General features: G+C 43.6%; 1 protein-coding gene across 2 annotated transcripts; it reads right to left on the bottom strand.

The window, feature by feature from the left end:
• Positions 1–19,145: 19,145 nt before the first annotated feature.
• ZNF366 (zinc finger protein 366) lies at positions 19,146–83,686 on the bottom strand. Of its 2 annotated transcripts, none has more exons than XM_043887499.1 (5): positions 83,521–83,686; positions 40,234–41,588; positions 37,389–37,580; positions 26,425–26,599; positions 19,146–23,519 (listed from the first exon to the last, which is right to left on the bottom strand). In XM_043887499.1, exons 2-5 carry the CDS (start codon positions 41,572–41,574, stop codon positions 22,996–22,998), a joined length of 2,232 nt encoding a protein of 743 aa, XP_043743434.1. In that variant the 5' UTR covers positions 41,575–41,588; positions 83,521–83,686; the 3' UTR covers positions 19,146–22,995. The 2 variants fall into 2 exon arrangements, with proteins under 2 accessions (XP_043743434.1, XP_043743435.1); XM_043887500.1 differs by lacking the exon at positions 83,521–83,686 and adding an exon at positions 63,369–63,580.
• Positions 83,687–137,472: the final 53,786 nt, after the last annotated feature.

The following is a 137,472-nucleotide window of genomic DNA, read 5'->3' as shown; positions in this document are numbered from 1 at the left end:
GCCTAGTCTCAGACCACTTGCACACAGTAGGAAAGGGCTTTCTCACTTTGGAAAAGATTTATTTCACCAGTTTCTTCCTTGCCTGAAAACAAAACATTCTAAATTTCATTCGTTAGCCTTTGTTTCACTGTTTTAGGAGTGATGTGGAAGCAGGCAGCACGGTCTGAACATCAAAAGTCACTGTCACACTCACACACCTGGCTCCCTGAGCTCCCGGTTTCCACAGCTGGAACTGCCTACTCCTCACTGCAGGCAGTCAGCGACCCAGGTGGAAGCAGCCTTGAACTTCACCCTCTGCCCTTCCCATCGAGCAGTAAGATGGTTGGCTCTGCTTCACCAATATACCCTAGTTCTAATAACTCATAATAAAAAGCAATGTTTGCAATGCTTAAATATGCCAGAGTCACTGGTCTAAGTGCTTTGTGTGTATGTTTGTGCATGTGCGTTTGTGTATTTATGTGAAAGATTTAATTCTCACAACCACCCTATGAGGTAAGTACTGTTTCCGCCCCCCCCCCCTCATTTTATAGATGAGGAAATTGAGATCACACAGCTGGTTACTGGCGGAACTTGGATTTAAACTCTGGCTTTGATCAGAGTTATAGCCAGACATGGCTATGATCAGTGCTATGATTGCATTCATCAACCCTTTTGGCACATATAGACTTTGAGCCAAAGACTTCCAAATATTTTCCAAATAAACTGTTCTCAGACCCATAATTTCCCCATTTTATGCTTATATAATTTTTTTCTACCTTAACACAAAGCTGTACAGTTATTCTTGTTAACTTTCACCTGGCTTGCTTTTATATTTTTCCAGACAACGGAATTTTTCTTATTGAAATAAGTCTATTTTTCTCATTACGAAATAAATACTTGTTCATTACCAAAAATGTCATGAAATACAGATAATCAAAAAAGAACATTAAAACTTTTATTGATGCTATTCAATGAGAGCTAATCATTATGAATACCTTGGTGTTCATCTTTCCAGGCTCTTAATAAACATCTTTCCAAATTATCCATAAATAAACTTCTGTACATAAATGACTCCTAGAGATCATTTTATATTTAGCATTTCTCCTAGCTCTGAGTCAGCCACAAAGTGGCTTCTGTGTTTTGGTACAAGTTGTCAAAAAATATTGTATAAGATAGACAAGAACAGGCTGCTGCAGCACAGCCCAAGATCCTGCCCTCCAGAAGGCAGAATTCAAAATCAATTAGATAGTAGTTTTCAACCAGTTAGAAATCCATGTATTAGTACTTTTAATCCAGTTTTCCATCTTATTCTGATGCACCTAAGTTGTAAGAGTCACTATATAGTGATGTGATGTGATCTAAGTTTTGTAACCAAATAACCAGGCTTCATATTAAGTTGACTATTTGTAGATTCCAAATCCTAATATTATTTTACTATTCCACTCTTTTCAGGCACCTTTTCCATTCCATTTCCAATTTTCAGTCACCTTTTTTATTCTTCTTGATTTTCCCAAAATCACTGGCTATAATTTTGCAGTTACTTTGGTTAGTTCTCTCAGCCCCTTGGGATAGAATTCATTCAGGTCTGGAGACGACAGTCTCTCACAGAGAGACATCTTGTTACCTAGCCTGGCCCCTATCTTGGATGTTGATGACCTCTTAACCATATTTATTCCACTCTGTCATGTTTCACTTTTATAGGGAAGATGGAAGTAAAGTAAGAGTAGTGAAGAAGTTGTTTCGCTCCTGTCATCCACTGGCCTTAGGATACCAGCCTCAGTACACAATCCTGGTCATTTGTATTCTCGTCATATTCAACAAAAGACCATTTTGATGACTCCAGATTATTCTGAAAGTTTTGATTCCTTTGTTTCCTTGGCTTTAGCCTTCCAGCTACAGTTTTTACTCTTTTACACCAGTCTTTCTTTTCCCCTTAGTAACGCACTGTTCTCTGATCTGTGTGTGTGTTCTTTTACAATCTAATTTCACTGAAGTGGCCCATTTGCTTTTCCCTCACACCAAGATAATTTTTTAAAATCGCTTTTTTAGATTTATTTTTTATCGTCTTAAGCCACTTGCCCCTTAATAGGCTCTAGCTATACCAACATGTCTATCTCTTCTTTGGGTTTCTGAAACATCAGATAGATGCCTCATTTATGCCCTCTGTTTTCCTCTGCACTATCACAAGGATGCCATAAAATATAATAATCAATAAAGAGTGTAGGGATGTCATATTCAATGTGTAGTGATGTCATATTCAATGGGGTAGCCATGAGACAGACTATGGCTGAGTTAAACAACAATGGAATTTGTTGGGAAGATTATCAGGAAACTCAGACTAATGAGAAGATTTGGAACCAGGCTCTGAAACTGTAAGAACCAGGATGTCTCCAGAAGTTCACTTAGTGAAAATTATTCTCTCCATATGTCAATTCACTTAAAATTAAAAGTCTTAGGAGAGACAGTGTACCTGATTGGCCTAGCTAGGTCTGATAGTTGTCCCTTGGCTAGGGCAAGGCAGGAAATGCTGACTGACATGCCCCTCAAAACTGCATGAAATGGAGGGAAGGAATCACTCCTCAGGGGCTTGGGGTGCAATTACGTATGGCGGGGGGGCGGTGAATGGACTGCTGAAGAATAACAAATGTCCACTATCTATTGTCTCCCAAGGGTCACCTCACTTCCACTTTACCAATAGGATCTAGCTTTTTTCTCAAAGTTAAGCATTGATCATCCATCTGCTTCTGAAAAGAGATGTTGTTACCAAGGAGCATTAAGAATTTATGAAATGCTCTGTTTTGAGCAGGGAGAGACTTCCCACAGGTATCTGAATAGTGGAAGGAAGTCCTAGGAATACCAAAATCTCTGCCAGTTTTAATAATGTCTCTGAGATTCTATTTACCTTGCACTCCCAAAACTTCTAGAAAAGAGGACCAATACACAGATGCATTTACCTCATATTAAAATACTGAATTACTGTAACAACCATATTTTGGGCTTATTATTAGATATTGGAAAATCACAAATGAGGTTCTTCAATCTTTCCCATTATTTCCTCCTGAAAATTACTGATCGTCCTTTAATAACCTTAATAACCCCTTTCACCTGGAGGCTGATTACAGATCTCCTGATAACTCTGCTTCCTCTTTCTTCCATTCCTGTACCTTTCATAATATTTGATGTTACTTTTTTTCTCAGACTTCTTTTCCTCCATCATTGTTTCAGGAACATTATTTATGATCAGCCTATTAAATGTGTTCCTTCCCGACTTTGTAAGTGGCCCTCAGCTTTCGCGAGGAACTTATGCCAGTCACGTGGGACTTCCCTGAGGGCTCAGCGGTGAAGAATCCGCCTGCAATGCAGGAGCTGCAGGAGACGTGGGCTTGATCCCTGGGCTGGGAAGATCCCCTGGAGGAGGGCATGGCAGCCCACTCCAGGATTCCTGGAGAATCCCGTGGACAGAGGAGCCTGGCAGGCTGCAGTCTGTGGGGTTGCCAAGAGTCAGACACTACTGAAGCAGCTGAGCACATATGCCTGTCATGTCACTAGCCATTCACTTCTCATGACCACCTTTCTTTAAAGAAAGAATATTCAGTGTGAAGGAATACAAAATATTATGATGCTTATTTCTTCTCAGTTTCCTGCCTAAACTCCTGTCTAGGTATGTAGATTTCTTCAAATTTTATCATTTGCTCCAATGTGACAGGTGACTTACAGCAGGCTTTCCTTTAGAAACACTCTCCAAACAGATGACTCAGTTCTAGACTGACCAGGACAGGTGAGCTATAGTCATCTCCTTGTCCCTCACCATGGAAAAGCTCCCCAAGACATCTTCACCTGGAAAATCATTGAGCACAGATACCGGAGGAGTCAGCAACTCTCAGAATCAGAATCTTGATTCAGAGAAAAAAATCTTAGAAGATGATGATGGTGGGTGGAAGAATGAGACTAAGGGAGTTAAAGGGGTAACAGAATACAGCAAAGTTTCTTGATAAGTTTTTCTTGTATCATCCTGGAGTTCTCCCCTGCCTAACAATTCAGAATGACAGTAGAACTGGGGGATTATTTTTTAAAACTTCATACTTCCAGGGACTGTATTTGAAACTGAGGCAGGGCATACAAATAGTCTAAATGTCAAACGCAGGTGTCATCAAGCCCAGGAAGGCTTGGACTTTAGAGGAGAAGCTGGTGACCGGAGAAACCACAGCAGCCCAGTCAGGCTGAGAGCCCCGTGAGGACTCTACGTTGGAGCCTATCACCAGGATGCCCTTTTACTTTCATAGACACACTAATCTGGAAATTTGAAATTTGTCCACGACTCAGTTTCCTTTCCTTTTAACCATCTTTAATGAAGTCACAAGACCTGAAAATGGCTGAACAGCCAGCCACGGATGGATCCTAGGCTCTGGCACTTACTAGGCAAAGTAGCTTTCTGGGGGTACTTAGATGTGAAGGAAGTTGACAGTGAAACACATTTGTCTAAAAGAATGCTAAGCATCAAATGGGGAATGTCCAGTTCATGCTCCAGGGATTCAGGAACTGCACAAGAAGAGAGGAGGAAAAGCAGGACTCAGGAAAGACCATTTTGTTCTGAGTGGGGCTAGGAGACCGGCGCTCTTTGTATGACTGACCCTCTGGAGCTTGGGCGGGGCAGCTTGTCTTAAAGGTACTGGGCAGACTCAGTAAGAACCACTGTTTCCAAAGAAAGAAACACCATTCATTTTCTTAATCTAGAGCCAAGTAAAAATCAAGAGGCTTTCTCCTAGAATGCCGACCAGTCCGCTGATCCCCTGATCCGTAGAAGCTGAAACATCACAGGCGTGGTTTGTCGCAGTGTGACCAAGCCAGCAGCTGCTCCTGAGCAGCGCAGGAGTCTCAGGGTGCAGACATTGTTGGGAGAGGGGGCTAGGAGGGCGAACGGAAGCCAGACTGCGTTAGAGTGCATGTTTATTTGGGGTCAGCTCTTAAGTGAGGGAAATGAGGACTGCTGGCTACAGAGAGGCGCAGTCCTCAAACCGCCTCTCCACACTGCTTCCTTTCATAATTAAATTAGCTTGCCTTATAACGATAAAGGCACATGAAAGATGCAGAAAACTGTGGAAAAGATGTTCACAGGGAGCAATGAGTGGTAGAGAATAGGACACACAAAGACGCTGCCTGACCCCAATAATTTAACTAACCAATGATTGTAAGGGAATATAGTTTAGATTTTCAGTCTATATTTCCATTTTCCCTCATGCAAATGGGAACATAATCAAGAAAATGGTGAAGGAAAAAGATATCATAAGAATGAGATTGTTTTACCATATCAAGGAAAAGGGAGAGAAAGCATGAATGAGTTAGTCTGAAAGGGATGTTGGGTAAATAATGAGCACGTACTCTCCAAGATGTCAGCATATGCATACTGTAAGCAAACAGGCTGCAGCCACAGGCGGGGGGGGGGGGGGGGGGGGGGGGACATTGGCCTGGGAGTAGAATTTCTTCCTCAGGAGGTCTTTAGAACAGAAGAGATGCTGTTGTAACATGGCTGCGGCTTAGCTGTGGTCCCCACCTCTCACTGCCTCAGGCACTGTAAGCTAGTCACCTCAACCAAACACATGCAGCACCCGTCATCAGTCTCTGCCTGAATTCCTCACCTACATGGTAACAGTGCTTATCCTTGGTTTGAGCTGCTAAGTTTGGGGGTGATTCACACAGAGAACGAAGAAAAAAACGAACCGGAGGGGCAGGAGGGAGGGAGCTGGATTCGGGCAGCAGGACAGCTGAGCTGTGAGCGCCTCAGTCACCTCAGCACTTCTCAAGTGCCATGACCCTTTAGAATCACAAGTATTCTTCTTTTAAACTATAGCGATTTTATTTTTTCACCCTATTGGAGATCATTCTGTATCAATACATAAACGGCTTCCTAATTCTTTTCCACAGCTATAAAGCATTTCACTTTGTGGAAATAGGTATCATCATTTATTTAGGCAATCCCCTATCTGTAGGCATTTAGAGTGTTCTGATATTTCAAAACATTCTTCACAGTACCTATGTACATGGTCCTTCTCCTACATGAGCACAGGTCAAAGCGCAGAGCAAAAGCCTAGAACTGGGATTGCGGATACTCATGTTTCAAACTCACTCTCCAGCCCTGATCTGTAGGGAGCTGTGGCCTGGGAACTGCCTGAAGACCCCAGTGTACCCATCACACAAGGGGCATTTCATGTGAGCTCAAAGCAAATGCGTGAGAACCTTAGGGGTGCCTCTGACAAAGACATTAACATAGAACTGCCTCAGCGAGTCCTCACCTGTGTCCTGCACCGACCTTCAGGTCGGTACATAGTTCTCCAACACCTTCCGTGCTAGGACACTGTGAGAGGGCTCAAAGAAGGAAAAGACTTCAGGAGGTGAAGATCAAGTCTGCCCGCTCACTGTGGGATCCACAAGAACTGAGTCCAGTCAGAGGGTTTTCTCCCTCAGGGAGACAGCTCCAGTCACCAGGGAAGAGACCGCCTGAAAGGCGCTGAGGATGGGAACACACTCTCTGGGGGGGGTCTTTCCCTCCCCGCCTCACCCCCCTCTCTCTTTCTCTCTCTCTCACACATTTTATGATAAAGTAAAATTATACCATTATGGACAGAATGACTTGTGTTTCCCGTTACCTGCATATAATTCTTTGCTCTGGAGTGGGTGTTTCCTTTTGTTTCGATAAAATGCACAAATGTATTTCTATACATCTAGTATTTCAGTGGCTTTCAAACTACTTTGACGATGACCAATAGTAACAAAAACATTTATGATGCAATCCATCCACCTGTGTCTATCTAAAAAAAAAAAAAGCTCACCCAAAGCGTTTTGCTTTATTGTGCGTAAAATTCCTGGATATTTTCTATTCTAGTCTATTCCATTTTATAAAAATGCTGGCCTCAACCCACTTCATTTTATGACTCACTCATGGGTCAAGATCTGTAGTTTGAAAAACACAGCATACCAGAGGTTTAAGGTAAAATCCAGGTGTTTGTCTTGTGTAATAAGAACCTTAAAAGCCTGTGCTATCTGCTTGCTAAATTGTTCTTCCTTTAAAAGTTAAAAGTCATCCTCGTTAAATGTACCGGAAGCAACATAAATCTGACTTTCTCAGAAGCTGGCATTAATGTGCTGTAGTTTGGTGCTGGTGCTGGGAATATCAGTAAGTGCACCGGGCTCTGTCATTCTGCTTGATGGGCTGTCACAGTTGGGGAGGTACTTCCCTCTTTGATGCCTTTGGTGCAGCCCAAATGAAGAGAATGCAAATACTAGTCAGCCTGGGCCAAGAATCTGTCTCCCTGTAGCTGACTGTTCTCCATGGCAGAGAGAGGTGTGTGTGTGTGTCTGAAACTGACAAGAGTGATTTCTTACAGGGGAAGCAAGGGGCGTGGGGTACAATGAGAACCAAGGAAAGGGGTGCAGGTGTGGGAGAGCTCTCCCTAACCGTGTGCCGTCACCCCCAAGGCAGCATCATGTTTGTGTGCAGGTCTGCTCAGGCGGAGCGGGGAGAGACACCACATGGTCTGTAAGTCACCTGTGGGTCTGGCCCGGCACATCCCCTTGTGCTCACTGGGGTAAGTGTAATAGGAGTTAACCTGTACTGTGAAAGTGAAAGTTGCTCAGTCGTGTCCGACTCTTTGCAACCCCATGGACTATACAGTCCATGGAATTCTCCAGGCCAGAATATTAGAGTGGGTAGCCTTTCCCTTCTCCAGGGGAATCTTCCCAACCCAGGGATTGAACCCAGGTCTCCTGCATTGCAGGTGGATTCTTTACCAGCTGAGCCACCAGGGAAGCCCAAGAATACTGGAGAGGGTAGCTTACACCGAGAGCTTATTAAACCTGTAATGAGTGCTTATTAAATCTCATGATTCTATGAGGCAGATGCAATGTGATTCTTAATTTTGCAGATGAGAAAACTGAAGCTCAAAGAGGGAAAATCACTTCCTCCAGGTTCCATCCCTGTGTAAGATGGAACCAGGACCAGATCCTAGGTCTGTTCAAGCCCAGAGCCTGTGCTTATCACCACTGATACGCAACATCTCTATGTAGCCGATAGGAAGCTGGCTCAGAAAGGTTAAGCAGTCTGTCCAAGGTCACACAGCTGACAGGTGGCTCAGTCAGATTATGCCTTGATACCATGATCTTTCACTAAAACCAGGCAGCACTGCTGCATCGGAAGCCCACAGTGACCTGGAATGATCTAAGGGGAAATACAGCTCTTCCCGGAATGCAAGTGTGAATGTGGCTGGGTGGAACAATTCCAGGGCTGCTACTGAGAAACACAGACTCCTCTGTTGCTTCTCCATAAGATGGCTGGGGGCTGGGGAGGGGCAAGTCTCAGCTGAGTCTTCGGACAAACAATAGAGCAAGCTCGTAGACATTTCTGAGCTCCCTAAGTGTCAAACCTAAAGTTGTGAGGGCTTTGAAATTTTCTTAATTCAATCTAAAGCTTTGACTTAAAAGTCCTTAAACTAGGCCCCTTATGAGAGGCCAGGAGAAATGTTATACTTCATTGCTTAGATAAACAGAAGCAGATCACTGGAGGGCAGGAACCGTGCTGCACGGTTCTTAGACAACTTAGCACTCAAGTCTTTCTTTACAGTTAGCTTTTAAAGCCCCAGAGAAGGAATCTCTAATGCCAGGGAAGACATTTAAACTGTGGGGGAGGGAGAGGTGTCTAGACAGGCCACCTCGACCAATTCCACTGAAGGCATCTGAGCATTTGTTGCTAGTGTTGCTAGTGTTATACATAGTTAATGTACATGAGGGCTTCCCAGATGACTCAGCAGTGAAGAATCCACCTGCCAATGCAGGAGATGCAAGAGACTCGGGTTCGATCCCTGGATTGGGCAGATCCCCTGGAATAGGAAATGGCAACCTGCTCCAGTATTCTTGCCTGGAAAATTCCATGGACAAAGGAGCCTGGTGGGCTACAGTCCAAGGGTCACAACGAGTCAGACACCACTGAGCAAATGAGCACACACACAGCACACAATTTATATGAGCAGAATTACAGAATCATCACCTCAATAGGAACTTAGTGATTCTGCTTACAATCTGATAACTTGCTATATAACTGTTGATTGTTGTTTATTAGAACATGCATATCAATGGCCTTTTTATATTATGGCCTCTTGAGGTCATTGTGTGATGCTCATTCTGTATCTCCAGACCCTCCCAGTACAGGGCCTGTCACATATCAGATGCTCAATAAATTTTCACTTAACAAGTAAATGAAGTCGCTGATGCCCTTTTTTAAATTTTCAAATGGGAAAATAATGATTGGCTATACTACTGACAGATTTTTCATTTTAAGAGTAAGTATCAGGGTTTTGCAGATGACACCACCCTTATGGCAGAAAGTGAAGAGGAACTAAAAAGCCTCTTGATGAAAGTGAAAGAGGAGAGTGAAAAAGTTGGCTTAAAGACAACATTCAGAAAACTAAGATCATGGCATCTGGTCCCATCATTTCATGGGAAATAGATGGAGAAACAGTGGAAACAGTGGCTAACTTTATTTTGGGGGGCTCCAAAATCACTGCAGATGGTGATTACAGTCATGAAATTAAAAGATGCTCACTCCTTAGAAGGAAAGTTATGACCAACCTAGACAGCATATTAAAAAGCAGACACATTACTTTGCCAACAAAGGTCCATCTAGTCAAGGCTATGGTTTTTCCAGTGGTCATGTATGGATGTGAGAGTTGGACTGTGAAGAAAGCTGAGTGCCGAAAAATTGATGCTTTTGACCTGTGGTGTTGGAGAAGACTCTTGAGAGTCCCTTGGACTGCAAGGAGATCCAACCGGTCCATCCTAACGGAGATCAGTCCTGGGTGTTCATTGGAAGGACTGATGCTGAAGCTGAAACTCCAATACTTTGGCCACCTCTTGTGAAGAGTTGACTCATTGGAAAAGACGCTGATGCTGGGAGGGATTGGGGGCAGAAGGAGAAGGGGACGACAGAGGATGAGATGGCTGGATGGCATCACCAACTTGATGGACAGGAGTTTGAGTAAACTCTGGGAGTTGGTGATGGACAGGGAGGCCTGGCGTGCTGCAATTCATGGGGTCACAAAGAGTCGGACACGACTGAGCGACTGAGCTGAACTGAACTGAACTGATTAGGGTTTTGATGAATGGATACTGTCCCCCTCCTCATTTTACAGACTAAGTATAGACTTCAATCACTAGATAACTCATAATTGTACTAAACTACCCACCCATGTTCTTTCTCTCTAAACAAAGTCTCATAGAATGTTTTTGTTAATTTTTTTAAAAAAAGTTTTTAGCTTAAAATTGTAAGCTTGGACAAGGAGATAGTTCCCAGCAACTTGGATCCTGATTGGATATGTATTCTACTGTTTCTGACTGTGTGCGTGCCACTGCCCTCCATGCGTGTGTGCATGCGTGCATGCTAAATCACTTCAGTCGTGTTCAACTCTTTGGGACCCCATGGACTGTAGCCAACCAGGCTCCTCTGTCCATGGGATTCTCCAGGCAAGCCCCGCCCAAATGGAAGGGGCAGCTCTACCCACTAGCTACAGACAAGTCCCAGCAAAGACTAACCCCAATCTTTCTGGTACAAGTTTTACAAGGGCAAACCCGAGTTACAGCCAGTTTGCTATAGTTATTAGCTCATCTGGTAATTCAGGGTCAAGGGAAAATAGGATCAGGGAACAAAAAAAAAAGATGGAGTAGTAAGACGGAATAGAGTAACTGAGAGAAAGACTTCTTTTCAAAACCCAAGTAGTGTATTTGTCCTTTGAAGGACAGGAGATACCCCAAAACAGCAAGACAACAAGAATAAATCCCACATAAAATCACTGGGGCATCTATTTTCTTTTTACAAGAAAAAGCTCTAGTCCATCTTTTCTATTTTTATATTCACAAGAAAAAACAAGTAGATTATAAAATAAAATATGGATCTCAGCATTAACAAATGAACAGATAAAGGAATCTGAACTTTTAACTAAAAAATTATTATCACAATGAGATATCATTTCACCCCCATTAGGTTGGCTTTTATCCAAAAAATGGAAAATTAGAAGTGTTGGAGAGGCTGTGGAGAAACTGGACCCTTTGTGCACTGCTAATGGGAATGTAAAATGGTGCAGCCACTGTGGAAAAGAGTCGGGCAGTTCTTTCAAAAGTTATACATAGAATTAGCAAAAGACCCAGCAATTCCACTCTTAGGTACACATCAAAACGAATTAAAAGTAGGACTGATATAGTTATTTCTACACTAGTGTTCACAGCAGCATAATTCTCAACAGCCAAAAAGTGGCAACAATCCCAAGTTCATTACAAATGAATAGATAAAAAAAACATTTATCATATAATTCAGTTTTAGAAGGGAATGAAAATTTGATACATGCTTCAACATGGATGCACTTTGAAAACATTAAGTAAAATAAGACAAACACAAAGGACAAATATAAATAGGATTACACTTATATGAAGTTATCCAGAGTAGCGAAATTTGTAGAGCCAGAAAAAAGAATATAGGTTACCAGAGGTGAAGGAGAGCAGACAGTTATTGTTTAGTGGGTACAAAGTTTCTGTTTGGGATGATGGAAAGGTTTTGGAAAAGAATAGTGGTGAGGTTGTGCGACATTAAGGATGTACTTAATACTACTAAATTGCATACCTAAAAATGGTTAAAATGGCCATTTTTAGGCTACACATATATTACCACAATAAAAAAGAATATATTGTGTGACCCGTGACTATATTAGTTATCTTCACCTTACTATACAAACGTCACCACTAAGCTGCTGCCACCTCCCTCAGAATAGGCGTCTGACAGCACAGACAGGGAAATGGGATCCGCTGATGCTCACTGGCTGCTTGGCTGGCCAAGAATAGCTTTCCTACCCCAGGAACTGGGGAGAAATCGAAGCTGCCCCTTGGCTTCTAATCCACTGCAATAGCTCTTGCACTACCCAGGGCTGTGGAGAGGGGGAGAGACTGTGCTCGTGGCCGCTCCCCCCGACTCCTCCCTAGAGGGCAAAGGTTTGGGTGGGCATCTGGCTCCACTGCTGGGCCACCCACCCCTGTTAGGTCTTCTGCCCAGAGCTGGGGAGATGGGAACTGCCACTTAGCTGTCAAGCCCATGGCGACAACATGGATCTCAGCAGGAGGGGTAGGTGCAGCCATGCCTTCCACTGTTCCTACTGAGTTTCTGCAGATTTTGTTGAATAGACATTTCTTTTTTTTCTCTCTCTCTCTCTTTAAAAATGCTTTGCCTGCACCGTGCGGCGTGTGGGATCTTAGTTTCCTGACCAGGACTGAATTCGCACCCCATGCCAGGGAAGTTCAGGGTCTTAACCACTGGACTGCTAGGGAAGTCTACGACATATCTTAAATTGTAAGATTTTTGGTTAATTTCCGGAGTTTTTTGAATGGTTACTTTTGCTTATTTTTACCAGTTGAATAAATGTCTCTCTAGGAGTGAGGTTTCACTGGGATCGTCACACTGCTATCCTGGGAGCCCCTTCCTACTCCACGGAGTTTTAAGCATAATGGAAAGATGCATATTTTTGAATAGTAGCATTTTGTACAGATCCCCTTGAAGGATCTTCCTGGTAAGTTCAGGTGTTAATTTTATACCCTTCTTACAGTAGTCCAAGGAGAAGCAGAGATGGTGGCCACATGCAGTCTTGAAAGTGAAAGTGAAGTCACTCAGTCGTGTCCAACTCTTTGCGACCCCATGGGCTGTAGCCTACCAGGCTCCTCCCTCCATGGGATTCTCCAGGCAAGAATACTGGAGTGGGTTGCCATTTCCTTCTCCAGGGGATCTTCCCGGCCCAGGGATCGAACCCAGATCTCCCACATTGCAGGCAGACGCTTTACCCTCTGAGCCACCAAGGAAGCCCACACACAGTCTTAAGTCTGTCTAGAAACCTGCTGGAGGTGGTGCAGGGGTAGCCAAGCCCTTGGCTCAGAGAGCGAACAGCCTGAATAAGGAGAAGTGTTTGATCAGATAAGCCTGGGATCAAAGGTGTAGTGTCCCTGCAGGAAGGTAAAAGGATTAGCATCACTGAGGCACACACAGCTTTTGGAAATACAAGTCCTTTGTAATCCACAAAATCACTTGTGTTCTTCCAATAGGTACTCAGAGTGACTTCTTGCTTGCAGTGCTTGCTTCCCAGATGCATCGTCATATTTGGTGAACGTTTATCGAATGTCCCTGGGAGGGTGACATTGTCAATTAAGGCTCTGAATAATCTTGTTTTGCTTTTTCTTCCTGTAAAGATGTGGTTATTGCTGGGGATTTCATATTTCTTTTATTTTCAGGTGGTTTTTAAGGAGTGAGAAGAGGTAGATGACTCAAGCTTCAGTATATCCAGTTTTGCAAAACCACAGCTGACGATATTAAATATTACCCTGACTTGGATAATCTGCCACTCTAAGTGAAGCTGTTTTCCTCACCAGGCTTGCTACAGGTTGGAAGGGAAAACTGCCCTTCAACAATGCAAATGCACAGCCATTGTGTCTGCAAGTCCAGAATGATTGATAAGTTTTACCTCATCTATTCCCTCATCTGACACAGGCTGGAGACCAGTTTCATTATGACTACTTTCTAGAAGAAGAAACAAAATCATTTGGCAGCATGCTCAAAGTGATGAATTGTGAAAATGAATGAAATATCCTTGTAACCTCTTTGGATGTCTCTTAATGTATGTCTCCATTTTCCTTCCAAAGGCCATTTGTTTGTTAAGATCTTCCCAGGGAAGAGACTTGCAATGCATACTTCAAACATCAATTTGAAATGATTCTTCAGGTGCAATGCCAGCAACTTTCATACCCCTCCTTCACATGGCCTCTGTGATCTCTGGCATGTCCTTCTCAGCACCCTCCCCTTTTCCCCCTCCCTGCCCAAGTGCATTCTGAATAACAAGGACTTCTGGCTGGACTTACTGTTTGGGTCAAGTTCAGAGAGTGTTCTTGTGTTTCTTTCATCATCTAATAAAGATGGGAGGCGGAGGTCAGGGGAAGCACGTCTTGGAGATGAAGGGCAAATTGAGATCTTTGATTCAAAGAGTGTGACTCCATCACTTTCTCTTGCACAGAAATTGTATTCATCCCACACTTCCTACTGCAAATCACTCTGGTACGACGTGACAATGCAGCAGACACAAGGACGTTTCCCACATCGCACTACAAACACAGACACCCTCTCCGGGGAAGCTAAGAGAAACTCTTGGGCTTCCACTTCCCCTCCATTTGTTTTGAAGGATCAAGAGAACACAGTTCCATTTTCAACAAAAATGAAAAAGGAAAATCATGAAAAGAGCCAGACTCCTTTTTTTCTCTCTTAATATATTGTTGCATCCAGGGAAGAGGAAACAGTGAGCGCCACTGATACGGGGTCCCCGGGGACCCTATAAGGGTCACTCCCCAGCTCTCAAATGAGCTCGTCTTCCTCCGCTTGCAGAGCAAGTTCAGAATGGGACTGGAAGTTACTCTTGGCTCAGGTCTGCTATGCAGAAAATGAAGTGCCCCGGTGCTTCAGGGAACCAGGCCGTCTTCCCACCTGGGTTTTTCCAGGGAGGACAGTTTTAGCTTTAAAGCTTTGGAGGTTTGGAGTAAGGAGATTTGAAAAGCCCTGAGCTGAGTTCCTGCCAGCCTCCACAGGCCTGTAAGCACTGTGTGTTCCTTAAGGGCAGGGACAGTCTCCTGCTACAGGTTTTTGTTTTTTATTTCTTCTTAAGGTGCTTTCTGTGGTGCCATGGACCAATTCACTTTGGGACTTAAAATGTGACAACATCTTATTTATTCTGTATTGTTGCAAAGTAATGTGTGCACTGGATAAAATTTTCCAGACAACTGGACTGTCATCCTTTGAGAATTGAATAGTTTAAAATGAAAATGTATTTGGAGTGCATTTAGTTGATAAATACGGTAGTGATGATGAACTGTTCTTTGACCATGCAACTCCATTACCGGGAACATGTGCTATTTTACTGGCTGGATCAGAGATGGCCCCAGGGCCTGTGGAGATGAGAAGAACTCCTTGAGCCTCACCTGTGGTCCTGGGGTTCTGCCTCCTCCCCTCGCTTCACTGAGTTCTAACTCCACGCCCCTTTGTCTCACCGCTACTGTTTCTTCCCAGGATCCATGTCTGAGAAGCTTCACTCAGTTTTGACTGTTTCCTTCTTCACTGATCACAACCCAGAATAAAAAACTGAGAGAAACCAGATGGACTTACTTTTACATATACTATTTGGCAAGGAGGTTCTCTTGCTAACTGAGTAAAGAGCGTGGGTTTTATGATAGCTATGAAAATTTAAGTCACCCTTTCTATCATTATGTGAAGAGATGAACTTAATACCAAGTGGCATTTTATTTTTTACTTGGAAAAATGTATGTTTATCTTTGTATTAAAATTAAAATTGCTTTCAGTAAAATAAGCCGATTGGACCTCCAAACAGATTTGTGTGTGTTAGTCACTCAGTTCTGTCTGACTCTTTGCAACCCTTGGACTGTAGCCCGCCAGGCTCCTCTGTCCATGGGGCTTCTCAGGCAAGAACAGTGGAGTGGATTGCCAGGTCTTCCTCCAGGGCATCGACTCAGGGATCGAACCCAAGTCTCTCATGTCTCCTACACTGGCAGGCAGGGTCTTTACCACTAGCACCACCTGGGAAGCCCCCAGACAGACTTAGAATCACGCATTTCTAACTTCCTCTTTGCTGTCTTTCTAATCCAGGCCAGTTATCATCTTGCACAGACTATTCAAACTGCCTCTTCATGGTCTCCCAGCATCAGCCTGGCTTCCTTCCAACCCACTCTCCACACAATAGTCAGAATGAGCTTTAGAAAATGTAAATCTCATTATTCCGTCCCCGCGCTCAGTGGCTCTCCGTACCAGCCTCACCTTGCATCACCCTCCCTCTCCTGCTGTGTCCTCCACACTGTCCTTTCCTTGGCCATGCTCCCTTCAGTCAAAGACCTTTGCACATGCTGTCTGCTCTGCCTGAAATGCTCTTCCCCTTGTTTTTTCCATGGCTGGCCCCTTCTACCCTTCAGTTCTCAAATTAGATGTCACTCTCTGACCACTCTAATTAAAGTAGATATTCATTATTATTGCCTATTAGAGTTGAGTGGATAGATACATAGAGAATGGGAATCTTTGTATCACACGCTAACGCCCATCAGATAGCATTCGCCATGAAAGGACATTAAAATCAGGCAGAGATTAAGTCAGGCAGACAAGTGACCTTGCAAGTTGACTTCAACCCTCTGTCAACATCTAGTCCGGTGCTATGACAAAGCACATATGAAGCGGCCACGGTGGCACAGATGGAAGCTACACACGAGCGCAATAGCGTGAGCTCCATTTACCAAGGCTAGCCTAGTGCCGAACATCCGCCACACCAGCCACAAGGAATGGTGCCGAGCTCCCAACATGGCAGCATTGCTCAAGGAGCACAATTAGTCACTTGGTGAGAAGCTGACTCTATTGAGTCCCTTTTGACTTGAAGGGACTTTTTCACAGGAATAGACACATATGTCATAGGTAGGTTTGCCCTTCCTGCTGGTAGGACCTCAGCCAGCATGATTATGCAAGTGGTATGGTTATGGAGTGTTTGTTTAATGGACACACAATCTTACATAGTGTAACATCAAACCATAGCATTCACACTACAGCAAATGAGGTGACAGATCGGCCCATGACCACAGGATCTACAGGCCATATCACACACATACCACCTAGAAGGGGCCAGCTGCCTAGGGCTCCACAAGGGTGGAATGTCATCCTCCAGCATATGCACTGAATCAAAGACTTTTATACGGTCCTATGCTCTCAACAGGAAGAATGAGTGGATCCGGGACCAAGGGTGGAAGCAGGAGTGGCCCTACTTGGTCTCACTCGTAGTGACACGGTGGGGGACTCAGTATTTCTCATCGCTGTGACTCTGGGCTCTGGAGGGTTAGAAGTGCTCCTGCTCAAAGAGGGTACACTTCCACCTGTGGCATAGCAAGAGGGCCATTTAATGATGAGCCATGTCTGCCACCTGGGCACTTTTTATTCCGTGTCTCCAGGGACTCTGCAGCAAGGACAGGAGTCACCATCTCGGCAGAGGTAGAACACCGGATCCTCAGGAGAGAGAAGAGCAGTTGCCATGGGAGGGGTGGGGGGGGGGTAACGTGTGGAGCCCACCCGGGGTTCTCTCGCTGTGTCCTTCCCCACCCGTGACTGTAAGTGAACAAGCGCAGTAACCCGACTCTGAGAAGAGCATCTCTCTCAGTCCATTCGGGCTGCCACGACAGAACATCAGACTGACTGACTAACACGACACACACTGATTTCTCACAGTTCTGAAGGTTGGCAAGTCCAAGATCACGTGCCCGCAGCTCCTGTGTCTGGTGAGGACCCGCCTCCTGGTTTGCAGAGAGCTGCTTCCTTGCTGCGTCCTTGCAGTGCAGAGAGAGAGGACTCTGGTCTTAGCACTGGTCTCATCATGCAGTTCTATCCTCGTGACCTTATCTAAACCCAATTATCTCCCTAGGGTCCTACCTCCAAATACCATCACACTAGGGTTAAGGTTTCAACATATAAATTAGAAGGGGAGACCAAAGCACTCAGTCTGAAGCAAAACCATGACCAAGGTTCAGGCCCTTTGGAGATGAGGGTCTGGGTCACGCTGACCCAGGCAGAGGTGGTATCTGATAGTGAGATGGATCTAGACAGGTAATGGAGGAAGGAGGAAATGAGCATCCCGTGTGTCTCTGAGACTGACTGCCGCAGCAGGGCTGAAGTTTATTCCACGAATCTCCCTATTTTTAGTTTTCCCTCAGGCAGAGAGGCCTACTGGAACCCTGGAGGCGGTGTTCTGTGATTGCACATGAGGAAGTGGATTGCAGTGATGCAAGAGGTAGGCTGTGGCAGACGCAGAGTCACCCAGTCTCTCTTCAAAGAGGGCCTCGCGCTGAGCTGTGGGGAGTGGAGTCAGCAGACGCCTCTGGCCACCAGCTCCCTGACTCTCTCAGGGTCTGCCCCGTGCGGAGTCACACCTTCCTGAGGTCAGGCTCCTCCCGGCAGCTCAGCTTCTGTTGACGGGGCAAGGGTGGGGGGGCGCACCGAGGCCTGAACGTCTCTGCCCAGCGTGGCACAACTCTGAGAGAGGACCTTGCCTCCAGCTGCCCGCCATGTCGGATGAGAGCCGCACCGTCCTGCTTCTCTCTTACTCAGAGCTCTTTCCTCGTGCTTCTTTTAACTGGTGCTCACCCCTAATAAACATCTTGCACCCAAATCTGTCTTAGCATGTGCTTCCAGAGAACCTGCTACAGGCGATATGCTTGGCGGGCAAAGGAAGAACCTGCTAACGAGGCTGTTCAGAGTAAGTTATTTCACTCATCAGTAAAGTGGAGACAACAACCTCTGCCTCTCAGGGTTGTGTGAGGTTTAAGTGAGATTGAGCGTGCAAGCCACCCGGCACATCGCTTGGCATATAAGAGCATATAACGTTTAAAAGGAAAGTTTCCTCAGAAATGGACAACTTCCCATGCTGACATAGCTCTGGGGGTGCTCTGTTGAAGAGGGGGAGCAGAGTGTTCCATTTCCTGGCCGCTTCACTGATGTTAATAATGATAGCTAAGTCTTGCGAGGCATATACTGCGAGCCATGCACATGAGTGTCTTCGTGTTGCCTCATTTAACCCACAAAATGACCTGGTGAGGAAGGTGCTGTTCCTGGTCCCATTTTACAGATGAGGAGACTAAGGCACAGAGAGAAGTTCACAAACTGGCCTCAGGTCCCAAAGACTAGAAGTGGGAGACCTGGGCTTTGAACCCAGGAACCTGGCACCAGGGTCTGTGCTCTTGCCCACTACAGCATATATTGTACAAAGAACTTGACACAGAGCAACAATGCTGCCTCTACCCTCTCACTTGTCCACGACACCCTTCCAGAACTAGATTTTCTGAATAGGAGAGAAGAGGGTGAGGACTATGTTACCTGCCTGCTGATGGGCAGAGTTTCATTCATCTGTTTTTAAAGCTTGGAGGGAGAATCCATCACCCCCGTCTCCCTGGGGCCCAGACGCACCCCAGTAGGAACCGCTCAGACGAGAAGTCTGAGGGCAGACATGAGACGCTGAGAATGGCAGCTTCCTTGTAAAATTTCAGGTGTTCGCAAATGATTAAGTAGGTTTTTTTTCCAACATGTCTTTATTTGCTTAAATTAACAAAATACAGGTTACATGCTATTTTCAGGTAAACTGCTTTTTCACTGAAGCAGAAAGCAATATTCACAACTTGGGTTGTTACATACTTCAAGTTTTAGTTTTAAATAGCAAGCCAGAATTCTGTACAAAATCAACATTTGGTGTAATATTGTCCAAATATGTGAAGGATTTTAAATGTTAGTTCTGTTACATTTTGTTCCAGCAAAGCAGACAAAGATCATAATTCAAAACACGATGTTAATATTTTATTAAATGCCTTCAGGGCTTAATAAATACAGTGTGCACACTGGGCTGTCTCACGCAACTACTCATATACAAATATACCGGATACCCTTGTGAGATCATGGAAGGTCAGCCTTAGTCTCATGGCCAGTGGGAAGACAAATTTTTAAAAAGAGAGAATGAATTGAAAGGCAACAAAAGGGGGCAATCATAGGCTAGAATAAAAAGATCAACAGAAAATATGCCACTTGGATGGGTCAGTTGGTTGGTTCAAAGACAGCAGTCAAAAGCCTGGAAAGCATCGGGTAGTGACCTACTTCCATAGTGTCACAATGTGATCAATGTCATGCTATCCTGGCCCGGGAAGCGCTGATGACCTTGGTTTCATCCCTTAGTTCTCTGAGAAAGGCCTTATGGCTTCTCTTTCAGGCTTGCGTTCTGGCTCATTATTAACAGCTCTAGGCAAGGCTGGACATCCCTTCCCTTAGCTCTGTACTCTGTACTTATGCATAGGGTGCCCATATAATTCATCACCCAAACTGGAACATTTTTGAGAGTTAAGGTGACACTCTTAGTGACTATGTGGGAACAAGAGGTATAAACCTGGGTTGTTCCAGGCAAATCAGGATGTTGGTCACATACAAAACCAAGGTTTTAGACTTGGTTCTTGGAAGGTCAGGGCGTATTAATCAGCAGGTAATATCTAATTATATCTAAGTCTCTTATAGTCTCTCAGAGTCAAGAATGAAAAACAGGCTTGAGAATACATTCCATAACAATTTTTTTTTTATTACTTTTCCTAGACCTTTTTCTTCCTCCAAATGAAATTTTACTTGGAAGTCTAACAAATAAAACAGATGGAATTGGAGCTGCTCTGAGTGAAGTGGGGATGAAGGCTGAGAATTTCTCCTCCTCTAGCAGCTCTAGAAGGCCTAAGAGGACCTCTTGCTTCTCAACACACAATGTGGAAACCACCATTCTGGACCATGCTCTTTCCATCTCAACATTAACTTGTTCCTCAAACACTCCCACCTGACTCTTTTTGGGTAGAAAAGTCTATAACTTGCTATTCAAGATCTCCTAGTTCCTATTCTAGTTTGGCACACTCAGAACAAACTGAAATCTGCAGGCTTTATGGCAGGTGCTCAACACCTGGCTGCTGAAAGAATGAATATGTAACAGGCCCCTGAGAGCTGGAGGCTTCAGAGACCACTTTGCCAGCCTCCCAGTGATGTCACTGGAGGCACTGATGAGCTATATTAAAAATGATGAATGGAAAGCAAATAGCCCCTTGGAAGGACAGGTTTGGATCCTCTGGATGGGTTCTTGACTCGGAGTTGCTCTGGTGACGGCAGAAACCCATGCTCCTCCCTTTACCACCCCCTTTGCAGGTGCTCTGACCCTGAGACGAGGACGGCTGCAGGGAACTCAAGCAGCTTTGGCAAGTTGTGGTGGTAATGCTGGAGGAAGGAACCCTAAGCAAAGTGGCAGGAGGAACTGCCTCAGGGATTGACAAAGTGCATGCGTGACTGATGAGAACTAGATGAGGCTGATGGGGAAGCACCTCGACCAAGAGAAAAAAAACGGCATCCCACAGTCAGAGACGGGTCAGATTGTCTAATGAAATGTACTGGGAATTTTGGGAGGAGAAGAAGCAAATAATAAACAGTACCTAGCTCTACAAATAAGAGTTGAAACTACCAAGAAACAGTTTTTACATAAACACAGACACAGTACCAGAGGGTCACTGCTTATGGGCAGTCACATGTATGTGACATCTTGTCAGCACTGCTTTATTTGTCAGAATCCAGTGCCTAAGGAAAGCCCACCTGCTGGGCTCAAACCACACTTCACAGTCACCACCACTCACTGGAATCATGATTCATGAATCTAGGAAGAAATAATTAGTCACTGTAGGCTGACTATGTATTTTTAAACATATTAAGTGATCATAAACATCACAGGCATCATCTCCTAGTAAAAAAAACTGTGTGTTTATACAGCGTGTGTGTGTGTCTCCTCTCGTGAGGCTCTGACAGAACAGGTAAGAAGGCCGAAGCCAGCAGAATGATCTCAAGGTCTCCTGCTTTCAATGAATAAAGCCAGAAGCAGAAATATTTATGGAATCCTTGCAAGGGGGTCTTGGGAGCCACTATTTTATCCTAGTTGATCTTTCTCAACTCTCGCTACACATAAGAGTCATCTGGGGCAATTTGGAAAATAACCAATGCCAGAGCTCCACTCTAGACCAATTAAATCAGGGGCTCAGAGGCTCAGGGCCCCAGCATTAGTATTTTTTTAAAAGGCTCCCTGAGATGATTCTGGGACTTCCCTATAGCTCAGATGGTAAAGAATACGCCTGCAATGCAGGAGACGTGGGTTTGATTCCTGGGTGGGGAAGATCCTCTGGAGAAGAAAATGGCAACCCACACCAGTATTCTTGCCTGGAGAATCCCAGGGACAGGGGAGCCTGGCTGGCTACAGTCCGTGGGGTCACAAAGAGTTGGACACGACTGAGCAGCTGACACTACTCTACTGAGCTGACTCTAGTGGGCAGGCAGCACTGGGAACACAGCTCCGCAGCTGCTTTCCTAGTGATGGTTATTCCAATACTCTAGATAAGTTAGAGCTTCAATCTCAGGGAGAATTCCCCACCCCCCGCCACGCTGCAGCTCCAGTACTAATGAGAAATCCACTGCTCACAGGGTGCCAACTCTTCCTGCAGCTGCTTTACAGGGCATGAGGCCTTGGAGCAAGGTCTCCAGGAGGGAGCCCTGCTCAGGACTCAGGGTTAGCCTGCAGACACTCAGCACTGCTGGGCCATCTGCAAACATGCTCCAATGCCACATCTGATGAAGGGAGCGGAAGCTGAACAAGGCAGACCCAGGCAGGAATCTAAGTCCTGCTGGATTTTCCTTAATCAAAATTAATCACTTTCTCTTGAAATTTTATATTTGCAGCAACTACTCAAGAACATCCTCTTTAAAAACTCACCCTCAAATAAATGGGAAAAAAAAAAAAAGAAATGTAAAAAAAATAAAAATAAAAACTCACCCTCAAATAAATGGGAAAAAAAATGTAAAAAAAATAAAAATAAAAACTCACCCTCCTCTGTCATTTCTGCTATTTTTTGATTATTTAATAAAGTGATTTTAAAAATATATACCACTACTACTATTTTCATCTATCTGGAAAAATATAACTTTCACAAATTCAACTAAAGAGTCATTAATAAAGGAACATGTGAAGCACCATATTTTTGCAACTAGAAAGAAATCAACCATGTTAGTCAATGGAAAGTAGAATTTCTAAAAGCACCTCAGCATCAGCTTACAGTTAGATGTCCAGAAGAGTATGTACAGTTAATTGTACTGGAGATCCATGAAACAACATTGAAGAAGGCCTCCATGTGTGTTAGACATTAAGGGCCCAAATGCAAGACCTGAGAAGCATTTGCTTCTCTGTTCATTTAGTCTGCGCCCTTTGTCAAGATTCGTGCCCTTCTCGTCTCCAGCAAATGAGAGTTCATGCGGAAAGCTGTATTTGCACTGCCTAGTTCTCATTTTCCAAGTGTAATTCCTAAACCGTCCACTTAGATCCCCAAAAGCACTGCTTGTTTTTCCATTTTCCTCTCCAGTAATTCTTTTAAACTCTCATCCCTGTGCTTGAAGTACAAGTAATCAGAAAAGGCTGGGCCCCGCCGGGTGCTCGGCAGGACCCTGAGGCCAGGCCGCTCATCCCTGCGGGCGAGCTCTCGCTCGGGGCTGCCCTCGGGCCCCAGGCTGTCGCGGCTCTTCAGCGGGCGGGCCCCCGGAGGCGAGGCCTCCTCGGCGGGCGCCTCCTCCCCGGGGCCCAGCTCGGGCTTGGCAGACAGGTCCTGGGGCGCGCAGAGCGGCGGGCCACGGGGCCCGAGGCCCGGGCTGTCTGGCTCCACCTCGTAGCAATTGTCCTCGTCCTCCTCCTCGTGGCAGGAGCTGCCCCGGGCGCTCTCCCCGTCCGACTGGAAGGCTGGCCCCTTGGCCCGGCGCTTCTGGGACAGGTCGAAGGGCTCCTCCTGCTCCAGGCTCCGCAGGCCCCCCGCCGTCGGCGCCAGCGCAATTCTCCCCCTTCCAAAACCTGTCAGGAGCAAAGGCAGGTTCAGGCCACCGAAGGGGTCGCTGGGTGGAACCCAGGGCTGGTTAGCATAGCTTGATTTTGCATTTTAAAACTAGATAAATCCCCAGAAGGCTGTAGAGAGACGGGCTTTGTCACAGCTGGAATCGATATCCGTGTAACTCCTTTCAGGGGATTTTGGAAACATGCACGAAAAACTTAAAAAATAAGCACACCTTTGACTTAGCCAATCACATGACTGAGAACTTAAACTATGAAAATAGCCTGGCAGATGCACAAACTGTATAAGGATGGGTGAAAACAACTTATCAATTTAAGGACAGAGGTTTGTTTAAGTAAACAGTAGTACCTCCATGGGGCTTCCCTGGTGGCTCAGACCATAAAGAACATGCAAGGCATTCTGTGTGTAGAAGGTATTTCTATGTGTATAATATGTCGATACTTCTTTGTGCTCATAAAAGGTATTCTCTAGATACTCTAAGTAAAAATATATATATTTCTAGTGTAGACTCTATTTTATCTATCAAAAAAATGTCTGGAAGGATATGTCAAAATCTCAAAAATGGGTAACTATGAGGTGACTTTTACATTTTTCTTTTCATTTCGAATATATTTCTTTTTACTTTTAACAGTGAACACATATTTTACCGTAACAAAAAAGTAACAAAGATATTTTTCATTGTGAAAAAAACCAAACATTGCATTTGGGCCCAAAGAGACCACCCCATATCCAGATTCCCTAAGCACAGACAGAGCTGGAAGGGCAGAGGAAGGTCCGGTGAGGAGTTCGAAAGCCCCATGTCCAACCACAAGTGTCCTTGCTGCTGGACACGGTGAGGTGAGCGGGCCTCACTTTCAGGGATGGACTTTTCAGCAGCCGACAGACACGTGGGAGGCTCGACCTGATCTGGTCTTGGAGGTGTTTGTCCACGGTGGGCCAGCGGCCAGGCCAGGAGGAGCAGGTGGGGATGACTGAGGAGGAGGAGAGAAGGGAGGGCCAGGGGGTGGCCAGACCCTGGTGCCCACGGAGAAGCAGGCTGCTGGGGTGGGGACACGCCAAGGAAGCCGATGTCCAGTCTGCCTACTTTACAGTGTTGTCAGGCGATGAAGCCATCTGTAGCTTTAATCTTGTCAGGGACACAGGGAGGATCTTTTTAATCTGGGTCATGATTCTTGAGCTATTTCAAAAACTAGAGTGAAGAAATGCCAAAACCTTCCGTAGATGAAGGCATTAACATTGTCGGAAGTCTGTTACAAACTTTCAAAGCAACTCTCTGATATATAGTGATGCTCTTGATTTTTCCAGAAGAATGACAGTCTCTAGGTGCCTGTTAGGATGTGAGCATCCACATGGGGTAAGTTCTGGTGACCAAGTCAGACTGGCAGATGCAGCCCTGTCTCCTCATTGCCTTCTATGTCTCCAGCCATGGTGGCTGAGCAAACTTCACCTAATTCTGAAAAAATCCAGAATAGCTGGATGCAAAGGATAATTCAGGAAAAGAACATTCTCAAGGGGAAAAAATGCTTTTGTTTTTAACCAGCATTTTTTCAGGGCTTTTATACAAACTCCAGGCCTTGTTTTAGGATGATCAATTTCCTGTCACCCAGGAGTCATCATGATCTCAGTGGGCGTTTCAGAAATCTGAAAGCTACAATCATTTTGCTTCATACTGGGTGTGCATGCATGTATCCTACTTATGAATATGGGTGCCTAGTTGACCACAGCGTTTGTAAAGGGGTGGGAGAAGCAGCAAATATGAACAAACCACCCATGTTTTTACCCAGTGCAGTGAGCACTGGCTCGAGCCAGAAATTCCTGAGTGAGAATCTCAATTCTGCGTTCACCTTGCTGCTTGACCTTGAGCGGTTCTGTAACACCTCTTGGCCACGCTCTCCTCTTACATAAAATGAGAGTAACACAGCCTACTTTGTGGAATATTGGGGACAAGCATCTAAGTGCTTTGCATCTAAGTGCATTGCCCTGTGCTTGGATCATACAAGAATCAGCAAACATCAGCCAGTTAACATGATACTGCAAGTTACATATATGTGTGTCTTCTCTCCCCACACACAGACCTCCCAGAGGGTGAACAAAGATGGTTTAGCTCCCCTTGTATCTACCAGGGCATAGAGCACGCCACACTGGACAAAGAGCATTTACTGCCCATTTACTGAAGGACAACCTACTGAAGTCAGTACTTCTGGAAGTAACTCTTTCCTGCAAAGAAAGGGACTGAGAAGATACAGGAGGCAGGAACTTCCCATCAGTTCAGTTAGGACTCAGTGGGGGAGACAGAAGCCCCTGCTCGGCCTGTGGCCAACCAGCCCTCCCAGGCAGGAAAACTGTTTCTGACTGTGAGCAGGTGGATGAGACCTAGCCTGCGACAGACACACTTCAGCTATCAGCAGAACTTGCAGACCTGCCCCTTAACAGCAGTGCGATAAAGAGGACACAGCATGGCTTTAAAGTCAGAAAGGTCTGCATTCAAATTCTCAGTCAGCCACTTTTCAGTTAAGCCAGGTAGTATTTCAAAGCCTCAGCGTCCCCATCTGTAAGGTGGGGATAACAGAAGTTCCTCCAGCCTGGAGTTACTATACATATTCACAGAGACAGAGCACTTGCTGCAGGGTCTGTAACACAGAATGAAGAGTGGTACCGACTGGCACCATTATGATATTCTAATCTACATCACTTCTACCTACAACCTTCAGGTATTAACTCAGAATATAGTTTGTTAGAGCTTGTTGCCAACCTGCTCCTGCTACTCTGCTGTGGTCTTGAAGACGATGCTCCCTTTTTTGAATGTAAGAACCACCCCCCAGAGTAGAGCTCCCTGAAGACAAGCTCAGCTCCCCGTGTGTTCCTCGCTGGGCCCGGCCAGCGTGGGCTTCCTGGAAGGGCAGTTACCTTGAGAGTGGAGGCCCCGCTCCATGACCCCGTGCTTCACTTTCATGTGGCGCGTCAGGTTCCCCTTCAGGGTGAACTTGCTGGGGCAGTAGAGGCACTTGAAGGGTTTGCTGTCGGAGTGCAGGTGCATGTGGCCCATGAGGTTGTGCATCCGGTTGAATTCCTTCCCACAAAGCTGTCGAGACAGTGACGAGGAGAACACAGCTTACTCGCGGGTGGGACCCTTGCCCAGATAACCACACTCAGGCCTGGGCGAGGATGGACGAGCTGCTACTTTGTTTGAATCTCGGCATTTTTTAAACTGCCTCCAAATAAAGTGTCCCTGAGGAAGTCAGGGAGTGGCTGCCTTGCGCCCAGGCTCAGAGGTGGAGCAGGGAGGGATGGATTCATGAGATTTTATTCCTGTTGTACAGGGAATTTTAAACTCAAGGTAAAAACTGCAAAGCTATTGAAGCTTCTTTGAACACAACCTTTTGAAAAGGAGAAAAACTTCTCTGTAAAGCAATTGCTCAAAGTATGCTTCACTGTAATGATAAGGATATGATGACTTGGTTAGTATTTATGGAGTATTTACAATATGGAAAGCACTATCCCAAGTCTGCCATGGACTATTTCATTTAACCCACATGAGGCCTATGAGATAGGTGCTGTTCTCATCTCCATTTTACAGATGGACAAACTGAGGGGTTAAGACGAAAGGTTGGCCAAGGCACACACAGCTTATGGGTGCTGGAGCTGGGATAATGAACTCAGGTCCTTGGACACCAGAGACCACATCATCAGCCATCATGTATCACACAGTTTCCCCCAACATAACTCTTCTGTTGGACTGTATCAACAATGCTTCTCTAATTTTTTTAATTTGCCAACTATGGGGAGTTCAAAGGAACAGTGTATAAAGGAAGGACTGTGTCCTTTCTCTGGGTAGAGATTTGAAGTACTGAAAATATCACCCTAGGTATACAAAAGCGAACCTATTTTAGTCACTTCTTTTCTTCTCATTCCTACTTCCACCAAATTGCACATACGTGATGGCGCACACCAGCGGCTCCCGAGCTCCACGGGAACAGCAGAGCTGCCTGTCTGAAGGCAGGACGCGCAGAGGCTGAGGTTGGGAGACAGGAGCAGCCGCTGTGTGTGATCTCCTTGTCCCCAAGCTTCACCAGAGTGGGGTTTGGAAGCTCCAGCCCCCGCTTGGCTGTGCTGGGAGGAATGCCGAGGACACTGTGTCTGTGCTGGGACTCCAGGTCCACGGGAGGAACGCTCTCCTCCCCTCCTTCCTTCCCGCCCTCCGAGGCCCACGTCAGGAGGGCAGAGAAAGGAGCGAGCGGTGCCTGCAGAGAGGGCGTGGGGAGCGGGGTCCTCTGAAGCAGACGCCAGCTTTCCTTTCTCACTGAGACATGGTGTCAGCCCAGAGGAGACTCTGGGTGGGACTTTTATTAATACAGACCATACTGTCTTCAGGGGGCTATGGCAGGCAGAGCTGAGCTAGCCAACAGCTGTGACCTCGGGCACACAGACTAACAGAACGCTGGGCAGTAAGAGGAAGCCATCCTGGCACTGCAGATTTTTCACAGATAATCTATGCTTTGGTAATGAACGGCTGGTTCTATAATTTTTAAATGATTCACATTTGGGGGTTTTAAGTGCTTCCCCCCTTTTCACTTCCTTACTAGCAAGAATGAATGCGGCATGCTGGTGCCCCACACCCAGTATTCACAGCATCCTCACCACATTCATCTGGAAAAGGTGACCCAAGAGGGGAGATGCTGAGAGAGTGGGTCTAATTTAAGAAAAAGTATGGATACTTGCTTTCTTTATATTCTCAACAGAGACAGTTCATAAAGATATATCAGTCTGTGGCTCAGTTTTGCTCACATGTGAAAGTTCTGATAGAGTTCTCCTTATAAGCTTAGTTTATTCAGTTCTCTGCCCTGGCTAAGAAGAAAAATGTATCTAGAGAGTCTACACTAGGTATTTCCAGTCATGGGTCATTTTAGAGAAGATGTATCGCATTTGGTTCAGGGATAGCTCCTGACTATTGGAACAATGTTGCTGTTGAAGCTGCTGAGCTGAACAGCCCTTCATTAGAAAGAGGCATCTCTAAAGGCTCTGCCTGCCTTTTGTTATAATCCCTGCCTAGCACCAGGCCTGAAACACGGTAGGTCCTTAGTGGGCCTCTGCTGAGTGAGTGAAGGGTGAGGCACATTAAGCAGATCTGAAAACAGCAAAAGCTGCGGGGACGTAAGCACGAGAGATGCAGGGAGAGAGGAGCAAGGGTCTGGAAGGCCAATGAGCTCCCGCACTTGTCCAAGCCTGGATGGATCTGGGGGTATTACAGGCAAGACAGAGAGAGAGAACTGAAGGAATAAACGGGTGCCTTTTTCCTTCAATGACTTCATGGAGGGCGATATTCCACTTTTAGTTATCATCTCTGGTTGCTGAGGTATTAGAAGCTGGACTGGTCTGAAAAGGTTTTATCAAGGAGACGAAATTTGAACCTAACCTTGAAGAAAATGTGGAAAGACTTTCGTTTTTGTTGTGACACAAGAAAAAGTCTCTTCATTATCTTCAGACACTGCATCAGCCTTAAAACCATAGGCAAGGGAACTATTACTACTGTGATAAGGACCCACAGCTCATTGCTACTGCAACTGCTGTGACCGCGGGGTTAGAGCAGTTCACCTGCCGGCGGCCACAGCCCCTCTCCCCCACGTGACAGCCCACCCCCACCCGACACGCACAGGCGTGCACGCAGCATGAGGGCTACTGCCAGGTGTTTCCAGATTCTCCCTCAGTTTTGGACACGCAGCCTTTTATGGTCACCATAGCTGAGGGTGTATTTTCTATTCTAATGCTTTTCTGGATCAATTCATTCAGTTCTGAACTTTCTGGGTCATTTTAGTGGTACATGGGGACAACGGGACGTTTTATCATTTTAATAAATGACAATGTCTCCTGGATCATCAAAGAGCAAGAGAATTCCAGAGAAACATCTATTTCTGCTTTATTCACTATGCCAAAGCCTTTCACTGTGTGGATTACAATAAACTGTGGAAAATTCTGAAAGAGATGGGAATACCAGACCACCTGACCTGCCTCTTGAAAAACCTGTATGCAGGTCAGGAAGCAACAGTTAGAATTGGACATGGAACAACAGACTGGTTCCATAGAGGGAAAGGAGTATGTCAAGGCTGTATACTGTCACCCTGCTTATTTAACTTATATGCAGAGTACATCATGAGAAACGCTGGGCTGGAGGAAGCACAAGCTGGAATCACAACTGCTGGGAGAAATATCAACAACCTCAGATATGCAAATGACACCACCCTTATGGCAGAAAGTGGAGAAGAACTAAAGAGCCTCTTGATGAAAGTGAAAGAGAAGAGTGAAAAAGTTGGCTTAAAGCTCAACATTCAGAGCTCAACATTCAGAAAACTAAGATCATGGTATCTGGTCCCATCACTTCATGGGAAATAGATGGGGAAACAGTGGAAACAGTGGCTGACTTTATTTTTCTGGGCTCCAAAATCACTGCAGATGGTTAGTGCAGCCATGAAATTAAAAGACGCTTACTCCTTGGAAGGAAAGTTATGACCAACCTAGACAGCATATTAAAAAGCAGAGACAAAAAAAAATAAATAAAAAGCAGAGACATTACTTTGTCAACAAAGGTCCATCTAGTCAAGGCTATGGTTTTTCCAGTAGTCATGTATGGATGTGAGAGTTGGACCCTAAAGAAAGCTGAGCACAGAAGAATTGATGCTTTTGAACTGTGGTGTTGGAGAAGACTCTTGAGAATCCCTTAAACTGCAAGCAGATCCAACCAGTCCATCCTAACGGAGATCAGTCCTGGGTGTTCATTGGAAGGACTGATGTTGAAGCTGAAACTCCAGTACTTTGGCCACTTGATGCAAAGAGCTGACTCATTTGAAAAGACCCTGATGCTGGGAAAGATTGAAGGCAGGAGGAGAAGGGGACGAAAGAGGATGAGATGGTTGGATGGTATCACCGACTCAGTGGACATGAGTTTGGGTGAACTCCGGGAGTTGGTGATGGACAGGGAGGCCTGATGTGCTGCAGTTCATGGGGTTGCAGAATGAACGACAAAGTGACTGAACTGAAATGATTTTCTCCTGAGGTCAAGGTTTATAGCCTCAGGGAAGAAGATCCACTGTGGGACATGACTGATCAGCTATATTATCTTACATGTGATTGGTAAAGGAGACTAATTTTGTTGTTGTTGATAAAATTTAATTTTTATACACCATGGTTTATAAAATTTTTATATTTTTAATATACCATGGTTTTATATACCATTTTTCATGGTTTATAATAGCTGACTGGTAACCAATGGAGAGCTTTCCCAGGGATAAGAAATAATGCCTTAGCCCTGAAAATTTTGAGGACACTAAAAGTGTCCCAGGCAGTATTCAGAAATGTAGCCACCTTCCTTCTCTGTGTGGCCAACCCCAGTATTCAGCACAAGGCTACATATATAATAACATTTAATGAATGTCTAAGTATATGGTTAGGAAATACACAACCAAGTCAGGAAAAATATCACTTCCTCATGCAAAAGTTTCACAAAGCAACCATCACCAACTTTCTCTCTTGTTCCCACTAAAGCTATTCACACTAGTTTGCAAACCAAAATCCTCAGTGGCAGAAAGATAGAAACAATTAACTCAGGACCTGAAGTACTTGGACACCATTCACATCTCAGTGGTAGGTACTCTTAGCTTCTTCCTCTCAGCCTCTGGCCCTTCCACGGAGCCCTTGGGTTCTTATCCAGAACACCTGGCCTTGTCATCCTTCTTAGAGGATCATCCTCACATGACAACACACAAATGTATGGAGATTTTCTGTGTCTGTGAAAGTTGGAGCGGCCTTTCAGTCACCATTAGTGAAGAGAGGCCAGAGAAAGAGGATTGGGTCAATTAAAGATGGTGTCTTCAGGTGGGGTTTGGTGTGAGCTCTAAGTAGAATCACTGTAGTGGAGGAGAGAAGCTAGGTGGAAATGGAGAAGGGCTGAGAGGGAGCATCAAGACTAGCTTCTCCTGGGAAAGCAGTCATCTACACGGCCCCCTTAAATCATGAGCCGTGAGGTGCAGAGCCTGCCCAAGTCAAGACTTGCTGAATCACCTCCTGCCAAGGTCTGTGGAAATTAAAGCCAGGATAGGTGTTGATGGAGGAAGCTGCTGGAGTGATGAGGAGTCAGATTTCATCTTGCAAGTGGTCATCTCAACCAGTCCAGCCCTCCTTAACTCTCAGTTTCTCTAATAAGCAGTATTAGTGTGCTTCTGACATTAGATATCAGCTTGTCCACCTATACCCACTTTTAAACCTACTTTTAAAAAGGGAAGTGGATCTCAAAGTGTAATAGACAGTTGGGACAAATGTTTTGAACTGTCCTTTAAAAATGGGTTGCATGGATCATTAGACTTTGAGATGGCAGAGCAGAGAGACAATGGTGAAACCCCAGAGCGATACAGAACTTGCTCCATCTTCTCTTCTGTAAAATGTCCATGATAATCACAGTTTCCCATGCAAGTTTTTGATCCAGGTAAAGGGCTTAGCAAATTGTAAGTGCTCAATAAATATTAGCTCATTACTACCATTATCATGTACATCTGACATTCCAGAAATGGTTAAGTTCTTTGAGGATGAGGGTGCTGTCTTTTTAAACCAAATTATGTGGAAGGCACACTAAGGAAGGAACAAGTGAAGAATCCTTTGAGTAAACACCTGCCAGGTTACTTGAGGCATCACAGAAATGGAAGCAGGTACGGCTCACGCAGCCCTGGGAAGTGTGGATGGAGAGAGGAGGTTCACCCTAGACTGCAGGCTCTGGGGAGCCTATCATCTGGCTCTCTGACCCTCCATCAACCCTTTAAACAGCGGGCAGGTGACCTGTCCCCTTCTCTTCATAGATGCTCCTGACTCTGCCTCCTGGCGCCCAGTCCCTCCTTGGTCCCGGCAGCTTCCCACGAGTCCCAGTGACAGTGCAGACTGCGGAGTCACGGAGAAGTCACTGTGCGCAGAGGCAGGGCAATGGCAGTGGGCAGCCGCTGGGCCGGTCCCAGAGGCCCACCAGACAAGAAGAGGCACGCAACTGGGACATGCACCAGGAAGCCTGTTTCCCTGTTCTGAGAGGAAAGGTCAAAGAGCTGCAGCCTGCAGCCCTGGAGAATGGCCTCTGTCAAGCTGCCCTTCCCTTACATCCTTCTCTCTCTTTCTCTTTTAATAAGAAGGGTGTTCCTTTCCTCAAAGGGAGAGAGAGGGAGGGAGGGAGAGAGAGACTGTAAACTGTCCAAAAGGACCGTGAGAAAACAGGAAGCTTTGAAAAGTACAAGAGAAAGCAAGATGAAATCTATTTGCAGGCGGGCCCCTGGGGACATGCGAGGCATTGTTAAGCAGGCAGTTCATACAGCTATATCCTTCCTTCTGCTGAGGAGGGCTTTGCTGCCAAAAGGCTGCTATCTGGTCACTGCCTTAACCCCCTCAATGCCAGCCTGAGAGCCCTGATCCCAAGCACTGGGTGCCTACAAGTCCCCCTGGGTTGGAGCATCCGAGAGCTTGAGGGGGAGATGGAGCCAAGTTGGCAGAGGCAGTGGGGACCCTTTTCAGGGAGACCTCATCCTTTTCTATCTGTTCTTCCCTCAGCCTTCAGCCCTCTGCTTCAGGCAGGCTGCAGATGACCTGGTGATTCATAACATAGGCAGCTCCCGGCTTCACCCATCTCAAAGGAGAATTTGTCCCGGAAATTCTGGTTGACTGCTTTTCCTGGACAGGTTTCCCAAAGACGGCAGCTGGTTCTTTGCTATTATGGAGCGTGGCCGCTACAAGGAGAGCATCCAAATCAAGCCCTTCATGCTTACGCAGAATCTGGGAAGCATATTTCTGAAACATGGCTTAAGTCTACAGGCACAGGTCTCTGGAGAAGCTCCAGCTGGCTCCAAGAAGCAAGGAGTCCAGAAGTCGAGCCAACAGCAAAAGAACCCAGAAGGGCAGTAACTTTTCGTAAGAAAAAAAAAAAGAAACTAAATGGAAACCTTTCCTCTCCTCCAATTTTCCATCCTATTGTTAATGCTTAATCCTGCACTAAATGAATGTTTCTGCTTGCTGTGGACAGCTGTTTCCACTGAGCCAGGGCCAGGGAGAATCAGTTCATGTGACCACAGTAGGAGGGATTGATGTTAGGAAGCATTTTTAGTGGTGAGAATCCCAGGAAATTAGAATCTGTTACTTAAAGACTCTTCCCCCCACCTTTTTTTTTTTTTGCAAGTTTTGAGGTAAAGGAGATGGAGTCGGGGCTTCCCCAGGTGGCTCAGTGGTAAGGAATCCACCTTCCAAAGCAGGAGATGCGAGTTCAATCCCTGGGTCGGGAAGATTCCCTGGAGGAGGGCATGGCAACCCACTCCAGTATTCTCGCTTGGGAAATCCCATGGATAGAGGAGCCTGGTGGGTTACAGTCTGTGGGGTCACAAAGAGTCAGACATGACCGAGCGACTGGACAACAGACAGGAGCCAACTCTTAGAGTGTGGCTGGGGCAAGGTCTGCCTGTTTTCTTGCAGCCATGTCAATCACGTAAAGGGGAAAACCCTTCCCCATGATGAAGGTCAGGTTTAGTTGTCCAGGCCTGTTCTCCAGCATCACCACATAGCCAGCTAGTCAGCCACTCCTCTCTGAGGGGGGTGACTTGCATGGCAGTGAGCAAATGGCCTTCTGTTCCTCTCCCAACTCCCAGACCCGAACAAACCCCACCCAGGACCAGGTTTCCAAGAATCCAGCGTGACATGAATAAGAAGCAAAGTCACAGGACACCATCTGGGGATGGCCCATCCCACAGTGGTGTCTGGAACCAGTTTATAAACACACAGACAGGCCCTCATTACATAACCTGTACATTCAGACATGCTCTGAAACTCCTTTGAAATGAAAAGAGTGAAGGTATGAAGAGGACACTGAGCAGGCGGAGCTCGGCAGGCAGATGGGGCAAAGCGAGGGAGAGCCTGGCAGTGTGTCTGGCGCTTGTCAGGAGACGCATGCTCCTGATGAGGTGACTGACACCCGATCTTGTGTCAGAAATGTCTAAGAAAGGAGCGGGGCCACCTCAGTCGGACAAACGTACACTCTGACATCCAGGGCTTTCTGTTTAAATGACTGACACTCCCTTCCAGGCAGCCTCCGACCTCCTGTGGTCTCCTTGGTGGACCTGCTCACCAGGAAGAAGTGACCTTTGCAGATGGCCAGGCCCACCTCCCACTGTAAAGTTCTACTGCCTCATATCGGAGCTGGCACTTGACGCTTCAAACCCTTCTCTTATGGGATTTTATTATGTAGATATCTGGAGCAGATATCTGGAGCCTTATCCACCCTCAAGGAGAGGTCTGATCGAGTTTCTGCAGTTGACCAGCTAATACCCTGTGAAGCATGTGTGGCGCTCTATCGTCAGGGTGAGTGGAGGCCTGGCTCACTGCATCACTGGCCCCATTGAGTCCAGTCTTCTGTGCCCTGGTACCAGGGAGAACCCTCTGAATTCTCAGGCTCCCTTGGTCCAAGATCCTCTGCACCCCTCTGGGCCCTTGAGGTACAGAAACAGAACTGCCTCTGTGCCCCCAAATCACACACAGCCTGCAAGTCCTTTTCCTCAATTGGCTCTGCTTTATCAAATCCCTCCATTCTAGAGACGTTTGCTGCCTGGTTTAACTGCTGCAGCTGGCCCTGACTGGTAAAGTGGGAGGGGGCTGGGCCGGATGAATATGGATTTTTAGGGGACTGCAAACCGTGCAACAGCACCAGCATATTTTAACTTCGTGTGCTCCGCCACCAGTAGATAAAAATACAGTTCATCCTTGAAGCTCAAGAGTAAACTCAACACAAGGAATGAAGAGGGGTAACAAGGAAGGAAGAGGGGCAAAGAGCCCCTGCTGGTACCTCTACTGTAGCGGACAGTAAACCCCTGGAGGGTGGGAACAGCTCTGTGAAAAGTGAAGGGTTGGGGAGTTGCCTGGTGGGCCAGTGGTTAAGACTTCACACTTCCAATGCAGGGAGTAGGGGTTCTATCCCTGATCAGGGAACTAAGATCCCACATGCTGCATGGCATGACCAGAGGGAAAAAAAATTTTAATCTAAAAAAAAAATGAAGGGTTCAAGAGACTCAGTGAGGTGGGAAGGAAACCCAAGGCATGTCTAAAGGGAGACAGGAGAGCTGGTCTGTGGCATCCACAGGCTTGTGCAGCTGGGCCTGACTTCATGACTGTATGCCCCGTGTGATCACACAGGGCCCTGAATTCAGAAGAGTCCTGGGTCTGGTGTAATGCTCTGCTTTCATCATCTTGAAATTGTGACTAGCATCTGAATGAGGGGCCCCCATCTTTATTTTGCACCAGGCCCTGCAAATTATGTACATCATCCTGCATACAGCTTCCTCCCTCTTCAGCTCAGATCACTCCAGATGGACATAAACTTACTTTCAAACCACTGGGAACTTGAAGGTGAGCAGGGGAAACACAAGTGGGTGGCAGGAAAAGGGCTGGAGGGAGAACCCTCCCTCCCCTATCTCCGGAGAATGCCCACCAGGTCTAGGGAAGCTCTGGCTCCTGACCCCTCTCACCCCATCCAGGAGGGGCCAGCACAGGAAAGAAGTCAGCTTCACAGGGGGTTCCTTCAAGTGGGGGGACATAGTGCGGAGGAATGAAGGCAGCAACAGCCCCTGGAAGCAGGGAACCCTACTCCAGAAACAGGGATTGACAGACAATGTCACTGGGACTCTGTCAGACATGCAGCACAGACAGAAGGAACATCCACGTCAAACAGAAAAGCGCTAATGGTATCTGAACTCGGTGATTTCCCTCTGCTCCCCTCTCAGCCCTCTCTTCGGGGCTGTGGGGTCAGTTGGCGGTACCTTCCTTGAATTAAACCATCCAACCCTAAGCGAGGTTTCTCTTCACCTGAGGAGTGGAAACCACATGGGGAGAGGGGACAGCCGGAGCACTTCTGAGCAGCGCCCGTCAGTGCCTTGGGCTTGACAAGTCTCCAGCCCAAGCTTTACCTCAGTGCATGAAAGAAAAACCCCACCCAGTTAATGAGACCCAGAGACTGGGACACAGATGCTCCACGGTACTCAGGAAGAAACAAGAAGCACTTCATGGCTGTTCCTCTGCCCAAGCAAGCATTTCTGAGGTCACGGGGGGGTTAGCCTTTAAATCTCTTTCATCCCCTCCAGGAGACCTACCCTCAAATTAGACTGCTCAGTCTATGTGTCAGGAGGCAGGAGCCGGGGTGGCGTGGGGGAAGGGAAGCAGACGGGCTGGAAGCTCCTCTGACTCCTCTGTGTTCTTTCTGGCTTGTCAGGGGAAGAGGGCTGCACCTGGCTGCTGCCTTCTAGAACAGGAGCCCTCCACATCACCTGCATCCTGTAAAGACCTCAGTCTCCAAATGGACCTGCCACCCTCAGCTCTCCTGGGACTGGCTGCTTCCAGGCCCTGCACAATGACCGACTCCACAGGCAGACAAGCAGGGCAGCTCCTGGGGCATAGCTGGGCACAGCGGGGTGGAGACACAGCAGATGCCCTGGGTCTGGCCGCAGGCGTTCGCTGCGCCGCAAAAGCCCTTCTGAGGAGACTGAGGACAAGGTTCCCTGCAGACTCCACCCCCCCGCCCCGCCCCCACCGCATTTGCAGAGCCCTCTGAGCTCTCCTGGGATTTCCAGGTGTCTCAGGGGTAAAGAATCCGCCTGCCAATGCAGGAGACTCAGGAGATGTGGGTGGGATCCCTGGGCCAGGAAGATACCCTGGAGTAGGAAATGGCAACCGGCTCCAATATTCTTGCCTGAAAAATTCCATGGACAGAGAAGCCTGACAGGCTACAGGCACAGGGTCGCAAAGAGTCGAACACCACTGACCACGCACACGCGCTGAGCCCTTCCTCTCCACACTCCCTCAGGCCCACCGCTCACCTTGCACTTGAAGGGCTTCACGTCCGAGTGGACGATCATGTGCGCCTTGAGGGTCTGTTTCTGCACAAAGCTCTTGTAGCAGAGGTGACACTGGTAAGCGCGGATGTTGGTGTGGATCAGCACGTGTCTCTTCATGTTGGCCAGCAGCGTGAACTCCCGCCCGCAGATCCCACATTTGTGCTCCTTCACGCCCTGGAAGGAGGCAAGATTCAAAAGAACCATGGTGAGCAGGTACAGACTTTCATCAGGACAGTAGTCTTTGCTTTTCTCTCTGACACATAAATCCACCAAGAATTTGGTGACAGATGTTGAGTTCCAAACGGTATGGCTGTAGCCTTGTCAAATGACTATTTTCTTAAAAAGTGTTGATTACATAATCTTTTATTTTCTTCTAAAAACCATAAACTAGCCAGATGGTTAGAGGAAAAGACAGCTATTGCTTCTGTTGTTCCTGCTGCTTGCTTGGGGTTAATTCTGCAGTAACAGCTCTTGGGGATTAATAGGATTTGGGTAAGAGCACTGCAGAATGTTATGTAAAATGAGTCTCTAATCCAGCTTTCATGATAATGAAAAAACAAAACCTCCTAAACTTATAATATCATTTCCCGTATGAAAACCAACGTTCTCTTGAGTTCTCATTAATGGCTTTGAAAATTCAAAAACAATCAGATCCACACTTCAAAAAAATTACAGCTTGATAATCACCTCTTGAGATGGTCCCCTGGGTTCCTACAGGCCATGGTGGCCTCGGTATGATTTGACTATGAAGCTCCTCCAAGCCAGCTTCTGTCTGACAGAGAAATTTGGCAGAGGATAGCTATCTCAATTAGAAAACAGGAAAGAAGATTTTCTAGTTTCCCTGCTGTTTGTGGAGAAGTGTTTGAATACTTAAGCGTCGACGCCCTCAACTGAAAGCGTGTCTACGGACTCACGGCGTGAGTAGAATATTACCTAATCCTGACCAACCAGTGCTTCCCTGAAACAGCTGCTGCAAGAAATTTTGACCCAGAATGACTTTTAGGGAGGAAAACGTGGAGATCCATGGTAATAAAACTAGGGTTATTACAGGTTTAGACAAATCTTTAGCTAACAACTGTACCTTATAAAATCCATACGGCCTGGTATTCATTCACAGGGACTAGGGCGGGGGGTTGTTCCAAGGTTCTTTCTGCCTATATTTCCATTTCTTTAATTTGGGACATGGTACAAGAAAGTCCCACTCCTCAATTTTGGTGAGCCCATGGCACTAAACGGTGGGAGTTCGGGTCCTGGCCTAGCCATTTACTGACTGCATAATCTTAGTTGGGTCCCTCAGCCTTTCTAGGTGAAGCACTCAAATGGAGAGCTGGGCTCCTTCTAAGTGGAATATTGTCTAGTCTAGGTGACTGCAGATGATTTATGCTAATGGAGAGATCTAAATTTTAATGTCCTCCTAAGAAGATGAATTTTTTAAATGTGTTGTATATTCAGTGAGTTTAATATTATTAACAAAACTATTTTCTTAATGAGTTTTTAAATTTACTTCAGTATCTTTATTCTCAAGATTGTTCCTATACTTGGTTGTGATCGAGATAACCAAATCATATACCCAAGTATAGGAACAATCTTACAGAAGTTTCATACCTTCTACAATGTATCTGATTCCTTTTCCACACATACAGGAATCCCTGAAATCAGCACGCGGTCCCTCTGGTGGCTGCCTCTCAGTTCAGGCTCTTTGTTGATGGCTCCTGCACTAGGCAGGCACCTCCACTCTGGGTGTTTCTAAGGAGCCTTTTGCAGGGCAGCTGTTTGTGCAGAGCCAAGGCAGCTACACATTTTGTCTGTGTTTGGTCTTAACCTATCAGATGAAACCCACAAAGCCAGAGCAGAAATATTATCTTGGCTGGGCAAAGTCCTCCACTGACCTTTCAGAATGAAAGAATGTTTTAGCAACTCTGGCTCGCTAGAAGTCTCTCCTGCCAAGAAAACCACTTGAAGTCAAGAGTGATAGAGCAGAGGTCAGTGGGGCAAACTTCCCCTCTTGGAAGCTCAAATTAGACCTAAGTTAGCTTAGCTGGGTAAGATCTCAGGGACACACCAGGGACTAGTTTTAGTTCATCCTGAGTGACTCTAGGGCTGTGGTTGCACACTAGGCTGAAGGTAGACATGTGGGCCTATATTTCTCCTTGAAGATCTGAGTCTTGGGGAAGAGAAAACCAAACCCAGAAGAGAAGAATGCACTCATGCCTCCTGTAACACAAACCACAGAGCACTGCAACCAAGTGGCAGAAGCTCAGTGGGGGAAGCACGGACCCTGCTGACCCAGGCCAAGGCTCTGCTCCCCTCAGAGCCACCTGCAAGTGAAGCAGTTGAGAGGAGAAACTAAACCAAAAGGTAGCCACACATTCAGCAGAAAAAGACCAAGAGAACTTTCCAGAGTTTTCTAGAAGGCTCTGACTAGTGTATCCCAGGTGCAAAGCTGGTCTTGGGTAGTTGGGACTGATGACACACTCATGCTAGTGCCCTGGATGAAGTTTCCAGAAATGAAACCTCAGGAAAGCTGGGAGGCTAAGAAGCAACAGCACAAGGACCCGCTGTGATGCATCCTTCATCTTTCCTCACCCTCCTCTCCAAACTGCATTATTTCTTTTGAGGCCCACCTGAGACTCGAGAAGTCTAGACTGCAAAGGGCCTGATGGTTGGGCTCCTCATTCTGTCCCATTTCAAGGTGAGGAAGAACACTGGGGGTCTACACGTGTTAGGGGTGGGGAGTCACGCAGGGCTCCTGGGTCCTCTCCTCCAAGGACGGGCCAGCCCCACCCCTGGCCGGGAGCCCCGCCCCGGGCCGGGAGCCCCTCAGTACCTTGTGGGTGAGGGAGTGCTGCTTGAGGTGGTGCGGCTGCACGAATTCCATGCCACACTCGGAGCAGATGTAGGGCCGGATGTCCTTGTGCTTCATCATGTGGTTCTGCAGCTGGCTGGGGTACTGGAAGGTCTTGTCGCACTCGGAGCAGTTGTACTGGATGGGGCCCCGGTGCGTGGTGAGGTGCCGCTTCAGCTGGGCCAGGGTGGGGAAGTCGAGGCCGCACTCCACGCAGATGTTTTCCCGCCCGCTGGCGTGCTTGGCCTCGTGGGCCTTGAGCTCGCTGGGGTAGGCGAAGCCGCGACCACACACGCGGCAGTTGTGCGGCTTCACCTCGCTGTGCTGCATCATGTGGCGCTTCAGGTGGCTGGTCTGCGTGAAGGCCTTGTGGCACACCTGGCACTTGTGGGGCCGGGTGCCCTGGTGCGTCAGCATGTGGGTGTGCAGGTGGCTCAGCTGCTTGAAGAGCTTCCCGCAGCGGCTGCAGGCGTGCGGCTTGATGCCGCTGTGGCCCAGGATGTGGGTCACCAGGTTGTACTTGGAGGTGTAGGACTTCTCGCACGTGGGGCACTGCCAGCGCTTCTGCGCGCCGCCCACGTCCACGTAGTAGCTGTCGTCGATCTGCACGTTCACGTCCACCCGCTCCACCTTCTGCTTGGTCTCCTCGCTCTCTGGCGGCTCGGCTTTGCGGGGCAGCGGCGGCTCCGGCGGCCGCTTGGGCAGGAAAGTGTGCCGGCTGAAGGGGAAGGGCGAGGCCGAGGGCACGAAGAAGGGGAACACGAGGCCCGGGGCCACCTTGGGGTAGTAGGGGTAGGGCGCGGGCAGGAACGGAGGGGCCGCGGGCGCGGGCCACACGGCGCTGGGCTTCACGGGCTCCTGCTTGACGGCCTTGCCGCCCAGGTGCTCCAGGCTGCGGTAGAACTGGAAGCCCACGTTGCACAGGTCGATCATCCGCGACTCGTACTTGGGCCGCGGCGGCGGCGGCGGCGGCGGGAAGAGCAGGGGCAGGTCCGGGGCCCCCGGGTTCTTGCTCTCCTCGGGGTGCAGGGCGAGAGCCGCTTCTTCCGCGGGGTGGTTATAGGGCATCTTGGTGGGCATGCTCTTGCGTTTGCGAGACCCTCCTCCTTCAAAGACCCCTGGGAAGCCGTCTAGCTCTCCTGAAGGAGGCTCGTACCGGAACTGGGAAAATGGCCCCCGGAGAGCTTCCGGGAAGGGGTGTCCTGGGGGAGCCTTCCCTCGGGAAACCACGGGCTGCAGGCCGTGGGGAAAGGAGGGGGCCCTCTTCACACCCAAACTGAAGTGCACATCTTCGTCTTTGACCATCTTCAGTTCCTTCTGCATCCTTGGCAATTTTCCTTTAAAGAGAAAGAAATGTATTGTTTGAAAAAAAAATCCCTTTTATCCATTAAAATTTTTGGCTAGATGTCAGTACCAATTTATAGAGTAATGTTTGTTTAATACCCATCCCCGTTTATCCTAAGGCTGTTTAAAATATCATTTTTCCCCCTTGCAAAGTCGGTTACTAATGTAGAAAGCACTGGCCCCTTGGAGTGGTACCCTAGGGCTCCAGTGAAAATCCACAGTCACAAAACCGTAGCTGAGGCTGGGGTGGGGGCAGGGTATGAGAACGGGCTGGACTGAGAAGAAACCTGAGAATTCATCCGGCATTTTCCCCATCTAAGATGAGAGTATCAAGGCCCAGAGAGATGAAGTGAAGTGCTGAAATCCCACAGCTACTCAGTTCAGGAGTAAGAACTAGGACACATTCTTCCAGCTTGAGATGCAATTGTATCTGCCAGATGGCGATTCAAATGTCTTTTAGGGTCATTTCTTCTCTAAGTGAATTGATCTCCCCTGCCTCTCCCTGTCTAAGGGCCTTTGCCGCTGGGGGGTGGGGATACTGAAGGCCACACAGGAGAGGAGACTTTACTGTTTATCTCAGATCTCAGACTATTTGAGTATCCACCCCCCAGCAAGGCCTGGTGCTGGGGTATATCAAGCAGACAAGATCAATGTGATTAAGAAAAGCATATACTTCAGCGTTAACAGAGTCATTCTGGCAATCTGTGCATCCTACCCTTCCACCTGAAGCAACTTCAGGGGAAAAAGTTCCAAGATTGTGAGTCTCTCAGCCTGCACTTGTGTCTCTTCCTTCACACAGGTGTCATCATAGAACTTGGTCTTTGGTGTTGGTGACCCCTGTGGTACCTGTGATTTCCCTGGCATGTCTGGGAGAGCCTCTGGGTTCAGAATCTCAGCCAGGGGCCATGCTTCATCACACATGTCTCCTTGCCAGTCTTGTAGCCTCCTTGCTTGGGTACAGGTGGAAAGAACCAGATGGCTGACTTCACATTTCCAGCAAAGGCCCTTTCTACCTAGATCTTCTGGGCCTGAATGGGATTGGCCCTCTTTGCTCAGCAGATGCTCTCACAGAACCAGTCAGCCTGGTCAGGAGTCAGGTCTGGCCTTGAGTCACTGAAGACAGGGCTGGGATAGGTTCTGGATTCACACAGGGCTCTGGCCCCTGGGAATGACCACTTGCCGAGCAGTGCAGTGTGAGGGTTCCACAGGTGAGAGGACCAATGATTTTCTGTAGTCCCTGGTGAGGCAAATGTAATTTTATTTTGTCACCACTGACCTACTAAAGTGAAGAAACATTATTGAACAGAGATGATGTGATTTCTAACATGAACGCAGAATTATGTCTCCAAATTCAGAGATTTTACATATACACATTTTAATTTCCTCCCTATTTTAATATGGCAAAAAATTTCCCCCCAGTTTTTGACTTGTGCATATATATACCCCACCTCTAAAATAGTAGTCTGCCCTCTCTAGAATAAAATTGTAACTCAGGAGGTTTCAAAAAGCATTGAGATCCATCTATGGACATTTCCCCAGACTTGTAAAGCAGCAGCCCCTTCCTGCATAAAGATCTTAAGGAGCACTGCCGATCCCTACAGAGGTCAAGGAGAACTAGAGCTGCTTCCGCCTGACCTTCTTGAGACAGAAGTCAGATGTAGCTGCTGCTAGTTATTATTATCCCCGTCTTTTCGATCTAAGGTGACAAAGAGGGCCCTGGGGGGGGGGGGGTGGTAAAAGATTTACACCCCCAAACCAAGTCCATGTCAGGGATGGGGAATATTGAAGGGGAGAGCAGAGAACAGATGTCTCCTCAGGAGGCCTTTTATCAGTCAATTTAAAACCCTGAATGGCCTCTGCAAAAATATTAACAGACTCCAAAAGACCTACACGTTCCCCTCTATCTCTAAAAACAGGTTCATTGGCATCCATGAAAGATGCGGGATTCCCACGCAGGAGGCAAGAGAGACGTGGGTCAGCACAGGGGGTGGGGACTGCAGGCCCTCCTCTGGCTGATAGTCTGTGGCTGCTCCCAGAAAACAGCAGGTTAGAAGCCAGTTCTCTACCAGGATGTGCTGGAATAATGTGCACAAATAAAGAACTGAAATTGTCAAAGTAGACAGCTATGGGAGAATGCAAAGAGCATTGGTTTGAAGCCTGAAGATCTGGGTTTGAATGCTGGCTTTGTGTTAGCAGCTGTGGGAAAATGAGGAAGTTAATTTGGAGGTTTGATTTTCTCATCCGTGAAATAGGGGTAGGAATATCCCCATGGGGTTGTTGGATACTTAAAGTAGGGTGTGTTTGTGAAAGCTGATTAACACTGGACAGTTTAGTACTGTACTCTCGCGTGGTAAGAGAGGATAGACAGGAAAGGAGGCCTGAGGTGGTAATCAGGGATTGAAGCCAACTGACCTCATCTCTGTTTTCCAAGCTGATGCTCTTGGTCAATAGTGACTGGCATTTGGGCCTCCTCAAACCAAGGCTATACCTAAGTTGGTCTTGTCCCAGAAGGCACTGTGAACAACACTCAAAAAAGCCAATGGGAAAGACCAGGATGAGTTTATTTACTTAGTATGGAGATCAACCTTCTAGTGTAAGGATACTCTCTCATCCCTTCTCTATGGCTCTTTACTATTATGGACATATCTTCAAGTCTTACATTCATAACAGATGACTTTGGTTACAAAAGGGTCTTGGGATTGGGTTGGGACAAAGGGGACGGGGTGGTCTCATGAGCTATTTTAGCCAGTCTGTGGGAAGCTGAGGAATTCTCCCTGCCTTATATAAGAAGTCACTTTCCCAGAGACAGAGGACCTGTATATCAAACTCCAAGTCTCAGACATGGGGACAGTGCTGGGTCAACACTGGCAAACCAGCTCTTGCAGTTTCTGCTGGACTGTGAGGGCAGAGACTGGGTCTGTTGGATTCACTGCTGGTTTCTAGCCCCCAACATGATGCCTGGCACAAGGCAGGTGCTCAATAAACTGCAGTGGATGGCAGAAAAAATGAATGGTTCTTAATTTTTAAAGTCTCCATATGGAAATTTTAATGTTGAATTTTATTATATCTTAAATTTATATAGACTGCAGGTGACTTTGGGGGACATCCCTAATCAGATCATGAGGACACATAAATTCTCAGGCAGTCACTATGGGAAGAACCCAATATATACACCTTGCGTGTGCTTTTGTTTGGCTCAGTTCCCAAGGATATCATTCTCTGAATTGACCCTCAGATTCAGGGTAAGCCCTAAATCCTGGCTGTACCAATGCTAGATAGAGTACAAGGTTCTGCAACTCGGTCAGAAAAGAGGCGCCTGAAAAGTCCAAAAGGCAACAGTTAGAAAGACCCCTGGATTGAAACTGTGAAGCATAAGCCAGGAGTGGGTGATTACCCTCACTCTTCCACCCCAAGGAAATTAGTAGCAGTCTATCCTTTGTACTAACATGAGGGTGGAGAGGGAGCGGCCTTAGAATAATCATGCATTTTCATTGCTGTAGTCAGAGAATGTTCTAAGGTCCCTGGCTTTCTTCCATGTATACTCAGCCACCAAACCCAGTAGGCTGTAAATCACGAAGCAAATGGTTTGAGGAGGAGAATATTGGGTTGATCTATTTTAGAGGAAAATGGGGTTCAGGATGTCTTCTCTAACGTGTGTTACCTATTAAAGTTAGTTAATGAGGAAATGGGGAATGAGTGGATTTTAAAAACAAAAACAAAATCTCTTCTTTGAACCATAAAGACCAATTAGAAGTACAAGGCTTAACTGAGAAGAAACTACATTTAGTTTTGGGGAAAAAAATTCTTCTAATAATGCCCTTTAATTGGGAATTCACCTACTGCACCAAAATATAAATATCCCCCAGATAAAATTACTGGTATTTTGTGGTTCTCATTGGAATGGAAGTTCAGTCCAGTAAATGCTATTAGAAGAGTCACTCTGAGTCACCATCCCAGGGGCAGATCTGTTTATCCTCATTCCACAACACTGATTTCTATTCATTCTGAAATTGGTGAAAGAATATATTCTCTGATATTCTTTATTCCTTGAAGTTTTCCAGTGTTTCCTTGGAAAACATTATGTTTTACTATTGGAGATGCTGGCTTCCCTTTTAGTTTGAGAGAGTGGCACTGTATTTACATGGTCAGCCCTACAACTCTGACCTCAGCAAAGATGGAAGTGGGGAGGAGGTGCAAGTGGAGAAGCTGAAGCGTAAGCAGCAGCAGGGAGAGCAGCGCAGGCTGGAGAGTCGTGGGAGGACGGCAGGAAGGCAGGAGGGGAACACGGGAACTGCCTGCCGGCCTCTCTCTGTTTATACAGAGAGACGTGGTTATGAGGCTCCTCCAAGATGGGATCTTATTGGATCACCTGGTTCTTTCTGAATTTGTGATAACAGAAAAATACTTTGAATCTTAGAATTAAACATTCTGATGATTCAGCATAACTGTCTTACTATGTATGTGGTTGTACTGCTGAGTTCCTCATCTGCGGGTGTTTGGCAAGTAATGATTCAGTCTTGAGTTCCCGATATTGGCAGGAACAGAAGGATCTCTGTATGCATCTGGCAGGTAGAGCATTGTGTTCTAAAGAAATAAATGGTCTGCCTTGTCACTCCCTGGGTTAGGTTAGACATAGACTCCAGAAGAGGGAACCAGATGCCTGGTAGCCAGACCCCAGGGCCCTTCTGGATGCTCCTGTGTCCCCTGTTTAGTTTGTAAATCTGAATTCCTTTCATTTTATTATAAAAAGTAATCTATCAGCCCATAGCATGAGTTGAGTTTCCTAGGTTGGTGGGAAAATATTAATTGGTGATGAGACCTATTCACATGTGCAATAGTTAATTGAACTCACATAATGTTTTTTTTAAGTTCCTAAATACCACCAAGACATAACATAAAGTCAAATTTAGTTTTCCATTGTTTAAATTGTCCATAATGAGCATGCATACATACTATTTACATATAGATATAGATATGCTTTTAAAGAGTCCTTAAAACAACAAGAAATTCAGCTACTAACTTCCATAGGCTAAATGAATGTGGGTTTCATTTAGGAAAGTGCTTAATGCCTAGGTCTAGTTTCTGAAAAGCACTAGTTACTTGAACACTGGAACAGCTGCTAGCATGTAGGGTTATCACTGCCCTCGTGACCCATTTAAAGGAAGGAAATGAATTGGAGATAATGACTTAGCAGTTCTCTCTCCCAACTCTCAGAGCTAATATATCACTCAGGGATGGAGCTCCAACTGGAATGTTAGAATTTTTCTCCTAATTTCTTTGGAGTATCCTTAGAATACATTTCGATTTTATTGTTATTTCATGTTCATAAATTAAATAAACTTGATATACCCACTCCTAGCTAAGCCAATAAACACATGCATGTTTAAAAGCTGAATTTAGTCTGTCTTTGAAAATGACAGCATATTTGGTCTGTTGGACCTTAGAATTGGTAGATAATACCAGAAAATGTGACCCTCTGGCAAGCAAAAGTAGTAAGAATCAACACATAATAGATGAAGTTAGCCATGCGTGGAAGGAACCTATTTAAAAAGTGTCACTCAAGGCAATAGTTTTGTGGAAAGGGGAGCAAAAATCTGTTTTGTATCGTAATTGTTGTATTTGTCAAAACTCAGGGTACTAAAGTAATGAATTTTACTGTGCATAAATTCAAAATAAGTTTAAAAATATAAAAGAAACATACAAAATGCCCCTCTGTATATTATAAAAGACATAATTGAGGATATTTGAGAAATACACAGTAGTAGTTAAGATGACCAGACTCTACATTCTAATCAGTTCATATCTTTGGAAAGTATCCAATAACACGCATATGGTATATAAAGAGGGGTACTTGTGTTTAAGAATTTGATGATCTAAATTCCTGCTCTATCCAAAGGGGAGATGTTATATATGGCCGATACCAGGTTTTTTTGTTTTTGTATGTATTCTATTCAGCAAGAACTTTGTGAGGCAGGCATTGTGCATTAAACTGTCCTTCCAGGTCTTCTAATCTTTGGCCCTGCTTGCATGTTCAGCAAATAGTCTTCTCTAATTGCTCCAACATTCTTTGAAATATAAGTTACTCTGCTATTAATGGGTAAGATCATTCTGGTGACTAGAAAATATGCTCCTACCCCTTGTCAAGTAATAGGTTGATATTGACATTTAGGTCCATAGATCACTCTTGTGAATGAATCATTTCCCCCAAGACTGATTAATGGAGTCTCTTACAAAATGGAACTGGTGAATCTGCAGGCCTGCTGACCAAATCCTGTGGCCTGGCAGTCCCACCAGAAGCCGATACTCTGTGAAGTCTACCTGTGTAGCCAGCTATCTTCTTTCTCTGATACCTTTCATTGATGATATTAACCAGAGTATCCCAAGTTTCTACAGGGCAGGAGGTAGAAAGAACCTAAACCATTGGAGGCTTTATGGAGACTCAGAGGTGAAACTTGCCTTTCCACCAGAGTTGGAAGAACATTCCTCACTTTTCTGAAGTCTGTCATGTTTGTTCTACTCATTGACTGGGTCCTGTGCTGCTAGTCACCTTTCTGTGTGGGTGGGTAGCTTATATTTCTAACAGAATCTGGTAGAAAGTCAGAAACATGCCTGTTGCCTTATGTATTGTTGGGATTCAATAACTGCTTCGGCATTTACTTGGCAGATGCCATGTTCTAGCTTGCTCTTGCTCTATGATCCCAAGCAGAATATTGCCATTACATGAAAGAAGAAATAACTGGTATACTTGGCCTGTTCCAATTCGTCCTGAGCCAACTTCACATCAATGAACTGTCAAGAACATCTCCAGTGAGGAAGGGGCTTTAGGGAAGGTGTGGCAATGACTAGGATTGTGCTTTCCAGAAAACATGGTCCCCTCTGCTTTATCCTGGCTCAGAATTTTGGCCAATATGTGCCCTATTCCTTTGATCTAGAAGGTGGAATGTCCTGTTACACTGAAATGAATGAATGTGGGAGGGCTCTGGAAATGCCCAAGGCGACAGCGACCACATGCCACTGTGCCTCTGAGGGAGTGTGTCACCATTCTAGCAAACAATATCCCAGTGGGCAGCCCACCACCATTTCTCTTGCTTACTCAACAACGCCAAGTGCCCCGTGATCTCCAGGCAAATACTCATTAGCTTTGTGGAAATGCCCATCCTAATGGGCAGAGGGATCTGTAACATCATCCTTTCTTTTTATTTTTACATGGGTAGGGTTCCTGCTCTTTTTCTGCCTTCTGATGAATAATCATTCCTTTTTCCCTTATGCTTTTTAGTTCAAGATTTTCTCATTGACCTGCTTCATTGCTGATTCTTGTATTCATTCTACTCACTAAAACCATTCTTGGAAAATATATATACTTATAAAATATATAGACTCATCTCCTCATGTACTTGTACACATAGCCTATTTTTGGAAAGAAATACAGGAATCTTATAGTATTAGTTGCCTCGCCAGAGAAAGACTGTATGGCTGGAGGAAGAAGGCTTGAAAGTTTAGCTGCTAGTCTGAGGGAACAATTCCATTAGAGTCTGTAGGAAGATGCTGCTCAGTTGTACAACTCCCTGCACAGAGAGGCGACTTTTAATTACATACCCTTTCAACTTATACAATTGTATACTGTGAGTAACTTAGTTATTCAAATACTTGCATTTAAAATATAAAAATGCATATTGTCTTTCAAACAGTAAATATTCAGACAAAATTAGTATTGAAATCCCCTTCCTTTTGAAAGCTGAACAATTCTCTTTATACGTTTCTCTGGACTCTGTTTTTCTGCCCAACATCTTTTGATGCCCGGGCAGCAGAATAATTAGAGTTCTGGTGCCCACATTTCTACCTCTGACCTTGGACAAGTCACTGAACCTCTGAACCTTCCTCTGCTTACCTGTCGGCAGAGTTTACCCTGGTTTATACTTTGGGCATGCAGCTTTATGACCCAGGCTTATATCATCAAGGAAATAAGTATAAGCAACCACAAAGACCACATTAAGAAAGTCACAAATAAACTACATTCAATCACAGGTAAACTACGTTCAACCTTGAAAGTTCAGGTTTGGAAGAAAAGCTATGACTAACCTAGACAGCATATTAAAAAGCAGAGACATTACTTTGCCAACAAAGGTCTGTCCAGGCAAAGCTATGGTTTTTCCAGTAGTCGTGTATGGATGTGAGAGTTGGACCATAAAGAAGGCTGAGTGTCAAAGAATTGATACTTTTGAACTATGGTGGAGAAGACTCTTGAGAGTCCCTTGGACTGCAAGAAGGTCCAACCAATCAATCCTAAAGGAAATCAGTCCTGAATATTCATTGGAAGGACTGATGCTGAAGCTGAAGATCCAATACTTTGGCCACCTGATTCGAAGAGCCGACCCATTGGAGAAGACTCTGATGCTGGGAAAGATTGAAGGTGGGAGGAGAAGAAGACGACAGAGAATGAGATGGTTGGATGGCATCACTGTCTTGATGGACATGTGTTTGAGCAAGCTCTGGGAGTTGGTGATGGACAGGGAAGCCAGTTGTGCTACAGTCCATGGGGTCACAAAAAGTTGGACATGACTGAGCAACTGAACTGACTGTCTCATTTCCCCAAAAAGATAAGTCTGACTTCAGGATTCACAGTAATTACAGAATCACACTCAAATATGACTAATCCAGTTTCTCCATTCTACCCACTCCTGAGTTTTTCCTTGGCTCTTTCCCCAGGGCTGAGATGGAACTCCGAGATGCTAAGGATGAGATTGTTGGATTTGGGGCAATGTCAAGTCCTCCCCCCTACCCCAGAACCTCGAGGTAGTTAACTTAAAAGCTTCTTTCAGACTAAAAGTATGATTCTATTTATGCCACTGCAAAATCATAAAATGTCAAAGCACAAAGCGTGCTCCAGCCCTCAGAGTTAGTCCCTCTTTCCTCTCAGTCCCCAAGTCTGTACCCACACCCTTGATGTAGCTTCCTCCCAGAGTATTGCAACAATCTGCCTCCCCACCACACTGTGACCCCCTGAGGTCAGGACTAGTTCCCAAACTTTTCTGTGCCTTCTCTGACTTGTACAATGACTGGTACTTACTAACATTTTTAAGTGATTCATCTTCAAATTGTAATAATTTTCTAGTCTTAAAATGATTTTATTCTGTTTTTATATGTAATGTAATATAGTTTAGGATTTGTTATTGCTTCAGCATGTCTCTGATTCTGAGGTTTTTCTTTATCAATTTCTCCTTTCTAATAAGTTCTCTCTCATCCACCCCAAATGTTAACTTTCTGCATAGAAAAAAGGACAGAGAAGTCAATTTGCCAACACCTAACCACCTTGACCATTCATTCATTCTTGGGTGGTTCCTACAACGTTTTGTTCACTGTTCCTTTGACATGACTATTAGCACCTCATTTTCTTTCCATTCCCATACCTAGGACTCTAGTTCAAGTGCCCACCACCTTACTCCAGGACTACTTTCAACAGTTTCCATCCACTTTTCCAGATCTTACTTCTTTCTTCCAAATCCCTTTAATACCAATGCCAATTCCATCTTCTGAAAATTCATCACCCTAATTTTGCTTGTGGTGATAATGTGCCTGGCAGGAACGCTAGCCTTCCTAGACATCCTTTCAGTTAGGAGGTGCCTTGTGCCACAGTCCTGGCCAATGAGATGTAAGCAAAGGCTGCTAGGACTTCTGAGAAAGCTTTTGCACTCCTAATGCAGAAACCACCCGCTTTATCCTTCCCTGTCTCTTTTTTCTGCCTGAAACACGGATACGAGGCTGGAGATGGAGCAGTCATATTGGAACAGTGAAGTGACAAGGTTAATGACAATGCCTTCCACAAAGTATGGCTGAAGGCAAGAGGAAAAGTGTCATGTGGAACTCCTGCACCCACTTGGTGCTGCATTTCTTGTTATTTGAGAAAATAAATCCTTTACTTGCTTAAGAAAATATATTCAGAGTTCTGTGGCTTGTAGCTAAATATATTCCCCATCTGATACACAGAGCAAATCAAGTGTAAATATCTCTCTCTGACCTTCAAAGCCCTTTATAAGCAGGTCCAATTCAATTCCCTTTGTCTCTAAAATCCCCTCAACCCAGTGGAGACCACTCTTTCACTATTTTCTACATGGCAAAGTAACTCTTACCTCTTTGCCCTTGCGTAGACTGGTTGGTCATCCAGGGATATTCTTTCTATTGATCCATCTCATCTTCCAGACTGAACTTAAATTCAGCTTCTTCCTGTAACGTCTTCTGCTACTCTTATACCCAATTATCTCTCCCAAGAAGATAAATTCTATTGCATGATCTTAAGGAGGCTTGAATTAAATGCAGTGTTTTTCCTTGTATTAAACTAATTATTTCATGGTTAGGTTTTGTTTTTCCAATCCACATGTGAGCTGCCTTCAGCCTGGGACTCATCCCCTTCGCTCTCCCATCATGCCCTGCGTGACACAGATTGCCACGGAGGTACCCAAGACAGAATTGCAGCTGGGCTCGGATTCGCCTACTATCCACTGCTATATTTGCTTTTTAAAACAGATTTGTCTGTGGCTTTAAGAGCACATGTGAATTTAGGTTGTGTTTTCTTCTGATAAAATTAATATTACCATTAGTTGCCAGTTCATAATCAGTATGAGTTAATTTGCCATGTGGAAATATTTTGCAGCAGCAAACATCACTGATTCTTTATTGTTGTGAGCATTACATTGGATTCATATGTTGTTGGTAGCACATCTATTGGTACTGGAGATCAACCTCCAATCTCTTAAATCTGAGTTTTTGGCATGAAGAGGATGTGAGATTAGAAAATGGGAGCCATTTCTCCTTGTCTCAGAAGCAGCTACAGTGGCCAGTTAAAAGACTTGGCTTGGGGGAGAAACACACATCTGCTCTCAGTCTCCTGCTCTCAGGCTCCTGTTCTGAGCTGAGCTGAGTGGCTGCAGGGGACAGAACGGCCCAAAGGCCTCCTTGGAGGGCAGAGTTCCCCTGCTGAAGGCAAAGGAGGAAAAGAGAGAAGAGGGGAAAATGCCATGGTGGATTAGACCTCCGAGGGTTTAATTACTCGTCTAGGAAATTGAAATAATAACAAGACTCATATAATGGACAGTTTTGTGTCCTTCCTTAGGCATTTCAACTGTGAAAATCTAAAAGGAAGTTAGTGTAGGGAGGAGTTGTCCAAATTCAGAAATGAAGGTTATTGGATTCTCAGTTTTTCTCATTTTTTCTTCAATGAGATATTACCACATTTATATCCTCACTTTCTTCCTCTCTGTTTCAAACACACACACATACATGTACACATACTCACAGGCATTGCTATATTCTGTGTGTGTCTTGTATTAACAAAATAAAAGTACAGCCAATATGGAGATTCCATAAGAAATTAAAAATAGAACTACTATACAATTCAGCAACTTCACTGCTGGGTACATATCCAAAGAAAACAAAGCTGTTATCTCAAAGAGATATCTGCACGCCCATGTTCATTGCAGCGTTACTCACAATAGCCAAGGTATGAAAACAACTCAAGTCAATCTAAAGTTACACAATCTAAAGTTCGTAAATGCAAAGGCTTCCCTGGTGGCTCAGATGGTAAAGAATCCTCCTGCAATTCAGGAGACCTGGGTTTGATCCCTGGGTCAGGAAGATCCTCTGGAGAAGGGAACACCAACCCATTCCAGCATTCTTGCTGGATAATTCCATGGACAGAGAAACCTGAAGAGCTACAGTCCATGAGGCCACAAATAATCGGACACAACTGAGCAACTAAGCACACACAATCTAAAGTTAACAACCTCCCCCCCCCCCCCCGCCCCGCCCCATCTGCCAGCTCTCTCTCTCTCAGCCCCAGCTTTATTTTGCTGGTAAGTACTACCTGGAAAATAGTGCATTAGAAAATATCTTGGGCATTCATCTATTTATTCTCCACCTTCCCCACTGGACTGTAAGCTTCATGAGACCAGGTACCTTGCCTATGCTCGTCATGTTCAACCCACCTAGAAAAGTGCCTGACACGTAGTAGGTCAACACATTTGGATTATTTGGGAGGTTTTGAATATGTAGCACTCCCCCCACACCCACCTAAAAAATGGAATGCCTAGCACCCTCCCTAGACCTATATTATATCAAAATCTCTGGGGGTGGGGCCCCAGGTCAAGCATTGACGCTTTTGAAGAGCTCTGTAGGTGATTGTCATGGTCATTCAAGCTTAAGAACTACTTTAAGGAGTTCCTGAATACAGAGCCTATACAATGAGGGTAGCATGAATGGGCCTGGGAGTGGGGTGGAGGAGGGATTCTGATGAAAGGGCCCCTGTGACTCGCAGTCATCCCTGCCTTTCCATCACCCACTCAGGCTCCTAGATTTGGGCTGTGGGGGTGAGGAGAAGATTCTTCTCCATGCCAAGGCTGGGTTGATGAAATACAGCCTATAGCAGTGGCCATCCTGGGGTGCAGGTAATTCACAAAAGAAAGCATCCTGGATAGGTCATGCTGTACCTGGTGAGACAGTGGGCAGAACCCTCCTAACCCCTCTTCCTCCCAGGCCTAGCCACCTTGCAAGAAGCTGGGCTGGAGAATTGCACCCATCTCCAACCCCCCACCTCAGGGATGGGTTCTCTTGGCTCTTTTAACCTGCAAAGGTTGACAATGAGGAAGAGGGTAGAGATTTTCTCCCTGCATGACTATGATACTTCTGAAAGGTTGAGCTGCGGGATTTTTTTTTTTTTTTTCACTTCTCTCTTGGAAATCACCTCCATATGCTGATTAGACTGAGGACAAGACTTCTTCTTTACACTGAGAAAGCATTTTCCACTATACTTAGGAGACAAGTGGGACTACTATTTTCTCAGCTTCCTTAATGGATTTCAATGCCATTTGTCAAGGTTGGTTTTCTTTAAAAATCTTTTTTTAATTTTCTAACAACAAACAACTAGATGTAAAATCTTCCAATGTACTTTGATTGATGGTTCACACCTTTTGGAATATCTAGCTCATAATTTTAGAAGGAAGCAGCTGGTACTCTTGACATTTAATTCCAACAAAATGCCTCATTCAATTCCCCCTCTCCCAGATAGGGTACACAGACTATTGGAAAATATTCAGTAATACTGATCCAAATGTCCACATTAAGTGCAGAGGAAAGGTAGTGTAAGCTTTTAACATCCTGGCAGCTGAACTAATGGCATTGAAATGGCTATTCTTAAGAAAACATGACTGTGGCAAGAAAAGGTGGCTATTTTAGTTGCTGTTGATATCTGCATGGGGGACCTTTGAAACTAGGGTAAATACATAGGTTTTTGTTCCTGGGGCAGGTGACAGTTTTACCCAACGGACTTTGCTGTAAATCAATGGCATAAATATTAATAATGACAGCTATTGTTAACTGAGGACTCATTGTATGCAAGGCTTTTACATGGATTCTCTTGTTCATTCACTACTATTATTATCCCTATTTTATAGATAAGGTACTTGAGGTATAATGAGTATAAATAATTTGTCTAAGGCCACATCTTGAAAGTGGTAGTTCACAAACCACTTGTTGGCACACCTTTACTATAAAAGGTCAAAAAGTAAATTTTTTTGGCTCTGCGAAGCCTACAGAGTCCATTGCAACTAGTCAACCCTGCTGTTGGAGCAAAAGTAGCTATAGTTGCCATGTGAACAAATGGGAGTGTCTGTGTTCCAATAAAACTTTATTGGTGATATGTGCATAAATGGAAGAGAGAGAGAAAGGACTATATCTCAATAAAATTGGACAAAAATATTAATTAATTAATTAAACATCACTAAATTACATTAACTTTTAAAGGCTACCTTATGTACAGTTGAAAAAACCCTTTAATTTACAAGAGCAGGTGGGGGGCCGTACTTGGCCCTGGGGCAGTAATTTGCTAACTCTTGCTCTTCGCCCTGATGCTAAGCTTTCTCCTGAGGCCTTTTGCTGGACTCTTTTACTTCAATAATCCTCTTTCAGGGTCATTTACATTTTTGTATGAGCCATTGAGCCTACTTATACAATGACCTACTGGGCAAATAATTGTTTTTTTTTTTAGTGAGTCGTATTCTGTTTAATGCCAGCAACATTCTAAATGTTATGATAGGAAAGGGCTTCTTCAGGGGTGGGATTATAAGCCAACAAGGACCCCTCAGAGGAAAGCCTGTGGGAGCATCTTAGCTCTCAGGAGCTTGTAAGCTGGCATGATGGAAGCTGCTGCTGCTGCTAAGTCACTTCAGTCGTGTCCTACTCTGCTCCCCCGTCCCTGGGATTCTCCAGGCAAGAATACTGGAGTGGGTTGCCATTTCCTTCTCCAGTGCATATGCATGCATGCTAAGTCGCCTCAGTCTTCTCCGACTCTGTGTGACCCCATGGACAGCAGCCCACTAGGCTCCTCTGTCCACGAGACTCTCCAGGCAAGAACACTGGAGTGGGTTGCCATTTCCTTCTCCACATGATGGAAGAGGAGCTGGGTTTTCCAGCATCTGCTCTGTGCCAAGCCCTGTGCAGAGGCTCTTCGTGCTCTCTATGTCTCCAGAATGTCTATAGACAGCTCCTTCCATATATCTTCAAGGAGGCCCTCAAAAACATACAAACCAGTAAGATAAAAGACCTGAAGAAGATGGAATCCTATATCACCTAATCCCCACATCAATCCTGCAAGACAGTCAACATTACTCCATTTTATAGATAAGAAATAGCAGCTCAGAAGGTAAGTTACTTGCCTGAGGTCAGACAGTAAGTAAGTGGCTGGGCTGGCATTTCATTGCAGACATGCCCAATTTCTTTGCCTGTATACCTTCTAGTCGGCCTCACTGCCCCTTTGTCGTGGCCTGCACACCTCCCCTTACTTCATAACTCAATCACGGAGTGAGTTTGGAAAGTCAGTTCAATTTGAAATTCTGTTTGCTTCTACTCTGTAAAAATGTGCGTAGGAAAACTTGGTGTATCCTACTCCTTTGGTACAGTTGCTAAGATAGTCAAGCAAGATAGAACATGTGAAAGATTCTAGCAAAGTGTGAAACTCTGCAAAGGTACCCTGGTGGCATGTGTCAGAGGACCAGTCAGAGCTGCGGGAAGGCAGCAACTTTCACCTCTTGCCACACTGCTAGCCACTGAAAGGGTTTCCTTACTCCCAGGGAGCCCCGGGCCACATGAATCATTCAGGTTGCCCAAGTCTGGGCAGGAATTAGCCCCCCAAAATCACCTGAAATCAGCCCAAAGCTCAGGAACTTTGAAAAAGTTATAGACTAGTCATCCAATTTCTGTTCACATAAATTACTCTTACAAAGGTGCTTGTGTCATCACCACCCCTCCCCACATTGCTTTCCTCCTACTTTCATTCCTCTAGTTTCAAAAGGGGTTCTTTTTGAAAGAATACATGTAAATCCAACCCTTTCTCCCAGACCTAACCCCTGCTCTGTTATTTCAATGACGTGATAGGGAATGTGGTATAAGATGACTTTCATGGGTCTTTGCCTCAAACTTGTGACTTTTCAAAACTCTTAGCTAAAAGTTAGACAGGATGAGATGGTTGGATGGCATTATTGACTCAATGGACATGAGTTTGAGCAAGCTCCAGGAGATGGTGAAGGACATGGAAGCCTGCTGTGCTGCAGTCCATGGGGTTGCAAAGAGTTGGGCATGACTGAATGTCTGAACAATAACAACAAAAAGTTAGGAACTAGAAAAGTGGAATAGCTTGATTATATCAGGAAAAAATTTCCATATGTCAAAAGTCACATAACATTCAAAAGGAAATGGCAAACTGGAAAAATATTTGCAAGACAGGACACAGAACTAGTATTAGTACCTAAGATCTTCTACAGCTCAATCACAAAAGTGACTACTTAAAGTGGAAAACTGGGCAAAAACCATCAAAAAGCAATGCACAAGACCAATTCAAGAGACAAAAAAAAAAAAAAGATTTTGGCAAGTAACTCCAGATATGCAATTCTTATGGAATCATCAAAGTGGAAATGTTTAGATAAAACACACAGGAATATATCTGTTATATCTGGCATATTTAAATTGTGTGTGTGCATGTGCACACGCTCACATGGGTGTATGTAATCTCTCTATAAAAACCTACACCTGTCTGAGACAATTTGGTTGACTGGAGAGAATGCTATTGGAGACAAGGATTGGACTGAATGTCAGATTTAAAACTTATGAAAACCACATATACAAACGTAGCCAAGATTTCAACTCTGAGGATTTGGACAGAGGGAGAAAGACGCAGATATATTTAAAGAGGAAGCAGTCTCCAAAACACTTGTTTTGCGAAAATGTCTGGAATGAAGTTTATAGGGCCTGAGGCTCCATCAAAGACAAAATCATACGGGAGAAAAATCCATTCATGAAACTAACTCATCCTAATGCAAATAACATTTTATGATTAGAGACAGAAACTGGTGTGAAGGACATTTTCTAAGTCAATGTAAAAGTGTGCAGAAATAACTGGATCTAAGTTGACTAAGAATTGTGTGACAAATTGATGAGGTTGTAAGGAAAAGTCAATTAAGACACTGATGGGCCTGTTATGAGAATCTGAATGCTACAAGACTGAATCTAGAAGATTCTGGGTAAAGACTATTTCCTTGGAAGGGTTAGTAAAAGAAAGCATTCTTTTAACTGCTTTTCCATGGCCTATTTTCTGTCCTTTGGTGATTTTTGACTTTGAGTGGTTGGGATAGGCTGACTCCCCCTGCCCCCTCCAATAACAGGTTGATTCTATTAGATTATTAACCTTCTCTGGTTTTCTTATAAAAAGGGTACATTTGATAACATCATTTAATGGGGCACTTGAGAAATGGCCCCTTTCAAGTGTTCATCTGCATTTGTCCTGATTGAAGAACTGGTGAGACTAACTTAAGATAGAACTAAACACCTTTCCAGTGAGGGTCTCACCTGGTAAGAGGTGACTCATTTGGGTCCATTTAATAATAACAAAAAATGTGAGCAAAGCCAATCTAGATTTTAGGCAATTGCCTATAATTTCAAAAACCTTTGAGTTTCAGCAACTCTGTAAGGATTGATGAAAAATTCAACAAAACTGGAGAATGGTCCTGCCTTAGAATTTCTGAGGGAGAATTAAGCAAACCATAATAGAAGTGACCCTTGGTATATTTTATTCTAGAAGAAATGTGTTCTGTGCCAATCCATGTTTTCTGAACTTCATGTGAAGAGCGTGTGGGATATTCAAAGAAGAGAGCACCATGTGTAGATACGTTAAAGCTGACAGGTGACTCAGCTCTCTCAGCACTATCTAGGCTGCCGGCAAATGATAGGCATAATCCAAAGCCCACGCAGTGTGGTGGTTAGCAGAAAAACTGGAAGAAAGTCATGAAATCTGTTTAGGTAAGCTGGCATTGATCAAGATGGATTACAAGATAAAATGAATTGGGACCAGAATTAGATTAAGGTGAGCAACTCTACACAATTTATTTTTAATGACCTTTAAATAATATAATTCATTACCATTTAAAAATTTAATACTGCAATGTTTAAAGAAGAAAATGAAAATGATCAATAATACCACCACCCAGAGTAACTGTGTTAACATTTTTGGTCTGTTTCTTTCTAGTCTTTTACTATGCATGAATACATTTTCTTTTACAATACTGATTATTTAATATATATCTCTATGTAATATATAATTAACTCTGTGATAGACTATTTCATACATAAATCTTGGTTGAGTTTCTATTGTTTCCTTAAATTAAATTCTCTAGAAATAGAATTACCTAGTCAAAAGATATGAATTTTCAGGTCTCAACACATATCGCAAAATTGATTTCTGGGAAGGTCAACCTAATTTATTCTTAAATTATCCACCTCTTTAAATGTATCTTTTTACCTTCTATGGAACTGTTCATTTTTCACTTGAAATTAAATAGGCTCCTAAACTTGGCTCAACATTGTAATAGGAATAAACAAATCTAGGTCTATTGAGAGAATTGTGAATTCGTGGTGACATACTGAGATAATTCTCAACTTTCTCAAAAACTTTCATATCCATTATTACATTTAGTCCTCACAAAAAATCCCTGAGGTGAAAATTAATTTTAGAATGTTTTAAGCATGAGAGAGTGTTTCAGGCATTGTCTTGTTCAGATTGTATTAATGCTTCCATCTGACAGAGTCATAGGGAGGATATGAGAGTTTTAAAGTTCCAGAGTCTAAGTGTTTGGAGTCTCAGTCCATATATTACCTTCCCACTGGGTGAGGGAACTCTGCGCTGGTCCCTTTAAGGCTTTCTGTCACTCCTAATTTCCTCCTCCTTCTCCATTGTTTTATCAGTATTATTGGGAACTACACCATTCAACCTCTCCTTGTTACAGGGACATGGAAATCTGTACTGAGACTCATAAGCAGAGAGAACAATCGGTAAAGAAGCACTTTATCAAAGATGTGGATGATGACCTAGAAAAGTACCCCCAAGAGTATGTAGATGACAATGAGCCAACAGACCTGAGAAAGTCAGGTCTGAACTTGGGGTGAACTTGATAAACCAAAGTGGTTAAGGAAAATAGTGAAAACAAGTTTAGAACTCCAGGCTCAATATATTTTAGTGCCAGACTGTTCTGACCACGAGGACTGCCGAATGCTGGATATACTAAGACTCAGGGGAAATTGTTTTCACTAGTAATTCTCACCTGCTCAATGAACTAGGCAGAATAGGTGAGTTCTGTCAACAGACAGGATGAATCCTTGAGAACTGTCAAGGCTCCATCCACCCCAAAGACTGGCCATTCTTTGCAGATTATCATCTCCTTGGTGCACTGCGGATTACAATATGTTGCATAAGTTAAAACAGCACTCCGCTGATGTTTGATGGTTATCACAGCCTCTGGGCTGTTGTTGCTTCATCTTCTCTCAGGGCTTCCCTGGTGGCTCAGCTGGTAAAGAATCCGGCTGCAATGCAGGAGACCTGGGTTCAAACCCTGGGTTGGGAAGATCCCCTGGCGAAGGGAACTAGGGCTACCGACTCCAGTATTCTGGCCAGGAGAATTCCATGGACTGTATAGTCCATGAGGTTGCAGAGTCAGACACGACTGAGCAAATTTCACTTTCTTTCACTTTTCTCCCAGGGGTCAAATTTATTTTATTCTAAAACATCTCCATAGCATTTCCATTTATTTTGTATGTGTGTGTAATTTTAAATTTTGAGAAACCACTTCTTAAAATGCCTGACATTTAAGAAAATCTGGCCCTATATTGCCAAGTATCACATGTGTAGAAAGTAGCACGGTTCAGCCTGTTGAATGTGCCAGATTTTCCTTAAAATTAACATTCATGCCATATGTTGGTACCCTAAAATCAATACTACTTTGACTGATGAAAATGCAAAAAGAAAACATTCTCAGACTGAGTTCTGCTCTCTTTCTTTGTAGACACTGTTTTATGTAGGTGTTAGCAATGGTATTCTTTGGGAGTAAAAATGAGTGCCTGCTCTGTAATTCCCAGTGAGAGGTCAAACACGCAAAGGTGTGGAAGTCAGAAGAGCCAGCTCGTAAGGCAACAGAACCTAAAGTATTGGCCCTACAAGATGGCCCTGTGTTCTCAATCTACTACTCAGCTCCAGACAATGCCTTGGAGGAGACTTGGAGATAGTTTCCTCATTCTCCTCATCCACCATGGTCGTGGAACCTCATCCACTATCATGACGTTCAGGAGGGCAAGGTGGAGAGGAGGGGGCTGGAAATCTCTCACTGAACTTAGAGAGGGCATTACACCAGAAATTTAGACAGTGCCCTGGCAACCCAGGGTGACAAGTGACCTATACTCACACATTCCCTTGTGGGTCCCAGCTGCCGGGCTTCATGACCTCTGAGTTCACATTCCCTCTGAGTTCCTCCTCTGACCCTATCTACCCCTGCAGCAGATAATCTCCATGATGCCAGCCAGAAGTAAATCTTTATGCCTATGGTTTGAGCATCTGCACTATTGTGGGTTTGCAATGTACTTTGTCTATGTGTTTATATCACTGTGCTCCCTGGGCCCCTGTGGCTCGGGCAGAGTGTGGGGCTCTCCCTGACACACAGAGGGCACAAGCTTTGCTTTTAAATATTGGCCCTAAACCTGTCCCAAAGGGAAGGACAAGAGGGCAAGGTTATATTACCACTAAAACCACCAGACATATTTAAACTATGATGGGAATTTTGTGCCTGGGGCTTTGTTCTGCTACAGCATTAAATAAGAATGGTGCATTCTTGAAGTTGAAACAGGCATGTACATTTGTAGCATGAAGGATACACAGTATTTAAGGGGAACGTTTGAAGATCCTACCAGTAGGAGAAACTTAAAAAGTCTGGAAATCTCTCTTTTTAAAAAAATTTTATTATGGAAATACTCAAACTATAAGAATAGTAAAATGAATCTCACACCAAGTTTCATTTATGATGAAGCTTATTTCATCTATACCCACCCACTCCCCTACGTCACAACTAGGATGATTTTGAAGTATATCCATGACAACTTATTGTTCCATCTATACCTATTTTAGGACATATCTCAAACATAAGCACTTTTCTCTTTAAACTTAGTTATAATATTATATGTAATATCTTAAAAAATCAGTAGTTTCCTTAATCATTAAATATCCAGTCAATATTCAAATTTCTCTAGAAAATTCAACTTTTTGGCTTTGGAGTGAAAGACAGGTTTTTTAAATTTTGTCAATTTTCTAGTGAAGTAGCCAATTTTCCACCTCTCAGATGTCATAGAAGAGTTCGGAAGGTTGAAAGGAAAGATCTCCTTGGGAGCTCTGATAATTAATATAAACGGAAGAAAAAACTATTTGGACTTCCTTAACCTGGAGTCAATGATTGCTAAGACTGAAGAGGTTGTTAGGCATTATCCAGCCCCACCACACTTCCTTATTGTAAACTGAGGCACAGAGGAGTAAACTGACTTCCTCAAATTCACACCGCTAATTAACAACCAAGTATTCAATTTTAAAATCTTAGAGGCTCTATTTAGGATACTACTTATTTTGTAGAAGGACCTCTATGTCTAGGCCTTTGTGCGTGGATTTCAGGTCTGTGTGGCTACTTTGATGGTTTAGAGCTGTGCTGTCCAATTAAGTCTCATCAGCTACATGTGGCTTTTGAGCACATGAAATATGACTAATCTGATTTGGGACTTGCTGTACATATAAAATACACACTGGAGTTCAAAAATTCAAAGCATAAAAGGTAAATTATCTCATTAATAATTATTCTGTTGATTAATGTTGAAATAACTACTTATTGGGTTATAAAAAATATTGTTCAAATTAAGTTCATCTGTTTCTTTTTACTTTTTTATCATGGCTACTAGAAAATATAAATTACTTCTTGGCTCACATTCTATTACGTTTCTATTGGAAAACACTAGTTCAGAGATTATCTTTTCAATGCAGGATTCCATCAGTTCATTATACACCCAGGCCCTGCGGCTGGAGAGACCTGGGAGAGGTCATCTATCCCACCGGTCTCTCAGTACTAAGGCTGGAAGCTAACCAAACCATCCAACAATAAATCTTATTTTTAAATATTTGTAGAACAATAAATCTCTTAACTTCCCATGGCTTGGTCTAACATAAGTGAGTTCTACAAGTAAGAGAGTCTTACATCTACTTGTACAAGTATTGTAAACAAAGCACTAGGAATTATTCTTGAGCTTTCCCTCCATCAACCTTCATGACTGGTCTAAAAGTAAGTTCTACTTTCCAAATACCTCTCAGATCTCTACATTTATCCTCATCGTGACCTCCACAAGCAACTGCCTGGTCCAAGCAACCACGATCTCACCTGAGCCACTGCGTTTATCTCATATTTGGTCTTCCACACTGTTCTTACTCCACCTTCAAAATCCATTCTCCATGTAGCAGTGCAGTGACCTTCTCAGTGAGCACATATGACCATGTCATTCCCCTCCTCAAAGGCCTCCAGTTCTTCCCATTTATTTCAGGATAAAATTCAAAATCTGAACATGACCTTCTAGCTCAGCACGGTCTGATCCATTTCTTCAGCAGCACCTTGCCCATGTTCCCCAAGCTCTCTGCACTTTACTCATATTGGCCTTCTCTCAGTTCCTCATCCCTACCATACTCCCCTCCCTTCAGAACCTCTGTATATGCAGTTCCTATCGCCTGTAACACTCTTCCTCTCCCTCCACCCACTGTCGTCTGATCGATATCCATTTATTCAGATCCAGCTCAAAGCGTCCCTTCCTCTGCACTTGCTGACCAGGGCAGGTATACTAATGTCAACATGCAGCACAGATCAGAGTGGTCATTTTCATTTGTTTGTGTGATTATTCACTTAATGTCTAACTCCCTTTGTAAACTCTTTGCTCCATAATGGTGGTGCGCCCATTAGCTCACACTCACTATTGTATCCCACTATAGTGCCTGGCGCATAACAGGCCCTCAATTAATGGCAAGGATAAAGGAAGAAAGGTGAGGTGGTTGTACCAATAAGAACCAACCCTGTCTCTTCTTTCTTTACTAGAGCAGAACGGGAACACCCCTCATCACCGTTCCTTCACAGTTCATTAACATGCTCCTGGACAGACCACCTGAGTACCCCAGCTAAAGGTTAAGTCACTTCAGTCATGTCCACCTCTTTGCGACCCCATGGACTGTAGCCTGCCAGGCTCCTCTGTCTATGGGATTCTCCAGGCAAGAATACTGGAGTGAGTTGCCATTTCCTTCTCCAGGGGATCTTCCTGACCCAGGGATCGAACCCATATCTCTTATGTCTCCTGCCTTGGCAGGCAGGTTCTTTACCACTAGCACCACCTGGGAATCCACCCCAGCTATGGATTAGCAAATTCTATGAGCTCTATTTTCAGTGTCCATCCAGAACGTAACCACTCTTCATCACCTCCACTACCTGTACTGTGATCCAAGCCACAAGTTTCTTCCAAGATCTTTGACCTTTACATTGAAACAGATGAAAATTACCTTCTAATAGAACCACTCTTAACTCTCCTCCTTCACCCTTGGCTCCTCAAAGCCTACTCAACACAATAGTCAAACTGATTATATTAAAATGGAAGTCAGATCTCTTTACTCCCCTGCCTAAAACTCTCCAACAATCTTCGATTTTAAAGTCTGAGCTCATCCTGTGGCCTGCAAGGTTGTCCCTGATGTCGTTACCCCTCTGACCTCACACCCCACCACACTCCCCCTTTCTTACTCCACTCTAAGCCTAATGACCTCTGGTTGTTTCTTGCACACACCAGGCATTCTCCCACCTTGAAGCCTTTGCACCTGCTGCCCTTTTTGCCTAGAAGCTCTTCCTCTGGATACCTACATGATTCTCTCGTTGCTTCCTTCCAGTTTTTCTTCAATATCACCTTTTCAATGAGGCCACCCTAATTGTGATCCATCCACATTCCCTATTCTCTCTCCTTCCCTGTTTTATTTTTCTCCATATCTAATAACAAATTATATAACTTATGTTATTCATTGTCCAATCCTCTCTACTAGAATGCAGACTCCATGAGGGCAGGAATGTTTGTTTTTTGTTTCCTGTTATACCCCCAGTGCCTAAAACAGTATTTGTCAGAAGGTTGTTGCCAAATAAATGTCTGTTGACTCAAAGACTAAGGTTCAGCCCATGTACCTGAAAAACAGGCGGACTTGCAACCAGCCATCCAGCATGACCACGTAGAACTGGCCTGTTGTGTTAGGAGGGCCAGCTTGGCTCCACCTTGGAGCTATTTCAGGAGATTTAGAGGTTCCCTAAGCCCAGGTCAGCTGCTCACTGTCCCAGCTCAGTTCTGGTAACTGTGAGGCCAAGGAAGCAATCCAGCTCCAAGGAACATCTAAATAGCTTCTCCCCATGTTCTCCAACTTCCCCCTCCTCCATCCCCACCGCACACAAATTTACCACACAGCCCTCTCCCTTTCCAAGGACACAACTCAGGCTATTTCTAAACCTGAGATTCTGATCCAAAACAGTAGCCAACACACAGTGTATCTCCATGTGCTCAGGAAAAGACAGGAGACCTGTGAGCAATTTCCTGGCCCCATTTTTTCCATGCCAGTAAACGAAGCCTTCTTTAGCTCAGGGAATGTCTATCTGAACCAAGCCAATGCCTTAATGGTGCATTCCATTCCCTACTGCCTGGGCTTGTTTCTTTGTTCTTTTATTTTCCATTTTAAGTGATGGATGCCTGGATCCCTTCTGTCATCAAAACTTCGACAACCAGCTCTCCCGGGTGTTAACTACTAGTTAGGGTACACATAATGCTAATGGAGAGTTTCTTTCCTAAATAGGCATTTATTTAATAATACATAATACTTAAATTGCTCTCTCTGCCTTCAAAGAGTTTTGCAAACTTTACACTTCATTAAGCTGAGCAGCATTTGAGTTCCTGTTTTATGGCTGAGAACCGAGCAAAGTTAAACAATTTGCCTAAGGCTACATACAACTAGCTGTGCTTTGGACAAAGTATTTTGTCTTTTTTTAATGGATAAGGAAAATATACCAATTTAAAAATGTAGTTATTTAACAACTGTGGTGATCAGTAAATTAGTCTTGAGTTCCTTCTGTGTGTTTTTTAAGACCATATTTGGGGTTCTTCCTTGGCTGTACTCACGCCTCCTTGTCTCCAGACACCACTTCACGTTCCTCTTCTCCTTCCTCCCCCACTCCTACCCTTCCTCCTCTTCCTCGCTTTTATTCTCTCCTGGCTCTTGGATAATTTAGCTTTTAGGAGGAACCAGCTCTATCCCCAGTCCTTATCCCTGTTCCTCTGGGACCTATTCTCAGGTGATAAGCATATTGTTGTTAGTGGATTAAGAAGGGTTTAAGTCAAGTTTCTATGGATGGAGAAAACCAAAGAATAAATTGTATAATATCTTCTTGGCTTATCAATTTTAGTGGTGTGTAATTTAAAACATTTTAAATGCAAACAAATATGGACGGGTTATGAAGCAGAATGCAAAACCTAGGACAGGTTAAAGTCTGAAATTCTACCTACAGCAGATCACTTAGGATTTCCTTTCCAGATTTTTCTCTCCCATTAGCAGTACTTGGATTAGAAAACTCTGAGAAGAATTGATATAACATGGCACTTCCTCTGAGCTCTCTGGAGATGAAATATCAGGATTGGTTTTCTAAGGGCTAGTAGAATCTGTCTTGTTATTTTATTGTTCCTTTGAGCAAGTAAGGTTTTTTTAAGACTGTCTTGAAGGTAATGAAGGTAAGTTGGGGCATCTTTTCCTCTGAATCTTGAATATCCACCAGGCAGCAGCTTTATTAAGCTAAGGGCAGAGTGGCCTTTTTCTCATCATTCAACAAATAAAAGTGGTAAGCAAAGAAACCTATGATACTTGAGACTATGATTAAAAAGAAAAATCTGGGACATGTGTTCAAAGATAAATTTCTATTACCTAATAATTTTACACTGAACATGTTGAAGACCTTTAGAGAGAATAGAAATACGTGAAATAAAGGCTAAGCCACAACGACTTGGATTTGGCTTTAACATGTCCACACCAAGTTGTATGTGCCCTCAAGCCCCAAGGATACTTAAGCTCATGGGAGCATTTGGAGAAAAGCTACAGCAGCATGTATGTAACAAGAGTAAAGAGCTGAGGGCACAGAGTCAGAACCCCAGCTCCCCCACCTACTAACTTTCCTAGACCTCTCTTTTCTCAGCTGTAACAACAAGATAGTCACACTTCATTTATCAAATATTTCTAGCTCTTCTCATGAACACATAGTCAGATGGCACTTCCCTACTCCCTTCACATGTAGGCATGGCCATGTGACTAGCTTTGGTCAACAAAATGTGAGTGCAAGTGACATGTGTCATTTCCTTGTGGAATCTTTGACAATCAGTCCACGATTTCCATAATTTTCTTTTCCTCTACCATAGCAACCTGAAACATTTCCAGTATAGCTGTCCTGTCAGCCCAGGTCCTAAAGTTAACACGACCTAGGTCAATGCCATTGTTGATTCACGTAATGAATATGTAATGGAAGGGCAAGATAAATCCTTGTTTTCTTTCTTTCTTTATTTTTTTAAGCCATGGCGATTTAGAGTTTGCTTGTCATTGAAGCATTACCTAGTCTATCCAGACTAGTACACTACTTCATTGATCTGGGGAAAGATTAAAACCAGACACCTAATAGTAATATTCATGGCACATAGCAAGTGCTAAATAAAAGCTAGTTCTTTCCTTTTTTATTAAATTTCTCTGCTTTGTGATTGTTCTCGGCTGTTCCTTAGCAGCCCTGAGATGGTTGTTTCCAGCTTGAGAAGAATGAAAATAAACTTTAAGACTTCTTAAAGCATTCCCTCATGCCCTTTAAGAAAACAAGAGAGCCCTTGAGAGGTGCAGAGTTGGGAATTCCCATGATAAGAAGAGAAGCTCCTCTCTGAAATTTATAAATGAGAAAGGAGCTGTGTGTCTTATCAAGGAAATCAGCCATAAAGTAAAACCAAAGAACTCTGAAGACTTCCCACCGCAGAGAATGTTCCACCTGACAGCAACATGCTGCTGCGAAGGAGTTGGCATCAAGGGCACAGACTTTTTGTAGGGATCTGGTTCTGACTCCTCTGTAACAGGCTATCCGTACTAGAGCAAGGTAGGGCCTTGATCTACTTAGTACCTGCTTTTCTGACATTTTGGGGAGAATGACAAAGATGATCAGACCTCAAACTTTTAGCTTTTTCCTCCCTGGCTTCTTAAGAGGTCTCTCCCTTCCTTTGCCTAATCCAGGCTGTGACTTCATGAGTCTGAGAGGAGAACCCAATGGGCTACTGCTGCTCCTTTAGTCAAATCAGTTCAGTTCAGTTGCTCAGTCCTGACTCTTTGCGACCCCGTGGACTGCAGCACACCAGGCTTCCCTGTTCACCAACTCCCAGAGCTTGCTCAAACTCACTTAGACTTAATCATTAACAACTCGTCGAATTAGGTCATCAATCTTGTACTTTTTTAGGGTGTTTGACTCCACATTGGAAGAGAAAAGTTCCTACTAAATTTACTCTAGTAAATTTAGTCTTTGAGACCTATTCAGAGGGCAAATCATAATTGATCCATTTAGAAGGCATTCATTAGGGTTGTGGTTCTCTAAACTGTTGAAATTCTTTAGAACAGAAGAAGGAAAGAGGAAGGGAGTATGTATGAGACAGAGCTGAATAAGACCTCCACCTCTGCAGTCACTTCCAGAAATTAGAGGCAAACAAGATACCTCTATTTCAGAATCTTCAGTGAGAGATGAGATATGCAGAAAAATAGGAAATATGATGAAGGGGAACATTCATTCAGAAGATTTGTATTAAGCATCTGTGGAAGGAGAGGTACTGTGCTGGGCACAGTCATAGTCCTGACTTGCTCAAGGGGAGCTGTTTTGTGAGGCTTCACTGCAGAACTCTAGCATCCATGCCCTCCCCCAGCTACTAGATGCCAGTGGTACCCCCTGGTCATTGTGATAACCAAAAGGCACCCTCCCTGCTTCCAGATGCCTGGGGGTAGGGGTGGTAATGGAATGTACTGCCCCTAGTTGAGAACTACTGAACCTGAGTAAGACAGTTGCTGACAATGCTACATTAGAAACCTCTCCAAGGAGCATAAAAGACCCCAGTGAAGGCAGAAGGAACCAAAGAGAAGCCCACCCTGACACCTCCTTCCTCCCCCTGAGATGACACTTTCTGTCTACATCTTACCCTGTTTTATGGACTCAAAGGTCCAAATGAGGCAGGACTAGGTTTGAGGTGCTGGTAGTTCTGAAGACTTTCAATTTAACTGGAGTTTGGGGAATGAATAGAATTATTAGAAGAAAGACAAAGAAGCTATAAAAGGTGCAAATTGGTTAGAAAGAACCCCTAGACATCCCTTGATACTAAACCGGTTGGCTATTAGATGTCAACGGGGCCCTTTAGAGCCAGCCCATAGCCCTCTGGGAGAGCTTAGAGGGCTGAAGGCACTTCACATTGGAGTTCATGTTGCATGGCCACCTCAGGGGTCTGGCATATACTTTTGTCAGCTCACAACCCTCTTCCTCATTTTTAGGTTGCATTCATTGGAGGAAGGGGGAGGATGAAGAGAGAAAGGGAAACTAACATTTACTGAGCATGTAGTATGATCAGATAAAGTGCTAGGAATGTTCCAACCTTCCATGTCACAGAGAGGCTGAGTGAGGTAGAAGGAGCATAAACGAGGAAGATAAGTAGCCGGGGTTTGACTTCTGTGTCTTTCATTTACCAACTGTGAGCAGTTAATCTATGAGCCTCAGGTTTCTCATATGGAAGCCAAACAAACAAGAAAGAAAACCACCTCACAAGGTTAATTCTGAGAGTTCATAAAATATGACATATAAAACACCTGACCAAAAACAAAACAAAACAAAAACCCACTCAATAAATAATAACTATACTAGTATGTTTTGGTTTCCTAACAACACTGGTAAGAAGAGATTCTCATGGTCATAAATAGGAAGGAGAAAGACCTGAAACAAGATTAGGGCTAGAAGTTTAGAAAAATGATAACACAAATCAATAATTCTCATTCCAAGTTCTCTGTTTTTTACTCCAGGCCTTTTCATCTGGACCTTCTGAGGGAAAATTTCAGCAATTGCTCCAGACCTGAAATGGGCTTCAGAGAGCCCTGGTTGTGCACTGGTGAAACCGCTGGGATGGTGGGGAGGGGTTTCTGAGTCAAACGTTACAGACAGAGACACAACGGAACACATGCAGAGGAGTGCAGCCTGCTGGAGGGGAGATGTAAAACCTCACCTTACTGAGATAGCTGACCAACCCCGGTGTCTTAAGGAGGTGTGTTGGAGGTCTGGGGATTTGATGTCTTCTACTTGAATACTTTGAAGAACCAACACATGGAAGGACTGGATTTGTTTTGTGTGGTCACAGTAAGCAGAAATAGGGTCAATGCATGGAGGTGAAAGGGAAGCATATTCACCTCCATTCAGTATAACCGCCAATTAACTGCAAATATCTGGAAAGCTCAAACTGGGTTTTATTCATGTAGTGTCCATAGGACCAGCATAGAGCCTTGCCCACGTGGGATAGCCAAGGGTGAGTAGCTGCTAGGATTATTATTGCCTGGCCTTGGGACAAGCATCCAATTCAGAAAAGCCAATTGTCTCTGCACTGGCCCATATGCCTGACACCTTTGTTAGAAACAACTATGTCAGCCAGCAGCGACACTTGGGGTGGCCCATTTTTAAAATCTAGTGAGGGCTTCTTTTCTCCTGCCATCAACACCTCGTTTTGCAAACACTGAAAAAAAGAAAAATAAAAAAACTTTCTATCTGGCTCAAAGGTTGTTTATGGAATAAAGCTAAATAACTATCCATGGGATGATCTGGAAGTGAAATTTTAAGCTAGATAAACATTGAGCCTGCTATGAAAGGTCATTCTAACTTCCTTTGACCCTCTCATAACTGTGATCCTCAGCATTTTGGTTTGTGGCAAGAAAGCAATGCTTTTCTCCTCCCATCTAGACGGTCTACTGGTCTTGTTTCCTCTTACAGTTTTTGATGAGGAATAAAGCCTGTACTTGACATGAGCTCCAAGCCCAGACTTTTCCTGCCTGATCCATTAAATGCATATTTTGATGAATCTAATGCATAAAATTGATAGATTTGTAAAGGCTACTGGACCAGAAGATATAGAAACCTCATCATCTCTCTATCTCAAGCTCACTGAAGCAAATACTTCCAAATGCAGCATCTGCATAAAAATCCTGCCTGTAACTAAAGAGATGTAGACGAGAAGTTATATGACTCTAGATTGCCCTTGCTGCCTGTGCCACATTTTCACTTATTCACTAATTCATCCCCAACAAAGTGTATCAAGTTCCAGCTATGTGACAAAAACAGTGCCAAGTGGTGCCACAACAACAACCACACTTGCTGAATGTTTCTTATGCAGCAGGAATGTGTAAGTTATCACGTGTATTAACTCATGCGACCTCACAGCATCCTGTGAGGTAGGCGCTACGCTTTCCCCCACTCTGCCAGTAAGGAAACTGGTACACAAATAGGTTAAGCAGATTGCGCAAGGTCACACAGGTTAGAAAGGAAGGAACCAGGAGTCTTTGGGGAGATAGTTGTTAGACAAAGGAAGAGATTAAACAATAATGACTACTTTCAGACACTTTCTATCTAGACATCTATCAAATGTACAAACTTGCTATAGGTAGCAGTTTTAGAGTGGAAAATTTCATTTCTACCAGAAGACCTAGATTATTCAAAGTACCTCCATGTAATTTATTGGAAAACCCCAGCTTTGGTCTACAGACAGTGGTTTCCAAGTTTCTCAGCATGATTCCCTTTGTAAATTTCATAAATTCCATAACTAAGTAACTAAACTCATTTTGCAAATCCCCAGTAAAAATACAAAATAACCAAAAGCTATTTTTAACTCAGTAACATTTTACATTAATTTATATTTTATTAATTACCATGATATAAAGAACCATATTTGAAAGCAGAGGTACATATACTTTTAAAACATGAGTCAGCACACAAACAGTATGCACTTGACATCCAAGTAGAGACCCCTTGATTCCTTGCAATAACTCCACAGACCCTGGAGATTCGCAGAGCGGCATGAACGATTCTGCTGAATCGTCCATCATCTCTCAGTTTTAGTTTACTCATATTTAAAGTGGGGATAATAAGAGCTTTTACAAAGAATCTCAGAGAGGATTAAGATGAGAACAAGAAGTTGGAGGGTTCTTGTCTGAGGGAGTACAAAAATGGTTAAAAAACAGTCTCTGACAAAGACGGTTCCAATGTAGTTAGGGAGAACAGACACATGAAAGAATTAGTAGGCAGGGCAACCCATTAAGCTAGATCATGTCTTCTGGAATCTAGTTCTAGAATGTGATCTAATAACATATAAGGCATACAAAGGAAGATACTTTGAATAACCTAGGTCTTCTGGCGGCAATGAGTTTTCCCCTCTTAAACTGCTACCTATAGCAAGTTTGTACATCTGATAGAAGTCTAGATAGAAAGGGTCTGGAAGTAGTCATTAGTGTTTAATCTCTTCCTGTGTCTCTTTCCTTATATATATGTAAGATGCATGCAAAGAGGGTTCACTATCACCTTACACACAGAAGGGAAATTCAGTTCATGTAAAAGCCATCAAATATGTTTTATTGTTTTTGCCAGAGGTCTGCTATCTATGACTGGGACCCTTGCAGTTACAGGGATGCACAGATTGGCTGGGTTGAGTTTATCCCTTGCTGTGCTGCGCTGAGACTAAAGCTGGGAAACAGGGGCGTACGCACATCACAGTGATGGAAGATTGCGGTCTGGTTCGGTTTGAAACTGCAACTCGTATTTATTAAATGACTACCATGGAGAGGAAGTTATACTATGGCCCTAATGTTAATATTTAATGATAGTTTGATCCAAATGTAATTTAAGGCATATTCTTCATGCAAATTGAAACTTGCTGCTTAACTGGCTCAACTCCCAGCATAATGTTACATACAATCTTGCAGTTTTACAGCCTGCATTCATCATATTTTCAGGATATAATTGACTCCAGGACATAGAATTTTGGAAGAAGTTTCCCTCAATGATACTAACTTGGGGGCAGCAGAAATTACTCCAGTCTCTCCCTTTATTCTTGTTGGATTGAAAAAAAAAAAACCCTTCAGTCATCCCAGCATTCCAAGTTCATGATGCTAATGAGTACACAATTTGATAACTTAGATGCCTCTCTTCCCTCCTCCCCCAAGAGAGTTTCAGGTCCCATGGGCAGGAGGGAAAGTTCAGATTAATAATTAAAAGAGCTAACATTTATTGAATATTACTATGAGGCAGGCACTGTGAGTAAGCAGTTGCATGAATTATCACTCTTAATCCTCAGAACAAGCCCTAAGAGGGTGGTGCTATTTTATACCTGTCGTGCAGATGAAAAAATTAAACTATGCATGATCACACCACTGGCAAGCGAGAGGGTGGGGACTGGATCTCAAGCAGCTGCCCGCAGAGCAGGGGTTGTAATCACTCCTCTATACTGCCGTGCCACTCCCTCTCAAACCTGGCTTCCAGGACTGTTTTCTCACCCTGGTTGACACTCATATTTCACATGTTGCCAAGGGAATAGGGACCCTATAAATTGAGAGGCAACTGAAGGAGAAGGAACATGGCCTTTGGCTGTGACTTTATATGTGGCATTCGGTGTCATGCTGGCCGGGACAGGACAAGAGGATGTAGATGGATGTGAAGTGATCATCCTTAAGGAAATTATCAGAACATGGAACTTAAAATCAGAAGCATTTTCATTGCATATGGATATGTACTTAATTGATCCAATCCCTTATTGGGTGAACAATTATGCTACTCTAATCTATTTTTTAATCTTGCATTGTAGGTATATCTTTTTACATCATCTAAGTATATTTGTGAGAGACTTCCCTGGTGGCTCAGATGGTAAAGCGTCTGCCTACAATGCGGGAGATGTGGGTTCAATCCCTGGGTCGGGAAGATCTCTTGGAGAAGGAAATGGCAACCCACTCCAGTATTCTTGCCTGGAAAATCCCATAGATGGAGGAGCCCGGTAGGCTACAGTCCATGGGGTTGCAAAGAGTCAGACACGACTGAGTGACTTCACTTCACTTCACTTCAAGTATATTTGTAAGATAATTTCTAAGAGGAGTCAATTTTACATTTTTATAGACACTCACAAATTGCTCTCTACAGTGAAGTTTTACTAATTCTCCATTCCACCATCTATGTATGACAGTACTCTCCAGATCCACAGAAACAAATATGCCAACAAGTGCCTCAACTTTTGTTTCATCAAGTAGGTAAAAAATGGTATCTCATAGTTTTAATTTGCATTTATTTATTATGAAGTAAAAGACTCTTGAGAGTCCCTTGGATAGCAAGGAGATCAAACCAGCCAATCCTAAAGAAAATAAACCCTGAATATTCATTGGAAGAACTGATGCTGAAGCTGAAGCTCCAAGACCTTGGTCACCTGATGCAATAACTGACTCAATGGAAAAGACCCTGATGCTGGGAAAGACTGAAGGCAGGAGGAGAAGGGGACGACAGAGGACAAAATGGTTGGATGGCATCACTGACTCAGTAGACATGAATTTGAGCAAACTGTGGGAGACAGTGAAGGACAGGGAAGCCTGGCCTGCTGCAGTCACGGGGGTACAAAGAGTCGGACATGACTGAGCAACTGAACAACAACATGTTATCTTTTATTTTTTACATGTTTAAGAACTAACTAGATTTCATTTAATATGAAATGTGTTTCATGTCCTCTGCCCATTTTCTGGTCATATTAAGTTCTTTGTGATATACATGTTTAAAATGTTTCCCCTAGTTTTTTATTTGCTATTTTGATCTTGCTTATTGAATTTGGGACCTATAGAAGCTTTTTTAATTTTAATGTATAACAAATGTTCAGGCTTTTAGATAAAACTAGAAAGACTTTTCCTACTTTGAGATTTTTTTAAAAATCTGCCATTTTCCTATTATGTTTATGTTTTTATTTTTAACATTTTAAATCTTTGATCTGTCTCAAATTTTACAAAATAAAGAAGGGATATAAGTTTGTTTTCTCCCTAGGTGTCCCAACAATTAGTTACATAATCTAACTTTCCTCTCTGATATGCAATGCTTTTTTTGTCATATATTAAATTTCTATATGCTTTTAGGTTCACTCACTTGCCTTCTGTCCATGTGTCAGTGAGCACACTCAAGCCTCTATCACTAACTCAGAGTTTAGCTTTCTCTCCTGCATTAATAACATTCTCAAATCAACACACAAGTTAATGGAACACTTTATGAATTTCTTGCAATAACACAAGTCCTCTCTTACCTTCTCCTCCACTGCCACTAGCTAACAAAATTCAGGGATTTTTTTTTGATCATCACTAGGAAAAATTTAATTACAATAGTAAATCTGTATGAAAGTACAGGGGACTGAGAGTCATATACTAATTCTTGGTTTGGGGTTAATCCACAGTTTCCTTTTATAAGAGCCAGTGACTTTGGAGAGTCTCTGTGTATGTGTGTTTATACACACGTGTGTAAAGCACATGTGCCATGAACAGAAGAGATAACACTTTATTAAGTTAACCAACACCATCTCCCCCAAAATCCACATTGGTTGAAGGCAAATACACTTGGCACTTTCTACCCTAATGCTTCTGGGGTAGGATCTGCTCACCGCTGAACGTCCTTCCTAACTGCAGGCACTGAGTGAGTGATACCACAATTCCTTTCCTCGGAGGCTCAGAAAGAGCAAGAGGAGCTAGTGTAAAGTGTGAGACATCTGAGCACTTAAAGGTTGTACAGACACACCAAAATGATGTAATACTGAGCTGCACCTTCTTTTCCAAAACCTAGGCTCTTCTCTCCTTCTCTAACATCCTCATTAAGACTCATGGCCTAGGCTACAGCCAGCAGGTAAGAATTCTCCATCCCTGGGGGGTTGTGTAGACAACACTGGGCGCAGAGGAGCTGTGGGCAGTGGGAGGAGACACCAGCTTGTTTGCTGCATTGTGTACTATCTCCTAAGCGTCGAGAAAGACCACGATTGCCCTACTCTCTTAAAAAATCCACTAGGGGCTAGGATTCTGGATATACCTAGGAGTAACCTTGTAGAGCTTTTTGCTTGTTCTTCACCCTAAGAGTTCAAGTTCTAATAGTTCAGGAGCCCCACCTTGACGGATTAAGTATGGTGCTCCTTAGCACCTTCAAAGTTCTCAATACATACACTTTTCAGGATAAGAAAGACCTCTCTTTGTACATTTTTTTAAACTGAAAAAGCTACTAGGTGTGGAGGGAAGGAGAGGAAGCTCCACTATGCTATGGGGAAGAAAACCACCTGAATTAGAAAAACAGCAAGAGACAAGTAGTGGCTTTTGTGGTGGGTGTTCCATAAAACAGCATTGAAAACTCAAAGTTCTTTCTCTCCCTACACTTCCTGTGGAAGAAGGCCAGAGGGGCTCGATTAAGGGGGAGAAGCCACTGCCTCCATCCAGGCAGAGGCGTTTTGTCCAGGCCCAAGCCAACCAGAGGCTATTCCGGTCCTCTCCCTCACTCTCTTCCGGCCCGGCTTCCTTTCCCCACCCCTCCAACAATAGCCCCCTCTTGATTTCTGTTCTAAGCCAGAACGGTGAGTCCCCAGTGCAGAGGAAGCTCTAAGGATTCTTTCGAACTGGGAAGAGTGAGGGGTGTGTGCTGGCATCTGCTCTTGCGCGGTGATGCTGGGGACCCACCCTTCTTTTCCCAGAGGCAGATAGCAGGGGGTGTCTTGTCCCTGTTCTCCAGCTTTCAAAGGAAGAAGCTGGTAGAATACCTCTTCTTCTTGGAAGAAGATAATCTGAGATACTCTATTTCATACTATTGCATTTAAATATTTTTTCAAACTGCTGAAAAAGCTGGACACCTTTTTGGAATAATGTTCCCCAAACTTGTCACTGCCCCTGCTAGGTCTTCCTTAGGCCACAAGATGATACCACAAGGAAGATGTTCCCCTCTGAGGCCCCTCCCCAGATTCATCAGACCTGGAGAAGCGTCTAGGAATCTATCCCAGTGACTCTGATGTTCGGCTCTCAGAACACACTTGAAAAACAATACCCCAGACCTTTACTCTCTGGGATTATCAGGGTCCCTTTGTATGGTGTCACATTGCTAGTTGAGACCATAAAAGTCATGCCTAATGTTGCTCAAAGCTGAATAGACTTGAGGTTTGTCCAGTAACACCGTTATCCGAGAGGGAGTAATGCTGTCTTGGACAAGTTCAGAGTTTATGAAAGGGCTTTGTAACTCCATAGGACAGGGACTTATGTCAATCTGTGTATACAACAGATCAAAACCCTAAGGCAGTGCTGCTCAAACATGATTGTGCACCTGAATCATGTGGAGATCATGTTAAAATGCTGATTCCGATTCAGGGGGTCTGGGATACAGCCTGAGATTCTGCTTTTCTAACAAATTCCCAGGTGATACCATCCTGTTGGCTATTTAACTCCATTTGAGGAACACTGCCATAATGGATGGGCTTCCCTGATGGATCAGCAGTAAAGAATCTGCCTGCAATGCAGGAGACATGGGTTCGACCCCTAGGTCGGGAAAATTCCCTGGAGGAGGAAATGGCAACCCACTCCAGTATTCTTGCCTGGGAAATCCCATGAACAGAGGAGCCTGGTGGGCTGCAGTCTGTGTGGAGCTGGGTGGGGCGGGTGGGGGGCGGGGGGTCACAAAGCAACATGGCTGAGGATGCATGCACACCTTAAGGGATACTTAATTAAAAAAAAAAAAAGTTATTAGCTGCTTCCTCCTTAATGAGAAACCTGAAAACAAGCAACATCAACTCAGTGACCCTGAGTAATTTATCTACTTTTTCTAGCTTATCTGTTAAACAAGGTAGTTGCCTTTCCTCATCTCTAAAGTGGGGGAGTATACAGCACCTACTTCTTAGAATGGTAGGGTTAAGTGAAATAATGTACGTAAAGTTCTTGGCAGGCCCCAGACTTGCTAAAAACTCTTCCATAAATGCTGTGGGTGGTGGTGGTACTCTTGTGGTTATCTCATTCCCCATTAATACCAGTGGCCATCACAGATGAGGTCAAAGTGGGGCCGTAACAGATCATAGCAAAAGAGAAGGGGGAAGAATTCCTTTGTGTGGTCCTGGTATTTGGCACCAAAGAGATAGGCTTTATCAATGAGAGGGCTTAACAACTAAGACAGCAAAGTTGTTATTATATTTATGCTTATATTTACCACTTTTACATTTGCCATATAAGTGCAAAACTGCCACAGTCCAGTATTTGTTCATTTTGGCTGTCTCCAGTGCCTAATTATATAAAGGAAAGGGTATTGTGCACCACAAGGATATCACGTTTCCCTCCCTGAATTCACTCCTTCATGTTTGTGTAAACTCAACCCCAGTGGCATCCCTTTAACTTGGATTTACAGCCCTGCCTGTAAAAACCAGAGAGCACTGAGCATTTCCTACAAGGCTAAATCCTGGCTCACGACGGCCTCAGTCAAGGAAAAACAAATGACCACTCTCTCTCTCGCCAAAAACAATGTGCTAACCCATCATCTGCCCAGAAAAGAAATGGAAAATAAAATGCAACCAACAGTCTTTTCTGTGTATCTGATAAATGTTTATCACCCACGAACAGGTGGGTAGGACCCTTACCAAGATGACATGTTAATATACATGTAGCAGCCCCAGGCGTGTGATGGAGGAGTGAGCCATTCAGTCAGTTCAGGTGGGAAATAAACATGCCAAGCTGGAAGTTTGACATTGTCCAGAATCCCGGAGAGACTGACTGATTTTTAACTTACTAACTGCTGTGTTTAGTATTAACTAAAGATGGCATGTTTCACTCTACAGCCCACTTATTTATCATCCATTCAACAGATATTTTGTGCATCTATTATATGTTCTAGGCTGTATGCTTACAGCAGTGAACAAAAGACGGCCATGTCTTCATGGTGCTTACTTTCTAGTGAATTTATGTATTCTAGATAACTTCCGATGAAGACAAGCTCTTATTATTTTATCTAAATGTCATAGTTTCATCTAAATGAATTTGATATTTGAATAGTTAAAAAGAATAGCCGTCATTAGGCTAGCTGTTTCTGACAGTATCTCTCTGTCATGTGGAAAACTATATCCACTGCTGCTCTACTTATTAGCCACACAGTTTTCTTTTGATTAGCAGATTTAACATGACTTGTGGGTGCTGGTTTTTCAAACACCATTATCAATCTTTCACCTTTCCATGTCAGTATTAATTTAGGGACAAGGATCTAACTTCTAATAAAGGCTCAGCACAACACACATTGTAAAAAGGTGAAAATAAAACCAAAAAACATATGATATTGAATCTATATTCTTTAAAGCAAATATAAAAACAGTATCTGTGTTTTCTCTGATTAAAGAAAGAATGCATGCTCAGTATAAGAGACAAATTATATATAAATGCATAAATCAAAAAGCACTATTCATATAGAATTCCAATATTTGTAATGGTAAGTAATTGCTCTTTATAATATATGTCATTATAGAATATTGATCAGATTGGTTGCATATTCCTTACTCCATAAAACTAACAACTTCTAGAATAACGATATATTTGAAACTATATTCTAAAGAGAACATCCAATGCCGAATAGGAATTATGCTTAAAAGTAAAGTACGGTTCTTAGAACAAAAATGTAAAAACACATTTTAATTTAATGTCAATGCAATCCTGAAGAAGACAGAACAAAACAGTGAGAAAATCACAGCATGAGTCTTATAGATCATGTGGGCAGTGGGCAGGAGAGAAGCAGAGTGTAAACAAGTCCCCAATGAATTCTAATACACACTCACACACAGAGACCCCCTTGAGGGTCACTGGTTTCATCCAACTTCATCATTTTAGAGAGAAAACTGAGGTCCAAGCAAGTGAAGACATCTGTCAGGTCATGCGTGGAGAGGGCAGCAGAGGTTGGCAGAAGTGCTCTGACTCCCAGTCTGGTCTTTGCTCTCTTATCCTAAGCCACCTGAGACGCGTGTTTTGCACTTTAGCGTAGAACAGCACAGCTTCAATCTTCTCTCCAAAGGTCAAGTTGTCCAAGCAAGTCTCTATTGTATCAGGGCCTCTGACTCTAACAAAGGCACCTCAGCGGTTTGGGATATTGGTGGTCGATTTCTGGTTGTTGCTGTGGTGGTTGTTTTTTGCTCTGGTAAAGTGGAGAGGGAAGTTTAACTAAGCTAAAGTATCGTTATTACTTGACAGACTAACTAGCATGTAGGTTTTAAAGTTTAGAGTGAGAAAACTAGCAGTTGGATCTCCCTTTCACACACACACACACACACACACACACACACACACACACACACACACACAGTAGTGGTACCAGTGTTCTGTTCATCTGTGACAGGCGGCTTGCCGCTAAAATGTTTGAGGAGAGGGGTCACTGAGCATGCTTAGTCTGTACTGTGAGGAGAACATGTCACTTCAGATCTTCTTGTCTCTGACTGAGTCATGAACTGCCACAATGGTCTCCAAAAAAAAAAAAAAAAGTCTCTAGCCCTCCACTGCCAGGGAAAAGGTCATCAACAACGCAGAGCTCACGATCTTGGGGAAGTGGGTGAAAGGGAGAATGAAACGTCCACAACATCATGTAGTCTCTTCATGATGAAAATTGAAGACTTTCATCCCAAGACAAACTCTCCCCTACTCTCTCCTCTGCTGAACACAGATGGCATTTTAATGAGGCTAAATCTGGCTGTTTCTGCCATTAGCAGAGATAAACACCAAAACAGTAAACTCTGCTTTCCTTTGTTTTGCAAGATTTTGGGATTCAGGACAGCTTCACTCAATGTGTGCCCAACTCCAAAGCTATGAGGGATGATTTTTGTTTTGACAGACCCTTGGTATAGTATTGATCAAGGATCATGATACAAATTATAGTGTATATATTCTACTGTCTGCGTTCAAAAGACAGTACCTTATAAGGCTTAAAAATTACATCTGACATGGATTGACTTCAACTACTTACCACACTTTGTGTTAATTGTGTTACATAAATAAGCTTGTTTAATCCTCGCTACAACTCGATTACATAGATGCAATTTTACTTTAGGGGAAACTGCAGCTTAGAGGAGTTAATTACCTGGCCAAAGTAAGTGTCACACAGTAAGCGACAAAGCTGAAATTCAAACCCAGATTTGGATAACAACAAAGCCTGGGCTTTGATGTTCTGCTTGCTTGAATTTAATTCACATATCAGCCCACAGGACACATCCTAACATGATTTAACATCTATACAGCAAATTTATGGTTTAGTTATATGTACAACTTTGGCACAAATTAATTAATGCAACCTTCTGTGTGTCAAATTGTGGTTCATTTCAAGCTGGAGTTTCCTTAATGATATCACAGAAGAGCCTGTGATGACTCCGAGTAAGAATCACACACTGGAAGTTTCCACAAATGCCAACTCACTCTTTGGAGTTGAGTGAAGACAGATTGGTAGCAACTAGGTTAAGCTTGTCAATGACGTTCTTCTTTAGGGAGCTGCATTTTTTTCCCCAGTATCCAACAAACATTCTCATGGCAATGAGTTAACAACTCAAATGGAAATACTGAATATATATTTTTTCTTTTACAGAAAAGAACCTATCCTGAGCTCCTTAATCCTGGGCCACGTTGGAGACACAGCCTCAGGAGGGGCTGTTTCCGGGCCACAGGCAGACCCACCTTTTGCCTTACTTGTCAGTGTGACTCTGCTGTCATTTTTTCCATGTTGTGTTGCCTCTGGTGCTTTTATTCAATAACCCAAATGAGATAGTATTCTCTGATGTTGTTCTAATTGGGCATAAAATTAAATATATTATCAAGGAAAAACGAAACTGAAAGAAGCACGAAAAATTGCAGCCCTGAGTTTTCTACTGAGTCATATTTGCTGATAAAAGATGGGAAAAAAAGAAACAAAAATGCCCAAGCTGATCAGTCCTGGCTACCCTTTGACCTGAAGATCTATGAAATGGGGTGAATAAGGGTAGGTGGTAGGGGAGTTAGAAACCACTTTCAATAATTATTAGCATAATTTTGCCTCCACAAGCAGGAAAACGCTATCATATCTCTTTCCCATTGCTCATTTTATAGTGCTCCTATGGAAAGTCTCTTGAAAAAAAAGGAGAAGAAAAAAGGTCTGACTAATGGAACAAAACCCACATAATAGTCCAGTTTTATCATATTTTCTTACTCTTATTAAGATGATGGCTCAGTTTTAAATAAAGATTAATTACTTGAGCATGGTTAATGCATAGTCTGGCCAAATTAATTTATAAATGAGAGAACAGCTAATTTTATTACACTCTTCACATCCCAGATGACTTCAATCAGTAAATTTCATAGAAACGAATGTAAGAAAACCTCTGCCCATCCTCTGTCTTTCACCCATTCAACACCTCTCTGAGTTGAACGATTAATATTAGTAAATATACACAGTCTTTCAGAGCAACCTTGCTGGTCTGTTTTTGACAATGTGATCTTGGCTCCCTTGTGGCTTGCCATGATAAGTTCTTTGTAACATTATACTTTCTGATGAATCTAAATGAAGCAAGATAGACTTTTTAAAATTAATTGTGTGTAGAATCTTGATTAGTTTGCTGTATTCTATTTGATGCTTAAAAAACCAGGCACTGGAGAAATATTCTTCAATGTTTAGCTTGGTTATTCACTCCTACTGATGCAAGTGATCGATCTCAATCTTCCTGTCCTAGTGGCATGTTGTTTTCCAAAATTAAAGCAACTTGCCCCTACATCTTTGCCCTCTTTTGTATGGCAGATGACATCTTCAGTGGACAGCGATAATAAATTTACACTCAACCCACATATGGAGCCTGAACACATAAGCACCACCCCCCCATACAGTACAATTCAAAGTGACATTGTCTTCTTTTTTCCCCCTCCTGCCTCAGTGAGGCAGAATAACAGTCACAAATTAACAGTCCTCTTTGAGGCGGGGGATGTCAAATGAAAAGGAAAGAACAAGAGCAGGCACCTCCATCGAGACAATGGGTAACAAAATCCCCAGAGCAAACCACAGTTCTTAACAGACACCCTGAGAATGCTCCGAGGACACAGCACTGAGGAAGAGCGAATTCTCGGTGAGACACAGCGCTCCAGTGGCTCTTGGTTAATCCACCACCTAATCTGTGCCAAAATTCAGATTTAACACAATGTCCATCTTAGCCCAGTGCAATTCTATGTCCAGTTCTGCCAGGCTCAACTCTGCAGAACATCAGTATTCTCTCAAAGGTAAAAAAAAAAAAAGACATACAAGCTTCAATTCTGGGCCATCCTTCAGTCACACCCTTTGATTAAGGATTACACCCAGTAAGGTATTTTCTGTGGAAGATGCCCACAGTAACATCCATCGCAGGGACATTGAAATGGAAGTAGAAAGGATTGCGTGGGTAACTTACCAGCTCCTGAGTCTGAGAGGCTGCAGCCGCCCCCGAGGTTTACCTGATCCCTTGTCTCTCTGTCTTTCTCCCTCTCTTTCTGCCTCCTTGTGTACAGAATGCAGGGAACTTAAAGAACTCGCAGGGACAGTGTTTCGAATGACTTAAGAAAGAGAACAGGAACAATACTTCGTTCTCTTTTTCTCAGATGAGTACCTTCGGGAAGAAGGAAGGAAGGGAGGGGAGAGGGAGGAAGTCAACAACCCTTTGCTTTCCTGAAAAAAAATAAGGAAACAGAAGATAGACATCTCATTTTCTCTTAAACAAAATGTTGGAAGGGGCAAAAAAAAAAAAAAAAAAAAACTTTGAAAAAAGGAATTCCTCAAATATGCTCTCTGCCCTGGGAGCTTTAAAGAGATGAAAAGCCTTACTGGCCTGTCCTGTCCAAACAAATGGTGTTCCAGAAAGGCAGACTCTCCTGAGCTTGCAGCCTGACATCTAGTTTGCAGAAAAGACACAACTAAAGGGGAACAAATCTGCCTCGTCCACTCTGATGGAGGGAAAGTTTGGTCTGTCATGCTAACCAAGGCAAACCTGCAGCCTGTGAGGCCAAGGCGTGCACAGGTCAGCCGGAATGCATGGCTCTCCCTGGGCTCTGTGAAACACCAGTGTGGCTGCAAGTCTTCAGCCTGACTCTAGAGCTTTCCATTCTTCCAGGATCAAATAACAGATGTGTGCATTGATCACTGAGCCTCATGCAGAGGACCAAGATTTCATCTTTGTTGATGGATGAAAAACAACAGCAGCAACTCACCACACTGCTGCTGGACACAGTTATCTCAGAGCTGCTGTCCACACTGTTATGTCCTTTACCTTCCCAGTACTTTTTGGATTTAGTCACCTCTGAAAAAACTGGAAGGTGGTGTCTAATTTGTTTTCAGAATATTGCCCAGGTCTTAGGTAAGTCATCCACAAAGTTTGAAAAGGAATGGGAGGTTGACTATAAGGAGCCAGATAATGGTGGGATTGTTCTTTACCAAGTTAGGGGGTCCTAGGAGTGCAATGGGCAAGCACAAGCTCTGTTTAGGGGGTGTTTCACTCAGGAATAAGCCTGGTCTATAGTTCTCTGGTTTGCATTGTGTGTCCCATGCCCTTCATTCATCTGGTTAAGATCGTTTTTTTGCCACAAGCAGAAACCAGCCGCAGATCGTTGTGGCGGCAAAAAAAAAAAAACAACAAACCAGCTTGAAGTGCTTCCTTATTTCAACCAATGGTGAAAAACTGGGGTGGAGCGTTACACCTGAAGATGAGGAACAAGTCAAGTGAACTCAAGGAAAGGATAAATCTGGTTCATTCTCTCTGCAAGATTTTATTGGATTCAGTGGACTATAAGATCCTTAATTTATCCAGTTTTCTTACACCAGTAATTATCTATCAATTTATCTATCTGAATATGTGTGTGCGTGTGTGTGTGATAAAGAATGTGACATTACTCAGTAAGTTTGTAAAAGCCCGGACAGACTTATTCTTTGCATCCTCATGGCACCAATTCTGACACAACATGTGGCATTGGGTTTCCGCCATGGGGGGACCCGACTCCGTCTACAGATGACAACACTGGTGCCCAGATAAGAATCTGTGCTGTTTGCCCAAAGTCATCCACATCAGCGACCAAAACCAAGCAGCTCATCTGTCTCCTGATGCAGCTCTGAGGCTCTTTGCCCTCTGCTGGCCTTCCTCTCTCTCCTGCCTTTGGAGAAATGGGAAGGAACACAAGCAGGAGAATCTGAGAAAGCGAGAGAAGAGCATGAGAGAATGGAAGGGATAGGAATTGATTCCTGTGGAGCAGTAACAATACTGGAGGCCAAACTCTGGGTAACTGCAAGGTTTAAGAAGCGCTCTGCTGCACAATAAAATGTGGAAGTAAGCGGGAGGGAGTGAGGAGCGGGTGAGTGAGGAGAAAGAGGGAAAGGCTGGGCTGGGTTTCTGAGGCCCCTGTCAGCGGAGGCCGTGGGAGGGTGAGAAGAACAAAGACGTTCAGGCGGCAGCTCTCTCTGGTCCCTGGAGAAGCAATGGCAGCACCGCGCAGCCTCTCCAGGCTCCCTTCCCACTGCGGCCTCAGGGCTGGGCCAGGGCTGAGCCCCAGGAGCCCTGTCAGAGTCCAGAGGATTCCCTCTCAAGTCTGCCGCGTGTGGGGACTGTCACGGGCAGGAGCGTTGTTTCCTCCGAGCCAGCTGACCTGCCACAGACAGCGTGGACTGGGCCTGTGCACTCATGGTTTTTCAGGAGGATTCTCAGCCCTGCTGTGCCACGCTGTTGCCTTCAGATAGCTCGTTGCCACCCTCCCGTGAGGTTCATAGAATGGGCCTCTCTTTTTCCCCGCTCTGCCAGTCGTATGAAGATGATCCTCCAATACTTGTAACGTCACCCAATGGGTGTCTAGAAGCTGAAACTCCTAAGTCCCTCCCATCAGGTTTCATGGGAGAAATTTTTCATCAGGTCACTCAGGCTGGTGAGGCTTTCTGTCTAGCCATCTCATGGTTTTTTCCGGCTCTGAAGGGGAATGAAGGGAATGGATGTTTATACTGCAGACAACTGAGGAAAGCCATGTGTAGAAGCAGACCATGGGCCAGCCTCTGACCCAGCAGGTGAGCTCACATTGCATTGGCTATTACAGAGATCATTCGATTAGAGAGACGGGACTATAATATCAGAGGAAAGGATAAACACCAAGGTTAAAATTCAGTGAGACAAAAGCAGTGACCCAAGACTCAGAACCAGCGCTGCAGAAACACAAACTCTACTCAAAATGGCTTCCCACTTCTGAAGCATCCTAACTGGTACTTTCCCAGCTGCTGATTACTGAGCGCTCTAGGGCTATCTATTTACCCCAAGACTCATTCAACCCCTGGCCATAGAGGGTGGGAAAATGGAGAATGATTTGAAATATAAGATAAGTTCAGAATGGGCTTTCCCAATGACTCATTAGGTAAAGAATCTGCCTGCAACACTGGAGGAGCAGGAGACATGGGTTCGATCCTTGGGTCGGGAAGATCCCCTGGAGGAATGCATGGCAACCCACTCTAGTATTCTTGCCTGGGAAATTCCATGGACAAGGGGGAGCCTGGCAAAGAGTCACAAAGAGTCCATGGGGTCACAAAGGGTAGGACACAACTCAAGGGACTGAGCCCACGCACGTATATTCAAAACAGTGCGCAAAAAAGTAAGCGTACACATCAGTGAAATTTTATAAAACAAACACATCTGATTAAGAGAAACCTAACGAGAGATCCCTGTGATCCTGCATACCTCTAATTCTCCTCAATGGTCACACAGCCTTCAGTTCTCAAACCTGACATAGATACGCATTACATGGTTTACATATCACATGGCATTGAATTGTGTTTTCTACTTTGCATTACATTTGTGAGATTCGCCCCTATTGTTGAGTGTAGTTGTGGCTCAGTCACTGTCTTGCTGGAGAGTATTTTCACTCTGTGACTGTGACCACACTTTATATATCCACTCTACTGAAGATGACATTTGGGTTGTTTCTATTTCGGGGCCATTACCAACAGGCTGCCAGGAATATTCCTGTCCCTGCCAGATGTCTTTTTAAAGCCTGGTGCAGGACTCCCCTCTCTGCAGGAAGAATGTCCACTCCAATGATTCACAGCCCTTTGTTTGGTTTCTTTATACCCACTTCCTCTCACATGGGACGCATGGCATAGATTTTTCTCTTGAATCCAAGTGGACTCAGCCTGAGGACACGGTGATGTCTTTGGAGATATTGGCAGAGTTCCTGAGGAGCTTCGGAACAGGTTGGGAGTCACGGTTCTTGCTTCCTGCTACAACCTGGAGATGCTAGTTCCTGTTGCTCTGAGTCATGCTCCATGTTCTCGCCATCCCCCTTCCAGATTTTGTGGCAACTGAGTCCGCCCTCCCTCATGCAGGCTTCTCACGTGTTAGACTAACGTGCAGAAGAGGGAGCCAAGTCCCGCGCCTGAAACTGCTTTGAAACTTCCTTTGTTCCTTTGATTTATTTTCTTGGTCTTGCCAAGCCCTGATATCCTCCAAGCCCCAACTCCCCAAACTTGAGAACATTCATTTCTTTCTTTCTTTTTAGTTTCTTTGTAGCATGAAATTATGATATGAAGGATTATAAACAAGTTGCTAAAAAAAAAAGTCTGTTTTATGGATCTAGTGTCCTCATTTGAGAAGCGGGGACACTAACATAACATCTATTTTTCATAGTCTTAGGAGTGAAGAAGAGGAGCTAAAATCTTTCCAACATATACCATGTGCCAAGTCTTTTCTAAGCACTCTACGTGTCACAACTTATTTACTCATCACAACAGCCCACTGAAGTTAGTGCTATTTTGCCCTTTATCTCCTCTTTTTTAATAGATGAGGAAACTAAAGCATGGAGACATTACACTACTTTCCAGTATCACATAATTAGTTAAGATTTCAAACCCAGGGAATTCTGGCTCAGAGCCCTATTTCAACAAAAGGTAACTTACCCTGCCCTCTAAACAAACACTGCCTGTCACATAGTAAAACTTGGTCTCTAGACTGCAGAACATGTTGTAGAGTAGAAAAGGCAAAATTGTATGGCACAAAGGCACATTCTCCAACTATTTAGTCAGCATGTCTTATGAACCAGAAGGCCCCTGCCAGGTATGGGCAATGTACATGTGAATTTTACTTCCTAGCAGAGGAGAGACACTTTCAATTTAGCAAAACACGCTTGGATATCTAAACAATTAAAATTGCAGTCCGTGCTCCGAAGAGGAAATCTAAGAGCTAGGAGAGCTTATAAAAGTGAAGTGAAGTGAAGTCGCTCAGTCGTGTCCGACTCTTTGCGACCCCGTGGACTGTAGCCTACCAGGATCCTCAGTCCATGGGATTTTTCAGGCAAGAACACTGGAGTGGGTTGCCATTTCCTTATAGTCAGGTACAAATGGTCAGGGAAAGTCTCCCTAAGAAAATGAAATATACATGGAGGCCTGAAGAAGGAGTAGGCATGTGTCAGGCAAAGTGGCAGAAGCAGCAATCCTGCAAGGGGCAGCCAGGGGGTTCTGAGTTCAGATTCTGGACTTGATCCTCAGTTGGATCAGAAGCCACGAAATATTTCACATGGGAGAAGGACATACTTATTGCATTTCAGAAAGCCTATATGGGTCACTATGCAAAGAATGGTTGGTGGAGGGCAAGAGTGGAAGCAGCTGGAGAGTTGTAAAGTCTAGTCTAAATGTGGTTGGGACAGAAGGACTGTCAGGAGCTGCAGGCGGCCGTGTGGGTGCCTAGAGAGGTTTGAGAGCCACACTGACATGCTGTGTGACGAGTTTACTGGGGAGTGAATATAGGCACTGCCTGGCACACGGACAGCTGGCTTTTGAAAGATTCACACTTTTGAAGGGCAGCACCTTCTCCTGTGCCCCCACTCCACCCCATATCTCCATTGCCTCCATCACTGAGTACCTACCTGCCTTTGTTCCACCCCAGCCTCCTGGCTGCCTGCCTTGGCATCACTGTCCTCATGTGCAGCCCCATGCCTACATTTCTTAATATTCACCCAACAGAGTTTCCTTTCCTCTAGCACGGGGGTCTTTAACCCTGGGCTGTGGACCAGTAGAGGTCTGCTGCCTATTAGGAACCGGGCCCCACAGCAGGAGGTGAGCAGAGGGCAAGCGAGCAAAGCTTCACCCGCTGCTCCCAAGATCACTCCCCATCACCTGCATTACCGCCTGAACCACCACCCCCCCCACCCCCCCCGCCCTGCCATCCATAGAAAAATCGTTTTCTACGAAACCGGTTCCTGGTGCCAAAAAGGTTGGTGACAGGTGCTCTGGCACACACCCAGTGCTGCTATTGAAAAGCTGGGGGCATTCTCAAAGCTGGCCCAGGAGGGCTGACTCTGAGAGATGGAGCAGAACTCAGCGTTTGAGCTACTAGGGCTGGGGAAAACGCACTCTAGGTATTCCACATTAGGACCCAGGCTGAAATTCCCTAAGGAAAGTCTGTGAAGCGTGGTAGATGGGTAGTATTATGAGTTAGTTACAGGACTAAATCTTAAGAACTGGCCTGTGGACTTAATCACCAAGGAACACATGGTTTCTACAGAAAAATGAGTTCTGGGCTCCAAATGTCTGATATCAGCAAATGAGTATTTTTAAGTTGGGACTTCCCAGGTGGCTCAGTGATATCCCCCTGCCAATGCAGGAGACAAGAGACAGGGGTTCTATCCCTGGTTCAGGAAGATCCCCTGGTGTAGAAAATGGTAGCCCACTCCATATTCTTGCCTGGAAAATCCCACGGTCAGAGGAGCCTGGTGGGCTACAGTCCATGGGTCGCAAGAGTCGGACACGATTGAGCATGTATGCACGCAGTCATTTTGAAGTTGGGGAGTGGCAGTAGTTGTGTTAAAAAGCACCTGTGCTTTCTTGTCAGGCTGGAGGTAAGCAAGCACCCTCCTCCAATACTCACTTCAGTTGTTCAGTAGAGCTCATTTTTCCATAATCTTCCTCCAGAGTGGTCATATAAGTCTATTCTTCTACTGACAGGTTCTTTCCAAGCACCTTGAGATCCTATGTTTCAGTAGCACACAAGAGACAAGAAACAACTTTATTTTTATACATTACATTAAGCATGATTAGAATTCCCCTTCCTTGATAAAGTTGGCTAAAGTTCTGTGTCATTATTTTCCATGGTCCTCACACCCTTCCTTTGGTTGTAGCAGACCCAGGACTTTCACAGCCCTAAGAAAATAGCATTAGGCCTTGGTGCACGTTGGCTGATCCACGGTCCCCTCAGAGGTGCCTCATTCTGCTTGTGCCTCTACACTCTCAGTGCCAGATGCTGTCAAAGGAACGTCTACCCAGTCTTTTAAGGCCACACTGACCAGATCTCTATGGCTACCCTTGTCATCTCTACAGCACTGCATAGGTGAGACCCAAGGTTTCTGTAGCCTGTCTTCTTTCTTAATCTTCAGGGATCCAATTCACATCAGGGGTCAGGCTTCTCCCTTCTTCAACCCCATTGCCACACCTTTCAGCCTCCTTGGACCAGACCAGGGATAAACTCAAATATTAAATGAACCAAGCAAGTTCATTTAAACAGTACCCCATGTGTAACATATAGGGTGTGTTGGGAATCATGAAAAAATAGCCCATGACACATTTAAAGTGGCTTGTGACCATGTAAGAACACAAGCCTAGTGTGACCAGATCATCTAATTTAAAAAAAAAAAAAATATGCTGAAAATATGAACTTTTAATGTGAAATTTCTTGATTTAAACATTTTAGAATTGAAAACACTATTTTTAAAAGACGTTAAAGAATTATCAATCTTTGGGGTGTGACAATGGTGCAGTGGTTTGCTTTTAAAATATATAGTAAAGTATCACAAATGAAATGTGATTTATTTAAGAGCCTATATGAAAAAGTAAAATTTAAATGGGAAGGGAGCCTAAATTTGATGGTTTTTAAATATGCACACAAATTCTTTGCTATTTGTCCATTTGAAACAAGGAGTCTAGTTCTGATCCCTGAGACTTGGTGACTTGTTCCTAAAATAGAATTAGGCAGAAGTGATGGGGAGTAACTGAGGAGAGCAGGTCACAGGAGACACTGAGGTTTTTCTCTGCCTTCGCTCTCAGATTGCTTGCTCTGGAGGAGGTCAGCTGCCGTGCTGTGAGAACCCTTAAGTACCCTGTGGAAAGGGCCACATGGACAGAGACCAAGGCCTCCGGCCAAAGCCCCGTGAATACACCGCCCCGGCAAAGGGTCATCCAGCCCAGTCAAGCCTTCAGAAGACTGAAGCCTCTGCCACGGCAACCTCATGAGAGATCCTGAGCCAAACCACCCAGCTAAGCTGTCCCTAAAACCCTGACGCCATACAAACTGTGAGGTAATAAACATTTGCTTTTTTAAGCCACTAAGTTTTGGGGTCACTGCCCTGGTGGAACTGCAGGAGATGCAGGTTTGACCCCTGGGTCAGGAAGGTCCCCTGGAGAAGGAAAGGACAACCCACTCCCAATATTCTTGTCTGGGAAATCCCATGGACAGAGGAGCCTGCTGGGCTACAGTCCAAGGGATTGCAAAAGAGTCAGACATGACTTAGCAATTAAACAGCAATGGGCTTTGGGGTAATTTTTTATACTTCAAAAGATAATTATTAATAATGCACTAGGAGGTAAGGCTGCTGTTTACAACTTCAAGCCTTAACATTTCAAACCAAAATTCCCACATGGGAATATTTGCTGCTGGCTATCCCAGTTTGAAACTCATCAAAGCTGTTAACTGACTGCTACACTCACCTCCACCCACCACCAAACAAAGGGGGCAGTGTTAAAAGATCACATGCTTATCGTATGCTACATGGAATTCCTGAGAAGTGAATATACCCGTGACCCATGGTAGTCATATAATGGACTATTAGTGTTCAGCTCACCATCTATACCATCAATTTGTATCTTTATTTCTCTCCCACTTTCATCAGTGAGTGATACTCTCTGGGCAAGTTCTCTTTTTAGGAGTGTTTTCTTGGTAGATTTTAAATTGTTAGAGGCTGGAAGATCAGCAGCTAATTTGTTTTATGAAGCGGCACAATCTCTACTTAATGTTGTGAGTGTCAGATGAGTCCAGTTAATGCTCCGAAAGCTAGATATTGGAAAGATTTCATTCTCTTTGAAAGAAAAAAATGGATAGAATCCTTTGACCAAAAAGTAATCTTACTTAGAAACTAACACAGAAAACAAAACATAAGTTTCGTCGGAACCTAGACTTTGCCAGTTTCTTGTTGTGTCTCCAGTGTCTGGAAGTCACTGGTACAAGGAAGCTGCTCAACAGACATTAGCTGAATGAATGAATGAGTGAATGAATGAATGAGAACAATGAGAAGAGATTCCATTGAGGAGGAGGGTGGGGTTCCATCCATTAAGCATTCTTCTCCCTTCCTCCATCCCATCTCAAATATCACCATCACTGAGGCACTTTGGAGGCAGCCTGACTCCTTGAGAAACACAGTTTTAAGCGTGAGGACTGGGAAGAGTCCCCACGGGTCTAAACATGAGCAGACCCGCCCCTCGTCCTTCCACTTAACTGGCCACAAGGCCTGGCAGTGGTTCCCCCGCTCTCCTCTTTGGTTATGATTTTTTCTGCAAAATGAGATAGATTAACGCTCCCAGCCTTAATTCCAGCAGCATCATGAGTCTGTCCAGGCTTCCCCTTCTTTTAACATCCAGCCCAAAGGAGGCAAATCACCACGTTTGAGGCACTTTGAAACTGTCAAACTGCAGGACTCAGAGCCGTGTGACCAGAGGCTCACAGCTTGGCAGTTGACCTGATGTGACTGATGTTCAAAGCAACTGCCGGGGAATAGAAGGCGCCCTGCACCAAAGAGCCAGCCAAAAATAATGAGGGAGGTGAAGAGAGAAATAATAAAAGAAAGAAAGAAAAAACATGCAGGGCAGGGTTTGGGGTCACTTGGGTTTCCTCTGGTCCCGTGTCTCCTCTCTCCTCCTCCACCCAGTCCTCAAACAACCCTCTTCTATCTCCTCCAAAAGAAAAGTTAAAAGCTTTCTTTTGGGAAAAGAGCCGTTTGCTTAGACCGCTGCTGTTTACCTTTGGTAGGATTGTCATTGGTGGTGAGTTTAAACACAGGAAAAGGCCTCTTGGTTACAGGAAGAGCTGCAGACAGGTCTGGAAGACTTGCCTCGATGCAGCGGAGATGCACCTTCCCCTCCATGAGCAGTCCTGGGACCAACACTGGGTCCTTGACTCTACGTCAGGCAACCAACCTTCAACTATTTTTTGGATTTCATCAACTCTTCCCTTCTTCAAGGATGTTGTTTCCTAAAACATGAAGATGATGAGGGATGGCTGGTAGGACTGAGAAAGGGAAATAAGAGGAGAAAAAGAGGCTTGCATCACAAATGCAAAGTCATGACTTTGTTTCCAGTCTAGTATGGAAAATACTAGCAGCAAATAACAAGCAGCAAGCCTTGGGTTAACCTTTGGTAGTCTTATTTATTTTCAGTCATTAAAATCATCCTTCAGTAACTAAAGAAGCCACATTTGCTAAAATGGGGCTACAATTTTGCCCTGAAAATGGAATTCTGTATAACTTACCTCCAGAACTGTGTGATTTATTTGTGAAAGGGAAAAGAAAGAATCTGCCTTCATATTTTTCCAAGCACTTGCTCATGAGACCTACCCACCCCAAGAAAGTTTCAACTAAATTGTGAGAGAAAGGAAGAAAATAATGCTAAGGAAATAAATGTTGTCAAATAATCAAAATCTTCTGGGTCTTTCCCATTTCCCCCAAATTTCTTTCCTCTAATTCCACTTCAAAAATTCCCCTGGCTTCAAGAAGCACTAGACTTTTTGGTCATACCATTCTCAAGTTTACCATGAGGATCTCACTTCTCTTTCCCTGATTTCAGAGTCATTTGGGTCAAAATATTTATGTCTTCCAGAGAGCCTGTAGCATACTTCTCCCTCCAGAAGACGTGACCCAACCATGATTGAAATGAAGGGCTGCTAATCTTTCCATCCACCGGCCTCCATCCTGTCTAACCCTCACAATCAATGAGCTTCTCACATAAAGGATGTGCTATAGAGAAAAGTAGCAATTTCTTCTCCACTGAAAATTTTTCCCCAGTACTCCAAGTTCGCGAAAATTTAACTGATGTATTTTACTTGGTGTGGAATGAGTGAGTCTATAACAAAACCATTTGAGTTCTTTCAAGAATTTTCTCCTTAACTTTGGTTTTTAGCCATTTGACTCTGATATGTCTGGGCGTGTGTGTGTGTGCTTTAAAATCTGTTTTCTAAGAGGTTTGCTCTCCTTCCGAAGTCTGTAGGTTCATCTCTTTTTCCATACTTGTAAATTTTCACTCTATTCTTTTTTTTCAAATATTCTTTGCTGCACCATTTTTTCCTCTTCTCCCTTAGTGACTCCAATTGCACATATATTAGACCTTTTGATAATGTCCACAGGTCCCTACAGATCTGCTCTTTTTCTTTCTTTTTTTTTTTCAGTCTCTCTTCTCTCTGTTCTTCATATTGGATCATTTCTACTGAACTATTTTAAAGTTCACTAATTTCTTTTTTTCCCTATTCTTTCTATTTTACTGTAAAGCCCAACCAGTATTTTTTTTTTTTTTTGATATGGCAATTTTCAGTTCTAGAATTCTCTCATTGTTTGTTATTAAAATAGTTTTTTTTTCCCCTTAGAATCACTTTCTAATCTATCACTACACTTATCTGTGAAACATACATATGACAAATGGTGGGATAATTCTCTTGGTCTGAGTTTTACATCTAGAAGAATAAAAGCTTGAGAGGTTAAGCAGATTTATCAAGATTGGAGGGGCAGTGATGAATATAGCCAGGATATATAATATATAGTGTGTAAGATAGTGGACAGTAATGGAGAGAAGAGGAGGACAGCAGGAGATGAAGGAGTATGGGAATAAGGGGGAGTGTGCAATTTCAAAGAGGAACTTTAGGGAAGGCCTCATTGAGATGGTGAAGATAGAGGAAACATCTGAAAGAGACAAGAAAAGAGTGAAAGGCTTTCAGTCAGTGGGAAAAGAAATTGCCCTTAGTAAGTTTATGATATTTTGTATGTATGTTATACATAGATCACTGGATCTTCCATTATTTTCTTATGAGTTGGTGGGGCAAGTTTATCAGACTGAATTTCAAAGACCAGAAGAAATCATGACTTCAAATTGTCTTATGAACCATTTCATATCATATCATATTGGGTTCTTCGAAAGGATCAGTACTACAAAGTAGTTTTGGTTCTATAGGATATAGTACATCTTTGGTATGTATAAAGTGCTTTATAGGAACTAACAAACTGATAAGTGTGAATTAGAAATAGAAGACTGAAGATTTTTCTTTCTTCTGATGAATAAAAAATATGTATAACTTTTACCCCCTATAATTGATGACCAGGGAATTTGGGTCAACCCTCCCACTAAGGAAACCTTACAAACTGTATGAAATATAAAAACATTCTCTTAAAAGCATCAAAATGTTGACAAAATAGTGAGGAGTTTAAAGCCAACATCAAGAAGAAAAGAACCGGGAGAACAAGACTGGTATTCAAATCTGATTTTTCTCTCAGAGTATTTGCAAGTCCTAAAGAAATAGCTGCAAAACTGAGCTGCACTTTTGACAAATTTCTGGGGCCAGGGAGCAAAACGTGAGACTTGCAAGATACCAAGGGTAGAAATTCTAATAAACTGCCTCCACTTCAAACTGGGGTCCCAAAGAGTTGCAGCTTCAGGTAAGGTGAATCATGAGTAAACCAATCTCTGCACTGAATTTCCTTCTGCCTGTATGTTATCTGGGTGGGTCCTGGAGCCTCAACCTAGAACTTGGTTTGATATGAATCCAGACTGGTAGGACATCAGGTGTCTGGCAGAGGCAAATGAAAATCCTCTTTGGAAGAAGAATACTATCATGCTAAGCCTCAAATTATTCTTTACAAATAGTTTTTGAAATATAATGTCCAACACAGTGTCAAAAATCACCAGTCATACAGGGAAACAAAACACATTGAGCATGAGCCAGCAAAAACAACAGAAATTTTAAAACAGGCTCGTAAGCACTGGAGTTAATATCTGTTGAAATCATGAGCCACAAAACTCCCTTGCTATGTTGGAAGAAGAAAGCAAGAGAGAGGCTCTTATCTGAGTAAGATTTTATGTTGAGGGAGAGAGAGAACCAAAGGTAATAGTTTTTTAAGATATAATAACTGAGAATATTCAGAATTAATGAAAGACATCAGTCCATAGATTCAAGAAGCCTAATTGTTTACATACAGTATATGCACTCAGCACTCCCAGGTACATAAAATCATAGTAAGTCAAAGAAACAGAACTGTATATATACTGTATATTAAGAGCAACCATAGGGAAAAGGGCATAGTACTGACGATATAAACTTAAATTGATGATTGACTTCTAAAAATAAATAATGGAAATCACAAGACAGTAAAATGATATTATCAACATGCAGAAAGAAAGCATCTGCCTGCTTAGAATTCTATTTCTAGTATGTGTGTGAATATATATATATATATATACACACACACACACACACACACACACACACAGAGTGTGCTCAATAATAAAGATGAATGAATACTTTTTTATTCAGAGAGAGTTTGGGAGATGCTAAAAGATGTATGTCAAAATAAAGTAAAATAATTCAGATGGAAAGTTTGGGATACAGGAAAATATGAAAAGCAAAAAACCAAAGTATCCATGGAATTTTAAAATTATATAGAATTTAAAATTTTGACATTGATAGCAAATGAATTGAGATGTGGTTAAATGGGATTAAAGTGTTCTTATATTTCTGAATTGCATAGGCCAATGGTAAAGATCAGTATTTACAAAAAAAATTTTATACTAGACTTAGAGAAGTTAATCCAAAGTTAAAAACAAAGTAATAAATATTAAGAAAATAGTTTTTAATCTAACACTGAAAGAAGAGACAGGAGAAAAAATAATAATAATAAACAAATCTTAATCCAAAGGAAGTCAGAAAACAAAGAATCACAGAAGATGGACTTCCCTGGTGGTCCACTGATTAGGAATCTGCCTGCCAACGCAGGAGACGTGGGTTTGATCCCTGGTCCAGGAAAATCCCACATGCTTCGGGGCAACTGGGCCCATATGTCACAGCTACAGAACCTGAGGTCTAGAGCCTGTGCTCTGTGGAAAGAGAAGCTACTTCAATGAGAAGCCCGCGCACCCCAATGAAGAGTAGCACCAAGTCACAGCAACTAGAGAAAGCTGGCTCACAACTAGAAGACCAAGTGCAGCCAAAAAATTTAAAAATTAAAAAAAGAAGAATCATAGAAGAGGTTGGACATACTGAAATCATGAAATAAGATGATAGATTAAAACTCAACTGTATCAATAATCACATTAAGTAAAAATGGGCTAGTGTTACTACTGCTTAACAAGCACACATCAGAGGGCTGTGAGGAATATTCGAGAGTGTACTGGACAGTGGGTGGCAGGCCTGAATTCAGGTGTGGTTTAGTCATCACCAGTTCTGAGCAGTTCTCTGGACTTCAGTCCCCGCAGGAAATGAATAATGAGTGGACTTCATTCAGCCCGTGCAGATACAGAGACTGCTCTCATGACCTCTTTTCATAGGTCCCAGGTCTTAAGACAGCCTCTTGTTGCTAAGGGCTTGCTACATTCCTAGAAGGAAGGGACGCCCTCTACTGAGACAAAATTGAATTCTCTTAAGCCTTTGTCAGCTACTGGGCAAGAAGATAGCTGAGATGGCATATAGAAATGGTATATTTATAGGTGGAGAGGACTTAGTTAAACATCGCATAGACACCAACTCAAAGGACGTGAGTTTGAGCAAACTCTGGGAGATAGTGAAGGACAGGAATGCCTGATGTGCTGCAGTTCATGGGGTCGCCAAGAGTTGGACATGACTTAGCGACTGAACGATAACAAACATCCTTTAAACAACCATTCATACTCTCACCAGAATCTCCAACTTGAGTTAACAAATGAAAAAGTGCAACCCATTGGTCTCTAAAGACGGCTGGGTAGAACTTCCAAAGATATTTGTATTCATCCTCTTCCATAAGAAATTTGTGTTTATCAACATTTAATATACCTAATGACACTGGTGCTTTTACTTGGTCCATATGTAAGATGGTCATAGATCACAGAACTGGAATTATCCTGAGGGAAAACTGGGAATTCCACAATGGGAAGGGGTTCACCCTTACACCATCCTGCCTTCATTTTCTTTCAGTGTATTGTAACATTGTACAGCTTGTATGCTGCCAACTAACAGTCTGAACAATTGGCTTAAAATATTCCTGCCAAAAAACTACAAATTGAAAAGAATATTAATAATGCAAACTTAAGCAAAGAACAAGAAGATGGAAGAGCTGACGTTTTCCCTACACTTTCATCCATATTACAAAGCAAAAACAAAATAATCACATCTGCAAAGAAATCTGCCAAAAATATTTAAAGACTGAATCTGTATTTTTGAAATACAGATTTATATGCATTGTCATCAATGAAAGTGAAGTCAAGTGGGCCTTAGGAAGCATCACTGTGAACAAAGCTAATGGAGGTGATGGAATTCCAGTTGAGCTATTTCAAATCCTAAAAGATGATGCTGTGAAAGTGCTGCACTCAAAATGCCAGCAAATTTGGAAAACTCAGCAGTGGCCACAGGACTAGAAAAGGTCAGTTTTCATTCCAATCCCTAAGAAAAGCAGCGCCAAAGAATGCTCAAACTACCGCACAATTGCACTCACCTCACATGCTAGTAAAACAATGCTCAAAATTCTCCAAGCCAGGCTTCAACAATATGTGAACCGTGAATTTCCAGATGTTCAAGCTGGATTTAGAAAAGGCAGAGGAACCAGAGATCAAATTGCCAACATCCACTGGATCATCGAAAAAACAAGAGAGTTCCAGAAAAAACATCTATTTCTGCTTTATTGACCATGCCAAGCCTTTGACTGTGTGGATCACAATAAGCTGTGGAAAATTCTGAAAGAGATGGGAATACCAGACCACCTGACCTGCCTCTTGAGAAATCTGTATACATGTCAGGAAGCAACAGTTAGAACTGGACATGGAACAACAGACTGGTTCCATAGAGGGAAAGGGGTACGTCAAGGCTGTATATTGTCGCCCTGATTATTTAACTTATATGCAGAGAACATCATGAGAAACACTGGGCTGGATGGAGCACAAGCTGGAATCAAGATTGCTGGGAGAAATATCAACAATCTCAGATATGCAGATGCCACCACCCTTATGGCAGAAAGTGAAGAACTAAAGGGCCTCTTGATGAAAGTGTAAAAGTTGGCTTAAAGCTCAACACTCAGAAAACAAAGATTATGGCATCTGGTCCCATCAATTCATGGCAAATAGATGGGGAAACAGTGGAAACAGTGGCGGACTTTATTTTTTGGGGCTCTAAAATCACTGTAGATGGTGACTGCAGCCATGAAATTGAAAGACACTCACTCCTTGGAAGGAAAGTTATGACCAATCTAGACAGCATCTTCAAAAGCAGAGACATTACTTTGCCAACAAAAGTCCATCTAGTCAAGCCTATGGTTTCTCCAGTAGTCATGTATGGATGTGAGAGTTGGACTATAAGGAAAGCTGAGTGCCAAAGAATTGATGCTTTTGAACTGTGGTGTTGGAGAAGACTCTTGAGAGTCCCTTGGACAGCAAGGAGATCCAACCAGTCCATCCCAAAGGAAATCAGTCCTGAATATTCACTGGAAGGACTGATGTTGAAGCTGAAACTCCAATACTTTGGCCACCTAATGCGAAGAACTGACTCATTGTAAAAGACCCTGATGCTGGGAAAGATTGAACGCAGGAGGAAAAGGGGATGACAGGGTTGCAAAGAGTCGGAGCAACTGAACTGAACTGAGCATCAGTGAAAACCTCAAATATCAGCTGATATCCACTCATGATCAAATAGGGTCATTATATTAGCAGGAAACCTTAAAGCATTGTTTATTACATTTTTCCCAGCATTAAAAAATGTCTTTTGCATATGTTTTATAGTGAACTGATATGATTGCTTGCTTGTATAATTAGACAGACATTTTGGAGATATATGCTCAAATGGTGGGGTGGGTGTAGGGAGTGGGCACTACACAAAAAAATCTGGAGACACTAGGCCTACTTAAAGCCCCAAATCCCTGGTGCTGACTTTGAGAATGACATGAATCCTAGGACTACCTGGGAACTGAATAGCCACAGGTCCTGTGATCAGAAGGGTTGAGGATTACTGTGTAGTGGCTCTTACCTTAGACAGACACCAGCTCCAGTCTGTGCCCCTCTGGGCAAGTGGAACCTGTCTAGCCATTGCTGAATGGTCAGCTGAGTTATTTCAGTCCCAGTTCCCTTGTGGAGGTGTTGCCCCAGCCCCATGCTTAACTCAGAAAACCTGGTCCACCATGATGCACAGTTCACTTAGCCCCATTTACAAAGGAACTTTGACAGAATCTACTTTCTGCATGCCCCATGACTTCAACTTTCCAAACATTTGCTATTTTTAATTCTAGAAAGAGATTTTTCCTTTAGTTTCTGAGTATCAGTGATACTGTGATTTGTAATAAGAAATATGTATATTTGATCTTCCTCCACTGTTTTTGACACAGAACTCCTAAAACCACTGGAATTTCAGAAGTGATATGAGTGAAAAGGAGTCTTTTGTTATGTTAAAGATGTGACTTCAGAGGCCCCTAAGGCTGGGGGCTGGTTGCCAGTGAAGCCAGTGAAGCCAGCCACGTGATTAGAGGGCTGGAAATTTCAGTGCCGCTCCCTAACCCACCCTCATCCCCCAGAGGAGGGGAGACGATGGAGGTCGAATCAAGAGACTAGAACTGACATATATACACTACTGTGTGTAAAACAGATAATGCTAACCTGCTATATAACACAGGGAGCTCAACTTGGTGCTCTGTGGTGACCTAGAGGGGGATGTGGGGTGGTGGGATGGAGGTCCAAGGGCAGGGGGGATGTAGGTATGCTTATAGCTGATTCACTTTGTTGTAGAGCAGAAACTAATACAGCATTGTAAAGTAATTGCATGCGTGCTAAGTCACGTCAGTCGTGTCTGACTTCACAACCCCACGGGACTGTAGCCCTCCAGGCTCTTCTGTCCATGGGATTCTCCAGGCAAGAATTCTGGAGTGGGTTGCCATTTCCTTCTCTATTGTAAAGCAATTATCCTCCAATTTAAAAAAATTTATTTGTTTTTTCCTCAAAAAAAAAAAAAAAAAAAAGCCAATGGCCAATGACTTAAACAATTCTACCTAGGTAATAAAGTCTCCATAAAAGCCCAGAAGGCTGGGGTTCAGAGAACTCCTAGATTGAGGAACACATGGAGATTCAGGAAAGGTCCTCAGCATTTTCCCATACCTTTGCCCTATGTATCTCTTCAATCTGGCTGTTTCTGAGATTTATTTTATTTTTGCCACATCAAGCAGCATGTGGGATCTTAGTTCCCCAACCAGGGATGGAACCCATCCCCCCTGCAATGGGAGTTCAGAGTCTTAACCACTGGGCAACCAGGGAAGTCCCAGATCCTTTTATAATAAACCAGTAACCCAGTAAGTAAACTGGTTTCCTGAATTCTGTGATTCACTCTAGCAAATCAATTGAACCTGAAGAGGGGGTCATGGGAACCTCTGAGCCTTAAGCAGCAGCTTCTGAGCCAGAAGCACAGGTGACAACTTGGACTTTCAGTTGTTATCTGACACCAATGGGGGGGGGGTGGTCTTGTGGGACTGAGCCCGAGCCCTTAACTGGTGGGATCTGACACTCTCTTCTAGTTCACAGTGTCAGAAATAAGTTGCAGGACACTGAGCTGGTGCTCCCCAAATTGCTGCATGGTGTGTGGAAACCACCCTCCACCCCATTTCCCCCTCCATATTAAAATGTCCTGAACCCTTTGGTATGACATGTTTTTTTAATGTTTTGTATCCCATTTATAGGATGTCCCTGATAGCTCAGTTGGTAAAGAATCCACCTGCAATGCAGGAGACCCTGGTTCAATTCCTGGGTCGGGAAGATCCCCTGGAGAAGAGATAGGCTAGGCTACCCACTCTAGTATTCTTGGGATTCCCTTGTGGCTCAGCTGGTAAAAGAATCCGACTGCCATGCAGGAGACCTAGGTTCGATCCCTGGGTTGGGAAGATCCCCTGGAGAAGGGAAAGGCTACTCACTTCAGTATTCTGGCCTGGGTTGCAAAGAGTCAGACATGACTGAGCGACTTTCACTTTCTTCCATTTATAACACCATTCCTCTATGTATTAAAGTAGGGAGAAATAGTCATGTGATTATTTTGCTATCTTGACTCAAAATCTTTGAACACTGATTTGGAAGGTTAACAAGCCCAGACATGGGGAGCTGAGCTTCACAGGTGCCACAGCAAGGTGTCATTAAGATCAAGGCTTCCCTTGTGGCTCAGCTGGTAAAGAATCCACCTGCAATGCGGGAGACCTGGGTTTGATCTCTGGGTTGAGAAGATCCCCTGGAGAAGGGGAAAGCAACACACTCCAGTATTCTGACCTGGAGAATCCCGTGGACTGCATCGTCCACAGGGTTGCAAACAGTTGGACACGACTGAGCGACTCTCACTCGATGAAGATACAGCACTCCCTCCATGTCACCACATTGAGCTATGTGATTTTATTTGCTTTGTTGGTCTACTTATGTAAACATATTTATTAAATTTCAGTAGCCTGAGGATACAAATAAAACAGCAGCTCTATCATGTTTCAAACTAAATCAGCTCAGCTGGAATAGCAGAATGTATAAAGATCCTTGTGAGAAATGTGCCCTCTCTCTGAATTGTCCAAGAATGTCAGGGGTTATTATTTAGTCCAAAATAGCCATTCTTCCTGTCATGGTCCTGGTTTTCTTTCCAACAGATGTCTCACCCCACATTACTTCAAGCCATGAAGTATCCGGTTACTTAGCTGGGGGGTGGCTCAGCATGAACTATGTTACCCAATTCTGGTCCATCAGACATGAGAGCATGGCAGAGGTGGGAAGGGAGGGCACGTCTGGAGAGGACTTCCTCACGCCTAAGAAGAGAGATAAGACAAGTAACCACTCCCTCCCCTTTATTTCCTCTGGACATTAAAAATGTGTGCATGTGACTTTGGGGACCTCCACAGATACATATTCTCCTTGAGCTGAGCCAGATCAAAGTAAAGTGGAAAAGTGAGAAGCCCCCCGTCCTAATGATGCCACTGAACCACTGTGTAAACAACCCAGCACTTCCTAGCCTCAGACTGTTTTCTCATTATTATTTACACCACCTGGGGTTTCTATCATAAGAACACTGAAGCATCCTAGCTGATAGTCCCTGCTTCCAAATGACTCCAGACTTGAGAATGGGAATAGAAATACAACAAAGCCACATCAAATGAACACTGTATTTTCTAGGGGCCCACAAGCCATAAGCCCTGAGCCCACATGCTGCAACTACTGAAGTCCATGCACCTAGAACCTGTGCTTTGCAACAAGAGAAGCCGGCGCAGTGAGAAGCCCGCTCACCACCAACTAGAGAAAGCCTACACGCAGCAACAAACACCCAATGCAGCCGAAAACAATTAGTGAACCAAATTTAAAAATTAAGAAAAAAGAAACACAATGCAAGCTAAAAATATGGGCCATATATGTCACTGAACAGTTTTTTAGTGGCCGCATTAGGATGAAATTAATTTCAATAATGTATTTTTAGGCTTCCCCTAGCGGCTCAGTGGTAAAGAATACATCTGCCAACGTGGGAGACATAGGTTTGATCCCTGATCCAGGAAGGTCCCACATGACTCAGAGCAACTAAGCCCATGCACCGCAACTGCTGCGCCTGTGCTCCAGAGTCTGGGAGCCACGACGACTGAGCCCACGTGCCACAACTGCTGAAGCCCGAGTGCCCTGGAGCCTGTGCTCCACAGCGAGAGAAGCCATCACAGCGAAAAGCCCGTGTACTGCAGCTAGAGAGCGGCCGCCTGCTCAGTGCAACAGCAGAAAAGCCCGTGCAGCAGTGAAGACCCAGCACAGCCACAAACAAAAAATAAATAAATAGACAAAATTGTCACAGTGATGTATTTTTAACCTGGTGCATGTAAAAGGTTGTCATTTCTACATGTAGTCAACATAAAAATTATTGAGCTATCTTACAATCTTTTTTCTATTGTCTTCAAAGTCCAGTTTACATTTTACACTTACGGCACATACCGTGATTCAGAGCTCAAAAGCCATCATAATGGAAAAGGATGTGAGGAAAGAATGTATATGTGTGTAACTGCCTCACTTTGTGCGGCTGTAATGAACACAACATTGTAAATCAACTATACTTCAGTAGAAAACTTTTATTCTGTGTGTGATGACTGGCTGCTGATCTAAGTTCTCCAGCAGGCTGCCTTGGGCACTGGGTTGCCCCCCTCACTGGGACATGCAGGGCTGCTGGAAATGGGCCGACTAGGGCCCCCTGCTGGGGCTCCTGAGATAAGCATTTTGGTTGAGCCTCTTACACCTGGGAAGTTGGGTATGTGTTCTGGCTTCAACCATGGGCTGACCTGAACCAGCTCTCTTCACAGGACATCCAGGCCTGTTACTCAGCCCAGGTCACCAGCCAGACCCTCCTCCTTCCCCGTAGGTTTTCCTGAGAGAGCCCTCCACGTCTTTTCCTGTTGGCGCATACTTCAGTCAGAGTCAAACTGGACTTTAAAACATAAGAGAATTTCTATCTCTCATTCCAGAAAGTTTCTTCATCTCCCTCCCTACAAGTTTTTTTTTTTAACTCTTTATGGACCACCTCTTTATAACAAAGGGGCTTCCCTGGTGGCTCAGATGGTAAAGAAACTGCCTATAATGTAGGAGACCTGGGTTCAATCCCTGCGTCAGGAAGATCACCTGGAGAAGGGAATGGCAACCCACTTCAGTATTCTTGCTTGGAGAATTCCATGAACAGAGGAGCCTCGTGGGCTACAGTCCACGGGGTTGCAGAGTCAGACATGACTGAGCGACACTACTTCATAACATGGACCGCTGCGATGGGCAAAAACCTTCTTTTTTTAGGTCATAAATGTCATTCTACCTTCCAAAGCATTAAGTGTCAATTCATCTTATGCTTGGATAATTGAGAGGGGACACTTAAGTCCCAGGCAGGCAAAGATATCAGTAGCTACTTTTAAAAGGAAGCATTTCTGGCTCAAGTTCCATCTAACCAGCTAACAAAACAAAACTGAAAAAACAAACCAAAGGAAAAAGACTTTCATGTTTTCTTTCAGTTAGAGATTTGGAAGTGTGGGTAAACAGACATGGCAGGTGCCTGCTGAAGTACAACTTTAGTATTTTTCTAATAACTGAAGAGCTATTGCAGGCTGCTTCCAGCAAAACCATCCCTGTGGCCACAGAACACCTTAAATGAGGGGTGTCATGTGTTCATGTGGCAGGAAAAGATGGAGGACCTGCTGGAGGAGGGAGCAAATCCTACACCTCCTTCTCTGTGAGATGCTTAGAATCAGAACTTGCCCTTAGTACTGAGTAAACTGCAAGGAATTGACCTTGGACAACTACAAGGTCAGAATGAGGGAGAGGCCTGGAGAGGGATGCAGGGTTTTCTGTGAATTAGTGCTAGTTAGGTTGGGGGATGGGGTGGGAGGACTCACATGATGATTCTGAACACTAAAATTGAGTTTTAACCTTATTGGTACCCATGACTGGCCATACAATTATCATGGAGGAAAAAAAAAAAAAACACCAGATATTGACCATCCTGTACTTATTGACATTAGCTTTTAACAGCAACTATATATCTAGTTTTGTTTTCTATGTGGAATGTGTAAAATAATGTACTATGATGATGTTCCTCAAAGTTTCCTATTTTTAGAGTCACCTGGAGAGCTTTTAAAAGTCCCCATGTCTAAGCTGTGCCCCAGACCAATGAACCCGGAATCTCTGGAAGAAGGACCCCAACATCAGCATTTTCAAAATTTCCCTTATATGATTGCTACGTGCAGCCCAAATTCATGGAGTTTTCTGCTAGTGGGAATGTAAAATAGTACAACTACTTTGGAAAGTAGTTTAGCATTTTCTCACAAAGCTAGTGAAAGTGTGAATCCCTCAGTTGTGTCCCACTCTTTTTGACCCCATGGACTGTAGCCCGCCAGGCTCCTCAGTCCATGGGATTTTCCAAGCAAGAATACTGGAGTGGGTTGCCATTCTCTTCTCCAGGGGATCTTCCCAACCCAGGGATCTAACCTGGGTCTCCTAAGTTACAGGCAGACAAAGGTAAATCTATACCTGTAAATATGAGCCAGCCATTCTAATCCTTGGTATTTACCAAAGAGAAATGAAAGCCCATGTATACACTAAGAACTGTAAACAAATGTTCATAGAAGCTTTGTTTGTAATACCTCAAAACTTAAGATAACCCCAAATATCAACTACTAGGTAAATAGATGAAAAAAGTTGGGGTTATCCAAAACTAAAGTAAGACTTGACAATAAAAGGAACAAATTACACAATGCATAGGCAAGTACACACAATAACAATAAATGACTGGAAAGGAAGAAGTAAACCTGTCCTCACATTCAGAAAACATAGCTATAAACACAGAAAGTGCTAAGAAATCTACAAATTAATAAGCGAATTTAACAAGGCCATGTGGAATGAGGTTTAAAAAATCATCTTATATATTACATGAAAAATATATATTACAATGAAAAAATAATTAAAAATTTTAAAATTCAATATATAAGTGCATTTAAAGACATGAAATACACTGGGATACATTTAACAAAGTTTTTGCAATTCTTCTACACTGAAATCTAGAAAATATTGCTGAGAAAAATTAAAGACCTAAATAAATGCAGCAATAAGCTATGCTCAATATTAGGAAACTAGATAATGTAAGATGTGAAGTCTCCTCAAATTGATATATAGATTCAATGCAATTCTTACTATTCAGCAAGAGAAGCAGACACACCCAAGTAAATAAACAAATAATAATATAATTACAAGTAGTGCCACAAAGAAAAGAAGCAATAGAGATGAATGGTGTGGAATGGAAGGCTAACTAGATAGACCAGTTAGCCTTTTTTTTTTTTAAGATAGAAATCAACAAGCTGATTATGTAATTTATATGAGAATAAAAAGAACCTAGATAAGCCAAAACAATTTTGAAAATGAAGAACACAGCTGGAGGATTTACATTGCATATTTCAAGACTTATAATAACACTACAGTAATCAAGACTGTCTGGTGTCATTGGAACAATAGGCATATAGATCAAAGGAGAGTCCAGACATAGGCCCACATGAAGATGGTAAATAAAATTTGTTTTTTCCCCCACAGCAATTTGATGGGGAAAGGATAATCTTTTCAACAAACATTGAAGAAACAATTAGATATTCCCAGGCAAAAGATAAACTTCAACCCTTCCCTCACATGACACAAAAATTAACTCAAAATGGAACATGGACTTAAATATAAGAGCTAAACCCATAAAACTTGAATAAAATACAGGAGAAAGCCTTTGCAATTTGGAGTGAATAAAGACTCCTCAGGACACAAAAAATACAAGCCATAAGGGAAAATTTATCAAATTGGACTTCATCAAAATTAAAAGTTTATGTTCTTTGGAAAATACCACTAAAAAAATGAAAAGAACACAGACTGGGAGAAAATATTTATAATATATATTTCTGATGAAGTATCAGAATATATAGAGAACTCTTACAACTCGATAATGAGTAATCAATGAAAAATGGACAAATTTGGACATTTACTTTACAAAAGACATACAATTGACAAAAAAAATAAAAAAGAAAAGATGTTCAAAAGATGATCACTGATCATCAGAAATGCCACAATGAGATACAAGTACAAAACCTCTGTGCTATGTACTTAGTCACTCAGTCATGTCTGACTCTTGGTGACCCCATGGACTGTAGCCCAACAGGCTCCTCTGTCCATGGGGATTCTCCAGGCAAGAATACTGGAGTGGATTGCCATGTTCTTCTCCAGGGGATCTTCCCGACCCAGGGATCAAACTCAGGTCTCCTGCATTGCGGACAGATGCTTTATCATCTGAGTCACCAGGGGAGCTAGCGTTTGTTAACTAGTATTTGTTTATTCTGACTGTGCGACCGGTGCTGAACTATGGTAATTATCAGAAGATGCCTCAAATATGGAATTTAGAAAGATGGTAATGATGACCCTATATGCAAGACAGCAAAAGAGACACAGATGTAAAGAACAGACTTTTGGACTCTGTGGGAGAAGGCAAGGGTGGGATGATTTGAGAGAATAGCATTGAAACATGTATACTATCATATGTGAAATAGATCGCCAGTCCAGGTTTGATGCATGAGACAGGGTGCTCAGGGCTGGTGCACTGGGATGACCCTGAGGGATGGGATGGGGAGGGAGGTGGGAGGGAGGGTCAGGATGGGGAACACATGTACACTCATGGCTGATTCATGTGAATGTATGGCAAAAACCACCACAATATTGTAAAGTAATTAGCCTCCAATTAAAATAAATTTAAAAAGCAAAAACAAAACAAAAAAAGAAGATGCCTCAATTCTCGCCTTCAATTGCTGACAGTATAGCTAAAGAAAAAAAGGAACTAGACAACACTGCAGAGACTGAATTTCTTAACCCAAACCAGTGAGACCACACTTCCTTGCTCATCTTGCCGACTTTACCTTTCAGTGCCTAGCGCCACCTCTCGCGTGAAGCCTTCTGCATCTGTTCCAGGATGGATCCCTAATAGGCCTTCGTTTAATACCCAGCTATTTTCACTCAGTTGAATTTCATTTACTTGTTAACTCAACATTTTCCTACATGTTGAGTTTAATACATGAAATATACTCACTTCCTTTCTGTGGCTCTAATTTCTCTCAAATTAGTAACCCCTCCAAAAGCGGTTCATCCTGTTCTTTGGTATTTGCCACACCACTAGCACACAACCAGGAACAAAATGAATTAAAACTAAATTAAGGGCTTGACTGCAGCCATGAAATTAAAAGACACTTTCTCCTTGGAAGAAAAGCTATGACTAACCTAGACAGCATATTAAAAAGCAGAGACATTACTTTGCCAACAAAGGTCCGTCTAGTCAAAGCTATGATTTTTCCAGTAGTCATGTGTGGATGTGAGAGTTGGACCATAAAGAAAGCTGAGCAGGGAATAATTGATGCTTCTGAACTGTGGTGTTGGAGAAGACTCTTGAGAGTCCCTTGGACTGCAAGATCAAACTAGTCCATCCTAGAGGAAATCAGTCCTGGATATTCTTTGGAAGGACTGATGCTGAAGTTGAAACTCCAATACTTTGGCCACCTGATGTGAAGAACTGACTCATTGAAAAAGACTCTGATTGATGTTGGGAAAGATTGAAGGCAGGAGGAGAAGGGGACAAAGAGGATGAGATGGTTGGATGGCATCACCGACTAGATGGACATGAGTTTGAGTAAACTCCGGGAGTTGGTGATGAACAGGGAGGCCTGGTGTACTGCAGTCCATGGGATCGCAAAGAGTCAGACACAACTGACCAAGTGAACTAAGGACTTCCCTGGGATTCTCTTGTGGCTCAGCTGGTAAAGAATTTGCCTGCAATGCAGGTGACCTAGATTCAATCCCCAGGTTGGGAAGATCACCTGGAGAAGGGAAAGGCTACCCACTCCAGTATTCTGGCCTGGAGAATTCCATGGACTGTATAGTCCATGGGGTCGCAAAGAGTCGGACAAGACTGAGCAACTTTCACTTTCACTAAGGGCTTCCCTGGTGGCTCAGTGGTAAAGAATCCACCTGCAAATGCAGGAAAATCCCTGGTCAGGGAGGATCCCACATGTCACGAAACAGCTAAGCCTGCGCAGCACAGCTGTTGAGCCTGTGCTCTAGAGGCTGCGAACGGCAGCTGCTGAAGCCCGTGTGCCCTAGAGCCGGCACTCCACGGCAACGGAAGCCGCCACGATGAGAAGCCCGCAGAGCGCAACGAGAGAAAAGCCCTCACAGCAACGAAGACCCAACACAGCCAAAAGTAAATAAACTGATTAATACATTAATTTTTAAAAGCCAAATTAAATGTGGTGGGAAAAGACGGCAGAGATGTGGTTTGACAAGACCACACGGAACAGTGGCTTCGGAGTGTGGGTTATAATTTTGGCTTTGGTTCTATAGCTACTGAGTATCCTCTTCATGTTTCTTCATTTGTTAAGAGAATAAAATATCTCCTTAGGAAAAAAAAATATCTCCTTAGAGATTTATGGTCAGGATCAAATAAATTAACATATATACAGTGCCTAGTACACAGCAGGCACTGAGATATATTTATTTTCTTCTCCTTCCTAATGCAAAGCAACATAGTTCATATTCTGATAGAAATTTAATCCTTAGGTCATACTGAAGTATTGAGTCCAGCATAAACTTCAGTCTTTGGCTTGTATTTTGAATATTCATACAGAAATCCTCATTTATATTCCTCGCCTCTTATCAAACCAAACCCCATCTCCATGTAAATTGTTCAGAAAGTGAGAAACATTTATTCTCACTTATCCATGATGCTTGAAGTTAATCAAAACATGCTCACATCATTACCAGGGTGTGGGCACAAATATAAGAAGAATCTGGGTTTGCTTAATCAAAAGAAGATTGTTCCCTTGAACATAAGGGTTAGTGGGAGCTATAAGATACAAAGTAAGAAGTGGGTTAAGTGGATTCTGCAAAAACTCAAACATAATCCAATGCTCTTCCCTAGTACAGTTCTATTTCCAGCTCTGCCAGGCTCAGCTCTATAAACTTCTGGTTTGCTTTATCTATTTCATCTCTCCAGATTTGGCTGTCATGTTCTTGTCTACCCTGAGGTAAGGACAAAGACCATTTTCCCCACTGAGAGGATCCAGCAATTATGTGGACATCTGTGGCAGCAAAAGAAAAGCTTTGAATTGTCTCCATTTCACGAAATTTTCAAAAATAAAATGAGGTGTTAAATTATACCTGACAACAAGAAGCTACTATGATCCAGTCCCTAGGGGTGTGTGCATGTGTGTGTGAGCGCTTGTCAGAAAGAATGTAATGTTATTCAGTAAGTTTGTAAAAGCCAGGACAGACTTATTCTTTGCATCCTCATGGCACCAATTCTGACACAACATGTGGCATTGGGTTTCTGCCATGGGGGGACCCGACTCCGTCTACAGATGACAACACTGGTGCCCAGACAAGAATCTGTGCTGTTTGCCCAAAGTCATCCACATCAGCGACCAAAACCAAGCAGCTCATCTGTCTCCCGATGCAGCTCTGGGGCTCTTTGCCCTCTGCTGGCCTTCCTCTCTCTCCTGCCTTTGGAGAAATGGGAAGGAACACAAGCAGGAGAATCTGAGAAAGCGAGAGAAGAGCATGGGAGAATGGAAGGGATAGGAATTGATTCCTGTGGAGCAGTAACAATACTGGAGGCCAAACTCTGGGTAACTGTGAGGCTTTAAGAAGCCGGAGGGAGTGAGGAGCAGGTGAGTGAGGAGAAAGAGGGAAAGGCTGGGCTGGGTTTCTGAGGCCCCTGTCAGCGGAGGCGGAGGCCATGGGAGGGTGAGAAGAACAAACACGTTCAGGCGGCAGCTCTCTCTGGTCCCTGGAGAAGCAATGGCAGCACCGCGCAGCCTCTCCAGGCTCTCTTCCCACTGCGGCCTCAGGGCTGGGCCAGGGCTGAGCCCCAGGAGCCCTGTCAGAGTCCAGAGGATTCCCTCTCAAGTCTGCCGCGTGTGGGGACTGTCACGGGCAGGAGCGTTGTTTTCTCCGAGCCAGCTGACCTGCCACAGACAGCGTGGACTGGGCCGTGTGCCATCCGAGCTGGATGGCTTTGATGTCAGGGAGCCATGTCCAGTCGGGAGGGGGCCATGTCGTCTCTGGAAAAACTTGAAAGTGATTTCTAGTGTTTCCAAAGTACTGTGAAGCAGTGTCGGTCTTAGGTAAGTCAGCCTTGGTTTTCCGAGAGGGATTCTCAGCCCTGCTGTGCCACACTGTTCCCTTCAGATAGCTCATTGCCACCCTCCCGTGAGGTTCATAGAATGGGCCTCTCTCTTTCCCCACTCTGCTAATCAGATGAAGATGATCCTCCAACACTTGTAACGTCACCCACTGGGTGTCTAGAAGCTGAAATTCCTAAGTCCCTCCCGTCAGGTTTCACAGGAGAGATTTCTCATCAGGTCACTCAGGCTGGTGAAGCTTCCCCTCCAGCCACCTCAGGATTTATTCAGACTCTGAAGGGGAGTGAGTGAAGGGAATGGCTGTTTGTATTGCAGACAACCGAGGAAAGGCATGTGTAGAAAGTGGACTATGGGCCAGCCTCTGACCCAGCAGGTGAGCTCCACATTGTGTAAGATTTACTGTTTAAAGAAGAGCCAGAGGTCTGAGAGCCCTTGAGGTGGGGTGTGACAAGGAAAAGAACTATGGTTTACAACTGATGGGGTAGAAACAATACCACAGAACTCTGAATATCCATCCCCAAATCCTCAACTCATTCAAATCGCTTCCCACCATCTGAGACATCTTTATTTATATTTACTACTTCAGGTCCAATTAGAGTAGCAAATCTGTTCATTTGATCCCAAACTGATTTAACACCACACTACAGTTGTTTTTGTTTGTTTTATTTATTTCATTGTTTAAGTCTAATATTTATACATAAAAATAAACAAATCATAGGTGGTCAGCTTTATAGCCAGCCAGGTCCAGAAATGGAATCCCACCCGCACCCAGAAGCCTCCTCAAGTCCCTTTCAGCAACTGCCTCTTCAGGGATAACTCTGATCCTGGCTAACTTCTGACCACGAGGATTTGTTTTTCCTGTTTCTGAACCTAGAGTCATACACTGCATCCTCTTCTATGTCATTTTTGTTACTCAACTTTATGTTTGTGAGATTCGACCATATTGTGTGTAGTTGTAGTTTGTTGATTCTTGCAATGCTTGTACAAGTATTTGGCTGCTTAAATGAACAGGATGTGTCTGTCCAAGGACACTTGGCTTCGTCCGGTTTGCCATGACGTGCAGGGTGCTGCCATGAACGTCCTGCAAACGCCAGATGTTCTTCTAATAGGTTGATGCAGTGCTGCCTGTTGTTGCTCTGACCTGCTCTACCAGGAAGACAGTTCATGTGCAAGACTCACAACATTTTTGGAGTTATGATACCCTATTTTTATTTCATTAGGGCACCTACTACCTCCCTCGCCCAAAGGTGTACTGCATAGACTTCCGGTTTTTTTTTTTTTTGCATAGACTTTTTAAAAATAAAAATTAACCTAGTTTAAGGACATGGAAATACCATCAGCATTCACTCACTTCTGTGGGCCCATTGCACCTTGTCCTGCGCAGAGCAAGTGATTGTAACATTTGTTCAATTGCACTGAATTGTTTGAGCACAAGCTCCACACACACCAGCAGGAAGTCTCACCTCTCTTCACCTTCTCTAAATAAAATATCATTGCTCTCTTAACAATTTTCTTCAGCAATTGGACTCTCCTCTTTGGCTCTGATATCCCCAGGGTAAAATATTCTTGGAAAACCCTATACGCAGTAACACATGTTTAAGCTGGCAACAAAAAATTTTATCATCAGTGTAAGTAAATGCCAAGAGTGGAATTTCCACTGTGTTTTAAATCAATACAGTTCTTTAATTTTTTTAAGCTTGAAAACTACAAACTTACCTCATACAATTTATAAAAAATGGTCCACCATGTTCCATAATTGTCAAAATGGTCCTCACTGAAAATTAATTAGCAAAGTCAGACTTACTGTCATTCAGATATGGCTTTCTGTTTTTTTATCACTTCAAATAAATATGTTAATACACATCCCTTGGCAAAAATTACATCTAAACTTTCATTCCAAGCTACATATATGGATGGATGGTAGAAGAGATGGAGGGAGGGTTGGAGGAAGGGATGGAGGCATGGGTGGAGGCTTGGAAATGCACCATGACCTTTTCCCCTGAAGGAAGTGAAGTGCCACACCTTCAATATTTCCTCCCAACACTTCCTTTGCTTTGCTTTCATGTGACTCTCTCAGAAGGGATGCATTCCTGGATTGTTTATTTGTTTGGTGCTCAGAAGTCTTTTACACTCCAGGGTAATAAGGCTCCACAGGAAGACTGGGGTGGGGGGGGGGGGTGGCGGGGATGAGAAGTCTATTTTTCTACGTTTTAAAGTGGGACAAGGGAAAAGGGGGAAAGCTGTACCCTGAACCAATTTACTTCTTATTTTCTCTCTATAACCATACAGAGGAGAAAGTATTGTGTGTTTTTTTTTTTCTTTCTTTCTTTTTTTTATTAGTTGGAGGCTAATTACTTTACAATATTGTAGTGGTTTTTACCATACATTGACATGAATCAGCCATGGATTTACATGTGTTCCCCATCCTGAACCCCCCTCCCACCTCCCTCCCCATCCCATCGCTCTGGGTCATCCCAGTGCACCAGCCCTGAGCACTTGTCTCATGCATCCAACCTGGACTGGCGATCTGTTTCACACTTGATAATATACATATTTCGATGCTATTCTCTCAGATCATCCCACCTTCGCCTTCTCCCATAGAGTCCAAAAGTCTGTTCTATACATCTGTTCTATACATCTGTGTCTCTTTTTCTGTCTTGCATATAGGGTTATTGTTACCATTTTTCTAAATTCCATATATATATGTGTTAGTATACTGTATTGATGTTTATCTTTCTGGCTTACTTCACTCTGTATAATGGGCTCCAGTTTTATCCATCTCATTAGAACTGATTCAAATGTGTTCTTTTTAATGGCTGAGTAATATTCCATGGTGTATATGTACCACAGCTTCCTTATCCATTCGTCTGCTGATGGGCATCTAGGTTGCTTCCATGTCCTGGCTATTATAAACAGTGCTGCGATGAACATTGGGGTACACATGTCTCTTTCAGTTCTGATTTCCTCGGTGTGTATGCCCAGGAGTGGGATTGCTGGGTCATATGGCAGTTCTATTTCCAGTTTTTTAAGGAATCTCCACACTGTTCTCCATAGTAGCTGTACTAGTTTGCATTCCCACCAACAGTGTAAGAGGGTTCCCTTTTCTCCACACCCTCTCCAGCATTTATTGCTTGTAGACTTTTGGATAGCAGCTGTTCTGACTGGCGTGTAGTGGTACCTCATTGTGGTTTTGATTTGCATTTCTCTGATAATGAGTGATGTTGAGCATCTTTTCATGTGTTTGTTAGCCATCTGTGTGTCTTCTGTTTAGTTCTTTGGCCCATTTTTTGATTGGGTCATTTATTTTTCTTGAATTGAGCTGCAGGAGTTGCTTGTATATTTTTGAGATTAATCCTGGTGTTTTAAACATGTTGGGTCACTTTACTTTCTCCTATTACTAGGCCAATATGACCTCTATTTCCAGCTTTACCTAAGAGGTAAAAGACCCCTGGGACTCCAGAAACTAGACAAAGCATAGGTTTCCCAATCTCTTAAGAAAATGGACTGTAAGAGATTTCCTGATTGGACATTTGCTTACTATGTTCAGGCATTTTCTAGATAGCATTAAAATCAGCACTATCATCAGTTTTTAATTATATAACAACATTTATTTTGTTCATTACCCCCTGAGGTCAATTTTTAATTCAGGTTGACTTTTTCCTGAAATTTAGCACAACAAACACCTTGGCTCATTTGCCCCCCACAGCTCAGCTAGTTTGAGCTGGTGGAATGCAAACTAATTTTAAAATAAGCAAAAGACTCCAAAGGCAAGACTTTGCTGCTAATAATAATAATAACGCATTAAAAGTCAAGTGATGTTCCTCGGACATCTGACACCCCTTACCCTCCACAACAGCTGCAAACCTGAAAGTATTCCCCAAGGCCTCTGGGAGTGAGGAATCTGGGAAGATTCAAACCCTGAAGGTTACAGAAGACATAAGGCAGTCAGTCCTTCCGTCAGATAAGAGCACATCTGGGAGAGCAGGCCTCTGAAAGCTACGGAAGCACCGTGGAGACGGCAAAAACTCAGAAGCCCAAGAGAGCTAAGTGGGAGGAAAACAGGAGCAGCAGGAGAAAGTGATGAGAAATGAGAAGCAAGTGGCAAGAGAAGCCAGAGCAAAGCTAGAAATGTTGATGGTTTGGGAAGAGAGTCCTCAAGAGTGAAGAGAAGGGACTTAGGGAAACCCAGAAGACAACCTAGGAAAAACGCAGCAGCCCAAAGTGCTGAGCAGACAGGAAGTCTTCAGTGTTGGCCCCCATGCCCTGGACACCTTAGACTTCTGATGGTCTGTTTGTGGTCTTCAGGTAATGGGTCCTTGTTCCCTTTCTGTCCTGTGAGCATTAAGGAACAGAGATCTACTCATGATCCCAGAAAAAAAGGGAAGTTACTAAAAGGATCCTTGTATATACCACAACAGAATTTAAAACTGGAAAACTATCAGGATAAAATGGCTCAAGCAATCAGCTATTTCCTCTTCTCCATGCATCACAGAGTCCGCAGAGACCCTGCTTCTCTCCGCATACAGGCCCCTCCACTTTCCCTCAGTTAACGTTTCATCTGCTCCCTCAGAACTGAGCTTACTTATAGCCCTTCATGGGGTCTTCAGCCCCAACTTTTATGTCACTCAGTTTGCCAAACATATGTCTGTTCCCACATCTGCCTATATCAGGAGAATTATTACTATAATTACATAATTGAATCAATTCATAGGTAAACTCAAAGCATGTAAATAGGAAAAAAGAGAACTGCTTCTACAAAAACTCATTTGAATGCTTTGAAAAGACTCATAAAGTTGAATCTCATACACACAGAAACCTCAATATCAAATTAGATATGATAAAAACAACTCTAAAAGATCAGGGAGAAATAGCCCCCAAATCTAGAAGTATTCTGTACTCAGTTTACTTGAAATTTGTTTTTAGGTTGTTGATTCACTTGAAAGAAACCCGAATTGGAAATAGTTGGTGACTCACCATGGGTGTGATTCATTCCAGAAAGGCAATACAGAACTCCCACCAGCCAACCCATAATCAAAGCAAAGCAAAAGGGTAGCCTTACATGAAAAGATAGCAAGTGAATTCACAGGTATTTGATGAATTAATGTGTGTACCTACTAATTTACATGTATATATACAATTAATATAAAAATTTAGGTAGTATCACTTTTCAGTTATTCTCCACAGTAACTGCCAACATCACTGTAGTCAGATGGAGTAGGAGGTTTTCTGCTGCAGTGTTCGACTCTCCTGATGCTCCCCACTCAGGGATTTGCTTCGCATCAAGTACAAGACAGGCACTAATGAACTCTGGTCTCTTGACAACCTCAGAGGCAGTAAACAGGCCAGACAGTGATAACCGTAACCCTGCTCCTAAATTATCTTGAGGAGACCCAATACTCCTCAAGCACTGAGCCAATGATAAGTAATAGTGAACTCAACCCAGTTCACTGTTTGTTCCAAGAAATAAAATAACATGGTCTCTTGCTTTGAATTCATTGTTAAAGGATTTGCATGCTTTTATTAGAGAGGCCCCTAGAGAGCAAGGAAACTGCCCTAAATATTGCCCTACACCTGGAGGTGGGGCAAGCAGGACAGTGGAGGTGATGCAACATAATGACATATGCTTTCTTTCCTCCCAGCTACTGTGACAGGTAAGGGCACAGCTCTGGAGTCCAGAGCTCCTTGGCATTAACTTGCCGTAAGGTCCCGGCAACTTTTCTCAGTCTCAGCTTCCTCTTCTGTAAAACAGGTTGTTGTAAGCACTAAATGAGGTAATGGATAAATGGTAAGATATGGTTTTTTCCTCCCCCCATCCTCTCCTTTTAAGACCAGGTGTGTTTGCCAGAGGCGCAACTTGCCTAACACCGAGAAGCTGAGGTTTGCAGCCAAGAAAGTGTTTACTCACAAGGCAGCCAAGTGAGAAAATACGGGAACAGTTCTCAGATCTGCCTTCCTGAGGTTGAGAGGGCTGGGGTATTTATGGGATAAGTTGGGGGGGACGTTCTTGGGCACTGAGAAAGGGAGGAGGTTGCTAAAAAGTGTGACAATTGGTGAACTCTGTAAGCACATCCAAGTTACATGCTCATAAGGATCCGAGGGTGGAGTTTTCCAGCCCTCTGACGTCAAAAGGCCATTCATTGAACACCTGCACAGGCCTCGTTGTAGGCTGGGTGGTCCCAACCAGCCTTAACCAGCTCACACTGGGCAGGAGCTGACTCCAAATTCTTGTAAAACAACTGGGCTATTTGAAGCTGGGAGGGGATGCAGTTAGAGAAAGAAAAACAAAGTAACTTGGGCGAGCTTAATCAGCGAAGCCAGTTACTAGCAGAAGGGTTTTAGCAAACTACTCTCTTGTTCTTTGCTCTGTAAGACAAGCTCGAGAATTCCTGTGAGCTGTCACTTTCCCTTTCTCTGGGGGCCTGGTTTCAGTTTCATCTTTTCTCCCTCCACCCACCCAGCCACCATCGGGCAGGGGAAAGTGGTAACACTGTAAGAAGAAAGAGTACTCTAAGAAGGCCTGGAGTCATTGGCAGAACAGTTAATTGTAAGAATAAAGAGGCATATCATTATGTTTGCCACACTCTGAAGAAAATAAAGGGCCTAAAACCTCCTCAACCTCTCACTGTAAGGCCCACAGCAGGCACACCAAGCAATCATTCATTCACGGGTGGAGAGCACCAGTCGTGTGCGAGGCGCTGTTCCAGGCACAGCGGTGAACAGAGCAAGTCCTGTCTCTCACCGAGCTCATGTGAAGCACCAGCAGAAGAAAAGCCGGAGTCTAAGAGGCTGATTGGCGGTGAAACCTGTGCACAGGGCCATAGTAAGCACAATGAACACCAGCTAGGGTTCTTATTGTTAGCCCTAATTGAGGGTTATTAAAGTCTATCCTTTGACTTTATGCCATATGTAGCTGTTTTCTGCACTAAAGCTGAACCCACCTCACACTAAGTTTCTCAGAAGCAACCTCCGCACCCTTATGCTCCTCAGAACACAAAATGCTTTGTATTTTACCATCTTTCCCCTCTCCTAGCTTCCTACCTGTTTTCGAGAACCAAAACCCTTTCCCTAGTTCTCCAGAGGTTAGGAATGGAAGTCAGAGCTATAATGCTCTATTTGCTCCATTAAAATATGAATTATTAATGCTTCACTTCCCATCCTATTCCAGAAGTGAAAGAAAGCCACCCTCTTCCAGAGTCTCTCTCTATGCAAATCTATGAACTCAAAGAAGCATTCCTAAGGGACTGCTGTAGGGCAGGGGTAACTAATCTGCAGATGGTCTCATTCCTGCCTGGCACTTTCCATTGTGTGGTCCTACCCGGGTTTACCTAGGCCACTGGACTTTAAATAGGAACCCACCACACTCTGATTCCCCCCTTACTGAGATTTATGGTTTTAAAATACCTTGTAACATGTAATTAACTTATTTATTAGGTATGTCCTTTATTTTCCTTTTCTTCCCTGAGAATGTAAATTCTTTGGCTGGCAAAGATGTTAGGTTTTTTCATTGGAAGGATGCCTGGCCCATATTAGGCACTCAGTAAATATTTGTGGAATGAATGAATGAAAAAAGCTTTCTATCTATCCTGGAAGGACCATGCGGCCCTTAGCTAGTGCTTCAAAACGCAAAATCAACCAAAACTTGGGTAACTGACTTAGACCCTATTTTTCTTGCAAACTATAAAGTAAAGGGTGGGGTGGAGCGAGAGTGGTTTACCCCAGCTCCTCTCCCCTTCTGCCTTGCAGAGAAGATGGAGGCGCCAGTGAAGGAAGGGCAGGGTCCCTGCCACCTTCTGGAGCAGTGGCTGTGTGACCTGCTTGTCTTGCTCCCATTCTTCGGACAGTCCTATTCCTGGATTTTACAGTGCATGCCTGTTCTTTCCACATCACGGTTACTGTGAATAAATACACCGAAGAAGCATACAGGTACATTTTTCTTTCCCCCCTGCACCATGACTAGCAGTTAGTTTGATTCAGCAGACAGGAAACACAAATACACTGAAACTGAGATTTGAAAGCTGCATCTGGAGTTGCAGGATCTCATTTGTAAGAGGAGGGATCGCGGGGCGGAGGCGGTTGGGGATGCGCGCAGCGCTGCGGAGCCAGGAGTGTCGGGAAAAAGAGAGGAGCGCCGGCTCAGCCCGTGTCCCCACCCCCAGCTAGCTGGAAAAAAGCTGGGTGTGCTGCGTCTTCCGCAGTGTCGTCACGGTTGAAGCGGCTGCAGGCGAGCAAGGAAACGAGTGGAGAGGCCGCGAGGAGCCAGCCTCCCACAGCCCCGGGGACAGGGGATGGCGAAACCGCTCCCTAAGCGAGGGCTCACTCTGCAGAGCCTTCTCCACGGCTTTCCCCGGCATTGCTCCAGGACCCAGAGTTTCAGGGCGAGCTGCAGGGGGGAGGCGGGCTCCCCTTCCTGGGCTCTGCCGCAGAGGGCCCGCCGCGCTCCGGCCGGCCTCCGCGCCGCGGCCGGCTGCCCGGCCCCTCGCGGCCTGTCCACTTGGCCAGAAGCCTGTCTGCCCACCCCGCTCTTCGTGGCTCGCCCGCCCCAGAGTCCCTGCAGCGCTTTCACAGTTCACACGGTCACTCTTTTCGGTGTGTTCTGTGGCTCCCCGGCTATAAAATACATAAAGATCATATGCTCTTTTTCCTTAAGCGTCCTTTTTTTTCTTTTTTTCCCTTCTGATTATAAACTGCTTCTGTAGTTCCTGTTGTGTTCAACTCAAAGCAATGAGCCTTACAGGCCGCTAATTATGCGACTTCAGGAAAATCCTTCTGGAATGGCTTTCTCACATGCAAAATGAGATTTTTTAGGTCCCTTCCAGCTTTAAATTCAGGGCCTTCCCAAGGAGAACTAGAGTTGGTTTGCTGGATAAAGCTGCTCTGGCTGCAGTGGTTCGTGGAATAAACGTTTTGTTTCTATAGGTTAGGGGTGGGTGGTCTTTGTGAGCTGCCACCCAGAAGGGGAGCCCACAGTGACCCCTGGCTTCTTCTCTTCTGGACATTACTACCTACCCAGCTCTTCTAAAACCAGGTCTCCACGCCACAGACATGTGACCACTTTGATACTGACTGGGGGGTAGGGGAAAATCCCTTCTCCTGCAAGTTCTGTGTTGAAAAGGAAGAAATTTTTCAGAAAGACTTTATTGCTAGGAAATTATGAAGTACAACAACACAAAAACCATGGAAACATCCAGTCAGAGCCCACATTCTTTGAATAACTTGAAAAGAAAGCAAATGTTTGTTAGCAAATTTTAGGCAAACTTGAGCCCCAAGTCATTGCCCTCAGCCGAACCATGAAGGAGAAGGATGCCAAATCAAAGATATTCAAACTTCCCCTACACAGCCTCAGCGACCGGTTTCCAGGCTCTGTACAGAGAAATAGGCATGAGCTCTGTGATCATTTACATGGGACTTGACTTCAGTTTTGCCCCTTTTTTGGCTATCTGGCTTTGGTGAAACTTCTTAACTTTTCTAATTCTCACTTTTTTTTTCTATTCAGTAGGAATAATGTTGTCTGTCTTGTTGACTTGAATGAATCTTAAATAAGAATATTTGTGTATCATTCAGAGTTCCTCTTTGAAGCTGGACTTATTCCAGTTGGCTTAGTCACAGCAGCAGTTTATTTGGTGGCTCAGACGGTAAAGAGTCTGCCTGCAATGAGGGAGACCTGGGCTCGATCCCTGAGTCCGGAAGAGTCCCTGGAGAAGGAAATGGCAACCCACTCCAATATTCTTGCCTGGAAAATTGCACGGATGGAGAAACCTGGAGGGCTACAGTCCATGGGGTCACAAAGAGTTGGACACGACTGAGCGACTAACACTTTCAAGAGGTGCAGAGGGGCCACAATCCCTAAGAAGGCCAGGGAAATCAGACCTGGAGGCAGTGAAACCAGGAAGTCTTCCCAAATAACACTACCAGTGCTCCAGGAGATTCCCTAACCAGCCCCTCACCGCCCTGCAAGCAGCTGCACAGGCCCCAGTGGCTTACTTGACTAGTCCTAAGCCTACAGGACCTCAATAGGGCTTCTGCCATTGCTGCTTCTGAGAGCTGCACTTCTCAGGATACTGCCTTCGCTTGCAGCCTTGCCTTCCAAACCAAAGTCTCTGGTTCCCTCTTATTATCCCTGAGGATCTCTCTCTCTAGCCCTGACAAGACACACCCTTTCCAACCCATTTTCCTACATATGGTTTGATTTACTTGAGACAGTCATCTGCCCATTTTTAAGGCTGATTCTACCCTTGGGTGCTTCCCTGGTGGCTCAGATGGTAAAATGTCTGCCTGCAATGCGGGAGACCCAGGTTCTATCCCTGGGTTGGGAAGATCCCCCAGAGAAGGAAATGGCAACCCACTCTAGTACTCTTGCCTGGAAAATCCCATGGATGGAGGAGCCTGATAGGCTACAGTCCCTGGGGTTGCAAAGAGTCGGACACAACTGAGCAATCTCACATCATCATCTACCCTTGGGTAGAATTCAGCTTTTTAACTCTTCTTCAAGAATAGAACAGTGTGACCTTGGCAGGAGGCACCAGTTTTCCCTACAGCCTCACCTCTTTACCTCCTCACTGCTGCTGCTGCTAAGTCACATCAGTCGTGTCCGACTCTGTGCCACCCCATAGACGGCAGCCCACCAGGCTCCCGTCCCTGGGATTCTCCAGGCAAGAACACTGGAGTGGGTTGCCATTTCCTCCTCCAGTGCATGAAAGTGAAAAGTGAAAGTGAAGTCATTCAGTTGTGTCTGACTCTTCGCGACCCCATAGACTGTAGCCCACCAGGCTCCTCCATCCATGGGATTTCCCAGGCAAGAGTACTGGAGTGGGGTGCCATTGCCTTCTCCTTACCTCCTTACAGCCCTGTGTTAATATTTACCTCTTCCTGCTGTAAAGCCTATGCTATCTTTAGACTACCTGATACTTTGCCTTGTCTCATCTAAGTCAAGTTCAGCTACCAGCTGAGCCACCACCTGGATGTTCTTTGATTCAATATCCAAATGCTTCCAAGGCCTAGACCAGTGGTTTTTTAGCCCCTGGTTGCACAATGAAGGAGGATGGGGGGCTGAGCCTTGGAGAGTCTGACTAAATTGGTTGTGGGTGAGCCCAGATGTAGGCATTTTTAACAGCTCCCCAGTTTATTTTAGCAGGGGAACTGTCTTCTAAAATCTCATCAAGGTTTTGCTTAACAACACTGAAAGGTTTAAGCAGGAAGTAAAAATTGAAAACATAAGATCAAACAAGAGTGAAGAGGGTAATATACTTGCAATCTCTAATAAGTATCTGCAAATATTAACTTTTGAGTTAACAATTTTGCAAGTAGGGTCAATGAATTAGCCTTTTTAGGCCATTTCAGCATATAGGTCTGAAAGTCATGTGAATTCCTCTTGGTCATTGTGTACCTATTAATATTTAATTTAAATAGAAAGTGGGTGGGGGAGAGAAGAAGTCTACAGGATATAACATGATGGCTGGTTGTCTAGTCTCTCTAAGATAAGTCAGGAATGGCAAATGGTAAATTCTGTTTATCTCGATGTTTGGTTCATTCAATAATGAGTCATCTTTTGACAAAGTGCTTGAGGTAAATATATTGACAGCTATGAGGATACCAGGGTGTTTGTTATTCATCCCTGACTTCACATGTCAGTTTTCAATGTTTTTCCCTGTATAGTTTCCATTCTGAACTGTCAATTATAGTGATAAGAAAGGAGCAGGAGGAGGGAATCAATATGCCTTCAATGATGGGATAGGTAACATGCCATAGAACAATGGAAATAACATCTCAACATGGCTCACATTATGTACCTGAATCATCAGGGTTGTGAAGGTGAGGTGTAGATAACTAGTGTGTATCATTACGAGAACAGTTGTATTCTACTGCTGCTGCCATTGTGGAAAAACCATGAGAAGACTTACTCCAAACTGCTATTTGGTACACAACGAGGCAGAAGTGCAAGGGCTAAGGAACAGGAGAAACCCACAAGCTGTGGACACCTGTCATTCTTTTACAGCCAATTAGCATTTTAAATCCATGTCCTATGGTTGGGAGTCACCCATCTCCCACTAGAAATTGAGTATGTCAGGCACTTACTTTGCTTGTTTCCATTGTAACTAGAAGAGGTGTCAGGAATACACAGAAAAAACGTACAAAAAAAAGGTCTTAATGATCTCGATAACCATGATGGTGTGATCACTTACCTCGAGCTAGACTTCCTAAAATGTGAAGTCAAGTGGGCCTTAGGAAGCATTACTACCAATGAAGCTAGTTGAGGTGATGGAATTCCAGCTGAGCTATCTAAAATCTTAAAAGATGATGCTGTGAAAGTGCTGCACTCAATATGCCAGCAAATTTGGAAAACTCAGCAGTGGCCACAGGACTGGAAAAGGTCAGTTTTCATTACAATCACAAAGAACGGCAATGCCAAAGAATGTTCAAACTACCGCAAATTTCACTCATTTCACATGCTATTAAGGTAATGCTCAAAATCCTTCAAGATAGGCTTTAACAGTACATGAACTGAGAACTTCCAGATGTGCAAGTTGGTTTAGAAAAGGCAGGGGAACCAGAGACCAAATTGCCAACATCTGTTGGATCACAGAAAAAACAAGGGAATTCCAGAAAACCATCTACTTCTGCTTCATTGACTATGCTAAAGTCTTTGACTGTGTGGATAACAACAAACTGGAAAATTCTTCAAGACATGAAAATACCAGACCACCTTGCATGCCTCTTGAGAAGCCTGTATGCAGGTCAAGAAGCAACACTTAGAACCAGACATCGAAAAATGGACTAGTTCAAAATTTGGAAAGGGGTATGTCAAGGCTGTATATTCTCACCCTGCTTATTTAACTTATATGCAGAGTGTATCATGTGAAATACCAGGCTGGATGAAGCATAAGCTGGAAATCAAGATTGCTAGGAGAAACATCAATAATCTCAGATATGTAGATGACACCACCCTAATGGCAGAATGCTGGGCTTCCCTTGTGGCTCAGCTGGTAAAGAATCCGCCTGCAATGCAGGAGACCTGGGTTCAATCCCTGGGTTGGGAAGATCCCCTGGAGAAGGGAAAGGCTATCCACTCCAGTATTAACATGGAAAAAAAGTGTTCCAAACATGATCTGGGACAAAAGTGTTTGGGGCTTCCCCTTGTAGCTCAATTGGTAAAGAATCTGCCTGCAATGCAGGAGACTCTGGTTTGATACCTGAATTGGGAAGATCCCCTGGAGAAGGAAATGGCAACCCACTCCAGTATTCTTGGCTGGAGAATCCCAGGGACAGAGGAACCTGGCAGGCTACAGTCCATGGGGTCATAAGAGTCGGACACGACTTAGCGACTAAACTACCACCACCAACGGCAGAAAGCAAAGAGGAACTAAAGAGCCTCCTGATGAAGGTGAAAGAGGAGAGTGAAAAGGCTGGCTTACAACTCAACATTCAAAATACTAAGATTGTTGGCATTCGGCCCCATACTTCATAGCAAATAGATGGTGTAAAAATGGAAACAGTACAGACTTTATTTTCTTGGGCTCCAAAATCATTGCAGACAGTGACTGTAGCCATGAAATTAAAAGGCACTTGCTCCTTGGAAGAAAACCTATGACAAACCTAGACAGCATATTAAAAAGCAGAGACATTACTTTACCAACAAAGGTCCATCTGGTGAAAACTATGGTTTTTCCAGTAGTCATGTATGGATGTGAGAGTTGGAACATAAAGAAAGCTGAGTGCCAAAGAATTGATGCTTTCAAATTGTGGTGTTGGAGAAGACCCTTGAGAGTTCCTTGGACAGCAAGGAGATCAAACCAGTCAACGCTCAGGAAATCAACCCTGAATATTCATTGGAAGGACTGATGTTGAAGCTGAAGCTCCAATACTTTGGCCACTTGATGGGAAGAGCCGACTCATTGGAAAAGACCTTGATGCTGGGACAGATTGAAGGCAGGAGGAGAAGGGGACAACAGAGGATGAGATGGTTGGATGGCATCTTGGACTTAATGGACATGAGTCTGAGCAACTCCGGGAGATAGTGAAGGACAGGGAGCCTGGCATGCTGCAGTCCATGAGGTCACAATGAGTTGGACACAACTGAGTGACTGAACAACAAATTGTAGCTAGAGGATGGGCACAGCTACCTGATCCAAGAGTAATAGCTCCCGACCTAGAATCAGAAGCCCAGTGATCAGAAGTGACATAGGATGACATTAGGCAGTGGTTTTAGCAGATGGATCTGGCATCAGAGGCATTTGGAGTGCAGGCTACAACATTGAGGGGGCAGTGCTGGCAGTGGAGGGACATCACAGGGCCAGTTCTACAGTGTGACAGAGCTGGCTTTCGGACCTCTCATATTTGATGAGCTACCCAATATTATTTTAATAAAATTTTTCTTTTCTCCTTAATGACCTTGCATTATTGCAGTCATGTAACTGCCACTCTACTTCAGTCTTTGCCCCTTTATAATCTATTCTCAATGGAGGAACTAGAGTGTTGCCATGAAAACGTCACTCATAACGTAACATTTCTCAGCTCAGAACCCTCTGATGGCATCCCTTGTCACTCAGAGTAAAAGCCAAAGACTTAGAGTGACCTAAAAGGGTCTACATGGTTCCTCTGACTCTGCTACCAATACCATCTCTCCCGCTCAAATATGCTTGCCTCAAGACTATTTACTTGCTAAAATCTTCCCTGCAAAGTTCTTCCCCCAGAAATCCACATGACTTACTCCCTCACCTCTTTTAAGCCTTAGTTGAAATATTACTTTCTTGATGAAGGTTTCCTTGAAAACACTCTTCAAAATTGCCATTGCACTCCCTGGCATTCTTAATACCCTTTCCCTACTGTAGGGTCCTCCATAGAACTTATCATCATCTAATAGATTTTGTACTTGCCTTATTTATTTATGTTAATCTCTCAGCCTCCACTAGAGTGTAAGCTCCAAGAGGGGAGGGATCTTTTTTTCTTTTTCACTGCTGCATCCACTGTGCCTGGAAGAGTGTGTGGCACCGAATAGGTCCTCAACAACTATTTTATAGATGGGTGGATGGATAGATGGGGAGGATGTTAATGATTAGTGAAAAGTGTAAGTTTACTTAACAAAGGAAAAACAGCAGAAATGAGAATATGAACTTACAAATGCACAAGTAGAGCTTGAGTTGCCCCTGGAGGGTTCTGAGATGAGAAATGTTATGCCATGATTGTTATCTTGTGAGGGCTGGTCAAAGATATCTGAGGACTCTTTGCTTTTGCTTTTTACAGAGTAGGCTGATTTTTGCCAATTCAAGAGGATCAAGAGGAAACCAGCATTATTCTTGGTTGTCAGAAATTCTGATCATGGGACAATGTCCAAATTCATTTGAGGGAGAATTGGACAGCATAATGGCAGTAATAGTAATAACAACTTTCATTCATTGAGTGTTTACCGAATGTGGAATACTTCTTTAAATACTTTATGTAGACTATCTCACTTAATCCTTAAAATAAGTTTATGAGGTAGGCACTACTTTTTTCCAATTTTGCAAAGAAGATAATAAAAGGCTAAACAATTTGCCAAAGGCCAGATGTCTAAAAAGGTTTCATTTAAATATCTGGCTATGCTTTGAGATGAGACAAGAAAAAAAAAATCAAGGTTGATCTGGCTACCCAGCGTTGAAAAATGACCCTGCAGAATGACAGATACCAAGTATGATGTTGTGGAACATGAACAGGCAGATGGAGTTAGAATGTCAGTTCTGAACTCACTGTCTGCATGGCTTTCGACAAGTTACTTTTCTCTCTGTGTTGATTTCCTCATTTGTAAAATGTAAAATCATATGCTCCTTACAGAATTATCAAGATTAAATAAAATCACACATCAAAACATCTAATAAAATGTCAAAAACGACAGAAAGAACTCTGTTCATTTCCAAGGTAAACCATTCAATATCACAGTAACCCAAGTCTATACCCTAGCCATTAATGCTGAAGAAGTTGAAGTTGGATGGTTCCATGAAGACCTACAAAACCTAAAACTAACTCCCCAAAAGATGTCCTTTTCATCATAGGGGACTGGAATGAAAAAGTAGGAAGTCAAGAGATACCTGGAGTAACAGGCAAGTTTGGCCTTGGAGTACAGAATGAAGCAGAGCAGAGGCTAACAGAGTTTTGCCAAGAGAACACACTGGTCATAGCAAACACCCTCCTCCAGCAACACAGGAGAAGACTCTACACATGGACATCACCAGATGGTCAACACCGAAATCAGATTGATTATGTTCTTTGCAGCCAAAGAGGAGAAGCTCTATACAGTCAGCAAAAACAAGACCAGGAGTTGACTGTGGCTCAGATCATGAACTCCTTATTGTCAAATTCAGACTTAAATTGAAGAAAGTATGGATTTAGGTCAGATATGATCTAAATCAAATCCTGTACAATTATACAGTGGAAGTGACAAATAGATTCAAGGGATTAGATTGGATAGAGTGCTTTAATAACTATGGATGGAGGTTCATAACTTTGCACAGGAGACAGTGATCAAGACTACCCCCAAGAAAAAGAAATGCAAAATGTCAAAATGGTTGTCTGAGGAGGCCTTACACATAGCTGAGAAAAGAAGAGAAGCTAAAGGCAAAGGAGAAAAGGAAAGATATACCCATTTGAATGCAGAGTTCCAAAGACTAGCAAGGAGAGATAAGAAAGACTTCTTCAGTGATCAGTGCAAAGAAATAGAGGAAAAAAATAGAATGGGAAAGACTAGAGATCTCTTCAAGAAAATTAGAGATACCAAGGGAACATTTCATGCAAAGATGGGCACAATAAAGGACAGAAATGGTATGGACCTAATAGAAGCAAAAGATATTAAGAAAAGGTACAAGAATACACAGAAGAACTATACAAAAAAGATCTTAATGTCCCAGATAACCACGATGGTGTGATTACTCACCTAGAGCCAGACATCCTGGAGTATGAAGTCAAGTGGGCCTTAGGAAGCATCATTATGAACAAAGCTAGTGGAGGTGATGGAATTCCAGTTGAGCTATTTCAAATCCTCAAAGATGATGCTGTGAAAGTGCTGCACTCAATGTACCAGTAAATCTGGAAAACTCAGCAGTGGCCACAGGACTGGAAAAGGTCAGTTTTCATTATAATTCCAAAGAAAGGCAATGCCAAAGAATATTCAAACTGCTGCACAATTGCACTCATCTCATGGTTTTTCCAGTAGTCATGCATGTGTGTGAGAGTTACACCACAAGAAAGCTGAGCACTGAAGAATTGATGCTTTTGAACTGTGGTGTTGGAGAAGACTCTTGAGAGTCCCTTGGACTGTAAGGAGATCCAACCAGTCCATCCTAAAGGAAATCAGTCCTGAATATTCATTGGAAGGACTGACGCTGAAGCTGAAGCTCCAATACTTTGGCCACCTGATGGGAAGAGCCATGGAAGACACTGATGCTGGGAAAGATTGAAGGCAGGAGGAGAAGGGGACAACAGAGGATGAGATAGTTGGATGGCATCACTGACTTGATGGACATGAGTTCGAGCAAGCTCCAGGAGTTGGTGAAGGACAAGGAAGCCTGTTGTGCTGCAGTCCATGGTGTTGGAAAGAGTCAGACAAAACTGACCGACTGAACTGAACAGAATATAATGTCTGACCCAGGAAAGGCACTCAAGAAATGGTATTGCTACTATTATTACTACTACTGCTGTTATTATTGAAGGAATTCAGAGTCCATCCAGCCTCTTTGCTCCATACTTGTGAATGCCCTGTGTGTGCTTTTCAAACATTAGTGACAACACAACAAGCTCATTTCTGACAGGTCCTGTACTGAAGAAGGGCAGGCCTGTGAGTGGTTCCAGCTCGTCTTAAGAGCCTTTGCCAATGTTTCATACTAATATTGTAGGCTTAGGAAGGTTTTCTTGATAGCTAAGCTAAATCTTACAAGTTAAAATCCCACATATGATAGTGTGTAGAAAAGAGCATATGCACTCATCTTTCCAGTTCTCTGAGGATCCATCAGCTCCTTTCACTGGTCACTCTTACCTGTCAGACGCCACAGTAGTTTTGCTTTACCTAGCGTCAGGGCTGCTCTCTTGACATAGCTGCTTTTGCTTAAAAGTTTTAGAGGAAATGTGACCGCTGCAAAGACACCTCTGCCCACACACAAGAGTTCCCCTCACCTCTGCCCAACACCGAGAAGGCTTTACCTTCACCCAGTCATTTCCCCCTCTCAGCTCTTTGTCCATGTCACAGCTCTCATCACAGTACGTAATTTCATACCTTATTTTCTGCTTTCTTGTTTCCAGGCTGTGCCCCTCCATGAGTACATCTGTCTGTAGCTACCAAGAAGACAGAGATCTCATCTGTCTTGTTTCCCTCTTTGTCACCAGCATCTGTCTCAATGCTAGATCTCAACACACAGCAGCTCTTAACAAATATTGGATAAATAGTGAGTGACTCTAAAGAGGCATTTCCTTGGGACTCTTTCATCTGGAAGAAAAGGTGAGGGTTGGACCTGAATAAATAGTAAAAGAACAAAAACATTAGACACAACCTCTGTAATTTCCCAGAGTGTGGCCATGGGCCAGCTTCACACCACCACTTTTAAGATCATTAAATGAAGATCTTCTACCTTAAAAGTGAAAACCAGCAGCTACACTGAGGCTGGTGAAGTATTGAAGTCATTGGAAGTGATTATGAGTAAAATACAGTATAATCTTTTTTTGAGACAGAGAGAGAAAAAAGAAAAAAACTTTGATGAAATCAGATCTAAAATCTTCTGATATTTCTGAGAGGAAAGAAACTGGGTCCTTTCTTCTCTTTACCATTTTTTCCATTTTGATGTTTAAAGTGAAATTGTCCCCTTAGCATCCAGTTGAGCCGATCTCCATGCCCTGGGTGCCCCCATCCCTCTACCCAACCTGTATGAATCAGTATTAGACTTGGAGGGACTTTGAAAATAATCTTGTCCTCCTTTTTCTTGACGAGGAAAGAAAAGAGCAAGCCACACTGTGAGAGGCTCTCAGGGCCCAGGAAAGGTCTCGGGTCCCTCGACTCCCTGCTCACCCTCCCCTCCTCCATGTCAGCTCCACCTCACTTTGGACTTCTCCCCCTCTGACTCTCCAGGGCCTGATCCACTCTTCAGCCCCAGTGCAATCATTCAGGAGGCAGCTAGTCGATATCCTGTCTGTTCTGAGGACAAGAACAACCCTGCAGATGTCATCCAGGCCTTTCTTTTCTGGCAGCATTAAATGAGCCTTCCTTTCTCCAATCAGCAAGTCCAGCCACAACATTTCCAACCAGAAAGAATCCTGTCTCTGAAGACAGTTCTTTCACTCCTTAATCAATCTGGGCTCACTCTGTAAGTCTGAAAGGTAGTAGAAAGCCCAACTTTCCACTACATCCTAATTCCCAGGAAGCTTTGATTTTTCTCTCCCTCAGATGTGAAGGCCAGAACATTCTCAGTCCTCCTTTGCCCTATCCCCAACCCAGAGGGTGACAGGACTCTCCCAAATGCTTTGGTGAAGAAAACACTAAAAAATGCTTAAGTGTAAGTCCTGACAGACCACTGAGAGACTGAGGATAGACAAGCCTCATCCACAGCCAGTCTGGGGAGGTGCTCAGGACTCACACAGACCCTGGAGTCTGGGGGACAGAGTTGAGTTGCTTCGTTCTACCTTCCCCTCCTTTCCGTCCACCTCAGTGGCAGAATCTGAGATGGGCTGAGAAATCCTCTACCATGATCCTTTACTCCCTAGAAACTCTGTTCACTCAACAGTTAACCCCATGGGGAGTTCACTTTTTTCACATGGTTTCATATATTGCCTAGTCCCAATCTATTCATGATTTTTTATTGGTTGGTTTGGGATTTTTGGCCAGTGTGTTGGGAGGAGGCAAGGAGGATTTGATGATTTTTAAGACAAAGCATCTTACCCTCATCTCAATCTCCACAATGTCTTTGAGCTCATGTTCCCTTCATCACTTGAGTCATCCATTCACCAATATTGGTATTTTGGTTGTTTTAATTTTATTGTTATTGTTGTTTATGGGTTTTGTTTTTGCTTTGTTAGTATAAGAGAGTTGTTGATTTTAACATAAGGGGAACTTGGTCACCAAAACAGTTTATGCCTGAAGATTCACAATACTCTTTGTATACCTTTTCTGGTATCAACATCATGTTCCTTCAACGTGTGAGTTAAGGTTACCTTTATCTCTTTCTTCTTTTCTCCATTTGGTCACCTGTTATTCTTAAAAGAGTTTCTCATATGAACTTAATTTTTATAACTTCCAACTTTGTATTAGATATAAATTTTAGAAATTAGTGGCATGAACTCTAGTTGAGATGGTACAGTAAATTAAAATTTGAGGCTCTGCTTTATTCTAAAAGCACTGCTGTGATATACAAAAAAGAAAATTTAAAAAAATGACCATGTTCAAACAAGATAAATACCCATAAGTACTATAATCAGAAAAGAAAAAGTGGAAAGAAGGACCATAGAGGTCTGAACCATAAGTGAGCAGAAGTGGCCAGGAGTTCTAGGTCCTGTGGAATAATGGGAACCAAAACACGGGGACAGAAGTGAGACCCCCGCTGATTCCCCAGTCACAGCCCTTCCAGAGGAACAGCACCGGGAGGTCATGCATGCGTACAGGCTAAGCTGCTTCAGCCGTGTCCAACTTTTTGCAACCCTATTGACTGTAGCCTGCCAGGCTTCTCTGTTTATGGGATTCTCCAGGCAAGAAGACTGGAGTGGTTTGCCATGCCCTACTCCATGGGATCTTCCTGACCCAGGGATCGAATCTGTGTCTCTTACAACTCCTACATTAGAGATATTCTTTACCACTGACCCACCAGCGAAGCCCCTAGGAAGCCATATTTTGGACCATATCATCCTGCCCTACTCCTTCCAAAACTGCTGACTGGACCAAGAGTGAGCTCCTTACTCAAAAGCATTCGAGCCACAGGGCTCCTATGAGGGGCCATAGCACTCCTATGAGGGGCCCTGGAATAGAGAGTTTCACCAAACGAAAAAGAACTTATCTCTTAAGATTCTTGTTACAATGAAGTTAGATTGGGAAATACGTGAAGAAGTAAAAAATTTTCAGTGTGAACTAAAGCTGAAAGATCCTGAGATGGAGAGGAGGCAAAGGGGATGGATCACAATGTCTCCTGTTCAGCTTTTCATCTTTCTTTCCACTTGTAATTAGTTTTCTTTATTAAGTTTCATCTAGTAACTGACATGGCTCTGTTTTTCTGAAGGGAACCTGACTGATACAGCAAATCACTGAGTGGCTGAGTGAAGATTCAAGGTTTAATCCATTTGATTTCAGAACCTGCACTCTGAAGAACACATTATGTTGAAAGTTAAATGACAGATTTCTCAGATCTTCAACTATAAACTAGTGAGGTTTCCTCCAGAGCAATCTCTCATAGAGAGGGCTTCTCACTTTGTGTTTTCACTACTCACAGTCATGTGCTAACTTTACAATGCCACCAACCCAAAGATCAAAATGTGGCCAGACGAGTGTACTTCTAAGGGCTGCCTCTGGCACCGCAACTCTTGACCCTGTTCTGTTCTGACTCTGTTCCCTAAACCCTCAGGGCCAATCTAATAGCACTGATTTGCTGCCAGAACAGGAGTTCTCACAACACCAAGTGTGCATCATTGGGGCAGGCTTAACATCTCATGATGTTCAATAAGTCTGCGCTGCTTCAGAGCAATACAGTCTCTTTCTAACACTCTTGGTTTCTTGCCCCTCCCCTAAGCTTCAACCCTTGGAGACCCTATCCTTTCTTGATAATCCATCCTACTTGTACTCCTAGGACTAAGTATTTTGTTTCTTTTCATTCTCTCTTTCTTTCTCTCTATTGCTCTCTGCTAAATTCCTGGATTTCTGACCATCTAATCTCCCAGGCCAGAACATGCCTGTTAAGGTAAATCATGTATCAATAGTCCTCTGTTGGTCTGTCATGAAGAGCCATGTTACTCCAGACAAGCCACCATCATCTGTTTAATGTTGCAATAATGTCTGCCTTACTCTACTGTGTTGCATTTAGGGGAGCCTTGAAGGAGGTGAATATCAAATTTCTCAAAACTAGATGCTCTGCCAGAGGGAGCAGAATGTTCAGATCATTTTCTCTGAAAATTGCAAAAAAAAAAGATCAAAGAAAGAATCCTCAACATTATGGTCTTCAAATAAACTCACAATTGCTTCCCTAATTGTGAATGCCTCCTGCATCTGGTTTCAATCCTTTAAACACTAAATTTAGTCCATTCATTGGTGAAGGTGAATAATTTCAGCATTCAAGTAACAAGTGTATCATGGAAAATATGCTAAACTCCTGAGGTTTGTACTACACAATATCCTCTGACTACTGATGAGTGATGATAAGTGACAGTCTATGTTTCACGGACCACAGTTGAACAGTCTGTACGATCATTTGTAAAAATAACCAAGTCTTATAAAAATGGGTGTTATCTTTGGCATCTCCCTCTTTTCTCTCCGCAGCTACCACCTCCCACATCCCAGCTGTCTCCTAATCCTATGAGGCTTTTTGTTTCCCCAAAAAGCTTCAGTGGCGCTTCTCTGTTCTTTCTTTTTCCCTCTCTAAGGAAATCGCAGTATTACCAGGGACGAAAATGGATGGCCATATGTCACAGAGAATGAAATATATTTTCCTAGTGCATGTCTTCTAAGCTGACCTAGAAGCCTGGGAGCCATTTCACCGAGACAGAAGCATGGGCCACATGACCTAAGGAAGGCTCCTTATGCCACCCCACTCCCAACAGCAGGTAGCTAACTCCTGCTCACCAATCAGGTCTTGAGCAAAAGAGTGACATCCTTGAAAAAAATATTCTCCACTTCCAGCCCAAGTCAGGGTCTTAAGAGTAATTATCTCAGTTTGTAAATATATCTTCATCTATATCATGTGGATAATGACTGTCTACCCTAGTGATCTATAAGAACCATGAATATTTATGTCCTAAATCATCTTTCATGAAATTGGTATTAGTGGGACAGTCTGTGGCAAGTAAAATTGGAAAAAGTCAAACTAAGCAAATTTCTTTACTGAAGGACTTCTTGGAGTCTTTAAAATGTTAATGTGTGTAATAATGACCAGTGTTTCACAAACGATTATTAACCATGGAACCTTTGTTCATAACACATGTTAACACCTGGATGAAAAAGTGTTTTGTGGAATATAGCTTGAGAAAAGCCAATACAAAATGAATGATAATTTCTGCCTTTGCTCTAACATTATGGCAGATGCTAATTGTTACAAGCACACGGGTTTCAAATGACCTTGGAAGCTGTGGTGGAAAACTGTGACAAAGCTTCAGAGTGAAATAATCGCAGAGAAAAAGATTGTTGGGCTAAAGATAAATTTGAGGAAGATACCCACAAAAGGAAATAATGAAGTTTCAATTGAAGAAAAAATGATGCTAACTGGCTGAGTGAAAAGAGAACTGACAAGATTCTCCTCATACTCGATGCTGATGAGTGAGAACCAGCAGGGCAGCTGCTGCTGGTACGCAGCAATAGGGAAAGGTCTAGGGATCTTGGGTTTTCTGGCTGGTCTTCATATGACAACTGAGCTGTGTGGTCAACGTGTTCATGATAAGGTAAGTTTCAGGTTCCATGGGGTTACATTGTTCAGGAACACAGAAATGTATAAAATTGAAGTTGACTGTTTTGTGTGCATGCTTGCATGCTAAGTTGCTTCAGTCATGTCTAACTCTGTGACCCTATGGACTGTAGCCTGCCAGGCTCCTCTGTCCATGTGATTCTCCAGGCAAGAATCCTAGAGATTTCTTCCATTTCCTTCTTGACCCAGGGGTTGACCCTACATCTCCTGCACTGGCAGGCGGATTCTTTACCACTAGATAATATAAAATATATAAAAATATATCATGTTTAAGCTTTTGACAAAATCATTTAAACACTTTAAAAAGTAAACTATATAAGTACTACTGTGAATATTGTTATGTGTGAGCTGGAGATAGATGTTTATTGATATTCCAAAGGGCTACTTCAGATCCTTTATGGAAAGAGAGGTGTAGACCTAATAAATAAATGCAGAAACAATTATTCCAAGTTTTGAGGCTAATAAAGTGATTTCTAGGATGCTACTATGACTCCACATTATCTTTTAGAGTTAATTCAGTGAGTAGTGATTTTCTTTTTGAATACAAGTTTATAGCAATGCACATGAACACATGTGAACCAAGGGGACTCAAAATCCTGTTTTGAAAATCAACTAACAGTCACTTTTACACTTCAGCCAATCAACTGAGATGACAGTTCTTATGATGAGGACTCAAAACAACATCAAGTTAAATTTACTTTTTTATGTATAGATAGCACAAAGAAAGTAGAAGTTAGTTGTTGGAGAGTGAAGACTTTCAGACATTTGCCTTATTGCTGAAAACAAGCTTAATCCATAAGTTAACATACACTATTTCTGTATATGTAAACACACACATATAGTGCAAAGGCAAAAATGGGAAGTGGACTTTGGAAAATGATAAACAATGGGGATTAAGCTTTTCTTTGGCTGTCTTTTATGTTGACCCTGGAGTCTATCTTCAATTTAAAAGATTACTATTAAGAGATGTCTAATTCCAAAGGATGGCTACCTTTTAAAAGGGTTCTTAGGTCTTGACACTGGGAAGCAAAAGCAGAATTCGCATATAGTCAGGACAAAACAATGGTTAAAAAAGATTTTTTTAAGCTCCTGTGTTCCTGAGATCATGGCCATTTCATTAAGTTCTGAAATAAGGAGACAGAATGCTGGGTGAGAGGTCAGAGAAAGGCTGTTGATGATGTGGCCAAGTCTGTATGGGGAGGAGAGATGGTTGGCTGGTAACCAAGTGCAAATTCACTCCGCTTTCTCATGCTGCAGTCCCCTGGCTGCTTATTCTCCATCTTCTCAGGCTCAGGGGGTTCCCTTAGCAATCCCTTTTGGGTCCAGCCACTTTTTGGGGTTGGCCAAAATGTTCATTTGGGTTTTTCCATAACATCTTATGGGAAAACCCGAGCAAACATTTTGCTTACTGACTCAAGACCTATCCTCCATCAACCCTAACCCATCCAGAGGGTTTGGAAAATTCCTCAAGGGGCTTGAAAACATGAAAGCTCTTTACTTCCTATTCCAGAGGTGCATGTATATGTGCCTGTGTATGTTGGATGGGGTGGAGCCGGGGGGATCTTTCAGCATAGACTGTTGTGTGAGGGCTTTTCAGACTTTCTAGACATGGTACTGGCCTCTATTTCCTGAGGGCTGGGTAAAGAGATATGGAACTGGTAAGGCTTCTTCTCAACACCTCATTTTACTGTATGAGGAATAAGAGCTTGCTGTTTGTTCGGTCCCTAGTTTTTAACCAGACTGCCTGTCCACTTAGCTGGACGCTTGGGAACTTGCCAAGCCAGCCTGTTGTCCCAGTGCCTGCTCCAGTGCAGACGGCTCACA

The sequence above is a fragment of the Cervus elaphus genome, chromosome 25, assembly GCF_910594005.1.
Source record: "Cervus elaphus chromosome 25, mCerEla1.1, whole genome shotgun sequence".
NCBI classification, from domain to species: Eukaryota; Metazoa; Chordata; class Mammalia; order Artiodactyla; family Cervidae; genus Cervus; species Cervus elaphus.
The sequence above is the reverse complement of the archived record's forward strand: the minus strand, read 5'-3'. Positions and strand labels throughout refer to the sequence as shown.

What these genes read in the sequence shown, in the direction of transcription:
- ZNF366 (XM_043887499.1), bottom strand. Translation starts at nt 41,574, where the DNA reads ATGCAGAAGGAACTGAAGATGGTCAAAGACGAAGATGTGCACTTCAGT. An exon ending in AGCACTCCCTCACCCACAAG is followed by an intron (nt 37,581 to 40,233) that starts GTACTGAGGGGC and finishes GCCTCCTTCCAG; the next exon opens with GGCGTGAAGGAGCACAAATG. An exon ending in GCGGGGCCTCCACTCTCAAG is followed by an intron (nt 23,520 to 26,424) that starts GTAACTGCCCTT and finishes TGCTCCTGACAG; the next exon opens with GTTTTGGAAGGGGGAGAATT.